Source organism: Pollachius pollachius (assembly GCF_949987615.1).
Source record: "Pollachius pollachius genome assembly, chromosome: 19".
Lineage (NCBI taxonomy): Eukaryota > Metazoa > Chordata > Actinopteri > Gadiformes > Gadidae > Pollachius > Pollachius pollachius.
This window is the reverse complement of record NC_136952.1, coordinates 1,086,655-1,204,762: the sequence shown is the minus strand read 5'-3', so window position 1 is coordinate 1,204,762 and position 118,108 is coordinate 1,086,655. Positions and strand designations below refer to the sequence as shown.

General features: G+C 51.0%; 4 protein-coding genes and 1 pseudogene across 9 annotated transcripts; 1 reads left to right on the top strand and 4 right to left on the bottom strand.

Moving 5' to 3' along the window:
* Positions 1 to 18,731: 18,731 nt before the first annotated feature.
* On the bottom strand, positions 18,732 to 54,882 carry spata20 (spermatogenesis associated 20). Of its 2 annotated transcripts, none has more exons than XM_079757017.1 (16): positions 54,528 to 54,882; positions 53,550 to 53,669; positions 53,393 to 53,457; positions 52,157 to 52,311; positions 51,478 to 51,621; positions 50,569 to 50,770; positions 49,972 to 50,102; positions 47,570 to 47,674; positions 45,688 to 45,762; positions 43,291 to 43,503; positions 42,791 to 42,983; positions 41,264 to 41,432; positions 35,996 to 36,204; positions 31,882 to 32,081; positions 29,849 to 29,929; positions 18,732 to 19,213 (listed from the first exon to the last, which is right to left on the bottom strand). In XM_079757017.1, the coding sequence occupies exons 1-16, from the start codon at positions 54,752 to 54,754 to the stop codon at positions 19,025 to 19,027; spliced, it is 2,478 nt and encodes an 825-aa protein (XP_079613143.1). In that variant the 5' UTR covers positions 54,755 to 54,882; the 3' UTR covers positions 18,732 to 19,024. The 2 variants fall into 2 exon arrangements, with proteins under 2 accessions (XP_079613143.1, XP_079613144.1); XM_079757018.1 differs by having other exon boundaries at positions 53,550 to 53,666.
* Positions 54,883 to 55,008: 126 nt separating this feature from the next.
* Positions 55,009 to 58,459, bottom strand: LOC307090392 (PI-PLC X domain-containing protein 1-like). Of its 4 annotated transcripts, XM_079757020.1 has the most exons (7): positions 58,389 to 58,459; positions 58,162 to 58,314; positions 57,644 to 57,768; positions 57,198 to 57,329; positions 56,421 to 56,591; positions 55,797 to 55,980; positions 55,009 to 55,429 (listed from the first exon to the last, which is right to left on the bottom strand). In XM_079757020.1, the coding sequence occupies exons 2-7, from the start codon at positions 58,280 to 58,282 to the stop codon at positions 55,182 to 55,184; spliced, it is 981 nt and encodes a 326-aa protein (XP_079613146.1). In that variant the 5' UTR covers positions 58,283 to 58,314; positions 58,389 to 58,459; the 3' UTR covers positions 55,009 to 55,181. The 4 variants fall into 4 exon arrangements, with proteins under 4 accessions (XP_079613146.1, XP_079613145.1, XP_079613147.1 ...); XM_079757019.1 differs by lacking the exon at positions 58,389 to 58,459 and having other exon boundaries at positions 58,162 to 58,382; XM_079757021.1 differs by lacking the exon at positions 58,389 to 58,459 and having other exon boundaries at positions 56,421 to 56,576; positions 58,162 to 58,382.
* Positions 58,438 to 62,140, bottom strand: LOC307090188 (pepsin A-like; annotated as a pseudogene). Its single transcript has 5 exons — positions 62,115 to 62,140; positions 61,925 to 62,040; positions 61,284 to 61,424; positions 60,944 to 61,042; positions 58,438 to 58,554 (listed from the first exon to the last, which is right to left on the bottom strand). The product of its transcript is annotated as a pepsin A-like (transcript).
* A 951-nt stretch (positions 62,141 to 63,091) lies between these two features.
* Positions 63,092 to 104,143, bottom strand: pkd1b (polycystic kidney disease 1b; the record flags this gene model as incomplete). Its single annotated transcript, XM_079756761.1, has 44 exons — positions 104,037 to 104,143; positions 99,483 to 99,602; positions 99,095 to 99,275; positions 98,551 to 98,726; positions 97,869 to 97,987; positions 97,258 to 97,405; positions 96,639 to 96,913; positions 95,666 to 96,454; positions 95,303 to 95,431; positions 95,008 to 95,183; positions 94,719 to 94,855; positions 90,855 to 94,504; positions 90,592 to 90,744; positions 88,524 to 88,682; positions 87,962 to 88,247; positions 87,409 to 87,511; positions 86,322 to 86,450; positions 85,519 to 85,669; positions 84,907 to 85,044; positions 84,221 to 84,368; positions 83,496 to 83,951; positions 83,301 to 83,381; positions 82,775 to 82,916; positions 80,900 to 81,152; positions 79,792 to 79,987; positions 78,797 to 78,964; positions 78,363 to 78,503; positions 77,562 to 77,772; positions 76,374 to 76,497; positions 74,863 to 75,012; positions 74,274 to 74,637; positions 73,648 to 73,792; positions 73,009 to 73,187; positions 72,323 to 72,525; positions 71,633 to 71,830; positions 71,112 to 71,266; positions 70,530 to 70,736; positions 69,709 to 69,880; positions 67,921 to 68,103; positions 67,407 to 67,511; positions 65,892 to 66,026; positions 64,505 to 64,707; positions 64,113 to 64,218; positions 63,092 to 64,015 (listed from the first exon to the last, which is right to left on the bottom strand). Exons 2-44 carry the CDS (start codon positions 99,544 to 99,546, stop codon positions 63,092 to 63,094), a joined length of 12,312 nt encoding a protein of 4,103 aa, XP_079612887.1. The 5' UTR covers positions 99,547 to 99,602; positions 104,037 to 104,143.
* Positions 100,699 to 107,617, top strand: LOC307090576 (ankyrin repeat and SOCS box protein 3-like). Its single transcript, XM_079757301.1, has 10 exons — positions 100,699 to 100,752; positions 101,123 to 101,304; positions 101,477 to 101,644; positions 103,143 to 103,252; positions 103,489 to 103,621; positions 104,043 to 104,220; positions 104,855 to 105,076; positions 105,647 to 105,916; positions 106,847 to 106,980; positions 107,176 to 107,617. Exons 2-10 carry the CDS (start codon positions 101,130 to 101,132, stop codon positions 107,355 to 107,357), a joined length of 1,572 nt encoding a protein of 523 aa, XP_079613427.1. The 5' UTR covers positions 100,699 to 100,752; positions 101,123 to 101,129; the 3' UTR covers positions 107,358 to 107,617.
* Positions 107,618 to 118,108: the final 10,491 nt, after the last annotated feature.

The window sequence follows — 118,108 nt, the reverse complement described above, 5'->3', positions numbered from 1 at the left end:
TCGCGCGCCTTGCTCGGGCTCGCTCTCCTCTCCGGTCGCGAGGGGCTCCAGTGGGTTTGGACTCACGGACTCTTCAGCTCCGTTACCGCAAGAAAAGAGCTTTAATTCACGAGTTCACGATCCCAGCGTTGGTAAAAAGACGATGCGCAAACTTTAAGACGGGCTCCTCACGTGAACCCGCAGCATCATCTCGCGCTCCGTCCTACGATACGAAGATCTGTTGCTTCCGGTGGTCCTCGTGTGAATCCAGAGTCCGGTACTCTTCTCTCCTTCAGAGAGAGATCCCGCATCCGCGGTTTAGATCCAGAGAGATGCTGCCGCGCGTCCTCCTCGCTCCGCGCGCAGGGGTTGGACGATCACACGCGCGCGCCCCGAGCGGCGTTTGATGTTGTTGCTCGAAACCACTCCGCCATGACGGCGAGGAACGACAAAGTCTACCGACGCTACTCTCTCTCTGCGAGCAGAACCTCAGTAGGGGAGAAGATTCGCCACGAATCGGTTCATCCAAAAGTACACACACAGACACACACACACACACACACACACACACACACACACACACACACACACACACACACACACACACACACACACACACACACACACACACACACACACACACACACACACACACACACACACACACACACACACACACACACACACACACACACACACACACACACACACACACACACACACACACACACACACAGAGCTGGGGAGCCCAACTTCTCGGTCCCACCCCGCCCGCGACGCCTTCCACCAATCACAGCGAGCAGACGCCGGCCAGCGCTCCGCCATAGGCTGACGAGTGTGCCCGTCTGTTTTTTGACGGCTGAGCGGGGGTAAAACAGCTGGAATTCTGTCGTCAAGTGGAGGTCAAGAAATAGGCCTATGTGATAAATAAATAAATAAATATGTAATAAATAAATAAAGATAAAATAAATAAAAGAAGCGTTGGCGACTGTCCAGGATATCTGGTGGTCCATGACAATGTTTATGGACCTTGCTGTGTGGGAGGTGATTAAGTGATTAATATGTGATTAAGACTCCCAAAGAGGCTGTCACAACGTCATGTCGCGGTCGTTATTTTTGTTAAAATAACCGTTGAGAACACAGACAATTTAAATTGGACAAGACCAATCCGTGTTTGAGTTTGAGTTTTATTTTTTTTTTTTACTTCTCATTATTAAGAGACAGTTACCATGGTGGCTTTAGTATGGTCGATATCCCGAGCTTCGTAACCGAGCTCCGGAGAGCTCTGGTCCCGCCGGAGAGCGTCGGTCCGCGGCCCCTAGGAGGAGGTGTTTCCACAGAGATCCGGTCACGATGGGGCACGTGCAGCAGTGGGTTATCGCCTACATATGAGGTTGAATTCAGGTAACACATTATTCAACGTATTTAACGTATTTCTGTCACTGCCAGGCCACTCACCATGGTGGAGGAAGACGTCCAAGCTAACGGCCCGGCTTTGTAAATTTAAACTTGGTGGCCGTCACACTTTCGCGCCTCCCGGTCTTATTCCCGCCATGTAAAACGAAAATGACGTCATTTTATAATGGCGACTAACGGAAATAACACATTTGCACAAATAAATCATAACAGGCATACCAAACTCTTTTTAAGACTTTTAGTAGATGCTTGCTTTTAATATTTCATTCTTCTTAATGCTGTATTTAAAGGGGACCTTTGTAAGTAAAACAGCTAGCATACCCTGAATCAGGGGCGTAGGAATGAGTTTAACATTGGGGGGGACACATATCGGAAACCTGACAGATCCGGTATAATTTTTAGGTGGGACAAATGCGCCTGTCTCCGATATTGGAGGGGACACGTCCCCTCCGCCCCCCCGGTTCCTACGCCCTTGCCCTGAATACCTCAAGTTGAATTGATCTTGTAGGTATTATCAGCTAAGACTACCAATGGATAATAAATTAATCAAATCAAACAAACAAATTCAAGAATATTGTTTACAGAGAGAAGCGTTGTTAATTTAAGCTAAAAGGACAATGATCATTCATTGTATCTGTTTGTTTTTTCCTGGCCTCACTCACTAAAACAGCCCTTTCCAATGTTAATTGTCACAATCATTTCATCAGTCCACCAAATTGCTATAATGCCATTGTTTACATAATTAGTAAGGAGCGCTCAAACTAAATATAAATGGTCTTCAGCAGAACCAGTACAAGGAAGCAACACACACACACTCACACACACACACACACACACACACACACACACACACACGCACACACACACACACACACACACACAAACACACTTTTCTAACGTGTATGATCATTGATCAGCGAGCAGGAGTGAATCAATGAAAGTGACCAATTTGTTGTCATAGCAAACAGCTCGTGGTTATTCCATGTATATATATGTGCTCAAACCTGTGTTTTATCATGCAAACACACTCACACACACACAATCACACATACACACTCATACACAGTTAAAAGAGCAGCCATTAAAGAGTATTGATCCAGTTTAGTTTGTGCCTTTATTATAAAACCCAGAAGGCAATGTTCTCAACCACACAGAGGCTAGGGCGGGGCTGTGGAGCCAGGAAGGGTACACCTCAGAATACAAACACGTGGCATTAATTAATAACTAGCAATACAATAAAGCATCCATTATTAACAGCACAGAATATAACTTTCACCATTCCGAGCGTGTGCCGTGTTCATAAACACTTCCCAAGGCTTGGTTTGTTAAAAAATATATCTTTAATTTTTTATCCTTTTAGACTGGTTGATAAATGGTGTTTGTTATTGTCTGCCATTCCAGACCGGGTACTCTATTCATCAGGGTGAATGATCTCTCTCTGGAATACTTCCCCACATGTTCCCCGTAACCGTCCAGCGGCAGATTGTTTTTATAGTTCGGATTGTTTTTCATTTTAAATAATCACAGTCTCTATTATTCATTAGCTAATTGATGTGGCTCACCTTGACGTGTCACCGCGGGGATTGATATGAAAAACAAAACAAGCCTAAATGTTTTGATTAAACTCACCATCACCGGCGATGAAGGGAGACAGCTCCAATACCTTACTCACTGCGTAGTCAATACACTTCTGGATATAAAGGTGACAGAGTGGTTTTCATTATGATACCGGTGTACGTATAAATAGGATGTGATGTAGTCTTCCAAAGGCCAACCGACCTGAATGAGGAAGAGAAGACACTTCACTGTATGAATGATACGAATGAACAAGGTCTCAGTAAATATCGAGCATAACTCTACACAAGGTTGGGTTCAAAATGGCTGCCTTTTTGGATTGTTTGTTGTTTCCTGTCGGCGTGACAACCTTGTTTTTTTTTTGGCCAGTATTTGTCATATTGTTCACGAGGCATCTTGGGTATAAAACTCACAAAGCGTTGAACTATTAACACTATAAATGTCTCCTCACACATATAGTTTCTTGTAGTGGTACAGAGAGAGGCGTCGATGTGTGCGTGTGACATTCACAAAGGGAGGAGGGCGGGAGGCATTCTCTCAACACCCATTAGCTTGCTTCTCATTAGCCGCCGAGGTAATAATGGCTACATTGATCATGGAGGTCTTCTCCATGTCTGCCCGCTACGCTGCTTATCGTACAGTTTGCTCCCTACACCAATTCCTTCACTCAATGGGGCGTTTGGGAACATTACTAACCGAACAGGATAGTAATGTTCCCAAACTGTAAAACAAACTGTAGCTTGGATATACATTTATAAATTGATTAGCCTGCTAACAATGGGGGAATCGATACATACGTTGAAATATTTTACTTTGTAGAACGACAAAAAGACATTCATGCACCTATATGGAGGGATAGATAGACAGAGAGACAGATAGACAGAGAGGAGGGTAGGCAGCACTGTTCTGCTGAAGTGCTTTTGTAGCTTCAGGGTACGACACAAAGTAGAGGAATGCACAGGCTAACTAATCAAGGGGAAACCGGTTTGGTTAAACAGACAGAACCGGCACAGTCCAACGTGCTAGGTTGGCTCCTGGTATTCAATTAAAGCGGCAGTGAATGTGAAAAGGACGGCTCTGTTATTCCAGGGACTTGTTATGTTCTGCCCACACTTGGCTTTGTTTTTTTTGACATTATTACAAGTTGTGTTCTGGACACGGAGCGCACTATTTGGTCGGGCCAGCAAACTCACACTTCACTTCTAAATCCAACACCTCGGAGCACGAGAAACAACAAATGAGAACAATAAGGATGAAGAACACGACCCATTCTGGGCAAACCACACACGTGGACGTCCAAACTACGCCGTCCTTACTGTCATTTTATCATTTTTGTGGAGTCAATTTATTAATTGATGTCAAACTAACTAACTAACTACGTGGGCATATCGACAAATTACAGAGCAGATGCGGTGACGCACACAGACCCTGCAGAAAAGTGACTTTAAGACTTTTATTAAAAACCAATCCGATTTCTTCCTGGCCCTGGGGCCTGATGAGGCCGGCTTCTCCAGCAGATTGCGTGCGACGCTCCGGCTAATGGCTACGGGGTATTTCAAACGGGGAAAATGTGAGCGCCGAGCGCCAAAGTAACTAATGACGGCGAACGCCGCTCCGTCCTATCTGGCGGTATCTCCGGGATTTTGACGTTTCCATGGAATATCAAAAGTGGTGAACACACATCCTGGCAGAGGTCCAGATGCTGAGTGTGTAACCCATTAAAATCACATGCACGTCTTTCATATGCCCACGCAGTCTAGCAAATAACACACACACACACACAGACACATTCACAAGTATGTATGCGTACACAAATGCACACATGCACAGACACATATGCGCACACTCACACACGCATGCATGCATACACACATGTACAAACTTTCTCCAAGACACACGTATACACACACACACACATATACCCACGCAGTCTAGCAAACCCACGCAGTCTAGCAAACACACACACACACACGCACACGCACACACACACACACACACAGGGCCTATAAACAGTGTGCCTGTAACCAGACCAGAGGAAAGTACTGACTGGCTGGAAGTCCTATTTCAACTCACGCCAGTTTATCTTGAGTTTCAGTCGATTCAAAACAACAGTGAAACGCAATGCCCGTGCCGTGACTCACGGACGTGTGCGTGCTGCTCGCGGTTATGGGAACTCAAAAGGGGGTTAGAAGCAATATCAGTCATTTTGCGCAAAACAAAAAAGCACTCGTAATTGCTGAATGTTAAACAAGAGCCGCAAACCATACAAATACAGCGTCAACTCTCTGGCTGCTCGCATTCCTCCGGGTTCACCTTTAAGGAATCAAACAAAAGCAAAGACAGGAGGTGGGGGGGGGGGGGGGGTAGAACGTCTACATAACTCGGTAGAGTCTATGAAACATCCGGACAGCATGCTCGGTTCTCCGTAACCAAGGCAACGGAGCCCGGGCGCTGGCTGCGAGCGGAACACAGAACGGCTCCATTATTTATATCATCTGTATAACGACATGACGAACCGTAGACGGGAAGGGACCGCGGACCGCGGACCGGGTACCGGGGACGAGGGGAGGTAATGAGCGGCAGACGAACAGAGCATGGCGACGGAGTGATGAGCGACGGCTCGGAGCAGAGGCGGGAGATCCACATACGTGTTTCTGCTTTTCAACGCCCCCGCCCCTTTCCCCAAAACATACTCTCTCTCTACCCGTTCTCCAAGCCTAATTAAAACAACTTTTGTGTGCGTGCGCTCGCATAAATTGTGCAACGACAAGTTGTTATTGCAACGGAACAAAAATAGAGAGAGACAGAAGTAAAAAGAAAACAAAAAAGTCAAGAGGGTGGAGGCGGAGAAAGAGAACGAGAGAGGAAGAGAGGGAGAAAGAGAGAGAAAGGGACATAGAGTAAGAGAGACAAAGAGCGAGAGATAGAGAGGGAGAGAGAGAGAGAGAGAGAAAGACAATGAGACAGAGTGAGAGAGCGAGACAAAGAGATGGAGAGAGAGGAAGACAAAGAGCGAGAGATGGAGGGAGAGAGAGACAGAATGGGAGAGAGAGACGGATGTAGAGGGAGATAAAGAGAGCGAGGGAGAGAGACCGACAGACAGACAGAGAGAAGTGAAGCATCAGAAGGGGAAGGGCCCTTGGTGCTTCCCTCTCTCCGTCCCTCCCTCTCTTTCATCTCGCTGTCTGAGTCTCCTCCAGCACTGTGTCAGCCCTGGCTCCTGCTTGGAGAGACCTCCTCCCTCCTGCTGGGAGGAGGGGGGAGGGGGTGGGGCTTCCTTATCCTCAAGTCAACCAGGGACAGGATGGTGTCCCCTTGGGTGGAGGGGCCCCCCATCCACCCAGATCTAGAGCCCCCATGCCAGTCAGAGACAACGCTTTACATGGGGTTTCATTCATACCTTAAAGTGAAACCCTGCATTGTGTCGCAACGCATGGAACCTACACAAAGACGGTTAAGGTTTGAAGGATTATAAAAAAGTACTGTGCAGTAAGTATATTTGTAACTAACCTGCTCAGGGAGTGAGTGTGGGCCCGTGTGAGTGTGCCTGTGTGCGTTTGTGTGTGTATTTGTTTGTGTGTGTGCGTGTATGTGCGTTCATTTGGGCGTGCGTGATGGCTGTGCTTGAACATGAACCGCTCATTCAGAGTCCATCATTTACATTCATTGATATGTAAATTACAACGTGCCGCACCACTTGCTGCATAATGACAGCGTGAGATGATGTGAGTGCGCCTGTCGCCCAAACATCGCCCTAATGGACCAATAAAGTGTAATTGGAAACCAGACCCGGGTCAATAGAAAGATAATTGTGATGATTCCGTCATCGTCTCAATTCTCCCTGCAAGGTACAGATTCGCTGTGCTCTATTTACTTAAAGGGGCCCATGAGGGAGTGGTCTGGCTGTGCTACGGCCCTGTAATGAGGTTACCACGTGGAACAGGGAACGAACGGCGCGTTGATGCCGCCCTTAATCAGTGCTAACGCGGTGTGGCGACACCAGTTCTGTTGGTCCGTCTCGGCCACAGCGTCGGCTGCCCTTTACACAGCGGGCTGCCTGTGTCTGTGTGCGTGGACATCGATCACTCCCTTGTCCATGGATCACGCCATTAGGGTGATCCAGGGTTACCCTGCAGGTTTTGGGGCTTTCCAGGGTACGGGGACAGTGTTTCTCTACTCACAAGGGGCTTTTCCAGGGATTTTGCAGGGTGACCCTGGACCTAAGGGGCATTTCCAGGGGACGAGTTGCCCTATATGTTAGGGAAACCCTCCAGTTACATTAGGGGCCTCTCAAAGGGAGTCTACAGGCTTACCTTGCACATCAGGGGGCTTTCCAGGGATTCAACAGGGTTACCCTGCAGGTGACGGACGAGACAGGGCTACCCTTCAAACTAGGTGCCTATCGTTCGTCATGCATCCCCAAAAGATAACACACCTACATTTCTGACGCACATGTTAACTAATACACTGTCATGACATCATTGTTTTGTTGTATTAAGTGAAAACTTCAACTCATACTGTAACACTCTGGTGTTTGAATTCCGTCAAGTGTCAAACATTTAAAAGCAATACAAAATTGATGAAAACATATCCACACACATAGACATCATTTATCTAAACAGGACAGCAAAGACTCATCCTGGGTATACCCAGGCTGCCTTGCACGCGATTTCATTTCGCGCTGCTAGTCAGCCTGGATCCCATGGATCCGATTTTCGCCTGAGATAGGGAACCAATCACAGAACGGGGAGGGACGGCAAGACGATGACGACGTCTATGCGACACACCCATCGTCTTCTTCCTCTTCGAATTTCTGTCGCTCTACATACTTCATCTGGTATAATTGATACGATTGGCTATGAGCTACGTACAGACTCACACGATAAGACATTCGTAGCGCCCAATAATAGGCTCCGGGCAATCGTAAACCACGCCTCAAACACGAGAAAATGAATGTGTGGTTCACAGGCCTCTTCTCAGTGTAGATTGAGATGAGGTCTGGCTAGCAACGACTATGAATATTATCCACAACATTCCTTCTGAAGGAAAAGAAGGTCATTAGAGCTTAGTACTGGAAGGTTCAACAACGTTGACTCATTCGTAAGTGAACAGTTGTGCCCTCCTCCCCTCTTCGGTCGTCTATCTCTATCTCATTCCAACATTAAACTTTCAAAACCACTGCCACCAAAAACTTTCCGAGTCTATTTGGGTCCAGAGGAGTCTGGGTCTGGGGTGGGGGGCCACTTAGGGCCTCCGGTACTGGGCCCCACCTAATGCGAAGGCATTGGACACAGGCTGGAACCGATTTTTGTGTTTGTGTGTATTCGGGGGCTGGGGGGGGGCAGTTGTATTTTTGTTGTTGCCCAGAACCCTTGACCCCCAAGAAACCGTTGATTGATCCTCCCCACCTGCTACCCGCCAATTGCACTTGACAACATGTCCGTCCACTGGCATGTCACACACACACACACACACACACACACACACACACACACACACACACACACACACACACACACACACACAGACTCAGGTGTGCCACACTCCAATCGCACCATGCCACATGCTCTAAACTTATCAAAAAGTCCACCACTTCCCCCGTGGGGGCCCGTCCCCTGCACCCCTTCACCACCTGGGCTCGGGGCCCCAGCCCCCCTCCCTCCCCCAGAAGAGGAGGAGGGAGGGAAGGGGGTTAGGAGACAGCCAGGGGCTCCTCGTCCCCTGATCCCTCCCCAGGTCCCAGACCCCGCTGGGAGCAGACGCCAGCGTTTCCGCCTCAGACAGAAGACCCGCCATATCCATATGGATTAAGAGTCTGGTAGCGGAGCCTTCATATTTGTCTCAGGTTACGTGACTTGTCCTGTCTCCCCCCACCCCCCCCCCCCCCCCAGCTGAAACGACACGCTGGAAGCACGGGTCGATATTTCCATCAGTGACGCGACGAAGGAGCACTTGGGGGCATTTTGAATTATATCAGTGATGGAAAACTGAAGGATTAACTGAGGTTTGCGTGTGGAGTGTGTATGTGTGTATACTGCCAGGGAGAGAGACAGAGAGAGAGCGGGAGAGAAAGAGAGAAAGAGAGAGATAGAGTGCAAGAGAGAGAGCAAGCAAGAGAGAGAGAGCGAGGGAGAGAGCGAAAGAGCGAGAGCAAGCGAGACTATTAACATGATATTTGTTATTCCACTTCCAAAGTTGACCTTTGTACCTGTTCCTTTATTTACTCTCATTCATAATAAATACCATGAAGGGTCTGAGTGTTATTCAGTCCCAGGACGGCGATCCACTCGTGGTGGACTCGCCCCCTGCCCCCCCTGAGGGAGGGACGTCTCATGAAATACGTTGTGGAAAATGCTGAACACGCATCACTGTGGACAAAGAGGGGACAACGATCAATATCAATATATTAGCAACACCTCTACCCAAGTCCCGCCCCTGGAACCGCAAAAAATGAACCCCCAATATGTGTAGGGTCCGAGAGGGTAAATTGGGGTGCGAAATCAGGCCGGTATATTACCTCGGTCAGTGTAGACACGTGGACCATTCCGGGAAAAGGGCGGGCATGTTTGGCAGTGTAAAAACATTTAGAGAGAGAGAGAGAGAGAGAGAGAGAGAGGGAGAGAGAGAGAGAGAGAGAGAGAGAGAGAGAGAGAGAGAATATCTGGATGGAGATCAGAGGTCGGGAGGACCTGTGAGGATGTAGCAGGCTGGGGGGGGGCAATGAGGGCTGAGTGGGGGGGTGACTGGGTGTGGCAAAGACAGAGCAGGGGCAAAGCAGATGTGGCACCAGCGAAGCAAACAGTCCATCAGGCCCGTAAGGCCCACGCTGCCAATGCATTGAACACACACACACACACGCACGCACGCACGCACGCACGCACGCACGCACGCACGCACGCACGCATGCACACACACACACACACACAGTATTTCTATAAGTGTGTCTGTCTACCTGTGTGAGTGTATAAGTGTCTGTGTGTATCAGTATGTGTATGTTTGTGTGTCCGTGTGAAGAGAAGGAGAGAAGAAATAACGAGATAGAGTGAGAGACAGAGAGCGAGAGTCTGAAGCAACGAGGAGAGAGAGAGAGAGAGAGAGAGAGAGAGAGAGAGAGAGAGAGAGAGAGAGAGAGAGAGAGAGAGAGAGAGAGAGAGAGAGAGAGGAGGGCCTGCCGTCTGGCTGCCCCTCACTTCTCCCCCCTGACAAGTCTGGAGAGAGTTACGGCCACAATAGCGAGGAGCCACGCAAGTATTCGAAGGCTCCCGAGAAAGCTCCAGATGAAGAATGGAGCGCAGCTTTCCCTCATGTTCTCTGCGGTCGCGGCGCTGTTTGGAGTTCAGACGTTCCACCAGGCAGGAATTCAACTTCCCTCCATCCACGGCGTTCTGTGGCCCATGTGACCACCAGCGCACCGGCCGTGTGAACGTGTGAAAGTGTTAATCTCTCGCCATCGTTAAAGATAAGACGAAAACAACGATGTCATGCCTTAAAATAACGAGTCTAAAAACGAAGTACTATTATCTCTGCTGATGTTCCGAGCTGATCCCAGTAATTAGTCGTAGGCCGATCACCCCGGGCTGTGCTATTTACAAAATAAAAATGGCTCAGCAGCCGATACCAAGAAAGCACTTTTACTTTACTTTAACCTAGATCTGTCGCCTGCGTCTCCGCAGCCTGAGAATGAAGGATAAAGGGGAGGGGAACAGCACCTGTTCCTGGGCCAGTGGGTCACACCATTTTGGTTAAAACTTAGATTGCTACCCCAGTTATTTAGCTCAAGCACAAAAAGCCTTCCAAAGAGTTATTTATTTTACTATGAGGAAAAGTTTCTGCGTGTCTTAGGAATTACCTTTCCCCCCCTAAACTATCCCGAGATAAGTAAGAGTCTTTATCACTCTGTTTGAATCTCTCCTGGTGTTACGTCATCTCTCCTATCTGCCGTCGGATCTCCCCTGATGAGTAGAACAGCGGAGCTCTGGGGGGCGGGATCTATTGATATCAGCTCACCAATCAGATCCACCGATTCCCGACTCGTGGACTAACACATGCTAACAATAACCGCGCGGCTCAGCTTCCGACGTTCAGAATCTCTTAATATCGCTTCCATCAGCCCCGGAGTGGCTGGATGCAATTTCACTGACATGACGGAGGAGAACGTTCCTCTCTGAAAGGAATGCTCTGAAAGTGATCGTTTTGCACGGGGGGGGGGGGATTCGCGTAGCACTAGCGTGCGAAGCTACGCTACATTAGAGTCTGCGTAATTCAAATGACCTCAGCAATCAAAAGTAAAAAAAAAAAAGAAATCTATTCGGGGGCCTCGCGTGCGTCCGGGGGGATGTCGGCCACGACCCCCCCTGCTCTAACCGCTTACCGCTCCCTGCACTCGCATGCAGTGTTTGTGTGTGTGTGTGTGTGTGTGTGTGTGTGTGTGTCTGTGTGTGCGTGTGTCGGACTGGCCTGGGGCCTGTGATGACAAACACACACATATATCCATTTTCTCACTATTTGGGTGCCTTTTCGTCCCGGTATCTATACCCCGGACCACGTTCCCCCCCCCCCCCCCCCCCCAAGCCATAACTTTACAGTGACAGATGGCTGGCATTTGGTCATCACAGCCCCCCCCCCTCCCCCCGTTGGGCTGGACCACGGCGTTGATCGTCCGGTTTACACGTGTCCGCAAAATGTCAACAAATGTCGAGGAAATGTCAAGGACTCGGACATGTGTGGGGGTCTGGCCAGGTTGTGTGTGCTCTTGTGTGCGTCTGCCTCTGTTACACGGCGACCTCGGTTCAGCTGCTAACGGCCTCCGCCCCGTTGGGCAGCCAGGGTTGATTGACCCACATTGATCCCAGCTGATGCCAACCTGATCCATAACACGTGCAACCCTCCACCAACGGGACACCTCACCTGCTTCATTTAGAATCCATTCCTCCGCATCGATCCCAAGGAGGAAGCCCACGCCGTACATCAGCCCCCGCCCCCCTCCGGCGGCCCTCCTGCTGTTCATCTAAGCTGAGGGCGGGGTCAGGGTTTAGACATGAGTGAGGTCCACATTCATTTATTTTAGTGGAGTTTATTTACTGCAATTCTGGATGAGCAAAATTCCTACCAAAATGGCACCTCAAACACAACCCAAGCTACACACACTATCTATATGTTGATGTATTATACTCCTGATTATACAGTTATATAGCGCAGATTATGTATCTTAAAAAATTATGATTAAAAAAAAAGGAAAAAGAAGAAGAAATGATACCGAGGCCCGGACCTGGTGACCTCACAGCTACGGCCGTGGCTGAAGGAAACCCGATGTCTGGTGGGAGAGGCAGCTCTCGCTCTGTAAGAACCAGAAGAGCATGACATCTCAGAGCCACTGAGGGAGTACAGTGGTGTACCTGGGGCAACGTCACCATCCTATTACCCTTCATCTAACTAGGTTAACATGATGGACTAGTTCTCCGGTCCCCCCCTTGGCATGGGCTGCTCGAGTTACCCCCCACGGGGCAAACACATGACCAGAAGCGGGTCGTTCCGCTGAGGTGAGTTTGTTGGTTTATCAAATGAATGCATGAAATACGTATGCGATAGCCGCACCGAATGTCAGTATATACAAGAAAACATAAATAAATTAAACACATCGATTGTGTGTACATACAATTTTACTCTGCAAAAAACATTTGGTCGTTGGGTCAACAGCAGATAGGCGATAAGACGGGGTCAACAACTAATCAATACCATGTTTGGAATAAACAATAGTAATACACGGTAGAGGGCACGGCCTTAATGAGGTCCATCAATAATCAATAACATAACCAGGAGCAAAGGTCTTATGTAACAGATGGAGCCGTAAGAAGAGGAAGATTCCAGGCCTTTCTGCACATTAAACCGATAAACGAGATTTAGAGTGAAAACCGCGTTCAACATTAACCCGGGGTGCATATCATCTTAAAATCCAAAGCATTTTCCACCCCTCATTGAATCTGCAATATGGTTTGGAGCGCAGCTCGTATTTCTTAACTCTCTTGGCACTGTGTAGATACTGCATCATGTACAGTAAACAGTTGCTGTCCCGCCTAATCTTGTCCATATGGATGGTTATTGTTATTCAGAACGCTCTCCTAGTATACCTTAATCCATGACTCCACTATGAAGTCTGGAGGGAAGGCCTTCTAAAGCCGCTGCAGTCGACCACATCTGGGCCAGGGTGCGACAGATTCATAGATCTGGTTTCTGCTCCCTCATAAGCCTTGAGGAACCCACATGTCCTGCCGCTGAAAAATAGTACTTAGCATCGTGCACCATCTTATCCTAGCTGTCTTTGTTGTCTAGGGGGAAAGGGTTAACCTAGTGATTATTAGTGCTTGGCACTTGGTTCTATGAACATCCTTACTGTACCGAAGGTGATATATTGTTGTTTATTTTCTTCTGACAAATGTACCTATTGCAAGCTGCTTTGGATAAAAGCGTCTGCTAAAAACCCTGAATTTAAATGTAGATGATTTTGGCGCGAGGCTTGGATGTTGTGCGTCGTGGGACTCTGAGTGGCCGCGCGGTACCTCCCTCCTCCGTCGTGGCTCCACCTGAGGACATAGCTCACGGCTACGGTGCCCCATGGACCGTGGGTGTCCTGAACGGCACCGGGCTGATCTTTGGCCCGCTGGACACCGGGTGGGCGCGGTGTGATGTGTGATCCATGGCCCATCCCACGCGTTAGCTAAAGGGAAGACGGTGAGTAAGTAAACTAAACCGAGGGTGGGGGAAACCGGATTGTGCTGGAGGAAACAGGGTCACGACACATCAGCGTTTGAGAGCTAGGTCGGCTACGAAGACCTGGGCTGTGTTTGTTTACCCAAGCTGTTCCCCTCCCCTCCCCCCCTGACCTTCTCCCTGGAAGGACCGATGAATATGGATGCAGAGATCCATCTTTACCCCACTCTCCCTTTCTCACACAGCGACCAAGGCACCCACTCTGATCCATCACCTCCCCGCGTCCCTCCCTCCTCCTCCTCCTCCTCCTCCTCCTCCTCCCTCCTCCTCCTCCCCAGGGCGTTGTGAAAGAGCCTCCGGTCTTCCAGGGTAGAAGAAGGAGAAGATGGCCAGACTTTTGGGTGAAAGATGGATAATGTGAAATAATGTGATCCATGAATTCACAGATTTACATTCATTTGATCTTTTCGAGTGCAGGTAAGGAATACTATTGACACACAACACACGGGGGTTCAAACCCATATGTCCACCTCAACCTACCTTCATAGGACTACATTGAGCATGGGGACTAAAATCGACCTGCTTATTAAATGGCCCCTATTTTACCACAGTGTGTGAGTGACTGTGGTTAGTTAGCACCTTAGCACCATGCTACCCCCATGAACCAAGTGGACTTAGTGACATCACAAGTGGGAATATCCATACAGATGTTGATGGAAAGATAAGCCTACCAGATATTACAAACACTGGGTATGCCGGTAGACTGATCTAGGTACATCTAGGTGGACACGCCCACTTGTGATGTCATCAAGTCGCAGGGCAGAAAACGGCTTGTAATGGCTCCTCCCACTCACACCTGGTGGTAAAACAGGGGCCCTTTAACGATCAATCAATATCATCTGCTTGAGATCAATGTGTTCATTTCTGCTACTTAGATTATAATGTTTGCTGAATAGTTATAAATAACAGTAATAAACAGATGGAGAGTGATGCACATCGATGTGACCGAAGCATCACTGAAAACCTCAGATGAACCCTAGTCACAGAGCGGCCATCTTGGTTCCACTTTGGATCCAGAAGCTTCCGGGAATCCCGTGATCAGTTTGCGATGTGTAAAAACAAACCGCGGTCTGGAACCGAACGATGCCGGACTTGGCCCCTCATCGTCATGGCTCGGGGTTTCCAGTTCGAAAAATAAAAATGGCATCCGTTGTCGAAAGTTTGGAGTTGATGTAGCAGACCGCAATGTTTTCAAAACACGCATACAAGGAGGGCTTTCTTATGTAGAAGAAGGACCAGCGTGACGGTTCCACTTTACTAACCGACTGGTGAGCGAGACACAGACACGAAGCCAAGGCCTTCAGCGAGGACCACCGCATAGCAGGTTGAGCAGAAATGTCGGCGCAAGAGCTTTCCCCCGACCCCCCCAGAGAGAGAGAGAGAGAATAAAGAAACCTTCCAGTATTGGGGAAATTCTGAGGTCGGGGAATCTAAGCCAAACCTTGATGCCATGAATTCACTTCATAGCCACTGGCGTACTTAAGAATACCGGAGGAGAGATGAATGAAATCTCATCTGCTCTTGCAGCCCGCCCACGAGTCCTGGCAGCAGGACAGAAGATGGGGGAAAGGTCAACAGATCTCACTCTCCAGCATCAAGGCTCAGATTCTATGTTTCAGCACAATTATTAGCAAAACATTAATGTCTCAATCAGAGCGGATGATTTTTAAGAACAAAGTGTGTCATGAAACCAACACTGATTCATAGAAACCATAATTAATGTGGAACCTCAACATTTTGTATAAGCAAGCAAGGTAGATAAGAGAGCAAGCTAATTGGCAGAGTGCTGCAGTGTGTGTGTGTGTGTGTGTGTGTGTGTGTGCACGTTCTAGTCACCGCAGAGCTTGGAACGGGACGGGGTGAGGAGGGGAAGTATTGATTTTACCTCTCTGGGAGTTTTGTAGCTTATCAGGCTCATGCTAGTGGTGGTGGTGCACACGCACACACACACCCACACACACACACACACACACCCACACACACACACACACACACACCCCCACACACACACCCACCCACTCACAGACACAGTGATAACAATACCCCCAGACATATTGATTACCTGGCCTGAGCAAACACAGGGAGACCTGCCATCCAACATGGCTAATACACAGGGCTGTGTGTGGAGTGTGTGTGGACCGGGGTGCTCTGAGCTGCCTTCTACTGAGAACATTTAAAACTTTCCTGACACAAAGAAGAAAAAAATTAAGAAACCAATGACTATTGCTAATCTGGGATGTTAAACTGAGTTAGCAACGAAAAAATCAGAAAAGTCAGATGATGTAAATTCAGAAAGTTAAACGCAGGGATATTGAGGGGCTGTTACTCTCACTTCGTTTGTTTCTGAAGCCCATGCTGTTTAAAGAGAATGGATCATTTCTGTGTACTTCTCAGCGTTGCGTGAGCCCAACACGTCCCCTTGGTCTCATTAGCACATCGTCAGGATGACACACACAGACACACACGATTTGTCACTCACACACAGAAAACACAATTGGGCTCTATCTCACACACACACGCACGCATCCAGACGGTTTCTCTCACACACACAGACCTTTTCTCTCTCACACACACGGACGATTTCTACTGATAGTAAGACATCGGTGCGCCGCAGATGTAGCGGCGCACGCACGCTAACATATGGACACGCTTGGAGTGAAGGATGATGTTCGCCGGTCCTGGCGTGTAGATCAGGGTTCCATAATTACCAGGGCAACAGGCGAGCCGGGGTTAGCGCTCATCTTCTCCGCACCAATCACCATCAGCCGCCGCGGACCTTTTAGCGATCAGCTCCGTGCGCCAACAAAGGACCCGATGCGGCTCACTGTCATGAAACAAGGTGTATGTGTGTCTGTGTGTGTGTGTGTGTGCGTGCGTGCGTGTGATGATTTCCGCTTGGATGGTAATTACAAAAAAAATCTAATTGAATATGCAGTGTCAAGTAGACCCCACGAAAACTGATGAGGTCCTGTGTTGAGGACGTAATCAGGTAGTGTGTGTGTGTGTGTGTGGGTGTGTTGGATAATGCGTGAAGGACTGCTGGAATAGAAAATGACGATGATGGAAAGAAAAAAAGGGTGAAAATGAAGAATGTTCACAGCCCTGAAGCAAGCCAGACGAGAGAGAGGAGAGGAGAGGAGAGGAGAGGAGGGAAGAGGAGAGGAGAGGAGAGGAGGGGAGGGGAGAGGAGAGGAGAGGAGAGGAGAGAGCGTGTCTGTAAAGACAGCATGGTGTGAGAGTGAAAAGATTAGACACAGATTAAAACTTTGGCAGAGCTGCCTGCGGCCGCCTCTCGTGTCACTCCATCGCAGGGCCGTCTAGACGTGGAGGGGTCTCCAGCCAGAGGGACCACTGGGGTCCAGTGACCCCTTGGGGGGGTACCCCCTGTTAACACCCTGGAACCAGGCCCTGCCCCCCGTATCACCAACGTATCACCAACGCTTCATGTTCTGCTTTGTTTGTCTTCTTTCAGACATGCACGCACACTTCCGCACACACACAGCCCATATGTTCGGGCTTTTTGACTCAAGCGCACACGTGTTTTCACACACACACACAGGGAGGGAGGGAGAACGGACAGCAGAGCAGCCTCTCCCTCGTGTGATGTATTTATAACACCGCTGGGGGAGGGAGGAAGGGAGGGAGTGTGGGGGGGGGGTTCCCCGATCCAGATGAGCAGGAACGCAGACAGCAAAAATCGAGAGAGCGAGAGGTTTGGATGAGACGAGGGGAAAACAAAAGGGCCGCCTTGCAGAAACCCACGCCGGGCGTGGCTCCGCGGCGGAGAGCCCCGTGGGAGGCCCAGTGGACGAGCTCGGTACTGCAGCGCCGTCAGTACAGGTAGTACCTACAGTACAGGTCAGGTACCGACACATTCATCTTATGATCTCAGTTACTTTTATCGCTGGCTGAAGGCCAAAGGAAGATCGTATAAAAGGCGCTATTGTGTAAACGATATCATTCGTCAGAATTCGTCTCTTTAATAGCCAGATATTCCGACATCACCACTATAAATGGTACGGGAACATTGGTCTTCCCGTCGTTCCGCTCGGAAGTACATTGTTCTGTTGAATGATGAACCGCTGCAGTCAAACAGAAAGCATGAGTATGTCTGTCTAACGTGATGAACTGTTTCAGAGGTGAGGCCAAAAGCTTGGTTCAAACCAGGCTGGACACATAAGAGTTGAATTATTACTCTCCCATTATATTCCTATATTCTATTCTACTGATTGGCAGTGCCTGACAATGCTGCAAACACCATAGTTCTCTGAAAGAACACAGAACACAGTGTGAGGATGAACCGTGAGGGTCTGTTTAATGTGAGTGCTGGCTGGGTCAGCTCGGAGCATCGCGCTGCAGCGCTGCAGGGGCCCGCGGAGATGGGAACAGGAGGGGGGGGGGGGGGGGGCAGCGTCCAGATGGTGCAGGGGCCGCTTGTTAGACAGGACACACGCACACGCTCGCTCTCTGACACGCACACACACACATCACAGCGCACACATGCTCACCGTCAGTTGAGGAATTTCATCCGCCACTTCTCACCAATCTACATGCATGTATTCAGGCAGATGGATTATCCTCACTCAGATTCATGCGTCAAACATGTGCGCAAGCACGCACACTCATCAGCGACACAAACAGACACAACACACGGATGCACGCAGGCATGCAAGATAGAACCAAACGTTCTCCCGTTCTCTCACACACACGCTCTCTCGCTCATGCATCTAGGCCGAGACAGAACACACGCGGGCACGCAGGCATGCAACGCAGGACCTCACACACACACACACACACACACACACACACACACACACACACACACACACACACACAGAGAGGTGTCAGACAGGTGCGACACTAATGGTGAGGGTTTGGGATTCAGTGCACTCCATCAGACCATCGTGGCTGCGTCCCGGCTGCTGCGTGTGCTCTCTGACGCTCCTCAGGGCAGAGTTACGTCCGTTCATTAGGTTGTCAGGTCCCCACAGCCGGTCCTTCAGGGGCCCAGGGGAGCTGGAGACTCCAGTGGTCCAGACAGACGGTCGGTTGTTGCTCTAGAGGACAGCACCGTGGGGGGCGGGGCTTCAAGCAGGGACAGACTCTGGAACAGAGCGGAGGCAGAGGGTTCCCCCCCCGCCCCCCGCCTCCAAGCTAACCTTCAATCCCCAGGGGGCGAGGGGAGGGGGGTCATGCAGCTCGCCATGGGGGTAGCATGGCGCTAAGGTGCTAACTAGCCAAGCGGCCGTGTCGGGTGGGTCTTGTGGGAGGGGGGGGGGGGGGGTTTCTACAGGGGGGGGTGGGGCTCCAGCAGTGCGCGGCGCAGCTCCTCGGGGTCGCTGATCGGCAGGGCGCAGGCGAAGTCCTGGCAGACGTGGGCGGCAGCGGCGCCGTCTGGGCGGGGCTTCAGGGAGGAGAGGAGGGGCAGGCGCTGGGACAGGAAGCCCTCGGGGTCACCGTCCGCCAGCATCAGAACCTGGGGGGGGGGGGGAGAGAGAGAGAGAGAGAGAGAGACAGACAGACAGACAGAGAGCGGGGGGAGGGGGGAGGGGGGAGAGGGGGAGGAGAGAGACAGACAGACAGACAGACAGACAGACAGACAGACAGAGAGCGGGGGGAGGGGGAGGGGGGAGAGGGGGAGGAGAGAGAGAGAGACAGACAGACAGACAGACAGACAGACAGACAGAGAGCGGGAGGAGGGGGGAGAGGGGAGAGGGGGAGGAGAGAGAGACGGGTGATGAGCAAAGTTCTGGCCAACTCAGTCAAACTGAGCTGATGGGGGAAACGGCCTGGCCCCTCTAGTGTCGAGGAGCCAGCGAGTGGATAACACCTGACCGCCCCAAAGGCCTTCCTCTAACCGAGGTGCATTTACACTCAACACAACACAAGCCCCCCCCCCGGCTGTATATATGCACAGGCACACCCCCCCCATAAGGAGAGACAGTATACGGGTTGGTGAGGGGGGGACGTATGTTCAGCCCCCCCCATACCCTGAACGTGGGATACATGCTCAGCGAGGTGAGGCCGTGGACAAACTGAAGGTGCTCATTCCATTGGCTGTCGGCCTTGTCGCTCACAGACATGTAGCCGTAGCGACGGCGCGAGGTGGGCGGATCAGGTTTGTTCTGGTGATCCCATCCCTGGGATTACCACCATTGAGCGGTTCAAAGGGCCCTTGTTTCACTACCGCTCTCTTGTAGAAGGGCTGTTCCTGGCATACACCCTGTGATTGGCTTACGGTGAAGCTGATTGTCTGGTTGGCTGCCAATCAGCTTTACCGTATGAAAAGGCTGGCTCTGCAACAGGAGCAGACGGGACTCCGAGAACAACCAGAGACTCGCCCTCCCCCCTATCCTCTCCCCCTCCCTCTCCCTCATCCTCCCCCGTTCTCCCCCCATCCTCTCTCCCCCAAACTCCCCCTCCCTCATCCTCTCCCCCGCATCCTCCCCCGTTCTCCCCCTCCCCCCTGTCCTCCCCCTCCCTCTCCCTCTACCCCCTGTCCTCCCCCGTTCTCCCCCTCCCCCCTGTCCTCCCCCGTTCTCCCCCTCCCTCCTGTCCTCCCCCTCCCTCTCCCTCTGCCCCCTGTCCTCCCTCTCCCTCTCCCCCCTGTCCTCCCCCTCCCTCTCCCTCTCCCCCCTGTCCTCCCCCTCCCTCTCCCCCATCCTCCATCATCCTTCCCCCATCCTCTCCCCCCCGAACTTCCCCTCCCTCTCCCCCGTTATCCACCGCTGTTACCCCCTCTGCTCTCCCCCGCAAGGGAGACGGAGGCTGGGAGGATGCGTCTGTCTGTCTGTCTGTCCGCCCGTCTGTCCACCTGTCTTATTTGTGGGTCCATCTGCCTCCCTCCCGTCGTAGCGGCGCCCTCTGGCTAACCCGGGACTCACTCACACACACACACACACACACACACACACACACACACACACACACACACACACACACACACACACACACACACACACACACACACACACACACACACACACGGTGATGGGAAAGAGATGGAAGGCACCGCAGAAATGAGAGTGACATCCAGGCAGAAAGAGGAGCTCGAAGGCCGCTGTGAGTCCGTGGCCTGGTCGGTGGCTCCGAGCCCTGCAGTGCTGTCGACGACCAAAGCTGCGGGGAAACCCTTGGTCATGATAGAGCACGACCAGGTAGAGCGCGGCCAGGTAGAGCGCGGCCAGGTAGAGCGCGGCCAGGTAGAGCATGACCAGGTAGAGCGCGGCCAGGTAGAGCGCGACCAGGTAGAGCGCGGCCAGGTAGAGCAGGCCCAGCGACCAATGGGAGCTCAGAGACATACAGCGGTCCTTGAGAAGCCTCTGTCCAGTTCATTAGCTCATTAGCCATTATTGCACATGCATGTGTGCTTGAACCGTGTCTAGGTGAGGCTGTATGACAGTGTGCATGTGTTTGCTGTGTCTGGTTGTAGCTGTATGAAAGTGTGTGTGTGCGTGCGTGCTTGTGCACACGTTTGAATCCATGAATTCGAATGAAGCCAATAAATCTGAACCTGAAAACATGCAATTAAATTTGGGAGATGGGGCGGCTGCAATTCCTCATCTGAAGGCGTTTGTGTGCATGTGTGTGCGTGTGTGCGTGCGTGCTCGCTGGCTTGGTGACAGCACGTACAGACAGTAACAGTAAAAGTTGAAGCACAGCCCATCCTGAGTCCATCTGCTGCCCCAAGAAGGATCCGGGATCCAGCAGTCCTACTATGTGACACACACACTCACACACACACACACACACACACACACACACACACACAAGACACCCTCCCTGCCACGGCCCAATCAAAGGCCATGACCCGGGTATGTCTTCAGTGTTAACGGCATCCGAGCAGGCGACACCAGTCTCTCTCCCAGCAGGGGGCAGAGCAGCACGGGGGGGCTCCCTGCGGAGGGAAGAACGACTGCAGCCACGCATGGGATAATGCTTTGCGCAGTGAAACTAAAATGCTGTGCGAAGATGCAGTGTGTGTGTGTTGCGCCACACCACAGCCCTGAGTCAAACTCACAAAGGGTTGATCTCCTCGTACTCTGGGATCCCATGCAACGTGCACACAGACACATACACACACACCACCAACTTGTTAAATGTCCTTACCCTGACAGCTCCCACCCACTGGCTACTCTCGCTGAACTAACCGCGGCCAAGCAAACGCATTTAAGAACACTGCGTACTTGTGCTGACACACACACACACACACACACACACACACACACACACACACACACACACACACACACTTAAACATTTACCTTCCCTCTAATCTCCATGCAGCAAGCGGCAAACAGATGGATGGCGCGCTAACCGCTGACAGCTAGCAAGAGCCAAACAGCTAGCGGGGCCAAGATCTGCAGAGGCTACTAGCGCGCACACACACACACACACACACACGCACGCAGAGCTCCGAAGTTGACACACCTGAAGAACACACGCACCTGCTCAGTCATCTTAACGACCAGGCGGCTACACCGTCACCGCAGGGCAACCGACACACAAACGCACACAAACACGATCACACACCAACCCACCTAATCTGTCAAATGGTTATTCTATCCAACTCCTGATGCCAGTGGAAGGCACTGAAGAAGTGAGAGTGACATCCAAGCAGAAAGGGGACCTTAAAGGGCTATCAACTATCACAGCTGCTAGGAAACATCCTTTGGTTCATTTACATAATTAGATTATATCATGTATGACTGGGACTATGTCCAACCTGAAGGCTTCTTTTCACACTCCTGTCCCAGAACCAGGCCTCCTGAAGTGGCAGGAACACAGGTGCATGCGTTACCCTGCTCAGGGCTGGAGGAACATGCTTAGGTATTAGCATGGTTAGCAGGTGTTAGAATCATGCTTGTTAGCTACATTAGCTCACCGCCTGGGCTGCACTCAGGACCCGGGTTGAGCATTTGTAAAACACACTTTCATGATAACTTCCGTTCAAACGTCCCCACATCCCGCGATTCACCGATAACGCTTAAGCCCAACACACACTGGCACCGAAGCGGCGCGTCAAAAAGAACGCCCCCATTATTCCAGACGTACTAGCCCACACCGGCGCCGCGCTGCCCAACTAGGCTTCACACCACTGTTCTATTCCCTAGCGTCGCCGCCCCTCAAAAAGCGCTTTTTTAAAGCTGTTTGGTACAACTCGGCTTGATAAACCACTAGATGAATAATTCCACAATGCAAATATAATGAAAAATAAAAGTAAATAAAGTCTGTAAAGTGACTAAACCCTAAACAAAGTCCCCGACAGTACATAAAGTAACTATGAATTAATGTGACTATCATTTTAGGCACAAACAAAGGATCATGGGCATCAGGGCCATATATGTAGTCATAAAACAACTGGTCTGACGTTAAGGTAGCCTATTCTATGCTTCTTTCACACCGCCTCCTATTGGTGCTAGGGGCGGCAATTGATGCTCGTGAAATGCGCACCGCTGCGCTTCGGCGCCGGTATGTGGCCGGCTTCAGGGTCACTTTAGCGATAACCCTTTTCTTTCGACTAGTCTCAGAGTGCACTGAAGTCTCACGTCGGATTCCCGGTTTGGGGATCCACACCCGATGCCGTTTCTTGGGACCCAGGTGAGCCATGCAAAGAGGCCGCACTTTACCTGAGCCTCAGATAAAACATTGTCACATCGTTTCACACTCCAAATCACGAGTAGAACTCTGCAGTCGATTCGCCTCGTTCAAAGCCTTGTTGCATAACTGGACGCATTACGGGCGAGTCTGGCGTCTAATCCACGAGTCGCCCACCGAGGGGCACCGGGGGGGTGCGGCAGCAGCGACGTACTCGGAGGCTCAGCTCCTTCTGTGCCCTGACTTCCATCCATCGTCCCGACTCTTAAGGAACAGAGAGGAACGTCGTTCGTCAGGATGGCGTTCCTCCCATCTAAGCACTCCCTAATCAGCGAGTGTCCCGGGTTGCGACCCAGAGTGATGGGGTGGAGACGCTGGCTGTGTTGTGAGCGGGGGCTGGCTGTGGCGTCCCGATACGACACCAGCTCCTCTCGGTTGTCACACTGCTTTCAACCTGCTCTCCGTCTGGCTGACAGGCAGAAAGACTAATGCTAATTATGTCGTTATTATGTGCTGCCGGTGGGGATTTTAGCAGACTCAATGCAGATATTATTACCCTGGGGATCTGAGCGAGTGAGAGAGTGAGGGAGAGGCTGGTGAAATAGTGAAAGGAATGGATCTCGGTTTGGCCTTGTGCTTTAGGAGACAATTAGATGAATAACGACGGGTTTCTATGCATTTGGAAAGCGATCTTTGCTGGTGGAGGTTTATGTCCTGGCTCAGGGGGGATGTTAAAACACCACCCGTCGCTATACACAGAGATGGGGTGGAGCGGGCGCCGGTCTTTTTGCTATGAAGTCATCAATAACGCATTTGAAGAAACTTGTGTACAGCACTCTTCTGCTGAGAGGTGAACACACGAAACCTCTACCACTTGGTCTGAAGGTGTCCATAAATACCAGCGTGTTAGTTTTGTATATCCACGGTTTGGACACAAGCTTTGTCATGTTCCATGAAATACCTCCTGCATTTATTTTGCCTGTTTTTTATTTCATGTTTTCCATTTTTACTTTTGCCATATTTTCCTGTTCATTTGCTGCGTAAACAGGGTGTTGTTGCAGGAGCTGTCCAGTGCCACACAGCAAAACATTCAGTGCACAGTCTCTCCAGCCCTGCTTGTGCGTGATGGATGGTTGTTTCACTGACTTTCGGGAGGAGATTCTGTGCAGCGGTCTCTCCCTTTAATCTCAGATGTTGCATCTGATTGTTGGGCCACAGCCTGGGCGTCCCTGCTCATAACCTCTCCACTCATTCCTCCATACATATTAGAGAGAGAGCCAGAGCGAGAGCGAGAAGGCGAGAGCCAGAGAGAGAGCGACAGAAGGGGAGTGAGAGAAAGAGAGAGACAGAGAGAAAGAGAGAACGAAAGAGAAAGAAGAAAACAGACAGAGAGAGAGAGAGGAAGAGAAAGCGCAAAGCGTCACATTGTTTTGTTGTTTTGCTCTTCCTGGGTCTTAATGTGCCCATAAAAAAATGATAAGTTAAAAAGAAATAATTGGATTGCTTGCATTCTTGTACAGAGTAACGGTGAGAGAGAGCAGGTACACAAAGGGAGAGGCGGACGAGAAACAATAGAAGACCTGGGAAAAGAGAGGAAGGGAACGAGGAAGGAAGGATGGAGAGAGAGAGGATTAGGAGGAAGAAAGTTAAGGAGGGAGGATAGGAAACGAAGGAGAGGACTCGTCGAAAGAATATACAGAGAAAGAGAGAGGGACAGAGAGATCAAATTCACAATCAAGGGAGCTGGAACAACCCTAATCAAGCCATACTGTTCTGTAATGGAAGAACTTTTGGAGACAATTCATCATGGCGAGTCCAGAGGCAGAGACCGTACTGACCCGCACCCCCCACCAGGGCTCTGACCGCTCCATTGACTCCAGCGCAGGGAAAACCCACATTTTAAGGAAAGCACGAACCCACCGCCACAGCACCAAAACAACACTGAGCCCGCCTCCATCGATTGGAACCAATAACGTGACACGGGGAGAGTACCTGCAGCCCCGCAGGTGTGAGTGAGCCAGGACGAGAGAGTGAGAGAGTGAGAGAGTGAGAGAGAGACCTAGCTTCTGGCTTTGTATAACTCATTCAACCTAGATTACGCTCAAAGTGGACACAGGCGTTGGAGGGCAACCTCCTCATACTGCGTAGGCCAGACGCTCAGAGAAGACAGCCCTGATGCCCCACAGCCCAGATGCCCTGATTGCCTACAGCCCTGATGCCCTGATACCCTGATACCCTACAGCCCTGATGCCCTACAGCCCTGATGCCCTACAGCCCTGATGCCCTACAGCCCTGATGCCCTGATACCCTACAGCCCTGATACCCTACAGCTCTGATGCCCCACAGCCCTGATACCCTACAGCCCTGATGCCCTACAGCCCTGATGCCCCACAGCCCTGATACCCTACAGCCCTGATGCCGTACAGCCCTGATGCCCCACAGCCCTGATGCCCTGATGCCCTACAGCCCTGATGCCCTACAGCCCTGATGCCCCACAGCCCTAATGCCCTGATGCCCTACAGCCCTAATGCCCTGATGCCCTAGAGCCCTGATGCCCTAATGCCCTGATGCCTGAAGCCCTAATGCCTGATGCCCTAATGCCCTGATGCCCTGATGCCCTGATACCTGATGTCCTAATGCCTATTGCCCTGATACCTGATGCCCTAATGCCTATTGCCCTGATACCTGTTGCCCTAATGCCCTGATGCCCTTATGCCCTGCAGCTGCAGGGGGAGGAGGTAATGGGGTTGTTCCCCTTTAAGAGGGGAACGTCAGCGGGCTGAACCGTGTAAACGTTGGACTGACCCGCAGACGGGCTCGGGATGCACCACCAGATGGGACATTAAGTAGTTATTAAGAACGGATAAGTAAAAACAACATTGAATTATTTATCAGTGCCTCGAGCTCACATTCAAGTGGAATGTGTGCGTGTGTGTGTGTGCGTGCGTGCTTGTGTGTGTGTGCGGGTCTGTCTGGTGCGGCGCTGGATCGTTATTTCACAATGAAGCTGGAGGCTCTGCTTCTTATGTTAATGGCTGCAGAGACCGGCCCAATGCCTGATGTGCCTCTGAACACACAGAACAGATACAGACCGCCTGAACACACAGGACATACACAGACCGCCTGAACACACAGGACATACACAGACCGCCTGAACACACAGGACAGACACAGACCGCCTGAACACACAGGACAGACACACACAGACCGCCTGAACACACGGAACAGACACAGACCGCCTGAACACACAGGACAGACACACACCGTCTGAACACACAGGACAGACACAGACCGTCTGAACGCACAGGACAGACACAGACCGCCTGAACACACAGAACAGACACAGACAGACCGCCTGAACACACAGAACAGACACAGACCGCCTGAACACACAGGACAGACACAGACCGCCTGAACACACAGAACAGACACAGACCGCCTGAACACACGGAACAGACACACAGAACAGACCGTCTGAACAGACGTCTCTCCCTCCCCTTGTCTAGATTCCCTAACCCTCTCGGTTATTAATATGTTGTTGTTGGATTCTGAGACGAAAGGGTTGAAAGCAGAGAGCAAACTATGTGTCAATCAGTTGTGACGGCGCAGTGTCTTTCGGGATTGTTTTGGCTGGATATATCACACACACAGACACACACACACACACACAGGAAAAGCCATTGTAAAATAATCCCGATCCTTCCTCCGCTCTGGGTGTTGCGGCGGATCTACTGGTGGAACGAGGAGTCATTTCCTCCCTGACGATTTTTACGATGAAATCTGTTGAGCAGAAAGCGCCCTGGGTTCCCCCTGGGACCGCTGGTATCAGCTCTGTCCGTGCACTCCCTCGTGTCGTTACACTGTGATCGTCTCTTTAGAAGCGCTGCTCGTCGCGCCCCTGGACCGACTCTGTTTATAGTTATGTGACTGGGTGAGTTGATGTACCTGGGGCAGTCGCGACGCAGAGCTCCTAACCCCCCCCCCCCTCCCCTCGCCTCCACACCGCATCTCCATCCCCGTTGCCGACAGCAACAACTGAGCTGATGACTTCATCAGTACCATAGTCGCGTTGACAGTTTTTCTCTTGGCTAAAACAAATGTTAGCCGCTCATGCACCCTCTCATGAATGCACATCGATCGCTGGTCACTGAGTTCCCCCAATGAAAACCCCCTCCCACAGAAACCACAGGTCCTCATGCACAGACACACACATACACTCACACATACACACACATGCACTCGAGGCACATCGATGCCTGCTCGCTGAATCTCCCTAATTAAAACCCTCAGTAAGCTGTGAGACATGACCAGTGTTAACCACTCAAACCATCAGTAGGATCATACACCAGAAGACATTCCCAGTAACGCCCCGGCTGTCACACTGGTGAGAGAACCATCATGCCAAGTGGTAGAGGGTTCTAGTATCTAGCTTTCACGGATCAGATTGTTTTGAAGTTGGAAGCTCGGTAGTTCATTACGTTGTTTTGTACAATCAGCTGAATGCATTAATAAATGTACAAAGTTTGATGTTAGCCGTAGCGCTGTAGCCATTAGCGATGACAGCGATGTGTGCTGTTGTTAATTAGAGTAGAAATAAAAACAGGGCTCACAACGTTTTAATGAGCTTGTTAAAAAAAAAAATCAAGCATGAGAGAGGAATAAAAGGATACGGCTTTATGAGCTGATCAATCTGTCACCCCGGCTACTGAGTCCTGACTGGGAGGTGTCAGAATGATGGGCAGGCATATATATTGTACCAAAACAATGCATGCGTGTGTATAAAACAAAGTCTACTTCAGCATACAAGTCTCTCTCTCTCTCTCTGTCTCTCTCTCTCTTTCTCCTTCTCTCTCTCTCTCTTTCTCTCTCTCTTTCTCCTTCTCTCTCTCTCTGTGTCTCTCTTTCTCCTTCTCTCTCTCTCCTTCTCCTTCTCTCTCTCTCTCTCTTTCTCCTTCTCTCTTTCTCCCTCTCCCTCTCTCTTTCTCCTTCTCCCTCTCTCTCTCCTTCTCCTTCTCCCTCTCCCTCTCCTTCTCTCTCTCTTTCTCCTTCTCTCTCTGTCTCTCTTTCTCCTTCTCTCTCTCTCCTTCTCCTTCTCTCTCTCTCTCTCCTTCTCCTCCCTCTCTCTTTCTCCTTCTCCCTCTCCCCCTCTCTCTCCCCCTCTCCCTCTCTCTCTCTCTCTCTCTCTCTATCTCTCTCTGACCTGACATGTCTGCCGCACTTTGCCCTGATAAAGAAGATTCATCTTTATTTCAACAGGTCAGAGAAATGACCTGTGTGTGGGAAACGACAGATTGGGGAACCGAGTGTGTGTGTTGTGTGTGGTGTGGGTATACGTGTGTTGTGTGGTGTGGGTATAGGTGTGTGTATGTGTGTGTCTATCACTGGGAAATTGCTGCTGTAACTCAATGGCGTAATTTCAGTAGCAATGGATCGATTAACACTGAACCCAGTGACCACTCTCACACAGCGAGGGGTGTGTGCGTGTCTGTGTGCGTCTGTGTGTACGTGTGCGTATGCGTACATGTGTGTGTATGTGTGTGTTGCTGATGATTTAATCTCCGCCTGGTAATTACAACACAGGATTGAATATGCGGTGTCATGCAGACTCACTAACGAGCTCCGTGTGTGTGCGGCGTCCTCCCTAACCTTCCTAGTCATTCCTGGATGAGGTAGTCCCGGTGCGCTCCAGAGCGGAGGGCTCTGGTGGGAAACATGTCCCTGAGCCGGGGGAACACACACCCCGGCCTCAGCACTGCGGCGCACGTCTGACGCAAACTGACAGCTGTCAAACACACTCCAGCCAGGTTATGTCATCGCACATTATGACACACACAAACCCAATCACACACCAGAGCATGCATACACAGATCCCAAACACACACACACACACACACACACACACACACCAGAGTTGGGCTGACTAGGGCCGCGTTTGGAGGTGTCAAAATGCCTTTAGGTTCAACTCATGACTGCATACTGAAACTTTTGTGAAGGATGGCGGGATTAGGGGAATGACCTTTAAGGCACACTGGGACCGGCCAACCGCCCACGCCCTGTCCCAGCCGTGTGTGTCTGTGTGCGCAGGCTTCGCAGTATGTGTCTGTTTGTGCGTGTGCCCTACAGGCCATCTATATGTTGATGAGTGCATGCATGCTCATGCTTATGTGGTCTCAGTGTGTGCGTGTGTTTGTCTGTGTGTGTGTGTGTGTGTGTGTGTGTGTGTGTGTGTGTGTGTGTGTGTGTGTGTGTGTGTGTGTGTGTGTGTGTGTGTGTGTGTGTGTGTGTGTGTGTGGCCATGACAGAGCAGGCTGGAGGAGAGACTCCATGCAGTTTGTGTCACAGCTTGATCTTATTATTTCAGGGTCAGGCAGTCATGACTCACAAGCTAGTTAGGATGACACGTCATTCCATCCCTCACGCACACACACACACACACACACACACACACACACACACACGCGCGCACACACACACACACACACACGCACACGCAGCCAGGACGGAGAACACTTACCTTGTGCGGTAAGTAGAGGGAGCGGACGGTTGCTAGGAGACCGGCGGTGTCTGGGGCATCCCTCTCACCACAGATGACAATCTATCGCAATGAAACGCATGAACAAACACATGAATATATAATGCACTGGAAACACGCTGTAAAACGAGGGCAAGAGAGTAGGGGGGGAGAGAGAGAGGGAAGAGGCCAAGGAGACAGAGAGAGAGAGAGAGAGAGAGAGAGAGAGAGAGAGAGAGAGAGAGAGAGAGAGAGAGAGAGAGAGAAGGGTGAGGGGAGAGACAGGGAAGGGTAAGGGGAGAAAGAGAGAGAGAGGAGAAGATAGAGTAGGAGCGAGAGTTTGACAGAGAAAAGAAAGAACACTATAAAAATAGCCGGATTCTGCCGGGGTAGGGAAGGAGTGAGAATTGACAGAGGAGAGAAAGAGGGAGGGAAGGAGGGACGGAGGGGGAGAGGGGGGGAGGTTAACGAGGGAGGCAGGTGTGCCCTCAGAGCTCCCGGCTCGTTTCTCGCTGACCCCGCCCGCCCTGGGTGACTCCTCCCCCACAGGTCACCCCTGATGGACAGAAGACTAATGATGCTCCCTCTCCCCCTCCCTCCCTCCCTCCCTCCCCCCTCCCTCTCCATCCCTCCCTCCCCTTCTCCGCTGCACTGTATTAAAGGCAGGGGGGGGGGGGCTCCAATCTACAGGGGAAAAGTTATACGGTGAGGAGGTGAGGAGGTGGGGGGGGAGAGGTGTTTTGTTCAGAAACTAGAACAAAAAGACCACCAAAGGAAACCAAAGAAAGGGATGTCACATCCATCTAGCAGACCCGCGTCTGTTCACCCCCATATCTCCCTTCTGTCAAACGTGACCATCGATGACTGACTACCGCCGCCTGCTGTTTCGGAGACCATCGTTAAAAGGCGATCCGTCCCCGTCTCGTCCTTCGACTTCTTCAATTACGCTCCCAGACTCCGGAGTTGGGATGAGCCAAGATGGCTGCCAGATTTTTGTCCCCAAGAAAAGCTGACTGTTTGTAATGAATGGCTTCATTAGAGTGAGGCAGATTCATGGCTCCTGCCTGCCTGCCTGCCTGCCTGCCTGCCTGCCTGCCTGCCTGCCCCCCCCAGGGACCACGTCGCACCGTTCTCTGGACTGATAACACACTGGCTCACGTAAGCGCCTCGACGCGGCAGAGAGGAGGAAGGATAAGAGTGCGTCTGGCCCTGAGGGGAACGTTTAGATCAATGCCCTCGTTGTGTTTTGTAACAGCGACGTGTTCTTCAGTGTTTGACGAGTGCTTGGTTGGAGTTCATTCGCCCAGACGGCCGAGTTCCACACGGGATAGGGTTCTAACGGAGGTACGGAGGGGCCGGGCCTGTGGTCCGAAGACACACCTGGAGGGTCTCGAACTCAAGCAATCAGGAAGTTAAACCTTAGTTATAGCTGCGTCATTTAAGAATGTGTTTTTCCAATGTGGGGGAGCATAAGTAGACCGGATTAAGATGACATCGAGGGAGAAGTTCCCTGGATGGATTGACTTTGAGAACATTTCTGCTTCAGCTATTTTGCGATGTGGTAAACAGCTGCAGTAAAAAGGTTACACGGTGCAGCTTAAACTCTAAAACGTGTTAAACCAGGGCAAAGCTTAGCGCTCTAAGGTAACTACTCAATGTGATGGGGCTGCGTCGGTTCAGGTGTGTGTGTGTGTGTGTGTGTGTGTGTGTGTGTGTGTGTGTGTGTGTGTGTGTGTGTGCGTGTGTGCGCGTGTGAGCAAGTGAAGTGAGGGAGTGGGTGAGCGATCTGCAGTGAGTGGTTGAGTGTGCCAGTGTGTGAGCATTTGAATTAAGTGTGTGAGCGAGCGAAGCGAGCAGGTGAGAGACTGTTTGAGCCGGTGTGCACGCATCTGAAGTTAACGTGTGCGCGAGTGAAGTGAGTGGGTGAGTGAGTGAGTGGGTGAGGCGAGCGGGCGAGCGACGGGAGGGAGGGAGGCAGAAATAAAGGGAGAAAGAGAGAAGCAGGGGAGGAGGGCTGGCGCTGGTGGAGTGCCGACCTGCTGGAGGGTGTGGTGCTGGGCCAGAAGCGCCCGCACCATGTGGGGCAGGGCGATGGGCACCCTGGTGAGGCGGTCCGAGAAGGCGGCCAGCAGGTGCTCCGCCCGGCGGGCCCAGTCCCGCCGGGCGGTGTAGTGGGACAGCCGCAGCAGGTTCAGCGCAGACACCGAGTTAGCACTGGGCTCTGCCCCGTCCTGGTCTGGAGCGAGGGGGACAGGGGGACAGACAGGGGGACAGACGGGAGGACAGGGGGACAGACAGGGGGACAGACAGGGGGACAGACAGGGGGACAGACAGGGGGACAGGGGGACAGACAGGGGGACAGACAGGGGGACAGACGGGGGGACAGAGGGACAGACAGGGGGACAGACGGGGGGACAGGGGGACAGACGGGAGGACAGGGGGACAGACAGGGGGACAGACGGGGGGACAGACAGGGGGACAGAGGGACAGACAGGGGGACAGACAGGGGGACAGACGGGGGGACAGGGGGACAGACAGGGGGACAGACGGGGGGACAGACGGGGGGACAGACAGGGGGACAGACGGGGGGACAGGGGGACAGACAGGGGGACAGACAGGGGGACAGACAGGGGGACAGACGGGGGGACAGGGGGACAGACGGGGGACAGACAGGGGGACAGACAGGGGGACAGACAGGGGGACAGACGGGGGGACAGGGGGACAGACAGGGGGACAGACAGGGGGACAGACAGGGGGACAGACGGGGGGACAGGGGGACAGACGGGGGACAGACGGGGGGACAGAGGAGAGACAGGAGAAGAAATGGTTGGATTGGACATTCGCTCACCGTGGCCACGGCCCGGGCACACCCACGACTCCCGGCCGCCACGACTCCCGCCGTGCCCAATGAATGAATGAATGAATGAATGAATGAATGTCCAATCCAACCGTTTCATCCTCAATTCTTCTCTTCTTGGCCAAGAGATGTGACGTTGATTTGTTATCGCCACAAAGAGCACAGGCACTGTGCTTGTTCCGCAATGTAAGCACCTTGCTGTTACCGCCGACTGCCGTAGATGGGCTCTGTGTCACCAAGCCAAGGAGGGCGAGGCCATGAACACTGATTCACCAACTGACGTCAGTTGGTGAGGCTTTTCTAATTCGCTCGTTTATGCGTCTATTTACTTTCATTTGCTAATGCAGGCAATCGAGGTAGAAGAACATTTTCATGTTCAGCATGCATATCCAACTCTGAGTTACCTATCGTATTTCAAAAGGAACAAGATTAAACGGTTTCTCGGGGAATGAAACCTTTAAACACATATCCAATAGTGTAACGTCATGTATAAGGTTTATGGTATGAGGGGACATACAGAGAGAGATGCACACTTTAAAACAGCCATTCTTGATTCAACTACCAGGTTTACTTATTACGCACGCATAAACACTGATCCAATATATATGTATATATATACATGAGGTCAAAGTTGAACTATCACTACTATACAACACACTTTTAATAAAAACAGTACGATTTTCCAACTGTATGGTAACACAGTATGTACAGGTTTGCATTGGCCCAGTATAACCATCAGGTGATCCACTGGGGACTGAATACACCAACCCAGTGAACTGTACGACCTCACCCATCCCCGAGGAGACTGTCGTCATGGCTACCTCCGTTTCAGAGATGCCAACAACAAAATCAGATTTGTTTTTTTTCTATCATTTATTTGATTTCTTTCCTCATAAACTAATGGACCTCGCTGGACGATAGCCCAGGATGGAGACGGCGAAAGGCAGGCCGTCGGTCAGAGGAGGGCGACGCCAAAGCATTAGCTGATGTTTGTTCACCGCATGGCTACCGACACACTGACGTCACTTCCCAGGATGTTCCTAACGACCCTGAATGAGAACATGACCCCCCCCCCCCCCACCAGGAACAACAGGGCCATAACAGACACCGTCTAGTCGGAGTCCGGATCCTGGAGCCAAGATGGTGGCGTCTAGCGGGCGACTGCACGGCTCGGCAATGTGAAGTGATTGGTCCTTATCTCCCTATCAGCGACCAATGAGAGGCCAGAGGCTCACTTCCCACCCTGTGACCTCATTCAACATGGCTCTCTGTGTGTGTGTGTGTGTGTGTGTGTGTGTGTGTGTGTGTGTGTGTGTGTGTGTGTGTGTGTGTGTGTGTGTGTGCGAGAAATGAAATGAGATAAAGGAATATCAAAAGACGTTAGAAGATGTAAAACAAAAATAACACACCATTTTACTTGGCACCAAAGGGCGAAATAGGTGATGTACTTTCCAACACAGACACACACAATAACACTGGCAGAGCACTCCCAGGAGGAGATCTGCTGCTGCAGAGAGATGTGCAACAATGTTCAGAATAACATTAGCTTTGGAGTCTGTGCTCACTTGGACCAGAGAGGAGAAGGCACGTGGTTCTGAGAGCACATTCCCCTCATATCTCCGTCTCTATCGTTGACTAAGTGCGAGCGCCACACAGTACTCCACTCGGCTGGCTGACTTTTGGCTGACCTTTAGGACGGCGATGATGAGATGGACACAAGAGCCTCCTGAGGTGCAGTCTGTTCATCTGCCACTTCGTCCAAACCCCGTACTCTTAACCGTACCCAACACACACCCAGACCCCCCTCCCACACACACGCACACACACACACACACACACACACACACACACACACACACACACACACGGGTGTCGCGGGGTAATCCATCTCCCGGTGACAGTGTGTGTGACGGGGCCAGGTGTCTCTGATGGGATCCCGACCCCTAAGAGGCCCCGGGGGCCATAATGGCCGCCGTCAATCCCTCCAGACCTTTGGCTGTCAGCCTCGATGAAGCGGCGAGACGCGGGACGCTGTGTACGTCTGTCCCCGTGTGTACGTCTGTCCCGGTGTGTACGTCTGTCCCGGTGTGTACGTCTGTCCCGGTGTGTACGTCTGTCCCGGTGTGTACGTCTGTCCCGTCTCCTGTCATCCCTCGTTTGTCAACCGGCCGCAACAAGGAGAACCATTAGCTGCGCACACGCACACACACATATATATACACCCATACGTACAGACGCGCACACACACACACACACACACACACACACACACACACACACACAAACACAGGTGCGCACACACACACACACATATATATATATATATATATATACCTACAGGTGCGCGCACACACACACACACACCTGAGAGAGAGGCTGCTCTTTCTGGAGAGCGGCCTGTGTTACCGCAGACCAGGAACACTTAGATGTGGCTGAGAGTGGACGTCCCACAGTGTTTGGCTGTCTGGAGGCTGGAGAACGCCATGCAGCACAACGTGAACGGGCCGAGAGACGCCGACTGAATTAAGAGATCTCAAGAAGAACGGTCGTAAGATTAATCTGATCAGAGCCCGACGGAGAGAGGAGCGCTTCAGGAAGACAAAGAAACCCCAGAGGAGATCCAGGGGAGGAAGAACGTCTCTGAGTGCCGGCTCTCTGAGGAACCAGGCGCTCTGCGTTAGAGAAGAACGACGCTCGCTTCATTCTCCGCCCTGGTTCTTCTTCCGTCTTCAGATCAGGCTCCACGCTGCGGCGCCGAGACTCCAGCGGAGAAGCACTCCAGAACTCTGAAGACGTTTACAGAATTAGATCTCAGAGCGGCGCACGGCAGCTCGGAGCTGAGTGCTACCTTGAACTGAGGAGCTGAGTACCCATGATGTAGGAGCGGGGTTTCAACGCTGGTTATCTGGGAACAGAGAGGGCTGAGTGCCAGAGGAGCGTTGGTAGGAAGGCCGCTGATCAGAGGCAGGCTCCCGGCGTGCCTGTCTCCGTCGGAGCCGCGGTGGAGATATCGGTCCTGGCTCGGCAAATCCGGAAGGATTTTTGAAACGACTAAATGAGCGTCAAATGTGATCTCGGCGGCTGTGTAACGTGCTCGAGGCGGGGTTTATGACACCGGTTCGAGAGGACGATCGATTGATCCTTCACCTGAGTGGAGCGCACACCTTCGGAGGCGACGGGGTAGTCTGGTCCCAGGGGGATCGACTCTGTTCGCTCTGCCATCGGCCTATTGACGCTGGTCCACCATCCGTCTGTCTGTCTGTCTGTCCATCCATCCCCCCCCCCCCCCTCACCTTGTTTGAGCTGCAGCAGCAGGGTGGGGTCGCTGGGCTGGCTGCAGTAGTAGCCTCCCCCCTGGGCGTCCCAGAACAGGACGTCCTGCCGCAGCTGCAGCTCCTCGGCCCAGCGTAGCCACTCCGTCTGCAGCGTGGCCTCGTACAGGTCCAGCAGCCCGCACGCCACGAAGGCGTAGTCGTCAAGGAAACCGGGGATGGGCGTCGGCCTGTTTGAGGAACACACCATCAATAAACAAAAAACAAAACCAGGGGAGCATTTCAATAAGTGCACGGCTGTTTCCTATGTTTCCTATGCTCTACGGCACCTGTTAAGTGTAACCGTTAACATTGTTCCCCCCCCTCCCTAATTGGACAGCAACGTCTCCACCTGCGTTCTTGTGTCACTCCATTACAAGGAGTTATCCTTTTACTATAATAAGTAACAGTCTGAGAGACGGAGGACGCTGTTTCTGGGGAGGGAAGATTTACAATTACATTTAACGTTTATATTCAGGGCATTTAGCAGATGCTTTTTTATCCAAAGCGCCTTACAATCAGTACATTTTTCAGAAGACAGAGAAAGAACAATATATCTCTGTCGGTACAGTAAGGGTGGGAGGGAGGGAGGGAGGGAGGGGGGTGTTCATAGTGTCAAGCACTAACAATCGCTAGGTTAACCCATTCCCCGTATACAACAAAGATAGCTAGGATAAGATGCTACACCATAGTACTACACACGTACTATAGTTAAGTGCCAGGACGTACAACATACAGTAGGTGGGTAGGAGGGGCGTGGGGGTCTAAGGGGGGCGGCTATGCAGAATATAGGTGCTGTTACACGTTGCTGTTGTTGTTGGTGATGTTAGATGTTGTTGGTGGTCGGTTTTCTATTTGACTCTTCGTTCTGCGTTTGACCCTCTTCTAGAATATGAGCACGCATATTAGAACATGGAGAATATCCAGATAAATATTTCAGTGTTTCCAGCAGACTTTGATTCAAGCAGACGATAACGAGCTGGAGTATAAGTGTTGGACGCCAGAGGTCGTCGAGTCAGACGGGAGGGATTCCGGCCGCACCGCTGTGGGTTCAGTTCGACTCTGATGTCAGCGTCGGATTTACATAACTGTGTTTTCAGTTGGATGCGGATCTCAACACACACACGGTTCTTGTAGAGGAGGTAAAATACTTCCCCTGATCATCCCATCAATCGCCTCTTATGTCCTCCATAAACCCACAGCCCCCTTAAACCCCACATATACCTCCAGCACCCCCCCTCCGTACACACACCAGACAACCCCTCCGTACACACACACCAGACAACCCCTCCGTACACACACACCAGACAACCCCTCCGTACACACACACCAGACAACCCCTCCGTACACACACATCAGACAACCCCTCCGTACACACGCATACACACACATCAGACAACCCCTCCGTACACACACCTCTCCCCTCCGGTGTGTTTCAGCTCCTCCTCCTGTCTGACTCTTCCCCCCCCCCCCCCCCCCTCTCGCCCCCCCAATGGGGGGTCCCAGCTCAGCGGAGCGTGTCCGGAACGCCGTGAAGACAGACAGGACATTCCCCACAGCCGCCTCATCCCGGGGGGCGGTACCCCGACGTCTGCTCCCTAGACCCCCCCCACCTCCACACCTGTCACTCCTTCTCCTCAACCCTAACCTCTCTCTCTCTCTCTCTCCCCCTCTCTCCTTCTTCCCCTCTCTCTCTCTCCCTCTCTCCCTCCCTCCCTCTTCCCCTCTCTCTCCCCCTCTCTCTCTCTCTCTCTCCCCCTCTCTCCCTCTTCCCCTCTCTCTCTCCCTCTCTCCCTCCCTCCCTCTTCCCCTCTCTCTCCCCCCCTCTCTCTCTCTCTCTCTCTCTCTCTCCCCCTCTCTCCCTCTTCCCCTCTCTCTCTCTCTCTCTCTCTCCCTCTCTCCCTCCCTCCCTCCCTCCCTCTTCCCCTCTCTCTCTCTCTCTCTCCCTCTCCCCCTCTCTCTCTCCCTCCCTCTCCCTCTCTCTCTGCGTGCATAAGCAGGTGAGCGAGTGAACGAGCGAGCGAGACAATGGCCAGAGATCTGCGGTGTTCCTCCTCGTGTCTCATGGCTGGAACTAAGGAGGACTTCTTTATTTATGTACTCATCCATTTATTAGGAGGGAAACAGAATTTTGGTCTTTGAAAATGGGGTTACCATGGCGACCGGCTTCCCCAACTCAATCCACTGCCCACCCCCCACCCCCACACTCCCAACAGCCACTGTGTCTTCTATTCTTTAGGAAGCACACACACACACACTCCATCAAATCCAAACACACACCCCCACACAAAGGCTTTCAGAAATATTTAAAACCAGTCCATTCGCACCGTGAATCTTAAACGAGTCAGCGGTACCGAGACACACATGGGGTGAGGAGCCACCCCAATGCTTAATGACAGCACCTGGAGACCCAGAGGGTAAGGGCTTCATCAGGGCTCCATCAGGGCTCCATCAGGGCTCCATCAGGGCTCCATCAGGGCTTCATCAGGGCTCCATCAGGGCTTCATCAGGGCTCCATCAGGGCTACATCAGGGCTTCATCAGGGCTTCATCAGGGCTTCATCAGGGCTCCATCAGGGCTTCATCAGGGCTCCATCAGGGCTCCATCAGGGCTCCATCAGGGCTTCATCAGGGCTCCATCAGGGCTCCATCAGGGCTCCATCAGGGCTTCATCAGGGCTCCATCAGGGCTCCATCAGGGCTCCATCAGGGCTTCATCAGGGCTTCATCAGGGCTCCATCAGGGCTCCATCAGGGCTTCATCAGGGCCTCATCAGGGCTTCAAGACCAGAGGATTAGATCGGTGTGGCCGCAAGTCCTCCTGATTACAGGCCATCGTTAACAAGTGACCTTTACTTCCTGTCACATGATGTGTTCAATCCACCAAATTAATCCTGAAGAGAGAAAAGCGGCAGCCAAGGAAATCCCACGTTTGTGTCCCAGGAGGGTGCAGGGGTGGGGTGGGCGAGAGGAGGGAGGGTGTTTGTGTTCCAGAACCATGTTGACGGAGGTCAGGGTGAAGGAGGGGCGATGGAACAAGAGAAGAGGAACGCATCGACCAAGATAGATCCCCGCCGGCTCGTTAACCGCGTGCTGTCGTGGGTACGTCGATATTTTACTTCCTTACTCCTTTCAAAACACAGCAAAGCTTGAAAAGAAATGCATCCACGTCCGTAGGGTAGTATTAGACCTGAGGTCTTCATGACGGTTGGATAGGCATGTATTGACAGCCTTTGACTTAACTTTATACATTGAGTAAAGTAAAGTAACGAGTTAGATCCAAACGAAAAAAATCCTATTGCGATGTTTTGCAATTGAAAAGGAATGTATGACTGCTTACGTACGACTGATTTGTTGTCTGATCGTAAACGGATCAACGTGATTGGTGATTGGTCAATACACAAACTGTATCTAAGAACCCTTAAATCTGAGTAAATTATGTTATATCAGACTTATTATTATTTTTATATACGAATACGATACCTCCACAACAACACAGCCTATTACCCCAGTTAGTGGAGGCAGCCGCCATCCCTCCTGCACACTGGGCCCGTGGCCAATATCTGCCCGGTGTGACAAGTTTGATTTAGCGGGACACAGAAACGGGCCAAGCACAGAAAACACTCATAATAAAAACTATAAAAATGTAATATAATAAGAAAACACAGGCCTAGTGAGCATCCTCCACACAGACGACACCTCGCAACGTGGCCAGGATGAACGAACATGAAACCGGGACTGTGTGTGTGTTTGTGTTGTGTGTTGTGTGTTTTGTGTGTGTTGTGCAGGCATTTAGATAACATCCTTCATCGTTTGGGTTCTGGGACTCCCTGCCTGTCGGTCTTCCTGCTGATTCGCTGCTTTCCCGCCGTAACTAGGGCGCAGAGCCGGCCATGGCAACAGAGTGGGACACCTGGTGCTCTGAGAGCAACAAGCAGCACTGTGTTGCTCTGCTAGACCATAATAATCCCAGCACAATGCATGTATGGGCGTATGCAGTAGGGATACAGCAGTGATTCACTTCTTCTGCAGAGGTAAAGCTTGCTAGGGGTAACACCACGACTTCTGCCGGGGATAACAAGAGCTTCTCCACCGTTGGTTCTCTCCTTCGTTCAGCCGGTACGATGATGGACGCCCTGGAGACAGGCAGGGCCTGAGGGCGTCCATCCATTACGGACGGAGTGTGAACATACCTAAACTGCTAAAATGCAGACATTACTGCCTCTACACCGGGACAAGATGAAGAACTATCTACACTCACCCCCTCAATTCCATCTCGTATAAGGAAGCAGCTCAATTGTATTTTTCAAATCACTGAACGAATCATCCTTCAACGTCCGCCCCGGGTGATGTCACTTCCTGTTTCTTACCCTCATATTCTTATTCAGATGTAAATCAGGCCTACGTTGGTTGAAACGCTATAGGCTAGCAACTGAGGCTAGCGACCGGGGCTAGTGACCAATGCTAGTGACCGAGACTAGCAATCGAGGCTAGCGACCGAGGCTATCAACCGAGGCTAGCATTATGTAGCATATTATCCTAGCTATCTGTGTTGTAAACAGGGAATTGGTTAACCTAGGAATTGTTAGTGCCTGGCACTTGGTTATATGAACATCCTTACTGTACCGACAGAGACAAATATACTTATTGTAACTCGCTTTGGAAAAAAGCGTCTGCTAAACGCCCTGAAGGTAAATATCTGTGTCCGGCGTCCTCTTGGCTCATCAGCATGTCATAATTAATCATCTTTGACCAAGAACAGTTGGAGAAGAACTGGAAAATCCTGCATAGAAGCCGTCATGTTGGCAGAGTTAATCATTGGGTACTAGATGGGGCCCTCGAAAGCTGCAGTATGCTAGGCTTAGATCAGCCGTTATCATATGAGTGATGTGTGTCAGACATGTCATCCATCCACCAGCTATAAGTGAGTGAAATGTTGTCAGAATAACTGGATTTTGAGTTCCTCTGCACGAGATGATTCAAATTGTAGACGGCTCCTGCCTCATTTCTGACCCATCAGGGCATCTCTTCCATGATTGCTCATTGGTTCTCCAGAAACGTGGAGAAGGAGGGAGGGAGTGGATGTTTATCAGCGTAGTTTCAAATCTCAACTTCTTCTGCTTTCTCCCTATTGCAAGACGCTTTGAACATCAAACAACCCATTGTACTCCCCGAGCAAACAAACAAAAGAGCCTAAACTAACTCCCCATCGGGGTGTGGGGGGGTGTGTGTGAGCCGGCGGCGGTCCCTTACGTTGACTCCACCTCCATCTGGTCGCCGCGGTAACAGGAGCGCAGCATGGTCTGCCGCTCGGCGTCCCACAGGTGCTCCTTCAGGAAGCGCGCCGCCCGCTCCGCCCGCTGCAGCAGAGCCTCATCGCCCAACGCCGCGCCGACGCACGCGAAGCCCGACAGCATCAGGCCTGGGGGGGGGGGGGGGGGGGGGAGGAGAGGAGGGAGAGAGAGAGGAGGGGAGGAGGAGAGGGGGGGGGAGAAGAGAGGGAGGGAGGGATGAGGGGGGAATGGAGGGAGGAGGAGAGGAGGGAGAGAGGGAGGAGGGGAGGAGGAGAGGGGGGGGAGAAGAGAGGGAGGGAGGGATGAGGGGCGAATGGAGGGAGGAGGAGAGGAGGGAGAGAGGGAGGAGGGGAGGAGGCGAGGGGGGGGAGAAGAGAGGGAGGGAGGGATGAGGGGGGAATGGAGGGAGGAGGAGAGGATGGAGGGGGGGGGTGAGGAGAGGAGGGAGAGAGGGGAGGGTGAAGAAGGGGCGGGAGGGAGGGAGGAAGGAGGGGAGAGGGACAGAGGAGAGGAGGGGAGGAAGGGAGGAGAGTGGGAAGGGAGGGATCAGGGGAGGATGGGAGGGAGAGAGGAGAGGAGGCAACGGTTGAGTGTAGTCGAGAATCGAATCGCCGACCAGGCTAAGGAGTGTGAAATGAGTGGTGGGAGGGTCCACCGCCCCGCCCCTCTCACCGATACAAGGGGCCACCAGGGTGCCGGCTTTGGGGTTCACCTCCCCAGCTCAGAGCTTTGAAGTCTCCCTCTCCCTCCCCCCGTCGCCCTCTCTGTACAGAGCTCCCTTTCCTAATTTGCACTTCCATGAGGCGAATCAAAGTCCCAGGGTGAAGAGAAACCCGGCCTTCAATACACTGCAAGGGAAGACGGATAGGCCCCTTCATTGAGAGAGAGAGAGAGAGAGAGAGAGAGAGAGAGAGAGAGAGAGAGAGAGAGAGAGAGAGAGAGAGAGAGAAACGAAGAGAGCAAGATACGAAGAGAGCGAGAGAGCGAGAGACCTGGGGGGTTCTGGTGACTCAAATTGCGGTTTGCCCGTGTTTGTGTGCGTGTGCGTTTTCCCTGGATTCTGTTATCGATCTTATTGCATGCAAAGCCACTTTATAATTGAGCAAGGCGGCCGGTTTGTGTGCACGTGTGCGTCATCAGGCAGACAGCCCAGACACAGCAGCGTATGTAACCAGTGCTGTCACTCACAACCTGTCAGTCCCTAAAGAGCTCTTTATGGTCCCACGCTCACGCAACGCAAGGGGGTCACGGACCCCTATCGTCCACCGCAAGGGCCGGACGTGCGCCTCCCAAAAATCATAACCTCCCGTCGAGGCGACGCAGCAGCGAGGGCTGTGATTGGTCCGCTCACTGAAACCCGGCGCAGAACCATAAAAGGTTCACGACTGCGCGGCCGTGGCGTTGCGGGAATGTGGGTCCATGAAGAGGCCTCCACGGCGTTCCCTGGCGCGCGATGGAGACGTCCGCGCGGACCAGGTCCTCTTACCGTTCCACGAGGCCAGCATCTTGGTGTCCAGATGTGGGCGGGGCCGGGTGCTCCTCACGGCCGCCATCTTGGCCCTGGCGGAGGCCAGCAGCTCGGTCACCGTGGCGACGCTCAGGCCGAAGCGCGCGGCCGTCAGCTCCACGGAGTAGCGCACGATGAGGACGTTCTGGCCCTGCAGCTCACCATGGGGGTCCTTGTGTACGGGGGGGGGGGTTATAGACGAGGTGTGTGTGTGTGTGTGTGTGTTTTGTGAAATTAACTACAGTAATAAGGTTGTTCCTACATATATTTTTGGATTATGAATATCTATCCAACTAGACATCTATCTATACATATATCTTTCTATCCATCTCTATACATATATAACTTTATCTATAGATATCTATTGATCTTTTAATAATCAATCAAGATTTTTTTAAATCCCCTTCTCAGTTACCAAGCCTCACAACAACAAAGTGAACACAGAACCACATGAACACCTGGTCTCCCCCCCGCCCCACCTGCTCTGGCTCCACGTTGCCCTGCTCGCGGACCCCGTAGTGGTGCATGGCGACCTCGGCCAGGCTGGCGCGGCCCGTGGCGCCCGGCAGCACCTCGCCCAGCAGCTCACGCAGCTCCGACGCCGTCCACACGCAGAACGCCCCCTCCCGCTTCTCCGGCCCCCCGCCGGCCGGCACAGAGTCCGCGTCCTCCGCGCTGTAGAAGCCCCCGGACTGTGGGGGTAGAAGGTTAGGTCAACGAGCGCCGTCCGGGCAGCCATTGGAGGTCTTAGAGGTCGTATCAGCGATGTTGGGTGAGGTCACTCCTGTCGGTGTTTGAAGCGAGATCCCAAACAAACAGCCAGCTCGCCCCCCCCTTCCGTGTTTCGTGCATCCAGTCAAAACGATCGTGAACGCAGCGCAAAACCCCACAACACCCCCCCCTTGTCGGGGATTGGTTGGAATCCTATTTATTTAGGTTTTGAGTGGTTGGTAGTACCATTTGTTTTTGTGTACGATCTCGGGGCACAGGCGGCCCACAGAGACGCAGCTTTTTGACGGCCTGCTTATGAGGCGGGCAGCTAGCGGATCGCGAGGAAAGATCAGACGAATGTGATCATTTATGCTTCGGCCTAGCAACGCTGATACAACCTTTGAGGAGTCTTGACAGTCTTCAGGGTTTAAGAACAAACGTTCACGCTGGGTTGTGTAGGAGCAGGTGTAAGGAGCGTGGCCTTCGATGAATGTGCTGCTGGGGTAAGCAGCCTGCAGAGAACTAGCAGCCTGGATAAAAGTCTTGAGCCGGAAGGGTTGGAATGTCCCCTCTCTTCTACCCACTTTTTACTAAACATTTTAGTAAATAGTAACACGGAAGAGTTGACCAACACTTCCGATGAGACTAGAACGGAGCCGTTTTCAGCTGAAAAAGGGGATTTGGGCGTTAACGAAAGGTTTAAAGGATTCTCAGTGCAAGCAGTTCTGGGACAAACTGGACATTTTAGTATTTGTTAAGGTGGAGCCAAAGAACTACCAACTACTATCACACACAAAAGCAACCCCAGGAAACTGCAGAGAGAAGAGATAATGTTTTGAGTGCAGTTGTGTGCAGACGACAGCACTATTATAGCTGCTGTCTTCCTCTTGTTTGAGTGAATGATGTTATCACACTCTAGACTACCTTTTAACAGTTGCAGAGCTTATTGGACGATGGACTTTAAAATGGTTCTTAATGCAGAGAGAAACAAGTCACTTTATATCAGTCAGATAACATTGACGATGGGCACACTGTGACAAAGCTGTCAGTGCATGCTTGCCCGTGTGCATGTTGGGACGTCTCTCCTGGGATAGCAACACTTTGGCTTCAGTCAAACCAAAGAGGAGGGATTTCACCGTGTTAGGGAGCCTTGTTATCCATCTCCTTGGTGAGCTACGTCTGATTAACACTTCTGAACAGACGCTGCATCTCTTAAGGTTACACCAGGGGGCGTACTCAAAACTAATCAGTCGGTTTCTAAGCCAATCAACAGAGGTCCTTACCCTTGCTTGGTTTTACATTTACATTTAGGGCATTTAGCAGACGCTTTTAACCAAAAATAATAATAATAATTTGTTTTCCCTTAATGGACCGAACTGTCGTGGCCCCTCACCGTTTAATAAAACAAGGCCGACATCGCTGTATTCCTAATATACATACGGCTATATTCTTATTCATGAAAGCAAATATTTCTTCTCAATTTTCTTAAAGGTGCACGAGACTAGAACCATACATCCTACAAATACGTACAAAATGTTATTCCAGGAGGAATGCCACCTGCTTCCAGGTAACCCTGTGCGAAACGCTTCCACGACACAGCAAAAACTGACACACAATATCCGGCCCGGAGAAATGACTTGCATGCCGTAATAACTAATTGCCGTATAATTACATAATAAATCTTGGGGAATATAACGATCACAAAAGAGCACGCGTCTTAATTGCGTGTGCCCCTCGGTGCTGTCCAGTCATCAATCAAAAGAAAATGGCCGCCACGCATGTAGAGTCGGGCTGACCCAGAGAAAGAGAGAGGGAGCATGTGAGTGAACGAGGACTTGAGGCACTTTGTCAAAACCCAGGCAGCTGGTTGACCTCAACCACACACACGCACACACACAGGATGAACCCAGACACATTATTAGAGGCGGTTTATTATATTTTTCCAATTACTATGTTCTTTGGAAAAGGCAAAAGAATATTAAAAAAATACAGTGACACACATCGGAGATAGGTCGGGTCAATTGAGTGGGAAGGTCTCCGTATGATTGATGTGCGCTCTCACACACGCGCACACACACACACACACACACACACACACACACACACACACACACACACACACACACACACACAGAGGAGTGCTAACAAGGGAAGGGATGTCTCACCTTGTCACTCAGGTCTCTGGAGACGTAGGCCAGTATATCCCTGGCCACATCCGCAAAGAACTGCTCTCCTGACACCTGGAACACACCAAGAACATCCCACAATGCACCTGTGTAGTGGGGTACCTGCTGCATGGCCTAACCTTAACCAAGACGCTTTCTATTATTTCCATACACAGACATAGGGTAGCATGGCGTTGCATGAAGCACTGTGCTCACAGCAATCGCCTCACAACCAACCACAAGTCTGCTGGGGGAGATAGCTGGTCACAGCTGCCTCACCTGGCCGAGTCTGATTGGACTCTGGGGCCGGGTGAGGCTGCACACCTGTTGCACATTGTGCCATCAGTGTGTACAGGTTAGTCCAGCCATCCCCACAAACACACTCAGGGAGAGATCTCCTCCATGGCAACGTGGGGCACCAGCATCATTATCTACAAACATCTACAATAAACCGTCTCTCCAACCCCTCCACCCTGATTCCTTCTGTCTGGAGGGGCCCTGTTAAAGTCCCCGAGGTGTAGGGGTGTAGCAGCCACCTAGGTGGCGTGCAGCAACCTGCTTTCACATTAACTTATTTATTTATACATCGCTTGCGCGCATCTGCGTGTTTGTGTCCAAATTAAAATAGAGATGTTCCGATACCCTTTTTTTAATCAGCTTTTTCTCTTTTTTTTTTTTTTTTCCCCCTCCAGATACCGATTCCGATTCCTGAACTTGAGGATGGGCCGAGACAGAGTTTATAGCGATACGGCATCAAGCATTGGAACAACTAAGAGCACCTCTTCTTATTGAAGGGATCTCTACGATGACAGCAATGTTAACTGCCATTTCAGGCTCCCTGTCTTTGAACCTGATGATGAACATCTAATTCCTAACGGCGTTATTTGACTGTGCTGTTTACTCCCAGGACCGCCTGCTTGTCCGAACCACCCGGTCTGAACGGGCAGGGAGGGTAGTGACTAGCACCCCAATACTGAACCCTTGATATCTGATTGCGGATATCAGCCACAACAGGGCACAATACAGATGTTTACACGGCTTCAACAGAGGTCTTATCATGGTGCTCCGTATCAGCAGGGTGGGGGGGGGTCGGGTTGGGTAGGTTTACACGGCCGAGTGCGGTCGTATCAGCCAGGCAACGTGAGTCAGCGTGGAGGAACGGGTATTTGGTAAAAAAAAAGAAGCTGAATCGAGCATTTCCGATTGGTCAATGTCACACATCAGGGCAAACAATGGGGTTATGAAACGAGACGCCCTCAAGCTGCTCCCGGTGACAGACCCCAGCTATTGTCCCCATCGTTAATGTTCTCTGCTGGTTTTCAATGCTGCCACTCTGCTTCATTCATATGGCATTCGTTTCTAGGGAGCCTGGAATCTCGCTCGTGTCGTTTCCATTCCCGGTGGCTGCTCATTGTGTTCCTGTGCAGCGCGCGACGACACGTTTCTGATGGGGTTGGAACCTGAGTGGTGGAATACGCATGTCGCCCCACAGTGGGCGCTGTAGAGCATTGGCAAATGGTACATTTGAATAAATGACGTTGTGTTCTGTTCACCGCGGACCTTAAGATACTAAACCATGACTTTGGCGTTAAATCACAAAAAAAACAAAAAAATCTCAATATCATATCTAAATATTTTATGAAACGCAATCTTCACAGAATCATTTCAACATTGTATCATGTGATTCCTGCTGACTTCCTTCCCAAGTTAATATCAGTAGTAATTATAGTATATCGTTATAGGCTTTGTTTTAGTCATCAACTTTTAGGTGAGATGCACGTCTACATCTCTTAACATCTGTGAATCTTCCCCATTACAATACCGTGTGTGTTTGTGTGGGTGACCATTAAAGCACCGAGGAGACCAGTGGGGAAGCACCCACCTGGAAGGCGGTGACGTAGGCCACGGCCAGCTGGGCCTGGTCGTACAGCATCTTCTCAAAGTGCGGCACATGCCAGGAGGCGTCTGTGGAGTACCGGTGGAACCCCTGAGGGAACGGTTAATGGTAAACAGACGGCATTTATAGGTTAGCGCTGTTCTAACCAGCGGCCACTCAAAGCGCTTTACATTACTGCCTGACATTCACCCATTCATGCACACATTCACACACCGACGGGTGTCGCCACACAGGGCGACAACCACGTAGGGCGACAGCCAGCTCGGCGGGATCAGTCAGGGTGAGGCGTCTCGCTCAGGGACACCTCGACACTCAGCTAGGAGGAGTCGGGGATCGAACTAGCAACCTTCCAGTTACCAGCCAACCCGCTCTACCTCCTGAGCCACAGCCCGTAGTGAGTGTGAGACCGCATTCAGACTTTGTTTATTTCAGGCCACCTTTAAGTGTCCGGACTAAACCCATCAGGATTGATTACAGATGAGATTCTCTTCCACAGGGGATTACAACGGCATTAGATCGCTGCTATAATGCAAAGTACCGGCACTTCAGAATCAAAGTGCTATTCTAAGAGTGTTAAGTAGTCGAGTAGACTATTTTATATGGACGGACAACAGAGAGGGAGAAAGAGAGAGACAGCAGGGGAGAGAAACAGAGAAGAGGAGAGAGACAGAAGGGGAGAGAAACAGGCAAGTAGAGAGAGACAGAGAGAGAGTATATGCATGTAGTATATGAACTTGTATATGCATGGCAGTTCAAATATGAATTCATCAGTTCAATTTAAATTCTCTGCCTTTAGTATACCAAATGAACCAACCACTATAGAACAACAAGCATATCTTCACTGTTGGGCAGAAACCTCGTCTCCATCATTCGTCTTTTAAATTGTTCATAAATCCATGGTATTCTTCACCCTTTATGTCAGACTGAAGCTTTTACAAATATTGAACCAATGAAAAGCATTCAAAAGCATGTGACTAAATCTACTAACATCCATTGGCTCCTCAAACTGTCAGCAGAGCTCCTAGCCCCGCCCTGCCTGCGCTTCCCTCACGAGAGCTCAGTGGGAGGCGGCTCTGGTCTTACTGAGCACTGCTGCAGCTGCAATGCAGAACTGCCCGTTTGAATAAGTTCAGCTTCTCCTCAACTCCAAGGAAGACCAAGTCTATAAATGTTTTAGATATTTGAGAAGTGGGATCGGGGGTGATTGTAGGAGTGCATTTGAGGATTGCACACAAATCTTTCATAGCAAGAGACTTGGGAACAATGTATTCAACTTAGCGAACACATACTGTAGGTACAATAGAAACTGCAGCCTGATAATGTGATGCAGTTACTGCCTCACATGCGGCCGTTCTGATTAACGACGGACAGAACACGCAGCCCCACATTCGATGTCCAACAACCTCTTCACCCCATTCGAGCGAGATCTTGGTAATATAAGAATTACATAATGAGACATGAAAGTAGCAGACTGTATATGAAATAGTTAATACCAGCTTTGATAGTGTTATGTTATTTCAATCCGCAAGTGTTTGGCATTTATGTATCTAATTATGCTTTCTATTTTGTGCATCATTATCATTATAACATCATTATTTTCTGTATGACAATTTCTGTTTTTCTTTTACATGTTGTGTAAAAGACATTTTACACATCATTCAATCAATCAATGATGCGCTATTGAATTATAAAAGAACGGGGTTTCTCTAAATTTCCTGGAAAGGGATGTTCCAGCCAACCCCCCGCATTCAAAATGAGAACAATGGGAGGAGTCACAGGGAGGCACCAGGGAGTGGAGGATGGTGGTGTATAGAGTAGAGTGCTGTGTTCCGATATCCGTACTTCCATGAGTACACTTAAACATAGTACACTATCCTGCACACTCAGTATCCGAGTCCGAGGTGCACTAACTGGAAGTTACGATCGGGACCTCCGCCTGGGCTCGTCAGCCGCCGAAAACATCCCGCTTTGAACGGTGATCCCTTTATGCCTAGCAGCTATAAAACAGCTAAAAAATTACTCCATTAACACAGGCTATGTGGAGAATACGCCGACGTTGGCTCAGCCTGGCTCCGCCTCTTCCGCTACGTAGCTAAGATGGCTGCCGTTGAGTACGAAAAGTGTCCATCCTTCCACACTCCCTTTTGGAGTACCCCATCCGGGTCCTTTCAGTACACTTCTTTTCGCCCCGATCTTAATTGGAACGCCCTACGCTCTCAACCTAAGTACAGTGAGTACGGATGGTGTTGATATTGGAACGCGCCCTACGTTCTCAACCTAAGTACAGTGAGTACGGATGGTGTTGATATTGGAACGCGCCCTACGTTCTCAACCTAAGTACAGTGAGTACGGACAGCGTGGATATTGGAACACGGCCCGGGGCCCACCTGAGCCACGTGGTCGTGGACGCCCCCCAGGGCCATCATGCGGAGGGTGTGCAGGGTCATCTGGAGGGCCTCGGCCCCCTCGGTGGTGGAGCGGTTCAGGGCCCAGTACGACATCAGGAACATCAGGTTCACTGGAGGGGGACCGAAGGGGGGGGGGTCATCAGAATGCATCATGGGATATGTTGTGGCCAATACAGACAGACAGACAGACAGACAGACAGACAGACAGACAGAAAGAAAAAAGAAAGAAAGATTTTTTTTGTTCTTTTGCATTTACAAAAGAACAAAAGATTGCAAGATAGAACCAATAAACGGAAGAACAAATTAACCATAGACCCAATTAAGAAAATAAAGACGGAACCAATTTTCAAACCAATTAACAAAAGAACAACTTAACAAAACAATGAAAGAACGAAAGACAGAACAAATTAACGAAAGAGCGAGAGAACGAAAGCAAAACTAATTAACAATTTGCCTTCAGCCCAAAACACTTTAAGGTAAATTTTCCAGTGCGTCTGTGGCGTGTGCGTATGTGTGTGTGTCTGTGTGTGTGCGTGTAGGTGCGTGTGTGTGTGTGTGTCTGTGCATGCGCCCCACCTGGGGTGGGGAACTTGGGGGCGTCTCTGAAGCCCCCGTACTCCTCCTCATAGGAGTGGGCCAGCTGCTGGAAGCAGCGATTGGCTACGTCGGGGGCCGGGGGCGGGGCCTCTCCGGGGGGGGCAGCGATGGCGGTGCCCTTCCTCAGAGCCTCCATGACGCGCTCGCCACTGGACTCCAGCGTGGGCCGGTTGGTCTGCCACTGGAGGACAACACATGGAAGGCTGGACAATTATATCCAACTTCATTTGTGTAGCCCTTAATCACAGGCACAGCCTCAAAGGGCTTAACAGGCTGTGTGTTTAGGAACCCCCCGACCCTATCCCCCCAGAGGGCTAGAAACATCCTTTATTAGCAATGTCTCTCCTTCATAGTGGGGGATCCCTCCTTCATAGTGGGGGATCCCTCCTTCATAGTGGGGGATCCCTCCTTCATAGTGGGGGATCCCTCCTTCAGAGTGGGGGATCCCTCCTTCAGAGTGGGGGATCCCTCCTTCAGAGTGGGGGATCCCTCCTTCAGGGATGATCAGGAGTGCAATGGGGGCCATAATTGACATAAATACATACATACATACATACATACATATTAAAATCAGTCATTGGGTGCTGGCTGGTTAACCTTCAAATAAAGGAGGAACAATTACACTTAATTTAAAAAAAAAGCGTTTGGTTTTTCAAAGTTTTCTATGTTTACTGTGGCGTTAAACATCAGATCTATTTTTTTTAAATAGTTCTGATATTCTATTTTTTTTGCTTGTGGTCATTTGCAGAACTAGAATTTGTTGATTGATCAAATAATTAAAGTTAAAAACTAACCAATTGCAACAAAAGCACTGTTTTGGACACCTTCAGACAACACCAAACACGTTCATGCAGCAAGAATCAGCTGAGCACTCGGCAGTCACCTGACCTGCTCCATGATTCTTGTGAGGACCGTTTTGAGTCCCGGTCTCCTTCCGGCGTCTCTGGGAGGGAAGTACGTGCCCCCGATGAAAGGTCGAAGGTCAGGGGTCAGCCACACACTCATGGGCCATCCACCTCCTCCACTCGTAGCCTGGAGAGAAGACACACGGTGAGATACCGTAGGAGTTAAAGGGGCCTATCTTACCTACAGGTGTGAGTGTGATCAGACGTTACAACCCGTTTTAAAAATCTGCCTTTTCCTGTCTTTTAGTGTGACATCACAAGTGGGCGTGTCCACCTAGATGACCGCTGGAAAGATCAGTCTACCAGCCTGCCCATTGGACTGTAGCAAATGTTGCTTATCTATCAATCATACATCTAGGTGGACACTCCCACCTGTGATGTCACTAAAACACAGGAAAAGGCATATTTTCAAACGGCTTGTAACGGCTGAACCTGGTGGCATAATAGGGGCCCTTTAAGTGTACTGTGTGTGTGTGTGTGTGTGTGTGTGTGTGTGTGTGTGTGTGTGTGTGTGTGTGTGTGTGTGTGTGTGTGTGTGTGTGTGTGTGTGTGTGTGTGTGTGTGTGTGTGTGTCTTGATTCTCAGCATCCCTACCAAGCGCCTTGAGATTAAAAGCGTGTCTGAGGCCGACTGACTGAATAAATAAATCCAGACGTCCTCACCTGCACGAACGTCATGTACACCTTGTCCACGTCGGGCCTCTCCTCCCGGTCCACTTTGATGCAGACAAAGTTCTCACTGAGCAGCCGTCCAATCTCCTCGTCCTCAAACGACTCGCGCTCCATCACATGGCACCAGTGACAGGTTGAGTATCCCACTGAAGGCAGAGCACAGGACGGACAACACGTTAACACGCACACGTGTTTACATCGTCATGCATGTATAACATAGAGGAAAGGACAATGTGATCAAGCACTACCACACCCCTTTAAATTATAGTTTATATCAGGGGTCGGCAACCCTAGGCACGCGTGCCACCACTGGCACGGGGCAGCATAATCATTGGCACACTTAAAAAAAAAATTAAAAAAATATATATTTTTTTTTTCTTTTATTATTATTATTAAAAAAAATCACAGCACAACGCGGCAGCATAATCATTACTACCGATTTTTTTTCATTTTATTCTGTTTTGGGCATTTCCTCCCAGTGCAAATATGTTTAAATTAGTTACAGAAAGCAGTGTTCTGAAATGGGATCAATTAATAGTTTTTAAACCTATGTTGTGAGTAATAGAGAAGAAAATATTTAAAATATTGTTGCAATTGGCCGGTATGCATCGCCTTCACATGGTTTTGCAAAGCTGTACATGTCGTAAAGATATTGATGTGGATGGTTCCAACATTCTCATATATTCTCGTTTTTTACATTTCTCAAAGTGCAAATATGTTTTTGAATGAGTTTCTGAAAATGGTGTTTCAAGATGGGACATATGTAATTATAATTTGTAAGCCCATGTTGCAATTATAACAACCAAAAAAACATTTAAAATGTTGATGCATGATTGGATGATGGACTATATGGAAATAGTACAATTCCAGGTCTTCTGGAAATGTTTTTGGTCGCTGTGTCATAATTCAGATTAATTCTTAATATATTGTTGCTTAAGGCACACTCATTAACGAGTAAATGTCAAACTGGCACTGCAAGTTGAAAAGGTTGCTGACCCCTGGTTTATAATATATATATATTGTTTGTAGTTGAGTGGGTTGACCGGTCATTGGAAGGTTGCTAGTTCGAACCCAGGCTCTCATTTGGCTGAGTGTCAAGGAGTCCCTGAGCGAGATACCTCACCCTCACTGCTCCATGCAGACAGGCTTGCTCGGTTGACTCTCGGCGTGTATGAACCGTCCGATAAAAGCGTCCTTCCCTGAATGTATAATATAAATGTAGTTTACCTGACAGGAAGATGGGTTTGTCTTCCTGTTTCGCCCGGTCGAAGGCCTCCTGTCCCCAAGCGTACCTTAGACGAAGACAAGAACAGGGTTTGAGCGACAATAATCTCTTGACACCGTGAACAAAGTGTCCTGAACAACGTGGGTTCCAACCCCTCACCAGTCCACGGGGTTGTGGGCGTGCTGCAGGAGGTAGGGCGACTTCTCCTCGGAGAGCCGGTTGGTGTGTTTTGGCGGGGTGGCGGGAGGCGGAGGAGTCCCAGACGCCATCCTTACACTGCTGGACACAAAACCACAACAACGATCCTGTTAACTATCTTATAGTTAGTGTTATAGCAATACATACAGCTTATACAAGGAGATATTTATTCATGTGGAATAAAATGCAATCAACACAGTAGCCTACAAATAGAAAAAAATCATCACATTTACATTTAGGGCATTTAGCAGACGTTTTTACCCAAAGTGAACTACAATAAGTACATTTGTGAGTAGAAAGAGAAACAACAATACATCTCTGTCGGGACAGCAACGTCATCTAAAAATACAGGATGCTGAAGCTTGACTAGATATAACCTTGCTCCTCATAAATCCTCATGGATACCAGCCTCCTCTCCTGCGCTGCACTTCACAACATCAGCAGCCAGGCAGTTAGCCACGGGGGGTCGACCCTCCCGGAACACTGCCATCCAACACACCCCTTCCCCTCCACATGATCACAACGCCTCGTGGACAGAGAGCCTCATGGACAGAGAGCCTCATGGACAGACAGCCTCCTGGACAGACAGCCTCATGGCCAGAGAGCCTCCTGGACAGACAGCCTCCTGGACAGAGAGCCTCCTGGACAGACAGCCTCCTGGACAGAGAGCCTCCTGGACAGACAGCCTCATGGCCAGAGAGCCTCCTGGCAAGACCGCCCCCTGCTCTACTTCCTCGGCTCTCCAGTTTCACAACATTAGCATCCGGGCTAACAGTTAGCCACGAGACACGCAGCCCTGCACAACCCTTTCACCTTCACGTAATCACAAGGCGATAAGCGGCGATACCAGGTGTCTCTCACAGGGGTGGAGGACCACGGTTTGAATCCCGATGTCAGAAGACCACGTTGTGGTAAAGGGAGACCCGCAGGAGTCTTTACCTGCAGCCGAAGCGGGCGGCCGACTGTGGCTCCGGGAGCAGGGTTCTGTCCCGTCCCGCTGGGTTCTGGAGGTGGAAGTGGTGTTGCTGGTGGTGCGTGTGTCCGAACCCCCTGACTTGTCTCTCTGGGGTCTGCTGCTGCACAGCGTCTGCTCCCAGAACGGCTCTGCTCAGCAGGCGGGCTAAGCTACTCTGTGACACCGACCGGCCCCGGGCCAGTCTTAACATCCTACCGGGACACCTGCTGTAAACCGGGTGTAAGCTGCCAAAGTCTGCTTACTCACTCTGAGGAGGACTCCCTGTGTCACCGTGACACGGGACTAACATGTCCCGGGTGGGGGCATGTCCCACCGTACATGCAGTTCAATGATTCCGCCACACGATGGCACTGTGACCAGAGCAGTGTGTGTGTGTGTGTGTGTGTGTGTTTTTGCGTGTAGGCAGTTCATGATGAATGAATAAACAATGAGCTTGCAAAGATATTCACACATGCATATATCGCTTTTAAAAAATGTACGCATACATTTCACGTTACATTTCCCCAGTATACATCTTTCACACTTAATCTGCTTGTACAGGCCTATTAAAATAATTCATAATAATATTTAATAAGTGTTATCTTATCTAATAAAAAAAAACACAAGTAGGCTACGTCTCATTTGTTCTGAAGGGCTGGCATTTTGCCGTTGAGTTGAACGACTGTGGAGACAAAGTCGAGAAGATTCACGAAGTCTGACGCGATGATGTTGATGTGGTCGTTGGAGGGCCCTGGATGCTGCCTGTTCACCCAGTCCAGCAGAGAGGGGAGCCCCTCTAGAGTCACGCTCCGAAGGGTCTTGGACAGGTACTTCAGCGCCCCCAACCCGTCCGGCAGGGTCAGGTTCAGACCGCACACGAAGAAGTCTGACGAACACAGAGAGAGAGGCCTTCAGAGAGGAACAGAGCTCGAGACACGATGCTTTGATGATGACAAAGGCAAACACTGGAATAATCGGAGATCCTTGACAGCTAAAGCGAACAATATTAGTGCTGTGTAACATAATTACATATTTCGCATAATTATTTGTGAAATATTTTGTACAACAGACAGTTTTATACAACAAGTGTACAATTTCAGACCATGAGAACAATAACCACTGCCATATCCAGTGTGTCAAAATGGAAATGGTCAAAGTCAATGTCTGGTTGGACAACACAGGTGAAACTGACTCAAATCGTGAGCACAACAGCAGCAGCATGAATGGAAGCCCCCGTTCATAAGATAACGTACAGTTTATAGGAGTTTCAGTCCTGAGCTTCTCGTCCAGAACGGTCACCACCTCGGAGGGGACTATCGTGTTTCCGTAGAAGTAGGGGATTCTCCTCCACATCTGCAGGTTGTTGTTCGCTCGATGGTCATAGGAGACAAGGATGTGTCGACCCGAATCCCAGCAGAACCTCAGCGTAGGCTGGTCCTGTTGGTGGGAAGATATGCTGTACGTCCTGCACTTAATGTACACACTTATTGTATGTTGTACGTCCTGGCACTTAATGTACACACTTAAAAACAGTACTTAGCGTTGTGTAGAATCTTATCCTAGCTATCGTTGTTGTATATGGGAATGGGTTGACCTAGTTATTGTTCGTGCTTGGTACACTTGGCTCTATGAACAGCCTTGCTTTACCGACAGCGATAAATTGTTGTTTCTCTTCCTTCTGACAAATGTACTTATTGTAAGTCGCTTTGGGTAAAAGCGTTCTAAATGCCCTTAATGTGAATGTAACCCAAAGTATACATGCAAAGTGAAACATCTTAATATAATATGGTATTTAATCCCTTCCGCTGTGTGACCCCCACTAAAAAAAGTATTTCCTAGCATTCCTAACAGTACATTTCCCACGCCTTGATGTTTACCGCCACAAGCACGAGTTTGGCTCCAAACAATTGTGCGATGAAGTGGATGAGGTGCTGGTGGTGTGGGTCCTCCATCCCCCTGAAGTGGGACAGCGCCAGCACCAGGACCTCGGTGGGGTGAGCCGCGGCCCAGTCGCTGACGGTGCTGAGGACGGTCTGAACAAAGACGCTCTGGGTTCGTGTCACACGGGCCACACAGCGGTTAAATGTTCTTATTCTGAGGTATTTCATCAGAGTTGGAATCACAAACTTAATTATTGATACGCAAACTTTTTCACTCATTTCAGTGTGGAAAAATCCCCCGACTCTGTTTCATTTCTATTTCATCATCAGTCCGGGAACATCACAGGCTTTAAAGACATTATAATGAAGGAAACATCTCCTTTTTTTTTGCTATTTTTTTGTCTTGTTACAAGAGCTTGATTATATTATACACTTATTTAGCAAAAACCGTGATGGATGGAACCAGAAAGTAATAGCTTTCACAGATGAACAGATCGATGCCATTCAGTTTTCTTTTATGTTTAGAATCTCTAACTTCCTAACAAACAGTCCCACTGATGCGTGACCCAATAGAATTAACGATGGGATCTGATCCATGTTGAACCTCACAGACAGCAGGCACCCAAACTATCCCCAAACAAATCACAAACCAGATCAACCCTTCCTTCTGATCTCTGTCCCGCCCCGCCCCATTGGGCCCCATTCAGCCAATCAGACACCTTGGCTTTCGGCCACTCGGGTAAGCAGACAACCGCACCCCAGAGTGAGCCTCACCTCCACGTCGCTGTGGGTGTACAGGCCGTGGTAGAAGAAGGTGCGGGTGGGGTCAGGGTCGTCGGGTTTCCGTGCCACCCTCATGTCGAAGAACCGAATCCCCGCGTCCAGCTGTTGACAAATGTTCAACTCCTGTGTCGCGAACGCACATCGGTCAGTAAGATGTAGGAGTCTTTGTTGTATTGCTTACATACTGGGTGGAATGACTCAACAGTTATGTTTGTGTATTAAACTCAGTAACACTGAACAGAAAGGGCAGCTGCCTGCGACTGTTTCCTACTTTACATGAGTCATCCTATCTGGAGGATATTATACACTACTTTATTACATCTGAAGAACAAAGCCGGTTTTAGTTCTCTACAAAGAAAGGGAGGGGGGGAGCTATGCAGGGTCTAGGTTACAGCCCTGTTCTACATCGAGTGGACCATCGTAGACGTTGCTCTGACCTGAGTGGTGGCCCATTTGTGTATCAAAGCACGCACGCAGTGCAGCTTGCTCAGGGGTATCAGCGATTCCGGATCCACAACGTCGGATTCCATGTCCAGGTCATAACCCATGGTGTCATGGCTGCCTGTGAGCACACAACGCACATCCGTCATGCGCACACGCTCGCTGTCGTTGCAGTTCACTGAGGCTGGAACACTTGTAACTCATGTGTGATAAGTAGGCTAATTAAATGTATTCATTAGGCAATTAAATTAAATTAAATTCGATTTGTATAGCCCTTAATCACAGGTCCAGTCTCAGGGCTCAGGCCATATATATATGACCCCTCCCCCGCCAACCTCAGCCCCAAAGAGAATCAAAAAAAACTCCCTTAATTAGCAAGGAGGAACTCTTGAGAAGGAACGCAGAATGGGGATCCCTCCTTCGAGTGAGTATTCTGTATGTCTGTGTTGCCTCTATTAGCCGACCAGGCTAGCTGGATGACAACACACACATGGTCCCCAGTGCTGCAGCCTACCTGGGATAGCCAGATTCCACAGGGAAACACGTTGCAGTCTGGACGGCAGTTTGGACATCCAATCAAGGTTGTCGTTGCCTTCCGTTGTCCCGCCCCCCGGGGGTCCCGACTCAGTCATCATAACGGGATTCGGTGTCAATTATAATTCACATCCTTAATGAGAATGAATAAAAACGTTAACAGTTGCAGGTTGAACTGTGCGTGCGACAGGAGGTGGACTGACCCACCTTCAGAGCCTTGTCAATGCCAGCCGTTCAGGTATGTGCTGAAGAATGTTCACAGCAGCGCTGGCTTTGTCTGACCAGAGATTCTGTGGCAGGTGGAAACTTGTTCCAGGTACACTGCCATTGAAACACCTCTGTCATCAAAATACCAGTTTGGAAACTTGATAGCCTGCTTCACAAACAAAACAGGATTATAAATAGCAATAGAATTAAGTAATTCCAAAGCATGTCAACCTTTCTGAACTTCCACTTCCACGTAATATTTGTCCTTATACATATTCATACTTTGCCTCAGAAGTCAATATTTGTTTTAGTGACATCACAAGTGGGCATGTCCATCTGGTTGTATGATGGATAGATCAGCACAATTTGCTACAGTCCACTGGGTAGGCTGGTAGACTGATCTATCCAGCATGCATCTAGGTGGACACGCCCACTTATGTCACTAAGGCACAGGCAGAGTTTCAAAAGAAAAGGCATGGCAGTGGAGCACCCTTTGTTATGTTCATTTGCTGCAACTTCCACAATAAACCGGATTTCAAACCCCACCAGCATGCGTCCTTGAGAGGGAGGGAGATGGAGGGAGAGGGAGACAGGGAGGGAGGGAGAGGGAGAGGGGGAGAGAGAGGGAGGGAGGGAGAGGGAGAGGGGGAGAGAGAGGGAGACGGGGAGGGAGGGAGAGGGAGAGGGAGACAGGGAGGGAGGGAGAGGGAGAGGGGGAGAGAGAGGGAGGGAGGGAGAGGGAGAGGGGGAGAGAGAGGGAGGGAGAGGGGGAGAGGGAGGGAGGGAGAGGGAGAGGGAGGGAGGGAGGGAGGGAGAGGGAGAGGGAGAGGGAGAGGGGGAGAGAGAGGGAGACGGGGAGGGAGGGAGAGGGAGAGGGGGAGAGAGAGGGAGGGAGGGAGAGGGAGAGGGGGAGAGAGAGGGAGGGAGGGAGGGAGGGAAAGGGAGGGGGGGAGGGAGAGGGAGAGGGGGAGAGAGAGGGAGGGAGGGAGAGGGAGGGAGGGAGAGGGAGAGGGGGAGAGAGAGGGAGAGGGGGGGCGGGAGAGGGGAGGGGGAGAGAGAGGGAGACTGGGAGGGAGGGAGAGGGAGAGGGGGGGAGGGAGAGGGGGAGAGAGAGGGAGACAGGGAGGGAGGGAGAGGGAGGGGGGGAGGGAGACAGGGAGGGAGGGAGAGGGAGAGGGGGAGAGAGAGGGAGGGAGGGAGAGGGAGAGGGGGAGAGAGAGGGAGACGGGGAGGGAGGGAGAGGGAGAGGGCAAGAGGGAGAGGGAGAGGGGAGAGGGAGGGAGGGAGAGGGAGAGGGGGAGAGAGAGGGAGAGGGGGGGCGGGAGAGGGAGAGGGGGAGAGAGAGGGAGACTGGGAGGGAGGGAGAGGGGGAGAGAGAGGGAGACAGGGAGGGAGGGAGAGGGAGGGGGGGAGGGAGAGGGAGACAGGGAGGGAGGGAGAGGGAGAGGGGGAGAGAGAGGGAGACAGGGAGGGAGGGAGAGGGAGAGGGGGGGAGGGAGAGGGGGAGAGAGAGGGAGACAGGGAGGGGGGGAGGGAGAGGGAGGGAGAGAGAGAGGGAGACAGGGAGGGAGGGAGAGGGAGAGGGGGGGAGGGAGAGGGAGAGGGGGAGAGAGAGGGAGGGAGAGGGGGAGAGAGAGGGAGACATGGAGGGAGGGAGGGAGAGGGGGGGAGGGAGAGGGGGAGAGAGAGGGAGGGAGAGGGAGAGGGGGGGAGGGAGAGGGGGAGAGAGAGGGAGGGAGAGGGAGAGGGAGAGAGAGAGACACCAGTTGGAGAGGGACTGTCGAGCTGGGCGGTTTTCTTATTTAAGAGATGAGTGCTTCATCTTCCTGTCAGGATTCTGGGTTTGTGTTTCATGTGTTGGACTTTTATTTTGGTTTTTCAGTGGTATCTCCTGGGCTTGAACTTCCTGTGTATGTTTGTGGTCTTCAGTTGCTTTGTGTTTATGTTTACTGTCGGTATTAGCCCTTGTGTATTTCCTGGTTTGTGTTGTGTGATTCACTTCCCGTTCTTTGTTGTCCTATCCATGTGCTTCAGTTTGGTTTCCCTTGTTTTGTGGTTCTGTGTCTCCGCCCCTCAACTGTGTCCCACCTACTAACCTCGTCATTACCTTGTTCCCTGCCCACCTGAGTCTAGTTATTAGTTTGAGGTTGATTGTTGTCTTGTCCAATGTTCTACCTTGTTCCCTGCCCACCTGTGTCTTGGTAGTCATGTGTATTTAAGTCCTTGCCTTGGTCCAGTTCTTTGCTCGATCATTGTTTCTGCTGTCGCGTGCACCTTGTGCCTCGTGTTTCATGTATCCAGGGGTTTGTGTGAGTAAAACCTGTCGTTTGGGAAATAATCTTTGCGTTGTGCATTTTGGGTCCTCAACCTTAGCAGCAGGCGTGACACTTCCGCGTGTGGACAATGTCGCTTCCCAAATTAAATCAGTTTCCGCAGAAATATTCAAGGAAAAGTTGGACCATTTACTTCATTGGTCTGGTGTTGGGCACACACACAAAGACACCCACGTACACACACACACACACACACACACCAACATACACACACACAGTTACCTGGCGGACGTAGGCGGAGGAGGGGAGGCTGAACTTGTGGCCGTTGATGTGGAGGACCACAGCGGGCATCTGCTGGATGTCGTTGCAGTCGACGATGAACTGGAACACAGGGAGAGGAGGGAGGAACAGCATCAGGGCTGTTTAAGAGGTGACGATGGGGGTTAGGTCGAGGGCTAGGGTTAGGGTTAGGGTTGGGTGGACAACTAAAACCATATGCCTGTCTGTGTTTTGCTCTAACAACATTTTGTTGTTATCCTGTCACAATGACAAAAATAAGCTGAACTGAACTGAACAATGGGGGTCCCTCCCGCTCCGGCCACATGGGCGCCCCGTCACTCACGTCTCTGCCGCTGCTGGTGGCTCCCACAGCGCTGTTGATGGAGGTGATGTCGCTCTGGGGCCCAATGATCAGAGAGGTGCCGTGTCCACGAAGGCCTGGCAGCCGCCGACGCAGGCCACCGCCTGGCCGTTGACGGAGACGCTGGAGGGACGGGGAGACGGGTCAGACGGCTGTGAGACAGGTCAGACGGCTGTGAGACGGGTCAGACGGCAGGCAGCAGTGCAGGGCCCAGCAGGCAGGCGGTGTTACGAACTGGAGGGTTTCAGTTGGACGGTGTCGTCATGATACGAAGAGGTTCACATGCTGTGGTGCCTGGTTTTATATTAGTACATATATTAGTGACCAAGAAACCATACGCCTTTGAGGATAAGTCAGAATCTTTTTTATTGATGTTTTATTCTAGATACCATTCTTAAAAAGTAAATTTACCTCAATGTAATGACCTTCAGATAGACAGTTTAGAGTGCTATTGTTAACCCACAAGTATATCGTGATATTTATGGATATTTAGTAAAATTCTCCATCCCTAACCACAGCCATGCAGCGTCTTTGAGTAAGAGAGCTTCAACATAATTTCAATGGAACCTATCCGATTGTACTGCTACCGCTAGCGGTGTCTGTGACACTGCTGCCGTGCTCACCTGTGCAAGGTGATCTGCCAGTAGAGCTCGCTGGACAGGGGGATCCAGTTGATGGAGCCGGAGTGAAGTTAGGGTCCACACCCCCGAAGGTCACCCCGCTGCCCTGGGCGGAGTTCCTGTACGCAGAGTGCACGGAATCACAGATGAAGGGCGTGGGACAGAACAGAACATGAATGAAGGAACCTTATACGTTGTCCAGTCGATGGCCGTTGTCATGCCACAAGACCCTTGTCAAACACTGTGCAATGTGTAGCTTCCCTTACACCTTTTTAACCAGTGGCCTCTCAAAGAGCTTCACAATATCGCCTAACATTCACCCATTCACCCACCGACGGTGGAATCGACCACGCAGGGCGACAGCCAGCTGGTCAGCAGTGAGGGTGAGGCGTCTCGCTCAGGGACACCTCAGCAACAATGTGCGTGCTTAAACTTGGGAGATCTTGATAGAACAAAAGGAAGGACAGAACGATACAGAAGGGAACAGATTTTCATCATTGGTATAGCCACCATAACGGCTGCACTACAGGATCTCAGTGTTTCATTCCACATGTCCGTCAAGTGTAAAATCCACCCTTTCAGTTAATCTGTGCTGTTCCAGTTTGTAACTAAATGCTTTGGAAATAATTTCACTAGAAACAACAACTAGAACGTTGCAGACTGACACTAAGTGTTTTGTACAGTTTGGTTACTGGATTTGGTTACTCATGCATTCAGCAGGAAAGGTAATTGGGTGCTGCCGTTTTAAAGTCAGGAGTTTTGGGGGAATTCTTGAATAAACATAACTTCTATCCAATCGGTAAACGTATCACAAATCAACTTATTAAGTCACTGGATTCCTGACATGCAGTTTAGTACTAAAATGTCTTCCTTCACCGCTGGTCTGCAGTGTTTCTTCTATTCATCAAAATGATTTACACGAGAACATGAGGTCACATATCTTTATTTTATACTAATATATATCTCTTTTACAAACAAATATGTATGCGTTCACAAGTATTACAGCAAATAGCGCTACAACATCGGTATGGTACAAAACCTTATAGGACCAAAGAGGTCGACATCAGCGGAAACCTCGTCAACTAGACTTCTAATTCTAATTACAGTACAGCGTTCTCCCGTTAGTAACACTAACGAGGTCGTTTCTCATTGGCTCTCCCTCCGGTCTGTCTATGGGCTCTCTGCTCCGTCGGCGCTCCAGGCCTTCCTCTTGACGGGGGCTCCGTCGCCGGCCGACCCCCTGGAGGTCTCCTCGCTCCTGGGTTGGCCGGGCGCCGGGGGGCCCCCACCGCACCAGGGGCCGCACGCCCCGGTCCCGTCCGGGGCCCCGGGGGCCGCGTTGGCCCACTGCGAGCTCCCCGAGTGCCAGGCCCTCCTCCTGGGGAGGGAATCCACACCGGGTGGAGGGCCCTGGAGGGAGGCTCCCAGGTAGGCCCCTGGGCCCTGGATGTAGGCCCCCCCCTGGAGGAAGGCCCCTGGGCCCTGGATGTAGGCCCTCCCCTGGATGTAGGCACTGGGGCCCCCGGCCCCTGAGGGGGGCACCTCGGCGGGGAGGTGAGACAGCGGGGGCCCGGCCGAGCGGGACTCGGAGGCGGAGCTCCGCAGGCGGGGGAGGGGCGACGCCTGGAGGGGGGAGGAGTCGAAGGAGGCGCAGGTCGGCAGGGAGGCCCGGGGCCGGCGGGGGTTCAGCACGCTCGCCCTCCTGCATCTGGGGGCCCCGCCTCCTGCCGTCTCGTTAGCTCCGCCTCCATCCCCTCCTTCCTCCTCTTCCTCGGTGTCCTCCGTCCTCCCCTCCCTCCTCCTCCTCTCCCTGGCCCGGCCCTGCGCCTCCCCCAGGCTGAGCTCCAGGCCGTGCACCTCCTCCGTGACGCGGTTCACGCGCTCGAACGCGGCCAGCAGGGCGTCCACGCCGGGCAGGAGGCGGGCCCCCGGGGCGGGGCCGGGGCCCGGCGACGCCCGCGAGTCCTCGGAGCGCACTGATAGGGTGGAGGGGGAGGAGGGGGGGGAGGAGGGGGAGTCGACCCTGGAGGAGAGCCGGGAGGAGAGCCTGGAGGGAGGGGGCCCCATGCCTTCAAACTTCACCCTGTGCCGGAACTGGGGAGAAGGTCAGAGGTCAGCCGGGGTTAGATATGGCGAGCCCTACCGTTACCGTGGCAGCCTCAGAATGCGCTCTCACACGGTGACCTCTGACCTCTCTGGCCTTGGTGAGGCCGGTCCACAGCTTGAGCCTCTTGATGAAGAACTCCAACATGTCGGGGTCCTGGGGTACGGGACGCTGCGTCTCCGCCTTCACTGTCCTGAGGAACCCAGCAGACGTCCCATTGGAGGATTTATTACCTGTAGTACCTGTAGTTACTGTAACTGTATCAGTGTGCACCTGTTGTTACTGTAACTGTCACTGTGTACCTGTAGTTACTGTAGCTGTCACTGTGTACCTGTAGTTACTGTAACCTTAGTTACTGTACCTGTAGTTACTGTAACTGTAGTTACTGTAACTGTAGTTACTGTAACTGTCACTGTGTATCTGTAGTTACTGTAACTGTAGTTACTGTAACTGTAGTTACTGTAACTGTCACTGTGTACCTGTAGCTGTGGACCAGCAGAGCTCCACTCAGCCGGGCCAGCAGCCAGAGGCCGGCCCCCGTCAGCAGGAGGGCGTAGAGGGGCCCCAGGGCCGGATGGGCCCTGCTCAGCCGGCGGAGGACCAGCCGGCCCCGCAGGAGGGACAGGGCGGAGACCCCCGCCGCACTCAGGGAGCTGAAGCCCTCCGTGGAGGAGGAGAAGACCTGGGGGAGAGGAGAGGAGGAGGAGGAGGAGGAGGAGGAGAGGAGAGGAGAGGAGGAGGAGCAGGAGGAGGAGGAGGCAGAGGAGCAGATGAGACTAGAAACAATAGATAAGTGATGACTCAAACGAACTGATAAGAGCCCTGGTAATGGGGTTGTTACTCTTCACAGATTTCTCAATACACATAATTAAAACAGATTAGATATTGTATTCACAATATACTGTAATTAGAGACGTTGGAACCCACAGTGATCAAAGTACGCTGATCAAACGGAGGCCTTTAATTGTCTGATCAAATGAGAGGAAGACGCTTGTGTTTGAAGAGACGAAGTCTAGAGTAGGCCAAGTGGGGTAACGAGATAACGGCTGATCAATCGCTTCTCATTTCCCAGCCGCCTGAGAACATCAGCTACATACCGTAGCTCAGTTGTGTGTGCGTTTGTGCGTTTCAGCGTGCTTGTGTGGGTACCAGAGCATGTGTGAGTGCGTGTATGTACCAGAGTGTGTGTGTTTGTGTACCAGAGTGTGTGTGTTTGTGTATGTCTTTGTGTACCTGAGGGTGTGTACATGTGTGTCCCAGAGCGTGTGTATGCGTTTGCGCACATGTGTGTGTGAGAGTGTGTGTGTGTGTGTGACCCAGGGCGTCCATGTGTGTGTGTGAGTGTGACCCAGAGCGTGCGTGTGTGTGTGTGTGTGTGACCCAGGGCGTCCGTGTGTGTGTGTGTGTGAGTGTGACCCAGAGCGTGCGTGTGTGTGTGACCCAGAGCGTCTGTGTGTGTGTGTGTGTGTGTGACCCAGGGCGTCCGTGTGTGTGTGTGTGTGTGAGTGAGACCCAGAGCGTGCGTGTGTGTGTGACCCAGAGCGTCTGTGTGTGTGTGTGTGTGTGACCCAGGGCGTCCGTGTGTGTGTGTGTGTGTGACCCAGGGCGTCCGTGTGTGTGTGTGTGTGTGACCCAGAGCGTGTGTGTGTGTGTGTGACCCAGAGCGTGCGTGTGTGTGTGTGTGTGACCCAGAGCGTGTGTGTGTGTGTGTGTGAGTGTGACCCAGAGCGTGCGTGTGTGTGTGTGTGTGTGTGTGACCCAGAACGTGCGTGTGTGTGTGTGTGTGACCCAGAGCGTGCGTGTGTGTGTGAGTGTGACCCAGAGCGTGTGTGTGTGTGTGTGTGTGTGTGTGTGTGTGCCCCTCACCACGTGGCCGCTGTGCGCCCCCAGCATCAGGAGGACCAGCATCAGGAGGACTGCAGCACCCAGCTCCCTCCACGCCAACACCAGCACCCTGCGGAGCAGCACCCACCGGCACCCCCACGCCACGGTCCCCAGCAGCTAGGACACACCGGCTCACCAGGTCTCTACCGGTTCTACCCAGCGGTACCGGTTCACCAGGTCTCTACCGGTTCTACCCAGCGGTACCAGTTCACCAGGTCTCTACCGGTTCTACCCAGCGGTACCAGTTCACCAGGTCTCTACCGGTTCTACCCAGCGGTACCGGCTCGTCAGGTCTCTACCGGTTCTACCCAGCGGTACCAGTTCACCAGGCCTCTACTGGTTCTACCCAGCGGTACCAGTTCACCAGGTCTCTACTGGTTCTACCCAGCGGTACCAGTTCACCAGGTCTCTACTGGTTCTACACAGCGGTACCAGTTCACCAGGCCTCTACCGGTTCTACCCAGCGGTACCAGTTCACCAGGTCTCTACTGGTTCTACCCAGCGGTACCAGTTCACCAGGTCTCTACTGGTTCTACCCAGCGGTACCAGTTCACCAGGTCTCTACTGGTTCTACACAGCGGTACCAGTTCACCAGGTCTCTACTGGTTCTACACAGCGGTACCAGTTCACCAGGCCTCTACTGGTTCTACACAGCGGTACCAGTTCACCAGGTCTCTACCGGTTCTACACAGCGGTACCAGTTCACCAGGTCTCTACTGGTTCTACACAGCGGTACCAGTTAAACTCTACTGGTTCTACACAGCGGTACCAGTTAAACTCTACTGGTTCTACACAGCGGTACCAGTTAAACTCTACTGGTTCTACACAGCGGTACCAGTTAAACTCTACTGGTTCTACACAGTGGTACCAGTTAAACTTTCTGTTTACTGTCCAGTCTGTCAGCAGGCACTGATCGGGAGCCGCTCACAGTGAGTTTAGATTGCTAATTAAGGAGTCGTTAGGGCTGAGGCGTCTTACTCAGGGATGCCTACAGATAGAGTTTGGACCCGGGAGCTGAACCCGCTATCGTTGATACCTGATCGACTCGACTGTGCCCCCCCACATTTTGGAGAAACAGAAAGCAACCATAAAACAAAATAGCCCAAAATAAGAATATTATGCATTTAAATATAATTGTTAAAGTAAAAGGTAAAACAGATGAAACAAAATCGTCAATAAAGGGATACTTTAAGAGGAAGTTACATGAGTCTTAAGTGTTAAGTGGTTAAGTGGATTAAAGTGGATTTCCCGATAACTCCTATAGCCTGAGACTGTGAGCCTAAGGGGTCAGGCCTTGAGGTAAAGGGACCCAGAGGGACAGAGACAGAGAGGGACAGAGACAGAGAAGGGAAAGAGACAGAGAGGGACAGAGACAGAGAGGGACAGAGACAGAGAGGGACAGAGACAGAGAGGGACAGAACGGTGATACCTTCAGCAGCACCAGAGCCAGGAGGACAGCAGGGGACAGAGACAGAGAGGGACAGAGCATGGTGATACCTTCAGCAGCACCAGTGTGAGCAGGACAGCAGCCAGCTGGGACGCCCGGGCAGCCAGAAGAGCAACACTGTGGAAGTCCACGAAGGTGTCCGCCGCCGACCGGAGCTAGGAGATGTAGCATAGCGTAGCATTAGCATATAGCATAGCATATAAGTTGACACGATAGCACTGGACACCGATCAAAGCAGCCCCTCGTCCTGTCGTTGTTATGTACAGTGTCTGGAAGTGAAGTTGTAAATCCAAACAGTTTTATCAGAATCTGGCAAGGTTGTGTCACATATCTGGAATAAGAAAGACTGAATGTTGCGTAGTGTGTAGGCAGGGCAAGGCAACTTTATTCATATAGCACTATTCATACACGAGGCAGACTCAAAGTGCTTCACATAGAAACATTGACATACAATCAAATGAAATAATAGATAAATAAAAGAAAACATAGGCAGAGTAAAAAAATAAATAGAAAATAAAGGCAAAGTAAAAAAAAGAATGTAATGCAATGTATTAGTGTGTCTACCTGCTGGACACAGCAGGAGGCCTGGGACTGGCATTGCAGCTGCAGTATCGCTGTTGCCATGGACAACGCGGCCAGGCAGAGCTGGAGCCAATGGCCGCCCTGCCGGATGTACTGAGCTCGCTCAGTAGCCATGGCGTGCAACTCCCCGACCAGCGGGAGGAGGGCCGAGGAGAGGAGGAGAACCTGGAGGAGTTGGGGGTTGTTAAGAGTTACAAAATAAACACTAATTAATCAAATTCAGCCACAGTCAAACCAACAAACAAGGGTTATTCATTGTTTTGTGATTGGTGCAAATGAGTGATGTCACTGCCATATTTGTATTGAAAGTGACGTCAACTGCAACCAGAGGCGGCCAATCAAAAACCGCAATCGTTTTGTTTCACCAGAGATTTTGTCGTCCCTGATATTTGATTAAATCGTTTTATTTTTTCAAGCCTGATGTTTTTTGTTTTTTTTAAATGACTTAGACCTGCACTTAAATTACCGGGGTAATATTTTTCTACTGCAACTATAAACCGTTAATGCTCATCCAAGAGTCAATCCACTCTGGGCCTTTCTCTCTATAAATCGTTTTCTTCTGGTCGGATGTCCCCCCAGACGTCAGTCGTCACTGATTGGGAACATTGAGAAAGTGTGTCCTTAAGTTCAGCTCTAGATATAAACACATCCACACAGCAGGCTCCTCTCAGACGGAGACTGGTTGGGTCTGACCGTCAGGGTGTGATTGGCTGGGTCTGTTCATCAGGGTGTGACTGGATGGATCTGTACCGTCAGGGTGTGATTGGTTGGGTCTGTACCGTCAGGGTGTGATTGGCTGGGTCTGTACCGTCAGGGTGTGATTGGCTGGGTCTGTTCATCAGGGTGTGACTGGTTGGGTCTGTACCGTCAGGGTGTGATTGGCTGGGTCTGTTCGTCAGGGTGTGATTGGCTGGGTATGTTCATCAGGGTGTGATTGGTTGGGTCTGTACCGTCAGTGTGTGATTGGCTGGGTATGTTTGTCAGGGTGTGATTGGCTGGGTATGTTCGTCAGGGTGTGATTGGTTGGGTCTGTACCGTCAGTGTGTGATTGGTTGGATCTGTTCATCAGGTTGTGATTGGTTGGATCTGTACCGTCAGGGTTTGATTGGTTGGATCTGTACCGTCAGTGTCAGGCTGTAATTGGTTGGGTCTCTGCCCTCAGGATTTGATTGGTTGTGTCTGTATCGTCAGTGTGTGATTGGTTGGGTCTGTACATTCAGGATCTGATTGGTCTATACAGTCACACTGTGATTGGTCTGTAACGTCAGGCTGTGATTGGTCTGTAACGTCAGGCTGTGATTGGTCTGTAACGTCAGGCTGTGATTGGTTGGTCTGTACCGTCAGGCTGTGATTGGTCTGTACCGTCAGGCTGTGATTGGTTGGTCTGTACCGTCAGGCTGTGATTGGTTGGTCTGTAACGTCAGGCTGTGATTGGTCTTTACCGTCAAGCTGTGATTGGTCTGTAACGTCAGGCTGTGATTGGTCTGTAACGTCAGGCTGTGATTGGTCTGTACCGTCAGGCTGTGATTGGTTGGTCTGTACCGTCAGGCTGTGATTGGTCTGTAACGTCAGGCTGTGATTGGTTGGTCTGTACCATCAGGCTGTGATTGGTCTGTACCGTCAGGCTGTGATTGGTCTGTACCGTCAGGCTGTGATTGGTTGGTCTGTACCGTCAGGCTGTGATTGGTCTGTACGGTCAGGCTGTGATTGGTCTGTACCGTCAGGCTGTGATTGGTTGGTCTGTACCGTCAGGCTGTGATTGGTCTGTACCGTCAGGGCCAGCTGCAGGTGGGGGCCAGGGTCCGGGGGGACGAGGAGAGGGTGGACGGACAGGGAGGGGGCGACCCTCTGCGGAGGAGACCACCTGAACTGCAGGCTCACACACAGCAGCAGGCCCGTCTCCAGGTGGGCCAGGGCGAAGTCCACCGAGAGCAGGCTGAACCTGGAGGGGGGGGCACGTCGCTGGGTCACGTTTGGTTTGGGACGCCCCCCAGCAGAGACACAGAGGGGATGGGGCAACGCCAAACCAGGGGCAAGAGAGGAAGACATGCAAACAACAGCGGTGGCTGTCCGACGGAAGTTAAATCATTTGTAGTTCTGCTCGGCAAATTTTTCAAATTGAATGTAAAAGACCCCTTTAGTCCAAATAACCCCAAAATAGATATCTAAAAGAACAATTATTTTCATCATCTTTAGCAAAGGATTCCAACAACACAGACACAGAACCAAACCCCAAGCTCAGGACTAAACCCTAACCCAACACTGAAACTATTTGTGCATGGCATGGTATCACATGACACGACATCACATGACATAACATCACGTGACATGCCATCACATGACATAACACGGCATCGCATGACACGTCCTCACATGACATAACATCACGTGACATGTCATCACATGACATAACACGGCATCACATGACACGACATCACATGACACAACATCACGTGACATGGCATCACATGACACAACATCACATGACATAACACGGCATCACATGACACGACATCACATGACATAACACGGCATCACATGACATAACACGGCATCACATGACACAACACGGCCTCAGGTGACCCCCTTACTGTGCTGTGGCCCCGCCTGCCTCAGACAGCTCCCCCAGCAGGCGTCGCGTGGCCCCGCTGCCGTTGCCCAGGGCGACCACCTGGGCGGCGCCTCCGAGGTGGGGCGTGATCCGTAACCGTGGCAACCCCACCAGCCTCAGGGGCCCTGGGTTCGGGTGGAGGATGGGCGTCAGGACGCGGTCCATCCACCGCCACGCCTCCGGACAGCTGGGGGGAGGGGGTTAATCATTCTTGAATTCTTATTCATTATTAACCAAACTTCTAGTTTTGAAGGAATAACATTATAAAGAACGACCGTGTGTTGTACTGCACATTGGCAACAGGTTGGTGTGTGTGTGTGTGCATGTGAGTGTGTGTGTGAATATGTGAGTGTGTGTGTATTTGTGTGAATATGTGTGTGTGTGAATAAATATGCGTGTGTGTGTGTGTTTATTTGTGTGAGCACGTGTGTTTGTGTGTGTATATCTAATCATAAACTGTTATTTCATTGACTTTGGGAGAAAGTTAACAATGACGTGCGTGTTGGGACTGTGTGTGTGTGCGCATGTTAAGAGTGTGTGTGTGTGCGCGTGTGTGCCTTGCCATGTGAGTGAGGTGAGGTTGGGGCCACCCGTGGGTGCTGTGTTCAGGGCCTGCTGGGTGCTGGAGCGCAGCATCCGGCCCACTCCGTCCTCAGGGCTGCTCTGGTAGTTCACCAGTAGGACCAGTAGCAGGAACAACAGCTGACCCACACAGTGCTGGGAGAGGGGGGGGAGAGAGAGAGAGAGAGAGAGAGAGAGAGAGAGAGAGAGAGAGACAGACAGACAGACAGACAGACAGACAGACAGACAGACAGACAGAGGGAGAGAGGGAGAGAGACAGAAAGAGAGAGATCAGTAGTGTTCTCAATCTCCCTTCTCCAGGCTGTGCTGACACACAACAACCTCATTAAGGAACACACCTGTTTGCATACGATCACACCACAAGTACGACTAGATCTGAACCTTCAACGCTACATCTCAGTTCATACTGATTGATTGAAGCAGTTCAGTTCATCTCAAGCCCCAGTCCAGCGTGAGCTCCTCTCCTCCACTGACCCTGTGTCTGCTCCTCTCTCGCTGTACCTTCATGAGGGAGCGCAGCGCCCGGACCTTCTGCGCCTCCTGCCTGGCCTGCAGGAGGCCGTATCCCCCCGGCGGGCGCACTGTGGCCCCAGGCTCCACCTCGGGCCTCCGGACCACGGCCTCCCGGGACAGCAGGTCCTCTACCTCCGGGTCCACGGGCCGCCACAGCACGGTGCAGAGCAGGGCCTGGACGCACACCTGGACGCACACACACACACACACAGCATCGTGAAGAACCAGGGCTGAACACACACCTACACACATACACACACAGAGCACCGTGAAGAACCACACACACACACACACACACACACAGCATCGTGAAGAACCAGGGCTGAACACACAACTACACACACACAAACACACACACACACACACACACACACACACACACACACACACACACACACACACAGAGCACCGTGAAGAACCAGGCCCACACCCACACACACACACACACACACACACGACCCAGGTTTAGTCAAATGGAGAACCGGAGTATGATGGATGGCTGATGGTTGGATGAATAGAGAGATCGATGGAAAGACGGCGGTGGGACGAGTGGATGATGGACGGATCGCCGTCTGTACAGATCTATGAGTGGATGGATGACCGGACCGCCGCACGGATCTCGCTCTGCAGCAGCGGGCCGGGTTACCAGAGGCTCAGCATCAGAGCGGCGGCGGGCACCTTGAGCGGCTCCAACAGCAGGGCGGAGCTCAGGAAGGCCGCCAGGACGGAGGCCAGCCAGGGGAGCAGCACGGCGCGGGGGAAGGCACGGCCGTAGAGCGCCACACAGCCCAGGCAGGCCGCCAGCGCCGCCGCCACCAGGGGGTAGATGACACGCAGAGCCCAGCAGGGCAGCAGCCAGCCGGCCGGACCACGGGCCACGCCTACAGGAGTCGGGAGGGGAGGAGAGGATGAGAGGGCGAGGATTTATTCTCCCATCTAGGCTGCGGCACCGATCTGCTCATCGTCAGGGCTGGCGGGGCTGTAACAGCGCCCAAACGGTGTCATTCTGATCGGTACAGTACGGGATGGATTCTGGGGGATCTGAAGTAGCGTAAAGTCAGCCCCCGCCGGCATCTTGGTGCATCATCCCTGCTTGGTTACTCTCGGCTATTGTTATATTGTCCTTTTGGAACGGTGGAAAAATGCACCAAGGTGGCAGCTCAGAGTTTGCCTGACATCACATCAAGCCCTTTCATTATTTTGTTATCATGTACATTAGAATATGGAAATGATTACAGCGGTATCAATACAGAAATGTATTGATCTGATCAAAATACTCAGGCTGGATTAAACACGATGCTGAGCTTGGAGGATACGTCGACAAAGAGCGAGAGGGAGCACATGTCGGGGTGGGGGGGACTCACCTATGCGCGTGGCCGACGGGGAGCGATCGGGGGAGGGGCTTGGGAGGGAGGTGCTGGCCACAGAGAGCAGGGTGAGGGCGGAGGGGGGGCGGCACCGGGAGGCTGGGGTCCAGGGCCCCCCCTGACCTTTGCCCTCTGACCCCCAGCCGTCAGACCAGGAGCTGCAGGAGCTGCTCTGGCTGAACGTGGACGGGAAATAAGACGACAATAAAATACAACGGAAAACAATTCATCATTAAATATTAACAAAATAAATGATTATTACTATTATTGAATTTTTAGATTATATCCTATATATATATACATTATATTTTATGGATCCATGATTTTCTGACTGGCCTGGTAACAGTAGTTTATATAGAAAATATAAAACAACATTTCTCCAGGCATTTGTCTCCGTGTGATTCCTCTCATCTCCTAATGGAACGGGAGAACATCTTCCTCGAGTTCCTCCCTCACAGCGGGAAGTCTCTCCGTCTCCCTCTGAAGAGGAGCGTCTCATGAAGGAGGGGAGGGGGGGGAGGGGGAGGAGGAGGTGGAGGAGGAGGAGGAGGAGGAGGAGGAGGAGGAGGAGGAGGAGGAGGAAGTGGAGGAGGAGGTGGAGGAGGTGGAGAAGCGTTGGGAGTATCTGCTACCTACGTGTTTGTGAAGGAGGAGGAGGGGGGAGGGGGGGAGAAGCGGCCGCTGTCGGAGGTGGAGGAGGTGGAGGAGGTGGAGGAGGTGGAGGAGGTGATCTTCACGTCCTCCGGGTCCTCGGAGTGGATGGATCTGAGGAGGTTCTCCTCTGACGACAACAACAACAACACAACGTTGTTGAGTGAACGTGTGTCGACAGCCGGGGGGAATCGGTGCACGTTACCAGATCTATGAATTAAATATCGTATGGTTTTCGCCTGCGTGCAAATCATCTGTATGTACTCCCAGCTGACTACCTAGCTCGGTGTGTGTGTGTGCGTGTGTGTGTATGTGTGTGTGTGTGTCTGTGTGTGTGTGTCTGTCTGTGTGTGCGTGTGTGTCTGTGTGTCTGTGCGTCTGTTTGTGTGTGTGTGTGTCTGTGTGTGTGTGTGTCTGTGCGTGCGTGTATTGTATTGCGTCTCCTCCCACAGTGTGTTGCCCTGCATCTGGTTTCTGTAATCTGGTTGATATTGGAGTCCAGGGAGCCCAGACACTAATCAGGGCAGAGCTCCATCCTGACTGCCTCGACTGACGCATTCAAACCACCGAGGAACAACAACAGGAACTCGCCAACAGCCCCCGGGACTCACCAGACTGCGTCAGGAAGCTGTTGGTGAGGGAGGGGTACTGAGCCAGCGCTTTGGGGCGCGGTCGCCCAGCAGGGGACGGAGGGCCGACGGGGGCGGGGCCGGCCGGCGCCAGGCGGGGCAGCGTCAGGCCCTTCTTCCTCCTCAGCGGCCGCGTCGGGCCCCCGCAGGACGGAGACGGGCCGAGGGGCTCGGAGGTCGAGGTCGCGGGGCAGGGGTCGAAGGTCGTGTCCGAGGGGGAGCCGGAGAGGGTGAGCTCGGCGAGGCTGTCGCAGGAGGGCCAGCCCCCCAGGGCCCCTGCCTGGGTGAGGCCCGCCGCCTCCCAGAACGCCAGGATGCCGGAGTCTAACGCCTTACTGCCTAAGAGCTGGACCACGGGGGGGGGTCAGCGGGAGGCAGGGGAGCAGAGGATGTGTGTGCGCCTGTGTTTGTGCGTGTGCATGTGTATTTTAGTGTGTGTGTGTGTGTGTGTGTGCGCTTGTGTGTGTTTAAGTGTGCGTGCATTGGTGTGATTGTATATCTGTGGATATGCGTGCTCGCGTGCGCGCGTGCGTGCATATGTGTGTGTGTGTGTGTGTGTGTGTGCACTCACAGATGACGGGCTGCTGTCTCGTCTGAGGGTGTGGGAGGTGTCCGGCAGAGACAGGAAGGACGGGCCGGAGAGAGCTGATTGGCCGAGGAAGACGTCCATCTCCACTGAGTGACAGACCGGAGACGAAGGAGCAGACGGGTCGAGTGTTACCTGGAAACACACGCACACACACACACACACACACACACACACACACAAAGACAAACACACACACACACACACAAAGACAAACACACACACACAAAGACAAACACACACACACAAAGACAAACACGCACACACAAACAAAGACAAACACACACGCACACACACACACACACAAAGACAAACACACACACAAAGACACACACACACACACAAAGACAAACACGCACACAGACACACAAAGACAAACACACACACACAAAGACAAACACACACAAAGACAAACACACACACACAAAGACAAACACACACACACAAAGACAAACACACACACACAAAGACAAACACACACACACGCACACACACACACACACAAACACACACACACACAAAGAAACACACACACAAAGACAAAACAAACACACACACACGGCCAAACACACACACACATACACACACACACACACGAAGACAAACACACACACAGAGAAAAACACACGCACAAAGACAAACAAACACACAAAGAAAAACAGACATACAGACACAAACACACACAAAGACAAACACACACACACACAAAGACAAACACACACACACACACAAAGAAAAAAACAGACACAAGTGCGCAGACAAACACACGCATGCTTGTTGACAAACGGAAAACTCGAATTACTTTAATTTCAACTTGATTAAATCCGTTTCACTTCCTCCCTCAGCCTTATCTTCTCCTAATATTAGCCTGTAATCAAGATGTCCCCGTATCAACGGCCAAACATCCACCACTTATTCAGCAAATCGTCTTGGCTTCAGCGACGCATACGAACCCAAGCGCAGCGTCAGCGGTCAACGAGGATCAGTGTGAGGGGACTAGAGGACTGATCCCGCGTTAGGGTTAGTCTGTTCCCATCATCCCTCCTAATATCAGCATAACGAGCCCCAATCAGCAGCACTATTGATGTAATCGTCTGTGTGTGTATTTGAGTGTGTGTGCGTGTGCGTGTGTGTGTGTGTGTGCGTGTGTGTGTGCGTGTGTGTGTGCGTTTACATATGTGTTCGCATTTAAGTTTGTGTGTTTGAGTGTGAGTGTGTGTGTGATTGTATGTCTGTGGATGCGTGTATTAGATTGTGTGTAAGTTTGTGTCTGTGGATATGCACTTGTGTGTGTGTGTGTGTGTGTGTGTGTGTGTGTGTGTGCCTGTTTGTATGTGTGTGTGTGTGGGCATGCCATGTAGTATATGCGTGTGTTGCATGTGAAATTATGCTTGTATCTCAGTGTCTGCATGTATGCTTGTGTGTGTGTGCTGTGCATGTGCATGTGTGTGCGTGTGTTATGCGTCCGTGCATGCGTTGCGTGTGTGCCTGTGCACCTGGCCGCGTGTCTTCCGGAACAGCCAACAGAGACCACACTGGAGAGGAAACACCAGCAGGCTCAGGGTCATCCCCACGGCAACCGTCTCCCCACTGAGCATCATGTCCGCCGACACCGGCCCCCTGAAACCCCCCCCACCCCCAAACAATCAACACGGTGGGCAACACTAAAACAACTCATGTACTATTAACGTGTATTAAAGAAACCATCAGATAACTATGTCCCACATATGATGTAAGCAATAAACCACAATCATGTGCATTGATTCAGTGCATTATTGTCCAATAGCAGGGCAACCCGGGGCGGTTAACTCCATTAGTATGGGCTACTTTGTTGGTTTTTACCGATAACCATCAGACACAATTGGATTATGCTCTTCTGCAGGGCTTTGAGCAAATTGTTTTTGCGCTGTTGAGGATACGTCTGGTCGATGGTTGCATCTGACCGTTGTCTTGAGAGGATTCGTAGCGCACTGATTCGGAACCCGTTGTTAAAAAAAAAAATGCATCCCCTTGCAACATTATTGACAGATATTAATATTTATGTTTAATACGTATTATATTATATTTAGGGCATCTCACAACCATTCATACACACATTCACACACAGCGACATCCAGCTTGTCTGGAGCAGTCAGGGCGAGGCGTCTCGCTCAGGGACACCTCGACACTCAGCTAGGAGGAGCTGGGAATTGAACCAGCAACCTTCAGGTTACCAGCCGACCCGCTGTGCCTCCTGAGCAACTGACGCCCTCATTTCCATAGCGGACTAGGGCTGAACGATTTGGGGAGATAATCGAATTGCGATTTTTATGAACAATATGTTGATTGCGATTTAATATGCAATTTTTATTTATTTATTAAGTTCCTTATGTTCGGTATTATTTGTTAAAAAAGCAATAAATCATGTTTTAGCATGACAACATTGGAAGCAGTCAACATATGGCTCTTTCCTTTAGGCCAGCCTGATGTGTGGAGATGAATTGATATAACGTCTTTATTTAACTATTGAATTGTAAAAGAAGAAGAAATATAAATCTTACTGATCTCCAGTCAGTAACGGTAACAAATCACCAAAAAAGTTTAAAAAAAAAATCCCGATTTGAATTCGATTAATCGTTGAGCCCTACTGCGGACCAATCAGGATCAAGGGTTCCCCAGTGCTGTGGTATGGAAACATGACCCACCTGTGTGTGGTGGAGCCCACGGCCCCGTGCCACACGGCCCCCAGGGCCATGTAGAGGTGCAGCAGCAGGGCCCCACAGGTCACCCTCTGGCCCCGGGTGAAGAGGCTGTGGGCGGGGCGCGTCCACAGCGACAGCCACAGGTGGCGCTCCACCGCCCCGTAGAGCAGCTGGGAGCGCAGAACACGCCGGAACCCGGAGAGATCCTCAGGACCTGAACACCAGCACGCAGCGAGAGTGAGTCATTCTCTCTCTCTCTCTCTCTCTCTCTCTCTCTCTCTCTCTCTCAGATGTAGTTACTAGTTAGTGCTAGATGTACTAACTAGTAAAACTGCTAGCTTGAGCTACAGTGGTAGTCACTGGTTAGTGCTAGATGTAGTCACTAGTTCCAGGGCTAGATGTAATAACCCAGGGGTCTCAAACTCGCGGCCCGTGGGCCAATTGAGGCCCGCGGGACGATATTTTGTGGCCCCCTACTTGACATCAAAGTTTAGTGTTAGTGCGGCCCGGGCGTTGTTGTCAAACACACATTTTTGCTGAGTGGCTTGCCACGCTTTTTTTTTATCACTTGTGATTAGGGGGACCAGATGTCCCGGTTTTGCCGGGACAGTCCCAATTTTGAGTTGTCAGCGATTACATAGCCAACGTGATCTAATTATAGCCCGATCATTAACTTAGATTGGGTCAGTTGTGCTTCTTTTTTTTTTGTTGAATACTTGATGCGGCCCCGCCTGACCCAGACTCTACCTCCAGCGGCCCCCAGGTAAGTTGAGTTTGAGACCCCTGTAGTAACCAGTCACTCACAGGAGGCCAGCACCCTCCTCTCCAGGGTGCCGGTGCCATGGCCCCCCACAGAGAGCCAGTCCTCCACCAGGAAGAAGAAGAGGTGGTCCGTCTGGGGGTCCCACACCACCACCTGCTGCAGGTACCAGGACGGGTCCAGACCTGGGGGAGGGGCAGGGATCACAGGACCATCACCTGACTGGCATTAGGGCCCCTCACCAGTTAACTGGTTGAGACCCCCACTCAAGGACAAGGGACCGCTTCAGCTTTTATCTCTCTCTCTCTCTCTCTCTCTCTCTCTCTCTCTCTCTCTCTCTCTCTCTCATTCAACACACACACACAAACAAGCTATGAGCCATCTTCAACGCACACGCACACACACACAGACAGACACGCACACAAAGAGCCATCTCCAACCCCCCCAGTCCCCCACACTGCCCTCCAGAGGGGGGTACCGGTGTTGTCGTGCCAGATGCAGATCTTCCACAGCTCCCCAAGGCCGTGGGGGGTCTCCAGGTGGAAGTGGTCCAGGCCGCCCAGCTGGAAGGCCCCGCCCCTCTGCAGGTGGCGCCCGCCGCTCTTGGTCGCGCCGTAGAGACACACGCCCACATGGGCCGTGGTGCCTGATGGGTAATCACACAAGATGGCGTTGGAGCTGGTACCAAAAAGACTGTGGGGGGGGGGGTGTTTGTGACTGTAAATAGTGAGAGTGTGTATGCTGTGAGTTTGTGTGTGTGAATTGTGTGTATTATGAGTGTGCGTGTTTATAGTGTGAGTGCAAACAGTGAATGTGTGTTTGTGAGCGTGTACGAAGAAAGAAAACAAACTCCAACCCGTTCCATCTTCATTCTGCATCACATTCCATGCATCAAAAAACTGCCAGCGCTGAACAGACTCGTTTTTATCTACAAGAAAACCTCAGAATCCGATAGTGCCAAGCGAGCACCATCTCTCCCCCGGTCTCCAGGAAAACACTTTCTGGGAAGGCACCCATCAGGCAGCGGCCGGGCAGTACATCAAACTGCTGCGCTGCACAGATCCTGAGCGCCGCTCGATAGCGCTCAGACATCGGCCGGCGGATCGCTGGCTGTGCCGCCTCAGAGATGCTGATGAAGCCAAACGGGAGAAGGCATCGACCGGCCGACGACAAAACCTGGTGTGTACCACCGAGGGAGGGGGGGGGTGAACCGCGGGGGAGGAACGCTTTCTTACAGGACAGCACTTTGGTTATTGGCTGTGATCGAGGGGTCAGAGAGGGGCCGCTTGTTGTAGAGGGGGAGCTTACCCGATGACCTGAACAGTCTGGGATCTGAATACAAAACTGTTCTCGCCACAAGCCTCCGTCACCGAGGGAACGGACCACCATAGGGCTGATATTGGATGAATATGAAAGCTTGCTTTAAGGGCTCTGCCGTGTGTGTGCGCATGTGTGCGCGTGTCCTTGTCTGACCTGCCCCCGGCCTCCAGCCCGTCTTCACCAGGACCCGGTAGCGGTAGCCCCCCACAGGCCCACAGAGCGGCACCGTGCCCAGCCTCCGGCCCTCCAGGTGGTCTAGCCGGTGGGCCACGAGCCCCAGCAGCAGGTGGATCAACACCAGCGCCGCACACACCAGGCCCACGGCCACGCTGAGCCCCCGGCCATCCCCCTGGGGGGGGGAGGGTGAGGGAGAAGATAGATTAACATCACAAATACCAGACGCTTCCATCCAAAGCCACTTACAACCATTTTTGTACACACACTGACAGTGGCAGGGCGACAGCCAGCTCATAAGGAGAGGTAAAGGTCTGATTATGGTCCCACGTTCCCGCAACGCAAGGGGGTTACGGACCCCTTACGTCCTTGCGGACCCTCCTTGCGTCCACCGCAAGGGCCAGACGTGCTCCTCCCAAAAATGGTAACCTTCCGTTGAGGCGACGCAGCAGCAAGGGCTGTGATTGGTCCTCTTACTAAAAGCCGACGCAGAACCATAAACGTTCACAACTGCGTCGAAGCGTCTGCGTGGTCTTTGCATTGCGGGAACGTGGAACCATAATCAGCCCTTTAGGGTGAAGCGTCTCGCTCAGGGACACCTCGCTCAGGGAGCCGGGGATCGAGCTAGCAACCTTCCGGTTAACAAGTCAACCCGCTCTACCTCCTGAGCTACTGCCGCATTACTCAAGGGCATCATGATGTTGCTTTGACGTTAACTCGTTTAGATAGTACAAAGCAGGAAGATAATCTCCCCTTTCCCTTCCTCACTGTGCTGTACTCGCTATTATGCATTCAATTCTCTATTATCCTACTGCAAAGAATGTGATTAAGGGATGAACTTATTTTCTAACGGTTCCTAATATGCTGCTGTATCTTGTTTACTGTATTTTTATTGTAATGTTTTGATGTATTGTCTTGGCCAGGGCGCTCTTGTAAGAGACAGGTTTCATCTCAATGAGACTAACCAGTTTAAAAAAGGTCAAAACAAGATGAAAAACTCTTCAATCCGATTCCTAATTCACTCATTCTTCGTACAGCTCTACCCTCCCTACCCTCACTATGAGCCTAAGAGAAAGATCCTCCATACCGGTGGCAGCAGCACTACGGCCCCGGGGTGGACAAACAGACTGGCCCCGAACACGGTGAGGTGCGTGGTGAGGCAGTGCGCCGAGCGGAGGGTGCTGCCCTCCAGTGGCCGGAGCCCGTCACTGCGCCACCGGCCGTCCGTCACACTGTAGTACTGACACAGGGAGCTGAAGACACACACAGAGGCCCTGATGGGGCCCGCGTCCAGCGACGACTGCAGCCTCACAGAGAGAGGCCTCTCGGTGCTGTTTAACCTGTTAGAGTTAAGCCAACAATCATAAAAATATGGTTATTTTAGAGATCATTTTTTTTTATTAACACTCGCTCTGAACGCTGTATGATCTGATTAGAAGTAGGAACGAAATGGACTCCGCAGGATTAAGCAGCGAGCATGAGAAAAGATAAATACAGATGGAGAACGGGGAAAGACGGTCCCAGACTCCATTGAAGTGGGTCAGGAAAGACAAGCATACTGGTTTACTGTGGCGGGCGTGGCACTGGTTTATATTTCTTCATTGTAAAGTCACAGCCTCATTCTCAGAGGGTCGAGAGGGGGACCCCGAGAGAGGGGGACCCCGAGAGAGGGGGGCCCTGAGAGAGGGGGACCCTGAGAGAGAGGGACCCCGAGAGAGAGGGACCCCGAGAGAGAGGGGGACCCTGAGAGAGAGGGACCCTGAGAGGGGGGGCCCTGAGAGAGGGGGACCCTGAGAGGGGGGGCCCTGAGAGGGGGGGCCCTGAGAGAGGGGGACCCCGAGAGAGAGGGACCCCGAGAGAGAGGGACCCCGAGAGAGAGGGGGGCCCTGAGAGGGGGGGCCCTGAGAGAGAGGGGGACCCCCAGAGAGGGGGACCCCCAGAGAGAGGGGGACCCTGAGAGAGGGGGACCCTGAGAGAGGGGGACCCCCTGAGAGAGGGGGACCCCGAGAGGGGGGGACCCTGAGAGAGGGGGACCCCCTGAGAGAGGGGGACCCCCTGAGAGAGGGACCCTGAGAGAGGGGGACCCTGAGAGAGGGGGACCCCCTGAGAGAGGGGGACCCCGAGAGGGGGGGCCCTGAGAGAGGGGGACCCTGAGAGAGGGGGGGGCCCCCAGAGAGAGGGGGACCCTGAGAGAGGGGGACCCCGAGAGAGAGGGGGACCCCGAGAGAGAGGGGGGCCCTGAGAGAGGGGGACCCCGAGAGAGAGGGGGACCCCGAGAGAGGGGGACCCTGAGAGAGGGGGACCCCGAGAGAGAGGGGGACCCCGAGAGAGAGGGGGGCCCTGAGAGAGGGGGACCCCGAGAGAGAGGGACCCCGAGAGAGAGGGGGGCCCTGAGAGGGGGGGCCCTGAGAGAGAGGGGGACCCCCAGAGAGGGGGACCCCCAGAGAGAGGGGGACCCTGAGAGAGGGGGACCCTGAGAGAGGGGGACCCCCTGAGAGAGGGGGACCCCGAGAGGGGGGGACCCTGAGAGAGGGGGACCCCCTGAGAGAGGGGGACCCCCTGAGAGAGGGACCCTGAGAGAGGGGGACCCTGAGAGAGGGGGACCCCCTGAGAGAGGGGGACCCCGAGAGGGGGGGCCCTGAGAGAGGGGGACCCTGAGAGAGGGGGGGGCCCCCAGAGAGAGGGGGACCCTGAGAGAGGGGGACCCCGAGAGAGAGGGGGACCCCGAGAGAGAGGGGGACCCCGAGAGAGAGGGGGGCCCTGAGAGAGGGGGACCCCGAGAGAGAGGGGGACCCCGAGAGAGAGGGGGACCCTGAGAGAGGGGGACCCCGAGAGAGAGGGGGGCCCTGAGAGAGGGGGACCCCGAGAGAGAGGGGGACCCCCAGAGAGAGAGGGACCCCGAGAGAGGGGGGCCCTGAGAGAGGGGGACCCCCAGAGAGGGGGGCCCTGAGAGAGGACTCACAGCGGGGAGAGGAAGACGGTCTGCTCCACGGAGCCGGCCGGGGAGGAGAGGGAGAGGTCCAGCTCCCGGACCAGGCGGGGGGGACCCGGTAGGGCGGGGCTCACCTCCACCGTGACCCGCCCCGCGCCCGCCGCCCCGGCTCCTACAGATGCATCATGGGAAATAACAAACATCCCATTTAGTGCACATCATCTGAATATATACTCTAGACACGAGTTTAAAGGTTTGAGAACTAGGAATTGGACTGCTGGACTCCGAACGCCATTTCAGGGATTATGTCTTTGAGAAGATCCGTTTTAAAACGTGTGAAACTTTTGAATACCAATGAATAGTTTTCATGTTTCTCTCAGTGTTTAGTACTACGGTAAATATCTAACTCTTAGGGGGAGCTGTGTGGGAAGGGTGAGGTTCAAAGTATCCATTGAAGGGCAGGAGAGGAAGACTGCTTCTGGTCCTCCTAGCTGAGGCTGAGGGTCAGGGGGGCTACGTACCTGGGAGCAGGCTGAGGGTCAGGGGGGCTACATACCTGGGAGCAGGCTGAGGCTGAGGTACAGCCCTGCCTTCTCCTTCAGGCCGTGCACCACCTGGACCGTGAAGTTGACCCCGCCTCCGGCGGGCAGCGTGAACACACTCATCCAGGACGGGTCCCCAGAGGTGTTGGATCCATCTCCTCCTCCTCCTCCTCCTTCCCCCCCCCCCGTCAGCACCAGGGGGCGGGGGCTGGGCAGGGCGAGGCGGATGGCCCGCTCGGGGGGCAGGTCGCGGAGGGGTATCGGCTCGCCTTGGGGGGTGCTGATCTCCATGGCGACCACGGCGGTGGAGATGGGCGGGTCCGCCTCGGCAAAGCCGGCCGGGTCGTCCAGCCCCAGAAGCACCTGCACCACCGCCGCGCTCTGATTGGCCAGCTGGGCCGCCAGGGGGCGGGGGATGTGGAAGGGGCCGGAACCCGTCGGACGCACGCCGCTGTCGGTGCACAGCAGCTCGGACGGGTTTCCGTGGAAACCGAGGGCGGTGAGGTGCGGCGTGTCGAGAGAGAGGGGCTCCTCTCCCGGGACGCGGGGCCCCATCAGCGACCGGACGAGGGCCCCGGCGTAGCCCAGCGCCCTGAGGGCCGCCCCGGGCGCTGGGGGGCCCCCGGTGGAACCAGAGGCGTCCCGGGTCCCTGTCAGGAGTCGATCTGAGGAACCCGGCAGGACAAAGACCTGAGCGCCCGTCATTAAGACGCCCCTGAGGTTCTAAAGCCCCTCTGTGGACAGAGCCAGGGGTCCTCAGACACAGGAGACGACACGCAGTGAATGACTAATCTTCTAACATCGTTACAGCTGACTGATGACCTTGGTCCTCGGAAACATCGTTACAAAATCCATACCATTATACGGCTATATTGTGTCCCAGTCCCACCCGTTAAGTCCACCCAGCACACCCTGAGCCTGTTAGGATAAGCACCAATCAGGTGGAGGACGTTTCTCCCCGTGTGGAGAACCGAGGCCGTCCGGATCCTCCCCTGTTCCTCCATCACGCGCACCATCCTGCCCACCGCTTCCAGAACCTTCTCCTGACAACCCGCACACCACGGCTCGCTACTGGAGACAGCCTGGAGACACACACACACACACACACACACAGACACACACACGCACACACAGAGACACAGACACACACCAACAAACACACACGTGTGCGTGTGTAAATGAGGGGGAGTTATAATCTAATCTTTAATCTCGTCAATTAAAGTAAATTGAATTTGTTCAGCCCTTAATCTCAATCACCAAGAAGGACTTCACGGGTCATATCATTTGACAACCCCCTCACCATGACCTCTCAACCCTGACCTCTCAACCCTGACCTCTCAACGGGTTAAAGAAAATCCTTTGAGAACGAGAACAGAGATGGAGGATCCCTCCTTCCAGAGATGGTTAGTGGAGCATGGACCCAATAATGGGACAGACATCAGGGTAGCACACATCAGGGTAGCACACATCAGGGTAGCACACATCAGGGTAGCATAGCAAGCAAAACAGTGGAAGCCGGTCATTGAGCGGTTAGACTAGAATGTTGAAATGGAACGTAGGTGGTGTAGGGGGTGACGGAGAAGGAGGAGGAAGCGGAGGAGGAGGTGCAGGCTGACTCACGGTGCTCTGGATCAGCGCTGAGCTCACTTGGCCGACGTCATAGAGCGTAGAGACGGGCAGAGAGACCAGCAGGCCGGTCACACCCGCTCGTATCTCCCTGGTGTCCCAGGGCTCAGCGTCACTCCGCCCAGACTCCACCTGTGGAGGGGGGGTCAAGTCAAAGGGTTTTGTTGTCATTTCTGCAGGAAAAAAACGCAGTCATTCTGTACACTGAAATCTTTTCGCCCTGGTAGGCAAACCATACGCAGGAGGCTTGATAGATTCAAAAGCAACATTATAAAATACAAATAATAAATAGTAAATATAATGGACAAATTCAATTAAATGAAACACACGAACACTATCGACAGTTCCATCGTAATGTAAACATCTAAACAACCAAAGCAGTTATGTAATGCAATGTGGAATATAAATATTTGATTGGGTCTAAAGTGGAATGTGCCGATTAATATATTTCATTGGGTAATTCATAAGGTAATTCATACATTACCTTAATTAAATGTTGAAGGTAATGTACATTGAATATACAACACGTGTTCATGTCATAACAATTGTTCAGAAAAGGAGTTGCTAACAGCAGAAGGACCACACTGGGATGGTGAGAGGCGCCACCTGGTGGAGATGGCTGGTGAGGGCCAGCGAGTAGGCCAGGATCTCTTGGGGGTTGCCATGTTGGAGTAAAACCCACAGCTCTCTCTGGCTCTGGTTCCTCAGCCAATCACTGGCCTCGGTGCCCGTTTTCGGGTGTTCAACCGTCAGAGTTCTGCAAAGGTTTGACACATCAACAGGGAGCGGAAATAACCCTCTAAAGAAATATATGAAGTTATAATATGGCTGATATATTCATGACATTACATTTATTAAGCTCACTCTATAATCCGAAGTGATTTACAACAAAGGAGATTCAATTATATTAAATTGTATTTGTAAAGCCCTTAATCACAGGTACAGCCTCAAAGGGTTTAACAGGCCGTGTATTTAAGACATATGATTTATGACATGATATATATAACCCAAAAGGGAAAGAATAATTAGAGAACATACAATTAATCAAATACGCAAATTGCTTTAAATGGTACAATAAAGGTATGTTATGGACCAAGATGCCAACAGAGGAGGCTTTAGGAGATGGGAGTGTTCAAGCTGTCCTGAGGTATTTCTGCCTGATATTCAGAAAGAAAGGATCATCAAGGCCTGAAACAATAACTGACGGGGAGGAGGCCTTGGGATAGACCCAGGACTAGGTGAAGAGATTAACCCTGGCCTGGGAACGCCTCGGGAGCTGGTCAATGTGGCCCGGGAAAGGCCCCCTGCTAGAGCTGCTTCCCCCGCGACCTCCCCCCGGATAAGCGTTTTGACCATGAGGATGAGGACAACAACTGAAGGCTTAGAAGGCCCAGTTCCAGGCGGCTCACCGGTGGAGGGCGATGGCCGTGGCCCCGAACTGGTCCTCCACCAGTACGGTGACGGGGAGCGCCGTCCCGTCCCTCTCCGGCTCAGGGACTCCGGCCGGGACCACCGTGCCCAGCGAGGAGCGGGTTCCCCTGCACAAGGCAGCGTGGGAGCGTTAATGACTTCATGGACGTTCAGACGAGCCTCTCACTACATGTGCCGTCTCAAAATCCATATTTAATATTCACAGAGTATTTGTGGATACCCATTGTTATTCTGATTCATTATTTATTTATTAGTTTTACACAATATCGTTAAATATCACGATATGCGAATTCAGACGACCTAATTGAGGGTCATTAGGGAAGTGTATGGAGATGTCAACTTAAACTAGCTTTTATTCCCAGTTAACTTTCACTAGGTTGTTTTATAATGATTTACCGGCCATATCTCCTTACTCTAATAAAGTAATTAATAAAGAATATAAAACTGGGTAATCCGATATTTTCTTGCCATGATGATACAATTGCATTCAAAGAAGATTGTGCTCCTATGCTGAACTCCTCATGCTAGCTATTTTAGGCTAGGCTTATAGCATTCACCTGTAGAGCGTGAGCAGGGGGCAGTTAGTGGTGCTATGCTAAACTCGTCCTGCTAGCTAGTTTAGGCTAGGCTCATAGTGTTCACATGTAGAGTGTGAGCGGGGGCAGTTGGTGGTGCTATGCTAAACTCGTCATGCTAGCTAGTTTAGGCGGGGTCATCCCTATGTTGCCCAGGTCCTATGTTCCCCGGGTGCAAAGGGTTAGGGTCAGGTTTAGGGTTATGGTTAGGGTTAGGGTGAGGGTTAACCCTAAACCTAACCCTAACCATTACCAATCAGAGGCGAAAAAGGCGGTACTTGCCCCTCCTACGAAAAAAAGATTTGCTCACAGGGTCCTATGTTCCCCGGTCACATACAAAGCGGGGAACATAGGACCCGGGGAACATAGATACGCTCCCGTTTAGGCTAGGCTCATAGCCTCCACCTGTAGAGCGTGAGCAGGGGGCAGTTAGTGGTGCTATGCTAAACTCGTCATGCTAGCTAGTTTAGGCTAGGCTCATAGCATCCACCTGTAGAGCGTGAGCAGGGGGCAGGCTGTGATGCTGGATCCACACGGAGCCACCTGGAACGTGTAGATCAGTTGGGATCCCTTGCTGCTCCCATGCTTCCAGCCTGAGGAGAATACAGGGAGGACATCAGAGCTGACATGAAATACCACTTCCACAGCCAGATATAGTGGCCAAACTTTCTCATCATTTCATTTAATGATAGCATAACGCGTACTTTCATTTAAATTCCTGTGTTCTGATGTGAAGACCTGTGTTGCCTTCATTGAAAGGTGCTATTTGTAACTAGTACTACTGCTGCTGCTGCTACTGCTACTACAGCTACTCCTAAGTGTAACTAATGGTACTACTACCTACTACTGGTACTACCACTAAGTGTTACTAATGCAACTAATGCTACTACTACTACTATTACAGCTACTACGACTACTCCTAATGCTACTACAACTACTACCTCGACAACAACTACTTCTACTACTACTCATATTTGTAATGAATTAAATACATTTAATTGCAATAATTCTCTCTGATTCATTATGACGCCATGTCCCCGTACCGGAGCAGCTGTAGGAGACCAGTGTCTCCAGGGGCCGGACGACGTCCGTCTCTGGGAGCAGAACACAGCGCCCCCCGTGGGGGGGAGGGTGGGGTGCTACGGTCAGCCCGCCGCTGCCCCACAGCCCCGCCTCCCGCTGGGTGCAGTTCAGCGTGAAGGTGTAGCTCCTCCCCTCCTGCAGGACTCCGGGGCGGACCACCAGGGCAGGGGAACGCCCCCCCGTCGAGGTGGTGACCTCGTCCAAGTCAAAGGTCGACCCGCTCTGGTCCTTTGCACTCCATTGGTACTGGAGAGGAAACCAGTAGGGAGTTACATTATATAACCAGTAGGAGATTACATTACAAAGTTACTTTTATACTGGGAAAGAAACCAGTAGGAAATCACATTACACTCTTACACATGTGTAAGCCGAGTTGCATTTAACATTTTTTGATGGTTATATGGTTGTGGTTTTACAAATAATATCCCTACGATTCCTAATTATAAATTATTAGAAACAAAATATGCATATATACATTGCCATTTTCTTATAAATACACACAACTGCTCCATCATGGTTCACCTGGGCCTGGGCGTCACACCGCTCACAGAGTCCCGACAGCACCAGGGGGTCAGTGTAACTGACCCGACGGGAGGAGGAGGAGGAAGAGGTGGCCGAGGAAGAACAGGACACACAGCCCACCGTCACAGGAAACACCTTCCCCGCCTCGCACAGCCTCACCTGGAAGGTGCGCGACGGACCATAAAGCAAATGATGCAACTCAGGCCCAGCGTCTCTTTAAACTGCTGCTGGGCTGGTTCTCAAACCTTTTCTACTACTGTTCCCTCTGTAAGATACTTTCAGCTGACTACCCCCTTCACCGGCATTACATTTTTAGGGAGAAAAATAAATACAAATATAACCGCAAGCGGTGATTAACGGGGTCCGAGCAAAATTAAAAGTCAAGAACGCACTAATGGAAGATATATAAATATAACATATAATTGTCATATTTAAGGAAAGATGTTCCACTTATAAACCTGAACTGCAGCCTCATTCACATGGTCCAAATGTCTATTGATAAGCACACAATATCCAGAAAACACAAAGCACACATTACTCAAGTGAATTAAGGGCTTTCTTCAAAGCATATACCTGAAAAATCTTTGAAATTCTGAGGAAGTTAAACATTAGAACACTAATGGAAGAAATATAAATATGACAGAGTTAATTATGAAGGAAAAATGGTTAACAGAGATGTTCCCCTTAATGCCATATTGTGTCTTGGCAGACCGATTCTTGGAAACTAATGAGCCGGAATGATGATTGCCTGATGAATTTCAGATGCTGTTCAATGTTGTGATTCTTAAATGAGTGGCAATGACAGAATGTCAGCTTGTTCATAATGCTCTAACAGGATTCAAACTCTCAAAAAAAGGATCACCAGTACACGGCATTATCCCGTTGAGCCACTGACATTCCTGAACTGCATTGAGCCTCATTCATATTCTGAAAATGTCGATTGATAAGCACACAACATCAAGAAAACTCAAAGCACACATTTCACAAGAGAATTAAGGGCTTTCTTCAAAGAGTACAGATCTGGTCACATAGGCAAAATGGGTTCAGACTGTGGACGTTTGGCTTTTCTATGAAATTGTGGGAAAAGTAAACATTTTTAGAGCAGAAGACCAGGGTGAAAAAGATGCATCTGTTTTTAGAGATGAATATGATGAAAGAATTTTGAGTCCAGGTCAATCTTGTAAGGAGAAATAAGGCTAGTTCATATTTTTTTTAAATAGCGCCACCTTTGGGTGCAGTACCGCAAATTGGGTTTATTAGTAGTGGGGGGTAATGGTATCCACCTAATAATAGTCATATTTTGTTTATACAAAAACAAAATGGTCATATAAGAAAAATGGGCTAACTGCTCCAAATTTATTGGCCAATATTTCTCAAATGGACCTAAGTAAAACAAATTCTGTTCGATGATTTTTGTGAGGCTTGGTCTAAAGATTTTATGTGGCGATTCTAGAGAATTTTTGATTATTTTTGTAGCCTGTGAATCTTTATAACATGTTTAGCTTTAATATGAAATTGAGGGTTTTATAAATGCGTCTGATTCTAGAGATTATAATTTAACTCATAATTTTGAGTCGAGGTCAATCTGGTGAGGAGAAATAAGCCTAATTCATGATTTTTTACAATAGCGCCACCTTTGGTTGCAGTACCACAAATTTGGGTTTATGGGTAGAGGGTGTTATTGGTAACCATACCTGAACATTTCAAGAGTTTTCGACTTACGGTATAGGCTGCAGTATGACTTTTACAGAATTTGAGGGAAAAAAAAAACATTACAGAAACAATAGGGGCCAAGCAGCTTCGCTGCTCGGACCCCTAATTAACATAAATAATGCATGTGCATTCTATTTGACAGTGTTAACACGAACATTAGAAGGCTGCAAATACTCAACAATTTAGTGAAAAAAATGGCCCTGCACTATTTTATATTGGTGGAAATTTTCTGAGTACCCCCTGCATTACTCCAAAGTACCCCTTGGGTAAGCGTACCCCCATTTGAGAACCACTGCTCTAGACGATATCCAGTTCATCTCCAGACTCTCGAGTACCAGGCCTGCTGTCTACTCACGGTCTGCGTTGTAGAGACGGCTTGCCTGCCGGCCTTCTGGATGGTGAGGGTGAAGACGTAGACTCTGCTGCTGTGCAGTTGGTTGCCAGGGACGGTCATTTGCCTGCCCTCTCTGTCAATGTGTGGACATGGAGGGTCACATGCTGTGGAACTCTGAGAAGGAAACGAATAACATAGAAGCTGACTGTGTTGAATGATAATATAGAACGAATGATGAGCCAGAGAGCGCTGTGACTGGCCTAAGATACCGCACATAGCCGTACCTCCTCGGTGAAGTCCCAGTGATACTCCAAATGGTCCTCTGCGTCCGGGTCAGCGTCGGGGTCCCGGGACGCTGAGCCATCCAGGACGAGGTCGCTGAGGGGGGGCCAGAGTCTGAAGGACCCCCCCTTGATGACGGCCTCCAGGGAGCTGGGAGCCACTGTCAACAACGTCCACCGCTGGATCCTGAGAGGAGTTCCGTGGAGGGAGACGCTAAAGACCAGGTCGTACCGCCCGACCTCCAGAGTCCAACCCGGTACGGAGAGCAGAGGCGAGGTCACCGACACCTTGCTGCCGAGGTTCACCGCGATTGCGGTGCCGCCGGGATCCCCTTCAGATCTCCTGAGTATTTCCCACAGATATGCGGCCTTGTATGCGGAGCAGTTTTTGACGTCCACGGCAGCTTCGAAGTAGCTGGGGCTGGACCTCAGGATGGTGGGATGGCTCTGGACTAACTCGGCCTGAGGGCCTGCGCACTGCAGGTCACGGACCTCCACGCGGATCTGAGTCCATACCTGGCTGACTTTGTTCGAAACATTGACTGTGGCGTGAAACACCCCGGGAGCGTGGTACGTATGACTGGCCGTGTTTTCGTCTGTGACCAAAACTTCAGTGGAGTCTCCAAAATCCCAGTGGAACTTGAGGTGACTTCCACCAATCACGCTGGCCAGGATCTTGACGATGTGTCCGGTAAATGTTCCATCTGATTGACAGAGAAGATGAACTTCTTGAACAGGAAACTCCACCAGGAATGTGTCATTCAGGGACTGTGAGCAGACACCGCTGCGGGCCTCCACAAGGACAGATAATGTGCCACTCCCAGGTGGAGAAAAGGTAACTTCCTGTCCGCTGACCTGAACAGGCTCCGACCCCTCCAGAGAAAACTTCCAGGTGTAGACGGCCGGTGAGGTACTTTGGATTTGTGCTTTAAAACGTGTGTCAGTCCGAGCACTCAAGGTGACGGAACAACAACCCACCATGTGCAAACCACTGACGCGCTCACCCACGTAAACAGAGGACGTGACGTTTGAACTGCTGACCAGGTTCCATGCCTCCACCGTCACCAGGTGCAGTCCAACAGGGAGGTCAGTCAGGACAAACCGGTCCTTTACAAATACAAGCCCGTAATCCAAATCGGTTTCAGCAAACGTCATGTTGTAGCTCACGTTGGTTCCGGTGGACACCAGTGGGGTGAACACCACTGGGTCCTGAGTGCAGACATTGGACCTGTTCAGGTCCAGAGTCAGTCCACTGATGGGCTCCTGGACGGTGACACTGTGTGAAACCGCCTGCCAATTGACCCCGTTGGAGACATTCAGGGACACCTTGTAGAGTCCTTCATGTGTAAAGGAATGATTCAATGATGGGCTGGAGCCTCTAACCAGAGCAGCTCCCACTGCCCACTCCCAGGTCAGATCACTCCCTGTACGGAGGCCTCCGCAGAGCCAGACCACGGCACCTGCGGAGATATAAAACGGACGGGGCTTTTGGTTGATTTGAAAGTCGACGTCTCGTATCTCCTCCTGAACCGTCAACTCTTTAGTGGCACTGACGTGACCAAGAATGTTCTCCACTCTGACTTCAACCCGGTGCTGACCCAAACGGCCATACATATGGAGAAGAAAAGGCATGAGTGTCCTAAGGGGTGAAAGGTCAGCGTTGACATACCAACTATACTGGAGGTCAGACCCGCTGGCCACGCCCACAGAGATGTTCACCGGTCTCCCTGCAGCCACGACGTCTGACGGGGTTGTTAGCTCTGCACATGCTGCCCGCTCTACTGCCACGAGTGAAACATTACTGGTTGTCTCACCCAGCGTATTGGAGGCTGTTAAATGGACAAAGACATCGCCAGGGGCTTCAAGCGGCAGCCTGAAGCTGTCTCCAAGGCCAGCAGACTGCTTTGTTCCTCTGTGAACAGAGTACCAGCTGTAGCTGACGTTAGAACCGCGCGCCAAGGAAGCAGTGCAGTGCAGAATCTCCCTCGTCGGTGCGTATTTCATGAGTGTCAGATTGGGACACAGGATACAAAGTCTTTCTATCCTTTCATGAGCTTCGATCAAAATGGCCGCGTGCCTTTTACTCACCGGGTTCTGAGCCATTAACGAGACCTGATACACTCCTGGCGTAAGAAACACGTATCTGAGCTCAGGAGATCCCTGTGTGTTTACGGTCACACCGTTGATCGACCAGACATATCCGGTGCTGCCGATAGCGGTGCCAACTGCTGTTATAGCGGTTTCCTCCCACACTGCGGCACAGGGTGGGTCGCTGCGAAGCACAAGGTCTGTTACAGGAAGCACAACAATCACTTCCTGGGTTGCTGAGGTTTTGCTTATGGTGTTAAACACTGTGGCGATAATCATGAACTGTCCCGTGGAGGTGAAGATATGGGAGACGTTCTCGCTACTCTCCACCGGGGAACCATCACCAAAGTCCCAGAGAAGCGAGTAATTGGTTCCTGTGCAGCTGTGAACCCAGAAGGACACCGTTGTGTTGACAGTCAGCGCACCGTTTAGGCCACTGTGTGCCACAGAGGCCTTGCCTACGGTCCTTTGAACAGCAATAGAGATTTCTGCAGATTTTCTGCTCACTTTGTTACGGGCAATTACAGACACATCTTCATTTCCTTCCTCGTTAAAGACAAAACACCTGTCAGCGTTCGCCACTTCACTTGAGGGACTCTGGGAGCTCTGCCATAAAAAACGGTAACCGATTTGTTCTGGAAGCACAAGAACACTCAGACACACTCGTTCTCCCACTGCCACCACATGCGCTGATGTTTGCAAAGCCACGCTCGATATTGAGTTTTCAATGCAAAGGTTGGCACTGAGGTACGTAGAGCTGAGAGGACTGTACACAGTCACATTCACAAGAAAAACACCGGGGTTTGAGTATGTGTGTGTGGCTGTGGGCTTTCCTTTCACCAAAGCGGAAGGCAAAGCCTCTCCAAAGTCCCAATGGAGAGTACATGTGGATACGTTCACAGTCACTAGAGCCGTGAATTCTACCTCCTTACGAGTGCTGACACACTCTCGAGGCAGTATCTCACTGATGCCTAACTTGTAGACCTCAACGTTGATGGACTGGCGGACTGAACCGAGGGAGTTGGAGGCTGTCACGATGACGGTGTAGTTCCCCAGAGCCCTGTACGTGTGGGACACGGCGCCACCTAGGGGCTGATCCCGCAGTGACGACGCATCGCCAAAATCAAACTCCAGAACAACACCGCTCCCGGAGTCCACCTCCCCCCGGATCTCCGTCACGGAGTTCAACTCGTTGGGGCCGTTGGAGCTCAGAGTCAAACCGGCAACCTCCTCGGCCACTTCGACCGACAGCCAGGACATCAGGGCGCTCACGCCGTTGTCCGCTCGCACGCTGACGTTGTACAGGCCGAGCGCTCTGAAGACGTGACTGATCCTTCCTAGGGAGCAAAGGTGCGGCGGGGAGTCATCAGCGAAGTCCCACGCGTACGAGACCTCGTCGGTCGAGGGGTGGACCTCCACCTCCAGGAGGAAGGGCTCTTCGACGGAGGTCACCGCAGGGAAGGAGGAGAGCAGGAGACGCGTTAGCCTGGGACGAACTTTCACCAGCCTGAGAGTCTCTATGCTGTCGTAGGGGTTGGACACGTGGACTTGGAGTGTGTAGTCACCTGCAAAGTGTGCGCGCACACACACACACACACACACACACACACACACAAAGACATAAGCACACACGGACGGAAGGAATTAGTGGATCAGTGTCCATAGATTCCCGAAACTCTGCTACCAGTTCTGTGTGTGTGTGTGTGTGTGTGTGTGTGTGTGTGTGTGTGTGTGTGTGTGTGTGTGTTACAGTGATGAGCCAGTAGGAGGCGTATTTACCAGGCTTGAGATATGCGTGGCTGATTGAGTCCTGAACATACACCTGTCTCTCTCCCTCCTCCACCAGTCCTTCTTTGGTCTGACACGGAGCTGGATGAGTGTGGCTCACGTGGCCACTGTCATCCCCAAAACTCCAGCTACGAAACACACACAAGTATATGGAAATGTTTACATTTACATTTAGGGGTATAAATGTTTACTTATAATACTAAATATAGTCTATTCTCCTTTTACTACAGTTCTGATAAAACTGCATCCATCTGGGAAAGAAGATCATCACAGCTCCTACCTGAAGGTCACCCCCAGGGCGGTGTCCACCAGGACCCTGATGGTGTACAGGTGTGTGTCGTTCGCAGCAACCACTTCCTTTGCAGACAGGAACTCCGGGTTGGCCAGCGGAACCATGACGTCTGCGGTTAGGAAAACGTCTTGCGTCTGGGAGCTCACCGGATTGGCCGCGGTCACCTGAGAAACGTAGAAGGTCCTCTTGATTGATCCATCATGGGGCAGTTCATTATGGATGGAGCTGTCTGTCATAGAATAGATGATGATGATGATTAAAGTGAATAACATGCTAATCTGACCTTGAGTCTGTAGTAACCAGGTTTCTTCAACACGACGTTGTAGGAGTCTCCTTCAGAGGGGAACTCCAGGCGATCCATCATCCAGGTGAACTTCACAGAGGAACCCGTTTCTACTTTGGCTTTGAACGACTAGAAGGGGGAAGACATTTCAAAGTGTGAGATCGAGAAGGTATTTTGTGGCTGGCTGTGTGTGTGTGTGTGTGTGTGTGTGTCTGTGTGTCTGTGGGCATTAGATGCACATAAAGATGCACTAGATAATGTGCATCTTTCATATTTTTGAAAGATCCCTGCTTGTTTTCCTGCTGATTCACTGCTTGTTTGCCTGTGGAATGGGGGGAGGGTTGTAGGTAAGGACATCCTCACCTGTGCCGAGTCGGTCAGGACCCTCAGGCGTCCAGGGGGGTCCACGCTGAGTCCGCTCACCTCCTGGTAGCCCCACACCCTCACGCTCAAACTCTGGCTGCTCACCGAGTTCACCGCGCTGACCTCCAGGGTGTGCTCTCCAGCCGACGGCAATGCCAGAGTCACAGAGGAGAACCAGGTATCCGGGGACTCTCGCTCGCAAACAAGCCAGGGCTCAGGCACCTCCTCTGGGCAGAACGGTCGAAAGGGCGCCCCTGTCTGGAGCCACGGAGCCGACCAGGAGCTGCGGGCGTCGGGCCCTCCAGACCGGATCCTAACCACGCTCAGGACCGGGACCTGGATCTGCAGGTGGAGCCGGTTGTCAGGGCCGGGCCGGGGGTGGATGACCTCCAGTCCTGCGATGCGACTCGGAAGCGGAGCGGGACCAGGACTCAGGGAGACGACTTCAGGGTCCGAGGTCCTCAGAGTATCGGGGAGGTCCTCAACGCCGCGGGGGGGCTCCGTGTTTGGGACGGCATGGCTCTTCCCGGGCAAGGCGTCCACGTAGAGCATCCGCAGGTTGCAGACCACCTCGTCCACCCAGCGGCCCCCCAGGTCTGGGGAGGAGAGGCCTCCCTCCCACCAGCCCCCGCCCTCAGAGCCCCCCAGGGACAGGTAGCTCTGGCGCCAGGGGGAGATGGAGGACGACTCTGGGGCGGGACAATGCACAAAGGTCCCTGACTGGCGGTTGTGTTGTACGGCCACAACATCGTCCGGATAGACCGTCAACTTTCTGTCAGGCAGGGCCAGCTGTAATGGAAAACATGTTGCTGAAGCAAAAATGTAATACTTTGAATACACTGCCGCAACAACCACCGACAAACATACAAAATACAAAAATATCAGGCCGTGTTTCATTCTTGTTGTCGGATGTCTGCCAACTTCAGCCAACGTTCTCTAGTTCGGGATTGGAACTTCATAAAAGGCTACCTACTCGGACAATCGTCAGTTCACGGACGGCGTCCATCCGAAAAGGCAGGTCTGCCACCAAGTGGTAGAAAGGCGGCGTGGCGGGGTATCTGGGGGGCAGTGCGTAGCTGAACCTGGCCCCTGCGGCCGGGGACCGGTCGTAGGGGCTACAGGGGCTGGTGGCAGGCACGCAGACCTCCATCAGATGGCACCAGTAGAGGCCTACTGCGCAGCCGCCCGTGGTGTTACACAGGGGGGCGTCTGAGCAGCAGCTGAACGGATTCAGAAGAGCGCTGCAGCCTGGCAGAGGCAAGATAGGACAATATATATGATGAAGAAGAAATAACAAAACACATGGCCACACCTATGGACCCATTTCCCAGAGCTGTCATCGTAGGACAAACACTGGTGTCACTCATAACACTAGTTTTAGTTCTGGGTAGGAGGTTAGGCGTTTAATTGATGCGTGTCAAAGCACTTGCAACGGTAAATGTCATCCTCACTGGTTTAGTCTGCCAAGCGTGCCCTGATACATACAAGTAGCCGACATACAATGAGTGTTATGAGTGACACCTTGTGCTTCAATGACAGCTCTACGAAGGGTCAGTTGTTACGTGACCTTAAGCCCCAGCGAGCTCTGAGACCTGGGGGTACGAGATGGTGCGTGGGACTGCAGTACGGCCTGAGGATCTGCACCCGAGCCAGGCTGGGGCGCGAGCTGGGCTGGACCGCCATCTCCACCGACACCAGAGCACCTGCCTGGCTAAACCACAAGCCAGGAAACAGCTGCAGCTGCAGGGAGAGTGAGGGAGGGAGTGAGAAGGTGAGTGTGCACATGTGCATATGTGTGTGTGTGTGTGTGTGTGTGTGTGTGTGTGTGTGTGTGTGTGTGTGTGTGTGTGTGTGTGTGTGTGAATGTAAAAGCACAAGGAAGGACATGGACCCCGGTCCAACACATACACAGAGGACGGACACACTAAGGAAGTCATTTATTTGAGCCAAAATGTAATGGACGCATACATAATATAAGGCATGGTCCCATTAAAACCACAGGGTCGGGCTTGGTGGATTAAATGCACCTTTGTTCGTTACTTTTAATAGCTCACTTCTTTCTAATATATTTCCATACTGATTTATTTTCCAATGAATCCCCATCTCTTTGACAACCATTCTCTGTAGCATGTCCATCTCTGTGTCTAATGTGGGATCCCGTCCTCCTATCAGAGGTCTTGTGGGACTCCTGTGTCTTACAGACCTCCACTGGGTGCTGCCCGGTGTCGGGTATGTTGGGCAGGGTGGGCAGCTCAACTCCCGGGTAGACCCCCGTCATGAGGGCCACCCCGGTCAGGTGACCGGCCACGGACGGCAAGGAGGCTGAACAGAGAGAGGAGCCACAACCACAGCACTTCACCAATAGAGCAACTCCAATCCACACCGAGAGTGGAAATCGCGTCACAAATGATGTGACAATGCTTGATGTCAAAAGGCACATGTGACTTTCTCGAATGACGTGTGTGTTCAGTGTGTTGTCAGCCTCAAGAGATTGTTGTCCCGTAATCGTGTGTTGTATATCTCACGTTGAACTTGAGTTGCTTGCGATAGATGCATTTTACATTCAGGGCGTTTAGCAGACGCTTTTGTCCAAAGCGTCGTACAATAAGTACATTTGTCAGAAGAAAGAGAAACAGCAATATATCTCTGTCGGTACGGTGAGGATGTTCATAGAACCAAGTGCCAAGCACCACCAATCCCTAGGTTAACCCATTCCCCGAACACACAGAGATAGTAAGGATAAGATGCTACACAATGCTGAGTACTATTTTTAAGTGCCAGGACGTACAACATACAGTAAGTGCATAAGAGGGGTGTGGTGGGAGGCTAAGCAGCGTCCAGGTGACCTCTGAACTCTGAACACTAGAGGTCTGAGCAGACTGTACCGTTCACGTCCCCCTCACAGAGGACGCCGTGCCGCTCGCTGCACCCGGTCCTCCGGCGCTGCCCTGAGGCCCCCAGGGCCATCTGAAGGCAGAGGCCGGGGCCCTCGCCGCCGCCCCTCCGTCCAGCGGGGCCCTCCGACGCTGTACCCCTGAGCCACACCCACACACTGGACTTCCTGTTCCATCACCGGAAGACGAGGACAAACACACAGGAATGGAAGAGAAATGGACAATGAAATATATATCTGTTTTGTGACATCCTTGATCACAATCACAGGGCTTCACAAGCAACATGCAGGCCACACACGCACAGACACACACACACACACACACACACACACACACACACACACACACCCCACTAACCCTGGTCCCCCAAAGAGCAAGGAACTATTGCTTAATATAATGCATTTATAATATAAATAATATAAAACAATTCATTATTTTATAAATAAAAGTAAATAAATAATTTACTTAATTACTTTAATACAATTTTTTAAACATCATGATTCCCATGGCAGTCAGCGTGGGCGCTCAGACTCACACGGGGAAGGAGTGCTGGATGAAGCGCTGGAGCTGGGGTCCGTCCACCGCCGCTAGACCCCCTGGCCCGGTCTCCCTGCAGACCTGGTGAGCCTCGGACCAGGTGGACCCAGACCCAGAGAGCCAGTAGCACCGCTGGCCCATCTGGTCTATCTGAGCTCCTTCTGGACAAGGAAGTGTGTCTGGAACAGAACCATGGCACCGAGACTGGGTGACTACCGTAACGGTAAGGATCCCAAATGGTTCAGACATCAAGAACAACCAGAAGCTGGTGTTTTTCACAGCATCGTTATTCTCAAACAGCCTTAACGCACGTACGTTTGTTTTTTGCAACACACACACACACACACACACACACACACACACACACAGAGTGTGCTGCACCTCACCTCCGGCAGCGGTGGTGCAGAGCGCGCTCAGCGTCCAGAGCAAAGCCCAACTATGAGCAGCCATCGGTGGGGGAGCCCCTCACAGTGCTTCACCCGTCTCAAAATTCACCCAGAGCAGGCCTGGTGGAGAGAGGACCGCAGAGAGCAGCTCAGAGCCCGGCCGTCGCCTCGCTTCTCTCCTCTCCCTCAGCGTGGGACAGTCCTCACCCCTTCAGCCCCCCTCCCCCTGATGGTCCCCTGCTCTGGACTATCAGGAGTTATGGCCGTGTGTCATTGTCTCTGCGACCCTCTGTGAGCTTCTGGGCAACTCGTAGCGTGTTGCTGGGCAACAGCCAGAGAAGGCTCCTCATTACCATGTTGTAAAACCGGCGGCCCCTCAAGAGAAGCCCCCCTCACTGGGGGCAGGAGGGGTCTAGTGTGAGCATAGCGCGGGGGGGGGGGGGGGGGGGGGCAGAGTCAATAACCTGGAGGAGTCAAAGTTATTTTCTATTCGATTGGCAAACAGTTTTCTAAACTTCCAAAACTTTCCAGGGAATAACTTCCCGGGTTTAGTTTGAAGCCTCGTCTTGCGCGGTTCCCCCCCCCCCCCCCCCCCCCCCCAACCTTCCGAAAATGTCCCAGCCGTCCCAGAAACAAAACCTTTGTGGCGCATGTGAAAAAGTAATAGGACTGTAAATGTGTCTGGGAGGTTGCCTAGCACGTTGCTAGGAGATAAAACCGGTACAGCCCATAGGGTTTTTTGTAACCAAAACTGGTCTCTTTTACTTTCACTTTAGACAAGGGTACTTTTTGAGAAGGTTATTCTAATTCACCTACACACAAAACTACTGCATGTTGGTTGCGAGTTTGATGATAACAAGAGCCATTATTACATGATATGGTTAAGGGGACATCTCATACTACCAGGTGTGAGTGTGATTAGCCATTACAAGCCGTTTTCAAAATGTGCAGCATGGTGACATCACAGGTGGGCGTGTCCATCTAGATGTGTGGCGGATAGATGGACACGCCCACCTGTGATGTCACAATGCTGCACATTTTCAAACATTCTTGTAATGGCTAATCACACTCACACCTGGTGGTATGAGATGCCCCCTTTAAGAACAACAACGATCAGTAATATCCAATCAGTGAGAGCCATTTAGAGACGAGCAATATGGACATTGATGATACGTATTAAATATTCAAATTCAAAAAGTGTATATTTTGTTTTCATGTCCTAAAACGTTATTTCATGTGTGGATTTTTTAAACACCTGTCAGTAATACTGGTAAGTAAGTCATACTCGATACTTTTCATCATTTTAACCTGCGTTCTGTTGGCCGCTGTAATTCTGTAAATCTCTACTAGGTGACACTGTCTCACCATGATTTGTGTTTCTGTAGCGAAACCGAAAGTTTGTTAGTGCAGCATGTTGAGTCAGTCACCATAATAAAAGAGATGTTAGTTTCTCTTTCATCATTATTATTATTAAGATTAGTCAAGGTCCGAACAGCTAAATCTAAGCAAGCCAAAACAGAAACCATAGTCGTCCTCTTCACGGAGTTCGTAGCTTTAACTTCAGGAACTCAGTTAAACTGCGTGTGTGTTTTGAACACCGTGTGTTAAAAAGAAAAAAGGCAATTTAGGCTACATTTGAGTCAGGAGATGGATGGAGGTCGGTGTGTGTTCACGGCTGCTCGCCGAGGGGACAGAGACCTCCTCCGGACGTTACTCCTCCATCGCTCCGTGGAGGAAAGGAGCGACCGCGGCCTCACGCCGCTGCACGAGGCCGCGCAGGCCGGCAGGACGGGCTGCGTCCGGGAGGTCCTCAGCATGGCCGGCGAGTAGTGTGTGTGTGTGTGTGTGTGTGTGTGTGTGTGTGTGTGTGTGTGTGTGTGTGTGTGTGTGTGTGTGTGTGTTTTATAACAAGTTAACTTCTCATGTATAGGTAAAATAGTTCTTATCGATGTATCTCCTTTCCCTATTTAAAGTTTTCATCATGCCTTTTACAGCCGCCTCTGGCGTCTTCATCAAGTATGTGAACGCAAGGGCACTCAACGGCCAGACAGCGGTGTTCATGGCCGCAGCCGAGGGCCACACGGACATCGTGAAGCTGCTGGCGAACGCCGGCGCGAACATAAACGTCAAGGACGCATTAGGCCTCACGCCGCTCCTCGCCGGTGAGGACCTAGCCTGCGCTCCTACAGTTTAATATTTTGCTTGCTGCGGTGGGAGGGTGTTGATGTGGGGGACCGCCTTCCATTCAGACATAACCCCACTCCGACATTGACGTCTAATTGTCGTAGTGGCGGCGGCACTCCCATTGTTTCAAACGTCCCACCATTCCGACAATTTCTGTTTCCATGGTCTGAGTGGCGGCACTTTACTTTTTTCCAAACGTCCCGCCATTCCGACATGAGCTCATCATTAAGCTATAAATTGCATTAGCCTTCTATTATCACTGTACTTTAATTGATTAATATGATTATTTCTTAGTTTCATGCGCTGCAGTGTCCTACAATGACATTCGTCATTGGTGATTGGGACAGTCCCGATTTTGAGTTGCGTGTCCCGAATCCCAGCAAAAGCCTGTCGGGATGCAAAAATGTCCTGCTTTCCACCATCCACTATGAATGAGTCCCCCTTTGTCCGCAATTCCAGCGTGGTCTTATTATAGCCCGATCATTAACTAAAAAACACATCGAAAGATTAAAGCATCCAGCATGTGATTTCAACAATGTGTGAGGGCATACGCAACAGGGACAATCGCACAGTGGAATGCTGCGCGATTTGATCTGCACAGTGGAAAGCGTTCGTCCACTGGGCGGACGAGCGCTGGGCGGAGATGTTCGCTCATTTCAGAAGCAGGGAGATTACAAGACAAAAATAAATGCATAATTTGCCGTGTGTCTGCCTGGCACTAATCCTCCCGTTCAGTGTTGGGGTAGTTACTAAAAAAAAGTAATTAGTTACTTATTACTAGTTACTTCTGTAAATTGTAATGAGATTACTTCACATTAATGTCAATTCCACAGCAGCAGGCTGGTAGCAAACAAATTGATTTTGAAGCAAATTTACTCCTCAAACAAATATGTGTAGGCTAATTTGTGTTTTCGGAGCGCTACGAGGTTGACGTCTTACGCATACAGAAACACACACACGGATCCGGCCCGCGTGGGAATATTTACTTGCCTTTTTAGTGGAAACCTATAGGTAAAAAAAAGGTCGGGGGATATTGTATAACAGTCAATATTTAACGGATTTCCCTTCTATAGGCAAAAACTGTTGGTTTATTTTTATTGATCCCCTTCGAGAATTTGTGTGGAACGGTGGGTCTAGGGCGGGCTATATTCTTGCGTTTCTCCTTTGTATAGCGCGTTGTATTGCCTTGGGCCGATATGAAGTTAACTGCGCCCGTTCTGCACTGCACTCCAAACAATTGATTTTGTTCCAATGTTCGTCCAATCCACTCCAATAGTGGTCCTGCATTGAGTTTAAATCCAATTCTAACGAATAAATGGTCCAGTTTTAAGTTTCATAAATTTATGTGGCGGCACGTCGGAATGGCGGCATGTCGGAATGGCGGCACGTCGGACTGGCAGCATGTCGGACTGGCGGCATGTCTGAATGGCAGCATGTAACCGTTGATGTGATGTGTTTGTTTTTCTCTGTGTACAGCCATATCGAACCGTAAACCAGCGACGGCCAGGGCGCTTATTAGAAAGGGGGCAGAAGTCCATCTAACAGATGCCTCTGGGCAGTCTTGCCTTCACCTTGCCTCCGCTCAGGTAGTACCTCACACCCTTACTGCTCTAACGGCCTTCTTGGTTCTAAACACCAGCTAGGTGCTGGAAGTTTGTTTCAGTCAAGTGATCTGAATTCTAAAAGCAAATTCTACTTCTTGAATATAAGTTTTAGAATAACCAAGCCACCAGTTTATAAAAGGCATTGGCTTAGTTTGAAAGAAAGGATAAGGTGTAACAATTTTAATTTCTCTCTCTTTCTCGTCCATTTACCTTCTCAGGGTTCAATTGAGCTGGTTTCCATGCTGTTACGCTTTTGTGCGCTCAACCTTGGCAACGTGAAACAGAAGACAGCCATTTATCTAGCAGCGAAGAACGGTCACCACGAATGTCTGGAGATGTTGGCCACTGCAGGTGAGCTCACATCTCACTATGGCAGCAGTCGTTCAAGGCCAGACCATTCTTGCCACCCTTAAGGTGCAAATTGCCTCCGAAAACTCCCAACATGCAACTACAGAATGTTAGCCAACACCGATTCTATACGTTCGGCAACAAAAGTAATCTGAACACAGCTAACCACCATCAACAGGTATAGCACACTGACCGTTGGTGTTGGTCGTAGGACGTTTCTTGTTAGCGACTATATACGCTATTGGTCAAATTTGAGGGTCACTTCAGGCTGAGTTCTAAAGTTGGATGTTGGAGTTAATTGGGGCAGTGTGAGAGCATCTAGATGCTATTTTGTAAATATTCAAATATCCATTAAGATTCCCACTAGCGTCTTGGAGGAGTTCCCTAAACTTTGGTTTGAAACTTTGTCTTAACTTACCAAAAGGCGCAAACGTTGACATCCAAGCGACGAACGGCAACACTCCCCTGATGGCCGCCACTAAGGCTCAGTCGGAGCCATGTGTCCAGGCGCTGCTGAAACACGGAGCTGATCCAAATGTGGTGTGCAGCAACTTGTGGCCTCAGCTCGCCATCCATGCTGCCGCTAGACTGGAGAACGCCAAGTGAGTCCACGTCAGTAACCCAGAGATTCCATTGTTAACTGAATATGAAACCCAGGTAGCGATGCAAACAAGTACTGGAGTACACCAGTCGTTTGTAGTCATTTTTCCATCATGCGTGATTGTAACAGGTTCAATGAGCGCAACGCGGTCCCGGGGTGCGTTCCTGGCGATCTCTGATGCGATCGCCCGGCAGTCCAGCAAACAATGGGTCGGTCAACGTAAACTCTACTCCGCTCCAAGCGGTCCCAGGGTGCGTTTAGGGCGATATCGGTTAGCAATCGCCTCTCTCTCTCTGCTCCCCATCCTCCTACTACGAGACAAAGCAGGCACGTAAATACACATTCCTGATTGACCCATTCCCCCCCCCCCGCAGATCCAGTGCGCTCCCAACATGCCCATACTCCCCCTACAGGCCAGACGCGGCACGTCCCCCCACAGTGATATATTTTGTAATATATTTTGGATCAGGATATTTGAAACAGTCCAAAATATAGCCTTCGCCATTGAGAAGACATTATGAGTTGTTGTGCATGATATTGGATATTCCCGCTCCGAATGAAGCATGGTGATCACTGGTGTGTACTCACTGGTACGGCCCTGACCCACCTGTATCCGTCTCCCTCCGTCCAATCAGCATCCTGCGGCGGCTGGCGGTGGTGACACGGCACGGGCTGAGCAGCGGGGAGGGGGAGGTTAGCCCCGTGTTCGCGGCGGTGGAGAAGCCCGAGATGCTGGAGGTCCTGCTGAAGGAGGGCTTCAGCCCCGAGGCCCAGGCCAGCCCGGACATCTACGACGTAGGGTCCCCGCTGGGCCTTGTCCTGGCCTGCATGGTGGATGACATAGGGTTGAATTATAGGTAAAAAATAGATTACACCTTGAAATCATACAGTTAACACCTAGTAAACACTGTTGAGGACACGTTTTCAAGGTAAGGAGAAAAGAAACACAGAGGGTTTTATTATTAATTATTCGAGAAGCCAGCCTTCACTCCACTCCAAACCGGGGGTGTATGGTGCATTTCAACGGGTCTACGGTGTTGGTGGGTACCCCTGAGGACCCCCTGTAGCGACCACATGAAACAAGAGTCGCAGAGAGGAGGAGGGTGGGTTGGTCTCCTTGTTTGACACCCTACCAAAAAAGCCTTGCTGAAATCCAAATGAATAGGTTAAAGTAACTTCTTATTGAAAAAGAATCAACTTCTGATAAGGTCAACAAAGTATAATCAAAGTAATAATTACAGCGATCCAACGTTGCAATCAAAAGACTTTCACAGGTGTAAAACAGGTGCTTAAGAGTTATTGAGTATCACCGCCCATATCCACGTGACCCAGCTCTCCATCACACCGCAATCACACAACATAACCTTCCAAACCCTAACAAAGGACGATGAAATGATTCCTGGCCTTCCCCCCCTCCTCCCCACCAGTCGCTCCATGACCCTCCTGATGCGGGCGGGGGCGCGCCTGACGGAGGAGTGCTGGGAGCTGGGTCTATCGGACCCGTGTGTGCTGGACCTGCTGCTGGCCCAGAGGTGTGAGGACCGGGGGAAGGGGCCCGGGGCCCGCCCCCTGCTGTCTGGCGAGGAGCTGGAGGCGCTCGTGAGCGTGGCAGAGAAGGACGCCGGGGAGGCGGGCTCCTGGCTCCCGGCCCTGCTGGAGAGCGGGCTGGACCCCAACGCTCTGCTGGTGCCCGCCTTGTAAGACTTCCTCCACCTCTCTGCATCAGTGTACCAGAGGATCGTCTTTACAAAGGGGCTTTTTTATCCTTTCCAGGGCAGTTTTATTACATGATGGGAAACAGCTTTTTTCGTTGGGACCTGATGGACCAATCTTCAATGACTCCAATGATTCTTATTCAGTCAAACTTTATTTAAAAAAATTCACAAACAAAGGACAACTTAAGCCACAGCTTGTGCTTAACCTAGAGCAGGAACAGGTAGCCCATTTTCTTCCACAACAAAGACGGGTGCCGCTGGCGTTGTTTGCGATTCGTCTGGCGATGCAAGGCTAGTTCTACATCAGCGGCAGCCATCTTTGTTGTTGTTGAAAATGCCTACAGGGCCACCTCTCCATCGTCATCGTACTATCCCGCCTCATATTAGATAAACGGTTGTGATTGGTTGGTCTATCTTGTACCGCAGAATTTGCAGAATTTTTTTTATGGGAGGGGAGCCAGAACCTTTCTGCAGGGAAACATGAGCTTGCAGCATTCGTCTGGTCTCCAGGCTATAGAGAGGGAGTCATCAAATCTAATGTAAACCAGTCTGCTAGTGGTGCTGGGTTTAGGATAGTTATGACATAGTGTCTAATAGGGATCGACCAATACGGATTTTTTAGGTCTGATACCGATACCGATTTTTTTTCATCAGCCTTAGCCGATGACTGAAACGCCGATACCGATTTTCTTGAGCCGATATTTGGATACGATACTGCTTTTGCTCCCTCAATTTACAACATGAAAAATAAAACAATGATGATAACAAGTCTCAATTTAAAACGGGAACATAGATCTTGGGTCTGTAGCTCTTGCGTCTTACGTTAAAAACACAAATATCGGCCGTGCACTAGTGTCTAATATCTCCAGGCTCTGTTGGTAGTTTATGTTCCTCTGCTTTGTCCCCCTCTAGTCTGGAGGAAGCCCCCAGCGAGGCGCTCACCTACCTGCTGGAGATGGTGGACCGGTCCACTCTGAGCCGGCCGCTGAGAGACGTCCTGGAGCGACGGCAGAGGATGAAGACCTGGACGCCTCCCGCTCACCTCGGTCAGCACCGCACCGCAACACACACACACACACACACACACGCAGTATTACTTATCGATTTTGTCCAATTCAAATTAATTTCCTTGTGTGTTTTCACCTTCTTCATCACAACCCCTCCTCCGCACCACGCTCCTCTCTTTCAGTGTATCACTGCTCTGTGGAGTTCAAACTGTGTGTGTGTGTGTGTGTGTGTAGAGTGGGTCCCCCCGCTCTTCCACCTGTGCCGGCTGCGACTGCGGACCCACCTGGGTCCAGACGTGCTGATGAGGAGCCCAGCGGTGACCCAGCTGCCTGTTCCTCTCCTTCTGCACGACTACCTGCTGTTTGCGGACATCAAAGCACCAGGGGACCCTTCCTCAGAATCACCATCCGACTAAAAACTGGTTCGGTCCGGTTTAGTAATGGACATTTTGCAAGTGTTCTTATCTTGTATTATAGTGTTTGTTCTTTAGTTTGTGTAGTGTTAAAAATGGCTTCTTGTTCATCTTGTGTCTTAATAATAAGTGTTTGATTATTATTTATTACAAAGAAAACGTTCTGCCTCAAGAAAATGTAAAAGTGAATTTTGGCGAAAATTTAAGCCAGGGTCTTTTTTCGGAATGAAAACCCATAAAATAAAACCTCCAGACAACTCCAATTCAGTTTTCTAAATTTCCAAAACTTTCCAGGGAATAACTCTAGTATAGTCTCTATAATAGTCTCTTTTACTTTCACATTAGACAAGGGTACTTTCTGAGAAGGTCATTCTCATTCAGGGACGCATAAGACTTCTCCATGTTGGTTGTGATTTTGATGATAACAAGAGCCATCATTTATAACATGATATGGTTTAGAACAACAACGATCAGTGATATCCAATCAGTGAGAGCCATTTAGAGACGAGCAGCAGCAGCAGCGGGACGATGTTAAGTTAAATCCCTCATGTTATAATGAATACGCACTCTGTGCTTATTAATATGGACATTGGTGATAGGCCTACGTATTAGATATTCAAATTCAAAACGACTACAAGTTTATATTTTGTTTTCATGTCCTTGAACGTTATTTCATGCGTGGATTTTTTAAACACGTGTCAGTGATGCTGGTAAGTGAGCCATACTTATCATGTTAACTAGTTGCGTTCTGTCGGCCGCTGTAATGCTGTAAATCGCCACAAGGTGAGACTGTCCCCCAGGATTTGTGTTTCTGTCGAGAAACAGAAAGTTAGTTGGTGCCTGTCCAATCAGTCACACCGGCAACAATGTTAGTTTCTCTTTCATTTTGGTGGAGGTCGGTCCCAACAGCTGAATCGAAACAAGCCAAAACAAAAACCACAGTCGTCCTCCTCACGGAGTTCTTAGCGTTAACTTCAGGAACATGTTACACTTCGTGTGTGTTTTTAAGACAGTGCCCACAGCAAAAGGACTCCGCGGCGGAGGTATTGCGGCTTCCGGAACGGACCCGCGAAACGGACCCGTATCGGCGTCCACTTGCCCTCAGTGACGGATCCGCAGTGGCTCCGTGCTGCATCCGCTCCGGATCCGCGATTAAAACCTTACCTCCGTGGCGGGTCCGTTTGGGACCCGCAAATGTATACAGACATCCGCCGCGGAACCGCAACGGACTCATAAAGATCATGGCTCATCTGGCCCGGGTCCGTTTTGGACCCGTTTATCTTATTTCCAAAATCCCTTCTGTTCTTGCTGTAGGATAAATTACGATATACTAAACTATGGGATAAAACTAAAAACTATCACTAGGCCTAGCCTAGGCTAGGCTACTACAGCAATATAGGCATAAGTTTAAATATGCATTGCCTTGTATTTTTAACCTAACAATATTGTCAATAGGCATAACAATAACAGAAAAGGTTCAAGTCAAGACATCAATTTACTGTACAAAAGTAATCACTACTCAATAGAAATATAAAATTGACCTTTACATTTATGGAAAATTATAGGTTATAGCCTATTCTGTTGTTGTTAAGTAGTCTACGTTGGCTAGGCTACTTTACATTCATTTTGTGGTCAAAGCCTAATTTAGTGCTTTATAGGCATAGGTCGGTGCAGACATAAAATGTTATCTATTAGGCTACAACATGAAATGCTGCGCTACATACAGCTAAAATATCAGAAAATGAATAACTGGTGAACGACAAGAAGTTAAATCAAAAGATTGTTTAATTATTAATTGGTGGAGGAGTGGATGGAGTAGGGACACGTCTCCTCACCGCCCGATCCGCCGCCAGGTTGAACCACCTGACGGCGTGTTTGGTGACCTCCGCGTCCGTGGCTGACTGTGTCACCAAGTTTTTCCTCACAGCACCTGTAATCAAACAGACTGATTTTATGTAATAGGTTTTTACTAACTTTAAGAAGAATGCACACATTTGGTAAACAGGGTGCATTAATGTCAAGTGTTAGGCATGCAAACATGCAAAGTGCTTCGATAAACCGAGTCTTTTGTTTTGGGCCTACTGTAGCAGCAAGGAGAAGACCACTGGAGCAAGCACCTTGAAACATTTCGAAAACTAAGCAATAAACGGCAAATAGAACCAGCTGAACAACTGCAGCCGGTATTATTTGATAAATTAAAACTGTATAAGACGAGCCCTAATGTAGAGGGTGATCCTTAGCCCCCACCCCCATGTGTTTTTTGGTAATTTGCCTCAAATCCAAAGTATTTCTAAACAACACTCCTGCCGTTTTCCTTCTCTACCTAAACTGGTCGCGGAGGCACTGCACTGACATGCTAGCTCTGTTGGCTAACCTTTAGCTACCACAGCATTGAGACTAGTGATGAATTACTGCCAGACACCGGGAGTGAGGGGAGGCGGGGCTATGTTGGCGCTGATGTGTGTCTGTTAACTCGCTTGTTGTGTGTGAAAGACTGACACGCACACGTGTTGCTTCAGAACGTACACTGCAGTTGTTTACTTCAGACTTGTGTGTCGATCAACACTTCCTTGTTTTACAATGCGCGCGCATTACACGTCACGTCGCATCCCACAATAATCCCACAGTCTCTTAAAGGAACCGTAACCACTATTTAGCAACATACAGCAAACCCATGTATCACAGTGTGACCATGTTATTAGAACATAACATTATTAGAACATAACATTTTCCTCCCCCCACGAAAAGCAAACAGCATACCACCCAAACTAACAACCAACCCAAACATTTGTCAAGAAAACTGAACATCTAATCAAGATATGAAAATGTACTAGGCAAGAATCTGTGAAGACAACCGCTAGACTAAACATGGTAATTCGTGACATAGTCCTGCAAGGCAACAGGCCGAGCCCTGGCCCGCACCGGCCTCGGGTCCGGCACCACAACCTCCTGGCATGGAGCTGCGGGGGGTGCAACCGGGGCCGGGGGTGGGCCCGGATCAGTGGCCATGTTGTAGGGGAATGGTGACTGGGCTCGTGCCGTGGCCAAGTGCTCAGAGAGGGGTGCCGGGACTTTCCTCAGCCTACTAGCATGCCACCGTGATCCGTCGTCGAGCAGAAATGTGGCGGGGCCAAGAAGGCGACTGATCTGTCTGGGTTGGGACCAGAACGAGGCCAACTTGTTGTGTCGCTGCGGCCGTCGAGCCCTGACCCAGTCTGAGACCTGAAGGGACGGTGGCCTCGCCCTGCACTTCTTGTCCACCCTTTCCCTCGTCTCCTGCTGCCGTGCAGCAACAGTCTCTCGGATTCGGGCCAGGGAGGGCATGGGAAAATCACTATTTGGTGCTCGGAGCCTGTGTAATGGCAGTCCCAATTCTCGTCCGAGCATCAGAAACGCTGGTGACACAAGCGTGGTGGAGTGTTGGCTTGCTCTGTAGTGCAGCAAGGTCTGGTTGAGTGCCTCCTCGAATGCACAGCCTTGGGCCAGGTGTGCACGAATCCCGTTCTTCAGTGTTGCATTAAAACGCTCTACTCCACCGTTGGCCTGTGGGTGGTAAAAAGCGGTTCGGATGTGCTTGACACTCCTGCTGGCAAGAAAGTCAGAGAACTCTGCAGACGTCATCTGCGGGCCATTATCTGTTGTTATGGCCCGAGGCACACCCCAGCGGGCAAAGAGGCCATCCAGTATCCGAACCATGACGTGCGTCGCACCGTCCCCACTGGCACAACCTCCGGCCACTTAGAGTGGAGGTCGTAAACGACCACCAGGAAGCGCTGGTGGTGGGGAACACCACGGCCATGGATCTCCCCACAGATGTCCAGCTGTACATGTTCCCAGGGACGTGAAGGCCAGGGGAGCGGTTGCAGGGGAGGGGTTGAAGGGGGTCCGGTTTTCCCACTGAGGAGGCACGCTGAGCAGTCCTGGACCAGATGTTCAATATCGCGGTCGATGGCTGGCCACCACACCAACTCACGGCACCGCTGCTTGAGTTTCACGATTCCCAGGTGACCCTCATGTGCCATTGACAGGACACGTGCACGCAAAGTGTTTGGGACGACGGTGCAGAGCCCCCTCGAGACACACGTGTCTGCCCAGCAGGAGAGCTCATCTTTCACCCGAGCAAACGGTTTCAACTCTTCCGGGATGTGGGACGGCCAGCCGTTTCTGATGTAGGTGCACAGCTTGGATAGTATCGGGTCTCGTCCTGATTCAGTGTTCAGTTCCTCCAGTGTGACTACTGGCTGCAATGGTGCATAGAGCGCTTGGATGAGAGCTGGTTCTTCATCGTGTGATGGTACAGAAGGGTTTGGGGCTGCGATGGAGCGAGAAAGGAGATCTGCCACCACGTTTTCCCTGCCCGGCGTGAAGATGAGGTCATAGTGGTACTGGCGGAGGCGTTCCGCCCAGCGATGGAGTCGGAGAGGCTTGTGTCCCGAACCTGACGTGGAGAGCACCGTTGTGAGGGCCTGGTGGTCCGTCCTGATGGTGAAATGACGGCCATAGACATACATGTGCCACCTCTCGCACACAGGCCAATGCTTCACGTTCACCCACGGAGTACCGCTGCTCAGTGGGTGTCAGGGCCCGAGATGCGAAGGCGATTGGCCTCTCCGTGCCGTCATGAAGCTGCGACAGGACAGCTCCAACTGCAGCAGTGGAGGCGTCGCAGGTGATGAAGGTTGGGCTCGAGAGGCTGAAATGAGCGAGGACTGGAGGTGAGGTTAATTGTTTTTTCAGCATGAAAAATGACTCAGAGCACTGTGGTGACCAAGCCCACGGCTCCTCCTTCTTCAGGAGCTGCCGGAGGGGTGCTGTCGTTTGTGAGTAGTTGGGCAGGAAACGCAAATAATAAGCCGTCATTCCTAGGAACGATGCAACCTGTGTGATGGAGGTTGGTTCAGGGATGCGTTGTATTGCGTCAACGTTGGAGGAGAGAGGTGCAATGCCATCAGCTGAGAGGCGGAATCCAATAAAGTCCACAGTCGGTACTGAGAAGAGACATTTCTCCCCGTTCAGTGTCAGGTGATGTTTGGTGAGGGCCACAAACACTCTGTGTAAGCGGGCATCGTGGGTGGCTTGGTCTGGCCCATGCACCACAATGTCGTCCAGGTAAACTGCTGTCCCCGGGACCCCAGCGAGAATTGTAGACATGACCTTTTGGAAGCAGCTGGGGGCAGAGCTAAGACCAAACGGCATGCGTGTGTACCTGAACACCCCAGCGTGTGTCACAAATGCTGTCAGGTCCCGGCTGGCCGGGTGAAGGGGAACTTGCAGGTAGCCCTGGCGTAAATCCAACTTTGTGAAGACCGTTGATCCATGGAAAAGAGAGGTGAGCTCCTCAGCTGTAGGTAAAGGATATTTGTCTGGAATGACAGCTTTGTTGACCTGTCGCAGATCCACACAGACCCGGAGGCCCCCTGACTTTTTCTGTGCGACCACCAGGTTTGAGATCCAAGGTGCTGCATTTATTGGCTCGATGATGCCCACTTCTAGCAGGGAGGTGAGCTCTGCAGTGACGCCCTCCCGGAAGGTGAGTGGCAGGCGCCTGAGGGGCTGCATAACTGGTGTCACGGCAGGGTCAACCAGGGGCCGATGAGTGAATGCTGTCAAGCGGCCCAGGCCGTCGAACAGCGCTGGCCACTGCTGGTGCATCGTTGGGAAGACCTGCATTATAGCTCTTCCCCTATTGTCCATCAGAGAGAAGCCCAGTGCAATGAAGAGATCGAGGCCAAGAAGGTTGGTACCCCGCTGTGCCACATGAAAAGGGAAGGAGGGAAGATGTATCGTACCATAGCGGACAGGCAGGTCAATTGTGCCCACAAGATCGATGGCAGAATTTGCATATCCCCGCAGGCTTGTGGATGGGGGTCCCAGTGGCATGCGGGAAAAGAATTTCCTGTATGTGGCCAAATTGAGGAGCGACGCTGCAGCCGCAGTGTCCAGGATGAGTGGCACGCTTACCTCCCCCAGCCGCACTGTGCAAGTTTTGAATGACACTCGTGTAGAACAGATATTACTAATTTCTGTGTATCCGGAAGTGGACTGAGGAAGCCTGTGCTGCCGTGCTTCATTGGTTGGAGCTGAACGACAGACTTTAGCAAAGTGGTTTAATCTAGAACAGTTTCTGCAAACCTGTCCACGGGCAGGGCACTGTGATGCTCTTGTAGCATGAGAACTGGATCCACAGTTGCCGCAATTGCGTCTGGAGCCCACAGTGGGGCGCTGTCTATTCATTTGTTGCACAGGCAGGCTGTCACCGCTATCAGTGGGCGGGAAAAACTGTGACGTTTCTGTGCGCTGCAGCTGTTGCGCTAACGCTGTGTGGTGAGCAGGGCTGGTCAGCAGAGTAGAGCATTCTAGAGCACATTCCACTTGCAACGCTATTTTGATTGCATCAGTCAGTGACAAATCATCAGGTTCCATAAGCAGTTTTTCCCGTGTCTTGTCACATGACGTGCCTTCTATCAGCTGGTCTCTGATCATTTGGTCATGCAATGCTCCATACTCACAGGCTCGTGCCAGCTCACGTAGGTCAGCTACAAAAGTCTGTATGGACTCGCCGGGTCGTTGGTGGCGCTTCCTGAGTCTGTACCGCCGTATCAGGACACGTTGTCTCCCAGAGAAATGGTCCGTCAGCAGCTTGACTGTATCCTCGAAAGCTGTTGCTGAGCCGAGCGCTCCAAGAACACGCTGGCCCTCGGTACCGAGGCAGTGGACGAGGATAGCGGTCTTTCGCTTGTCGGGAAGCTCGTCGTCAGAGAATCCGAGCGCATCAACATAGGCATTAAAACCTGTCAGCCACCGTGTCCATGAAACTGCGGGTTCCCCGGGTACCGCGAGAAACACTTCGGGTGGGGGAAGGCTAAATCCAGCCATCCTTGTCGCCAAATGTTGTGTGTGAAAGACTGACACGCACACGTGTTGCTTCAGAACGTACACTGCAGTTGTTTACTTCAGACTTGTGTGTCGATCAACACTTCCTTGTTTTACAATGCGCGCGCATTACACGTCACGTCGCATCCCACAATAATCCCACAGTCTCTTAAAGGAACCGTAACCACTATTTAGCAACATACAGCAAACCCATGTATCACAGTGTGACCATGTTATTAGAACATAACATTATTAGAACATAACATCGCTGTCGGAGAGAAGAGAGCGAGAAAGCGCAGCTGGTGTTTGTGTATCGATACGGCAGAGAATTATTATTGAAAGCTATCGCAACCACCAGGCAGCCAATACGTTTGCGTGCGTTTACTTCGATAACATGATGGGCCTGTTACCCACACCTGGGGTGCGTTTCTCTTGACATGATAATCCACTGTGATTCCAATCACCAAACTTTGATGCGCTCTATTTCGCAGTGCACAAGTGCAGGTACGCCACTGTTTTGCCCAGGATTGTGCCGTAAATTGGCATATCCACTTTCTAGAATCGCACCCATGGTCAACGCCGAAGGAAACTGAAGGAATCAAAAAGAGGAAGTCTCACAGCAGAGTGCATGTAGAAAGGTAGGATTTTTGTTATTATCATAATTGCACTGTCTGATAGTAAACAGGAAAATTTTCACTAGCATATTGTCCCTACTAAGTAAGTGACCGTGTCAGGTTTTCACTGACGCGCTAGCTATTGCATTGTGTTAAACATAACATCAGGCATAGGCCTACCTGAGGCAAAGTAGCCATCAGCTGCTCAGGGTGTCATGGTCATACTATGTTTGATTTCGAGTAAAAAAAAGACATCAAACGTCAAAAAAAGGTATATGGTATAGTACCGTATTTTCCGCACTATAAGGCGCACTTAAAAGCCGGTATTTTCTCAAAAAACGACAGTGCGCCTTATAATCCGGAGCGCCTTATATATGGATCAATTGGTTAATTGGTTGATCCATACTGGTTGTAAACGGCGCTCTGTCCAAATGTTTCAGTATGAAAAACCAATAAAAACAATTTAATAATAATAATAAAGTGTTTCACTACGACTACGATAAAGCCACACCGCTTGCAGCATTACGGCTATCGTAGTCAGTGCACACAGCATTTTACTGCGCTTACTCACGGAAGGTCAAACTATACGATCACAGAGCCAGGAAATCGGGCGGAAGACTGGCCACACTACAAGATTCGAGGGTGCGATGCTCTACTTTGTATCATTCACGTTTGCAAGATATTTTAAAAATCTAAGGTTTGGAACTGCGTAATTGTGTTTTACTTTTTTGTCATAAAGGTTCCAGTTTTATATCTGCTAAATGCAGCAACTCGTCCTCACAGTTGCGTTGCGCGTGATGAGCTATACAATTAGCACAGCTCCATCTAGTGGATGGATAACGCATCCCCAGTCAAACGTTTGACTGCAGTATCTTCTATGCTATGCGCCTTATAATCCGGTGCGCTCTATTTATGAAAAAAGTTCTAAAATAGGTCATTCATTGAAGGTGCGCCTTATAATCCGGTGTGCGTTATAGTGCGGGAAATACGGTAGCCTACAGTCTAAAAAAGGCTACACAGTCATATTGGTATTACGGTTGCTACGATTTTTAAGGCTGCCCCAACAAAGTATTGACTTTGAACGTATTTAATATTACTATGAATTATATACTTACTGAAAAGCAAGGTCTTTGTTGCCATCCTACTAAAAGGCTTTTTGTTGTGGACACCCTTCCAATTGATCTGATGGGACACCTCATCAGTGAACAGCCTGCTCAGGATGTTCCAGGTCACCCTCTTCACATCCTGGCCTCCAATGGTGGCCAAAGAAGAAATCTAAAAGGTAAAGACATCTTTTTTAAATAGACAGGTAGGTAAACATTCCTAAGTTTAGTTGCATTTAAAATGTTTTTGGTCCTGTTGAAAGCGTCCAGAAACGTAGAAAAACTGAAAAAAAAAATCTCTGTCATCTGCCCCTGTTCCTGTCATGTCAGTCTTGTCTGTCCTAGTTCGATGAAGCCATTTTTGAACGTCTGCACGTGTCCTTCGTCTTAAGGTTGATAAGGAGACAGGCACAGTCTTTCTATTCATTTTTGTTCTAAAAGACATTTCAGAAAAAATGAAAAGACAGTAAAATGTATCATTGATCATTGATTCTAATGTTGTATTTAAATAAACACATTGTTGAATGGTGGTGTTGTCTGTTTGATTGCTACAAACTAGACAAGAACATAGAAATAGAGATTTGATTCATGATGTATTAGTCAAGCTTAAAGTATATGATTCATCAGATTTCTGGCAATATACGTTTTGGGTGGGTTTTTGGTTGATTGAAAGGTTTTTAGTCTATAGTTCAGCTGGAAGTTGCCAACAGAACAGCACAACTATTCTATATTTTACCTCAAATGTATTCAAACTTGATCACATTAGCTATTTTTTGCCATTTTCTGCAGGAAATGCATTGTGTAGTTATTATTAGTAGTTGTAGTAGTAGAAGCCGTCGTAGTAGTAGCAGTAGTATCATTATTTGTTATATAGCCAAGTGCTCCAACTGCTAGAAAATGTGTAAGCAACATTACATTTTAACAAACCAGAAAGTATCTTACTTGATGAAGCGAACCCAGCAGAGGCAATTGTAGGGGACGGGCAACAGTCAAATCCAGATGCTGCAGAACACACAAAATAGAAGATGGGGACCAAGTTCCATACAGTAGCATAGGAAATCAGAAACAGGCGCGAATACCCATTAGTTGTGAACCGACTTAAAGTGATTAAAATGGCAAATTTTCATTATAAAGAGGATGGCAGATAACCACTACACATGAGACCAAACTTGCCAAAATGTTAACTTGCTGCAATCTATTTGTATGGTACACATGCCTGGAGTTTCATGATATGAGGGGCAAGGCCACTTGGCCTGCATCAGGGCAATTTTTTTGAGGGCACAAAGGCCACATGCCAGGGCATCAAGGCCATAACATGATTTTGATTTCACTTAAATAGACAAATGCATTTCTCAAAGCATTAACGCCTTGTTAATAAACAGTGTAACACTTCTGCATCTTGAAGAGCCGTTTTGCGATAATTCTTCAAATCTTTTTCAAAAGGAAAAAGAGTTGAGTGAATTTGTTGAATTTTGTTAAATGTTAAAACTGTATTATTGTCTATAAGATTAGAATTTGCCATAAGTAATATATATCTTTTTTAATTACACATTATAATTGAGATTATTTCAAAATGATTATAACCCTCCCTCTGCCGTCATGGGGGTCGCCAGTGTTGCAAGATTCCGGCCCAATCAAGCAACACTGGCGGACACTTTGATCCTAAGCTGTTTTATTTGTGCAGCAAAAAGCTCCGCTGCGCTTGAACTTCAGAAATGCTTGAGAAAATGTGGAGGTACCGAATGACTTGGTCAATAAAAGAGCTAAGCTACTCAAACGCTATTTTATTCAGAAAAAAAATATTTGTTGATCATTTTTCGAACGCTTACATCATAAGTATAATTGACCGCTGTCCAGCACAGGGGATCTTTTGCCGTCTTTCGGATCACTCCGCGAGTACCGGTAGCTTATAAACCCCCGCGTACTCGGTTGCTAGGCGACGCCAAAGACGTTGGTCTTTGGCGGACTATTTCTCTGCTGATCAACAGTATGCTGGTAACAGATACCTTGTAAAAAGACACATCGTGTGAAGTTATGTTTTTCGTTTTGGCAAGTAGCCGTGTAATAAGCGGGATTATGTATAGATCGTCGCCGGTCATTATTGGAAATAAGCCCCTTCAGGGCGAACCGGATACCGACGCGAAGCGCCCGGTCGGGGTCTATC

Coding starts and splice junctions, on each gene's coding strand:
- spata20 (XM_079757017.1), bottom strand. CDS start 54,754: ATGTTAAGACTGGCCCGGGGCCGGTCGGTGTCACAGAGTAGCTTAGCC. Junction 53,670..54,527: donor GCCGCCCGCTTCGGCTGCAG/GTAAAGACTCCT, acceptor TTTTGTGTCCAG/CAGTGTAAGGATGGCGTCTG. Junction 41,433..42,790: donor GATGCTGGCCTCGTGGAACG/GTAAGAGGACCT, acceptor CCCCCCCCCCAG/GCCTGATGCTGTCGGGCTTC.
- LOC307090392 (XM_079757020.1), bottom strand. CDS start 58,282: ATGATGACTGAGTCGGGACCCCCGGGGGGCGGGACAACGGAAGGCAAC. Junction 57,330..57,643: donor ACAAATGGGCCACCACTCAG/GTCAGAGCAACG, acceptor TTCGCGACACAG/GAGTTGAACATTTGTCAACA. Junction 56,592..57,197: donor ACACCCACAGCGACGTGGAG/GTGAGGCTCACT, acceptor ACACGAACCCAG/AGCGTCTTTGTTCAGACCGT.
- LOC307090576 (XM_079757301.1), top strand. CDS start 101,130: ATGGATGGAGGTCGGTGTGTGTTCACGGCTGCTCGCCGAGGGGACAGA. Junction 105,077..105,646: donor GACATAGGGTTGAATTATAG/GTAAAAAATAGA, acceptor CCTCCCCACCAG/TCGCTCCATGACCCTCCTGA. Junction 105,917..106,846: donor GCTCTGCTGGTGCCCGCCTT/GTAAGACTTCCT, acceptor GTCCCCCTCTAG/TCTGGAGGAAGCCCCCAGCG.